The sequence below is a fragment of the Artemia sp. Qi Xiang Cuo genome, chromosome 1, assembly GCF_049724085.1.
Source record: "Artemia sp. Qi Xiang Cuo chromosome 1, ASM4972408v1, whole genome shotgun sequence".
Taxonomy (NCBI): Eukaryota; Metazoa; Arthropoda; class Branchiopoda; order Anostraca; family Artemiidae; genus Artemia; species Artemia sp. Qi Xiang Cuo.
Window position 1 is genome coordinate 70,240,164 of NC_142794.1, and position 144,179 is coordinate 70,384,342.

General features: G+C 35.0%; 3 protein-coding genes across 4 annotated transcripts in view; all 3 read right to left on the reverse strand.

Moving 5' to 3' along the window:
* The window catches only part of LOC148956667 (histone deacetylase 4-like), a 221,896-nt gene extending 192,107 nt beyond the window's left edge, over positions 1-29,789 (reverse strand). Inside the window, 2 exon segments of the mRNA XM_089086609.1 lie at positions 10,008-10,096; positions 29,695-29,789. Of these exon segments, the coding sequence (XP_088942735.1) occupies positions 10,008-10,038 (31 nt within the window). The 5' untranslated portion in view covers positions 10,039-10,096; positions 29,695-29,789.
* Positions 29,790-34,866: 5,077 nt separating this feature from the next.
* Positions 34,867-83,720, reverse strand: LOC148956670 (caspase-7-like). 2 transcript variants are annotated; one of them, XM_089086620.1, is made up of 5 exons: positions 83,608-83,720; positions 45,591-46,542; positions 42,425-42,562; positions 38,690-38,827; positions 34,867-37,090 (listed from the first exon to the last, which is right to left on the reverse strand). In XM_089086620.1, exons 2-5 carry the CDS (start codon positions 46,492-46,494, stop codon positions 36,780-36,782), a joined length of 1,491 nt encoding a protein of 496 aa, XP_088942746.1. In that variant the 5' UTR covers positions 46,495-46,542; positions 83,608-83,720; the 3' UTR covers positions 34,867-36,779. The 2 variants fall into 2 exon arrangements, with proteins under 2 accessions (XP_088942746.1, XP_088942756.1); XM_089086630.1 differs by lacking the exon at positions 83,608-83,720 and adding an exon at positions 57,230-57,324.
* Positions 83,721-113,657: 29,937 nt separating this feature from the next.
* LOC148956671 (uncharacterized) lies at positions 113,658-125,691 on the reverse strand. The gene is made up of 4 exons (XM_089091666.1): positions 125,616-125,691; positions 120,881-121,002; positions 117,960-118,207; positions 113,658-113,871 (listed from the first exon to the last, which is right to left on the reverse strand). Exons 1-4 carry the CDS (start codon positions 125,689-125,691, stop codon positions 113,658-113,660), a joined length of 660 nt encoding a protein of 219 aa, XP_088947792.1.
* Between the last annotated feature and the right edge of the window lie 18,488 nt (positions 125,692-144,179).

Consider the following 144,179-nt stretch of genomic DNA (forward strand, 5'->3'; position numbering starts at 1 on the left):
TGGGCACAACTTACAACACTTGCCCCTAACCTCGCTTGCGAATGTACAACGTCGTCAAAAGCGCCCGAGATATCAACCGACCAAAAATAAAGTGGCCTTTTTAGCATTTTTGCCGAGACTAGCAACTGACTAAGTATATGATGGGCTTAAGAACAACCAAAACCGGTTCTGAACCAACCTTGAAAATCAGAAAAATCACATTTAGTCAAAATTTCAGGCGATACGGCTTACTCGAACAGCTTGCTCATGAAGCAGGACACTGTAATTGGTCTATAACTGTAACACTTATCTGCGTCCTTTCCCTTTTTAAAAACTGATTTTACGATTCCCTAAATAAAACTATCTATAACTAACGACTGGGCTATACACATCTGGAATAGGACCTGAATGTGTGTTAACAATAATTGACACTTAATGGTAAAATGATTGTAACACAGACCATCCAGATCAGGAGCACTTGATTTCTTAACCCTCTTTAAAGCCCGATAAATATCACCACTAGACATTGACAATATATAGACTTGCTGAAGAACTTGAGGAATAGTATTATGCAATAAGGAAGAAAACACGGACTGGATACAATGACTAAATGTAGAAAAAACACGAGTAAAATGAACAACAAAATCACTGATTTTGATAATCGAAACGGTAGCAGGCACACACTTGCTCTATTAATTACATTGGACCAAGACTTCCGATCCGAGGGACCATCCAAAGCGTTCAGGCGGGATTGACACAAATAAAATCTAAACTGACGTTTCGAATTTTGCTTGATTCTAAACACTTCGCCAGACTTGGGCCGATCACAAACACTCCAAAGGCGAAGCCGAAACTTCGCGCGTTGTTTAGCTTTTTTCGCTTCTGGACACACATTCCACAACGGTTTTCTGGTGCCACATCTAACACGTTCAACAGGAACTGAAACTGAAGCAGCTGACTTCAAACAATGCACAAGCTGGTAATAGTAACAATTCAAATCAATCTTAGCTGTCGGTGACCTTACAGAGGTTTGTAAAAGTTGAAAAGGCACTTTCAGGCTTGATAATAACGAGCAAAGAACATACAAATAAACTTCAGAATTTACTCGTTTCCAATTCGGCTTATCAAACCACTTATTATGGTAAGAAAAACAGTCATAAGCCAGTAGAGCAGGCGACTCAATTTCACAACTTAAAGGCAAGTGATCATCGTCAATTTTATCATCCAAAACAATGACAGGAGGAATCACGAGTGATCCATTTGAAACTATAAAATGATCCAGGTTTGATCTAGCACCATCACGGTTATGAATGTAGGTGAACTGTTTATCTTTATTGACTAACTGATAGCCACTAGGCAAAGCATCAAAAAACAGGTCATTTCTTTCAGATTGGGACAGAAGATTGGCATTAATATCACCAGCCACAATCCAATTTAATCCCTGATTGGTCACTCTTAGCAGAAGTGTCCTGAGTCGCTTGCAAGAACCTACGAAGACAGATAGGGAAGAAATGTTCTTGCGATTGCATGGCATATAGACATTGATGAGGACCATATTACGGCACCTTACTGCCAGTAAATTATAATCAGAAGAAATAAGCTCAGGCTTCTGAGCGAGGCGAACTAAGTTGCAAGGCCCCCAGAGGGTCGACCACGCGTTTTTTTAGCTTCACGTACAAACGTGTGCTGGGTAGGTGACCGTTTAAGAGTATTTGTATTGGCTTTAGTTAGAAAATGATCCTGTAGGAAAACTATATCATAATAAAGAAGTTCATCAATAAGAAGATCTTTGTCTTTTGTTCCGTTAATATTAAGTGAAACAAAACGAAATCTATTGCCACTAGCAATCATTTTTTATCCCTTTTCAGAGTTTTTTTTTTAACACTGGGCATCTGAGACTATAGGAAACAGGATTTACCCCGCAGTTGGCGCAATTCGGGCTTTCAGTGCAAGGATTATCACGTGTGTTACAATGTCCAGCAGCGCACCGTGAACACTTTTGATTAGGCGATCGGAGTGGGCAATTACCGACAATGTGGTTCGGCAATTGACGACAGTAACATCTACGAGGTAATTTCTGGAAAGGTCTAATTTTAAAAAGCTCGTATCCCAAACACAAACCCTCATTTATAGCTTTATTTAAGGCAGCATCGTCTAGAAATTCAAGGCGGAAGGATCTTGAACCTCCAATTTAGTTGCATTAACAAGACCGGGAATCATACTAATAATCTCTGCTTTTTGCAAAACAGCAGGGATGTTACTCACAATACCAAGCACTTTTTGATTAAGGGCATGAGTGGATACATTTAACTGACTAGTAGCAGCGGTGTCGAAGGAGTCGGATGAGGCTTTATCTCGGGTATGAATTACCCATCTTTCTTGACAGGATCAGATCTCACACTTACGATACCATCGTGACCATCCAGGGTATCAAGGGTCTCTTTGAGCTCAACAGGATCTTTGAGGTCAGTAGGTGGGTTTTTTAGAATAACTGCATAGGACGGCTTTGAAGAGACAGAACACCCTTGCATGCATGACGGGGTACATCCAATTGTTCCAGGGAGGAGATTTCTCACAAACTCAGACAAAGAGCGTAGCTCAAACAAACAGGAGTTTACACGACAACTCAACGCACAAAAAGCATCGTCAGGAATAAGTGATACTTCACTAGGATGGAGGATAACAAAGACTGGCAGACCGACATCATCAGCATCAAACTTTGTGATAGCATCGATAATATCAGAGACACTATTAATAAACACATTTGTACCCACTCTCTTAGGCTGAATATCCCCAGGATGGCAAAACTGGAAGATTTGCTTCCTTGCTTCAGAAACCTGGGTGAGCGTGAAAAACTCAGACATATGTTTCTTCATAATATCTGGAGAAAAGCCTTTTTCGATGCTATTTTGGACAAAATTCATAACAGGACAATAAACGAGCAATCTAGCGATCCACGGCATCAGCACCGAATCCTGAATAAATACAGAATGAAGGAACCTAGGAACAAAGCAAATGTAAGGACCCCCTCAACTGTACCCCACAATTTATGGGTAACTTAATACAGGCGGGTACAATACGTCACTAGCGGGAGGTTCCTTCCCCTCTTCTGCTAGTTCCCAGTACGCTTCTTAACGATAAGAAATCAAAAACTAGCGCTATAAAAATTAATACTATAGATGGTGTGCCAATCCATCCGAGAAAAATGATAGCGCTGGTGAAAATACCCAGGGAAAAGTGCTTATTCTAATAATTAGAGAAGGTCATACAAACACTACTTGGAAAAAAAAAAATCTATCTTTAGAGGGCAAACAACAAAAGGAAAAAAACTCAAAATAATTCAGAAACTTTTTCAAGTTACCAGCAAAGATGCAAACTCAGCCACAATAGCATTGAATATACTATAGATGGCGTGTTAACAGAATAAGCCCTGTTTGAAGTTTCTACGACAACACTTTCTATAAAAACTTTATACTCCAAGGGCATAACTTACAATCCTTGTCCTGAGGGTTGTGTGTGGGGGGATGTCATCCTTAAATACATAATTTCCAGACCTTTCAACTACGTTAAACCAAATGGCTATATCAAAATGTTGATCGGAAGTGTTTGGGGAAACGATGGGCGTGAGGGGGGGGGGGTGAAGTTTTTACGACAACACTTTCTATAAAAACCTTATATGTCTCCAGGGTATAAATTACAACCTTTGCCCTGTGGGCTGAGAGGGGGGGGGGGTGTCATTCTCAAATACATAATGTCCGGACCTTTCAACTACGTTTAACAAAATGGCTATCTCAAAATTTAGATTGGATATATTGGGGAAAATGGTGGGCGTGGAAGAGGGGTTAGTTGCCCTCCAATCACTTTCGACTATTAAAAAAGGAGGTAGCCCTCTCAATTTCAAATCGAATGAGTCCTTTCTGAAGTTTTTTGACAACTCTTTCTATAAAAACCGTATATGCCCCCAGGGCATGACTTACAACCTTTGCCTTGAGGGCTGTGGGAGGGGGGGGGTGTCGTCTTCAAATACATAATCTCCAGACCTTTCAGCTACGTTGAACGAAATGGCTATCTCAAAATTTTGATTGGATGTGTTTGGGGAAATAGTGGACGTGGGAGGAGACTTAGTTGCCCTCCAATCACTTTTGACTATTAAAAAGGGCACTAGCCCTTTCAATTCCTAATCAAATGAGCCCTTTTTGAAGTTTCTACGTCAACTCCTTCGATACGAAGTGCCCTGGTCTAAAAAAAATTAAAAAAATAATACATTGTGCCAGCATCGTTCTTTACTTAATTGCGCTGCCTATGATTTACTTAATTCTAAGACATCCGCAGCAACCCTCCTATCCCACCCCGCCAAATCCACTAAAAATTTCTCCAAATAGCAGTAGCTTTCTTTATAGGCCTGCTAGAGATGATTGAACAGCATGACCCCTATGATAATGTCGATGTTGGACTACCAGCTTTGCAAGAGATCTAGGCAGCCATCAAGATGCTCTGAACTCACAAAGCCCCAGGAATTGATTTGATCCCAGCGGAAAATCTTCAAAGCAGCCCTAGGTCTAGTTTCAAGACTTCATGATCTCTTCAATGCCATTTGAACGCAAGAATAATTCCCCCAAGGAAAGCGAGACTCATTTATCATCATCCCTGTATTCAAAAAGAGTGAGAGAACTGAATGCAAAAACTACCATGATATATCCCTCATTGACAAAGCTGTGAAGATCTTTGCTAGTGTTCTCCTGAATCGCTTCAGATCTATAAAAAAAAACTCAACAAGAGGAACCAATTAAGCTGAAATCAGAGTAAGCATCGGACGCATCGATATGCACTTTACGCTAAGACAGATCCTCAAATATAGTGCCAAACACCAGCAAACAACAACAGCAGTTTCCATCGACTTTTTTTTACCACATTCGACTCGACTGTCCGTTGTGGAACTTGGATGGCAATACTGGAAGAAGGAGTGCCACCCAAGATCGTTCGCCTCATCCAGGCATACTACAAACACACACGAGCCTGCATCCAAGTCAACAGGAGGCTCCCTTCTGGTTTGATATTGAGTTCGGCGAGAGACAAGGTTGTATACTCTACCCAGAGCTTTTAAACTATGTAATGGACGAGATTTTGAGGAAAACCATGCAAGACTGCAGTGAAAGGAATTAACATAAGAAGGGGTTTAATATCACCGATTTGTGCTACGTGGGAAATGACTTGCTGCTGGCCAGTTCTTTCCTGGAAATGCAGGACGTGTTCCAGAGAGTATTTTTAGCAGCTACTCCCATGGGATTGAAGATCAGTATTGAGAAGAAAAAAACGGTGACTAACGATAATTCTTACTCACCACAAATACTATCATTGCCCAGATTGAGCCAGTTGACAATTTAAATACCTAGGCTCAATCGTAGACATTAACGGTGGATACAGTAATGAAATCAGCACCACATATGAGTAGCCTCCTGTCTTTTCACAACTACTTGGACGGCCCTGGAATGGAGAGGAGTAGTATTAAGACTAACGGCCCAGTATATGAATCCCTTGTTAGCTCCGTCCTATTATACGGATGCGAAACATGGCCAATAAAAATATCCAAATTCAACTCTGAATTCATTCGGCCAAAGGTGCATAAGGCACATACTCGGACTGAATCTACGCGACCAAATCTCAAATGAAGTAGTAAAACAACATTGCGGATAGAAGTTTGACCTGGAAGTCATAATTCGTGCCACCATCTTTCCTAGTTCAGCGATGTCTGTCACAGACCTGATAACTCCTTTGTTTCCATGGCACTTCGGTGCAAACCACTCCCAAGCTAAAAAAAAAAAAGGCTTGGAGGTCATTCAAAATCCGAATGAATACCATCAAATCTGGCTTCGAGCCAGCTAGTGGGTTCAGAAGACACGACCACCGTTGGGACTCCTCCTAGATTGAAAACGTTGCCACCTCCTGGCTTGAAATCGTTGTCACCTACTAGAGCCAGAGAGAGCTGCAAAGCTTGTGTTCTGATCCAACTGTAAGTGAACATATTAAGTAACCCCAGACCTGTGGGAATTTGTAAGTCTGGACAAAACCCGTTTTGATTATATATAAGAATAAACCCTATGGATGTTTTCTGTCATCGTGGATGCGTCTTAAATAATAAACTTACATAGAGAATTAGCACCGCGATAATTGGCAGGCAGTACATCTATTTGTCAGAGGCAACGCTATAGCGTTGCCTATAGTATAGGCCATACGGCTCCAATGTTTTATTATTATTATTTTTTTTTTTTTCCTCAGAGGTACTTCATATGGAAGAGGTCGTTGTAGAAACTTCAAGGGGGGCTCATTCGAATGGAAATCGAGAGTTCTAGTGCCCTTTTTAAGGGTCAAAAGTGATGACAGAAACAATTAGATAAGATAATATAATATTTATTTTCAAAAAGCTATCACAAGCTCTGATAGAGTCGAAATCGCTTCATGTGTCCAATAAAAGGAAGAAAAACGAAGAAACAACCAATACAGAAAGATAAAAGTTAAAAATATCAATCAAACATAAAAATGGTCAATAAAGATTTAACAACAATCTGTGAAATATAACAAAAAAAATGTATGTCCAAAAACTAAAATGAACTTCATGCGATTAATGGCAAAAAACAGAAAGGGACGGGTGATATAATGATAATACTTTGTGACAAACAACTATTACCGGCTAAAATAAAAAAAAAATAGCTGAATTCATATTCCAAGTTAAATGCAGTCGGCGGGGGACACGCAAACAAAGTTGTGGCAATGGGAACTCCAATATGGCCAAACCCAGCGATGCAGGAGCAGTTTGCAAAGCTGGTTGGCCTTCTGGGGGCTTTATCTGTAATTGGCTGTTAGTAGTAGAAGCATTAGTTTTTTGCTGTTCTTTTGTAGATTCATTTGTTGCTTACAAGTAATATTGAATACAAAGTTAAGTAAACAGTAAATTGGAAGAGGATAGATAAGTTGTTTTCACACATCTAACAAGCTCTGGTTTAGAAAAAGAGAATAGTAGACGAATAATACGAGAATGAAGCTGACATTCCTTCCGATAAATTAAACAGAAGATAAAACCAAGCAAAAAAAGAAACAAAAATTTGATTTTATCGTTCATGAATTCAACCGGAAAAAGGAATATTTTGTTGGAATTCGCAGACTCGATAAATGTATGACAACATGTGTTTTAAAAATTATTCACGGGCTATATCTATATTTTGAGAGAATATACACAACACCAAAAAATTAATGCAACACATATAGCTATTCTTTTCTAACCACAAGCATCAGAAATCGATGACGTATCATTAAATGGTCGTAATTCACATTAATGTCAAAATAAGCATAATACACGCTTTCATCACAGATCAAACTGTTGTTTTAGACGCGGTTCGAAGCATTCTACAAGTACGGCTATCAAATTTGCAAGAATGAAGAAACAGATGGCGTTCTGTATATTTCATATTGTATCACTTTGCCCCAACTTGCAGATTAGTTTCTATGAGCCCTCCTTTCCCACAAAACTATCATAACTGCTAAAAGCTAAACATAAGTATTCCTATAGTAATAGTTGACAGGTATCTTTCTTGCAATAAATTTTAGTTCTCTTGTAGTCATTTGCCATAAATAAAACACTTAATCTTCATAGTTTTCAACTACTGAGAGTGAAAATGGTGACTATATAAGGGGACTAGTTACAATTAATCCGCTTGTGGCGCTTATCTTTCCGAGACGAAAATTCTCAAGTTTCCAAAATTGCATATACTCAATTAAACATTATAGTCTGACCTTAATATACCGTTTTTAAAAATAAATGAAGGTTACCAAAACTGAATTAAGTCTAAATCCCTTTTGGCACACCAAGAGTCAAAAAAAATTAATCAGCCATTTTTTCAAGAAAAATAACCTATATTTTTCGTTTGAAAAAATTAAATATGAGCTTAACCTCTTAACATTCGCCTACGGTGTAGTGACACTTGTCTAGTGCTACTTCTAGAGTTTCCGAAATAGAGTATATTCGAAGTAAACATTCCCGTACAAAGATGTTAAATAAATCTTCCTGATCTCTGTTAAATGCTTGGTGCATTATTTCTATGATAATGTTTAACACGCATACTAATAGGTCCATCCTTTAGTGGAAGGGATCAGAAAAGAAGGAAAAAAAAAGAAAGATTGAATATAAGAAAGACTAACTGATGTTTAACAAGTCTCATCTATTGCAGCAACTATATTTATTAAGAACCAGGGAAGCATGATCTTAAAAGATCTAGTGAAGAGGAGAAGAAGAAATGGAGTGTTCTATCCTAGACATTTTTCTCTAGCAAAATGTCTTTTTCTGAGACAATAGAGCTTAACAACACCAAAATAGCTCGCGTTAAAAATAATATTTTACGTCAAAAATAAGTTTACTAAAATGAATAAAAGCTTTCCCTATCTTGCAAGTCTGACCTCAATCATTCCCTATTAATAATTCAAATTTTTATATGTTAAAACACATTTTTTGACCAACACAAAGATTGCGAACTGTTTCTTTAACTCAGTGGGACACTGTCCGATCTTGGCTCGAGTGCAGTTTCTACTTTACATTTGTATCTACTACATTATGAAAAAAAGCCTAGGAATCTGTCAAGCGAAAAAAAAAAGAACTCCTCTCAGATCTTAACCTGTCTCTTATGAGACTTGAGCCACTGCTTTTTATCTCTTATCTCCTATAATATTATTATCTCATATATAATATCAGGAGATCAAGTTTCACTCGGTCCCTGGCACTCCGTACGGTTGCATATATGTGATTATAGCTGACACTTGTCTTCTAACAACAGATTCATATAAAATTCTTTTCCAGCTTTTTTGCCAATAATCACAATGATTTACATTATCCTCCACTTCTCACATCCTCATATAAGTTTTATCAATGCAATTTTTCCACAGCATAAGTTTTTTCATGAACGCTCGAATTTCATGAACTGCAAAAATGTCTGATTCGTTTGAACCTTACAAATACAAGTTGAGTTCGATTAATTTGCAAAAAACATCTGCCAAATAAGTGAGCTTGAGAATGAATTCGTCGCTCCGTACATGTTTAATGTATTCAGTTTTCCCTTCCAAGTAAATTTTACATTCCATGTAATTGTAACAATTCCGCTAATCATGTCAGTACTTTTTTCCCTGGATAGCCAGCGAACTTTTGTGTGCAGAAGAAGAGATGTATAACGGCTATTCATTTCCTCACACAGTTTTTGAAATAGACGGGGTTGTAAGGAATTTGTTTTAATATAATTTATCATTTTTACAGCCGTATCAAGAACTTTTTTTAAATCATCCGACAATGCTTTGGAAACCAGTGCTTCTCCATGAAGGCTACAGTATGTCCACAAAGCACAAGGACTTTGTTCAAGAACTCTCGTAACCACACTGCTATTTTCCCGCATATAGCCCACGCACCGTTAGTGCATATACCGATACAGTTCTTCCACTCTAAAGCTTTTTCTTTTATATGGGGATCAATTGATTGAAAATTACCTCAGCAGTTCCGCGACTTATTGGCTTGCAGAACAATATATCTTCACGCACGTCGTTCTGCCATACATAACGCAAAAAAGCAAGCAGTTCAGATAGGCCTTGCACGTCGGTAGACTCGTCTAGCTGTAGAGTGTAATGTTTACCGCCTCTTTTGTCTAAGAGAGCAAAAATGTGGGACCCAAGATTGGTAATTTTTGTTAGATGGGCAGGAGCCCAGTCAACTTTGGAAACCACTACCCTACTGCATTTTGTAGGAATAAAACATTTTAGTACAGTAAAATACCACATTTTAGACAAATAGAATGTTTTCTTATGAAAAATTCAACCACCCATCAGATTACTGTCCCTCCCTTCCCTTTAACAGCTTCGAAATAAATATTGCCTAACTTATTGGATGATGTTAAATACATCTATCATTTTCCTATTGAATGCTTCCTTGATAATTCCATCAGTTTATGGCAGATTAACAGTCCATACAAAGAGTGATATTTTAAATTGGTACTCACCACAAGATGCGTCTTGGATGTTTTTTTCCATTTCATTTAAACTGTACTCGAGCCAGCTTATTCTTATGCCAAATTGCTTTAGACTTGAACTAAATATGAGGATACAGACAATTAGTTTTAATTCGTTTTGGATACAAAAAAAATTAAATATCTGAAATTTCACCTCATTTGTTCCACATATTTAGGATCTCAAACAGGATTTTGACAGAATAGCTCTGTCTGCCAAAGGTTAAACTATAATTATAGTTTTCAGTAAAGCGCCAATAACGCAGTAGGATTTAGACTTATACAGTTAGGGAAGGAGGCAATACCCAAACTCTTGCTTGTAATGATTTTTTTCTTTTTCAGCTTAATTTGCATATTCAGTTGAAGTTTTACTCGTTTTAAGATTCATTCATATTAGTATCTGCTGTATGTTTATTTGCTATGATTGCTTACTTAATTTCTGTTCGTTTGGGGTATCATTTACTCTTTAATAGTAATTTCTGGTCGTTTCTCCGAAGTTCGAAGCTCTGAATACTCAACCTCCACTTTAACAAGGATGACGTAAAACTTATAACTGAAAAATCTCTATCACAAGCCCAAGTGGGCCGAATTTGTGCTTTCGAGTCAAAAAACGCACAAAAATATTCAATATAAAAAAGTTACTCGTTTTTTTTTTCGAGATGTCAAAGAGGTAATATAGGTAGAGCTCATGGATACTAGAAGTTAGCAGGTCGTAATATTCTTTACGTCCTATTTAGGGCGTAGAGTTTTATTTGGCATTATTGGAAAGAACTAATAAAATTAATCTGAGAATTTGATAGATAATGATATTAGTTGCTGAAAGCTCATCAGTTCAAGATTTTCTTTCACTGCAATTTTTATTTTCAACGTTGCAATAAGTACATAAAAAAATATTTTTAATTTAATTGGTTTCAGTAAAGCGCCAATAACGCAGTAGGCTTTGGACATTTACAGATAGGGAAGGGGACAGTAACCAAACTCTTGTTTGTAGTGATTTTTGCTCGTATTCAGGTTGATTTGCAGATTCAATTAAAAACTTGTTTTCAAATTGAGCATCAAAATTTGCTCCCACAAAAAATACCACGAAGTTCAGGCAATGAACTCATTTAAATTAGGATTGAATTACGTATATAGATCTAGGTTTGACAAGGCTTAATTAGACCTGGTGTGTGTCTATGTTATCTATGTTAAATCATAATTTGAGGTATGATAGAAATTTAAGAAAAAAAAATCTCATAAAAAGAAGAAAAAAATCATGCTTTATTTGAACTATAGTATATAGATTGAAAAATGTGGCCATGTCGATTATCCATGTCATGGTCATCCTCGTCGTACGGTTAGATCCCATGTCTGTCCTGGTCGAATAGCTAGGACTGACGAGCAAAAAGTCAAGGTTCAAGTTGGTAAGGGACAAGGGCTAGTGAAGTTTTCTTGTGAGACCAGCAAAAAGTTCACCCAACTTTAGATAAGTTCCTAGAAGGATCCAGGGGAAAACATGGGAAGCGTCGGGTTATTAGCCCCAAACCTCGTATAGCACTCCCGGCCAAAGGCAGAGTGTCAGAGGATCCGCATCGGAGCTACATGGACGTTGTTGCTTTATGTACAGAAGCTTGTTTTGTTTAATTATTAAATCAATAAACCTGTTTCAGGATTCATCCATATTTTTTTGAAGCCATACATTTGCTGCATTAATAATTCCAAGTCAATCTTAATTAAGAGATGGCGTTTCTATATGGACGTCAGGGTTGTAATTAAGGCTGTCCACACCCGTTCCGGGAGTGCTTCCCCACCCCCTCCCCACAGGGAAAAATGTTGCCCAAAGCTTTTATTTAATTGTGTTTTTAACCTTATAAAGAAGCATTTTTATACATAACTTTATATCCAAATCCACTTTGCCATTTAAAATTATAGTGGCCGGATTTGCTTATGTCATCACGAGAACTTGCCTGGCTTATAGTTTATTGCACAACATAGGCTTCATTCTGATCTTACACCGTCTTTTAAACTAAAAATTTAGATCAAAGAATCAAATTCATTTCATAAGCTAATTACTAGTAGAAATTTTCATAAATGGATTAGCTTTGCACAGCTTAGTTTGCTAGTTGATGCACAAAAGACAAACATTTTGAAGCCTAAAAAGATTACTCAGGAGATTTCAAACAACTTGTCATCATCCTTTCTAGGTCATCTATGAATTTGTTATTTTAAATAGTTTATTTTTTATCATGCGAAGCTGAATCTTTATGCTTAACAAACACATTTAAGCAGCAAAAATTCAAAAAGCGTTATATGACACAAATGTTACGAGAGAAAGAAAACTACTAAAAAGAAGATAAAAAGGCCCCGTCACAGATTTTAGCTTGTATTAAAAACCGGTCACTTTTTTCAGGTCGTCACACTTTTGGTGGTCATTTTTTCTGTTGGTCAAAATGGGACAGCAAAAAAATTAATGACCGAATCTCTATTTATAAATATTAATGGAATAGAGAAAAGATGATCTTTGAAAAAAAAATCAGACAAAGAAAAAATAAATCTGAATTAAATTATATTCCAAATATATCTAGCCTAATTGCCTATGTCAGAAACTCTCAGTTAATCACTAGTCTTTCACTCTAAAAGCAATGGTGCAACGATATACAACGGGTACCTCCAGCGATTATTTCTCTTTATACACATAAACAAGCCATAGCCAGTGGGTTCCTTCACCCTCACAAGAGATATACGCTACATTTTTTTTCTTTTATATGTCTACCTCATTCAGCAATAGGAATTGAACAAAAATAACAACAGCAAAGAGAAATGTAATATGTGGATAAGCCCCGAATCTCGCAAAGCTTGCAAATTAAGAGCTTGTCATTCAATTTACTGGAGCTGACAAACATTTCATATTTGAAACATATCAAAACTGTTCACGGTTTAACACTAACGGAAATGTGGTATTACCTTACAAAATTTCTTACGCTGGCCTAATTTGATAAGCTGTTCAAAGAACCGATGTGGCTTTGATTACGTCAATTTATGCTTAAAGGGGTTACCTGTAAACCAATTTTTCAGAAAAAATGTCCACTCCCCATTCGAAACCACTAGTGTCAGATCATGGATATTAGGAGGATAAGGTCGTATCAAATTCTGTCAGACTCCTAAAACATTCGAAAATATTTGGTAAATAATGCGCGTTTTAGATTTCATAGAAATCACACTTGGAACTTCCTAGGTCTAGGTCTCCTCAATACCTCACAATTTATGATTAAACCCCCTAGGATACAGCCAGAGGATAAGGTCAAACCCCCAAGCTCCTAAAAACGTTACAAAAACGAATATAAATCTAATTTTCGATGCGTTTTACAGCTTATTTTCACCCCCCCCCCCCACCTCTCCCTGCCTGACGAAACTTTTTGGACATAGCCCTGGGGGGGGGGGTATTCTTTAGAATCCAGAGAGGGGAAATATGTTGTGTTTTAAATTTTTTAACAAAAAAACAAAAAAAAACAACCTTTTTTGATGATATTACCACAAAAATTTTATTTTAACCTAAGATGGGATGCAAGAAAAAGATCTTGTATAAGCCCCTCCCCCCTAATTGAAGCCAAAAAGGCATATAAATTAATTTTCGATGCGTTTATTAGGATTTTCTTATTTGGTAAATAATGCACTTTTTAAATTTGATTTGGGACAATTGCAACCTACGTCGTGACTCGTCATAACCAAGAGGTTAACACTCCGGACTTGAAACCCTGAAGTCAGGGGGTTCAAGTCTTGGTGTCGCTGCTGTATTTGGTCTGGGATGAGGATCAAAGGCTCTGTAAGCTCAGCCGGGGTTGACCCAGCTCTAAATGGGTACCTGGAGAAATCTGGGGAAAAAACACGGGAATCATCGGATGAATTGTCCACAACCACGCATTCTACTTTCGGCCAAAGGGATCGAATCAGGAGATCGGTACCTGCGCAACGCAAACCATTGGTCAGCATGCAAAAAAATTTTCAAGTTTTTTTTTAAGTTAACTTTAATAGAAACCATACTTGTAGTTTCCTAGGTCTAGGTTTCCTCAATACCACACAATTTATGATTAAACCCCCTTGGATACGGCCAATAGATAAGGTCAAACCCCAAGCCTCCCCCCCCCCGATACGGCTTTGAACCCAATTCAATTTTGTAAAAAAAAAAATGATTCTAATCATAAATTGACATACTCACAAAGAGCTGAGGGCATTAAGTTGAAACTTTCAGGGCTTGACTTAATCATATAAACATAAAGATTTTTAACGTGTCAGATTTTTTTATTCAAAATTAGGCTAATTTGTGATTTCTATTGTCCATATTTAAGCAAAACTCGAAAATATACTATAGAAATGGACATTTCTCAGGTTTCGTATATTGGTGGTAAGTGGTACGTACGCACATTGAATTTTTATATAGGCTGTGATTGCAACAAATAAAAGCGGTTTGCTTCCACTTTGCCACCCCCAAACCCCAGATGCTATGATTCGACTCTTCTTTGACAAGGTGGTTAGTGAGCCAATTTATGCACCCCAATACGCTGAATTGTGTAAATTGATGTTTGAGAAGGAAGTGAGAAGAAGGCCAATGGAACAGGGAAAGTCCCTTTTCGCCAGCTTCTTCTCAACATATGCCAGCAGACTTTTGAGAAGTATCCAGGGACCATAGAAATAATTTCTTCAGAGTCAATGGGACTGAGAGACTATAGCGAAAACATAATGCATTATATAGGGAAATATGAGATTTATGGGTGAATTATTCTGATTGAGGATGCTTTCCGCAAAAATTTTGGATTTGTGCATATCTAAGCAGCTTAAGTCTGAGGATGAAGAGCAGTTTGAATGTCGTTGCAAATTGATTTCAACATATGGTCAAATCCATGAAGAAGAACATGATACAGCAGTTGCTAATGCCGAAAGTTTGGGAAAGCCATTACAGATACAGCTGACAAAGCTCGATGTATATCTGGATGAAATGAGAAGATTGAGCCAGAGCAAAGATTAGTCATTTCATATTTGATTTATGCTAATGGGTGTTTTTGAGTCGAAGGAAAATCGGTGGATGCCATGCCGAGAATATAAATATATATATATATATATATATATATATATATATATATATATATATATATATATATATATATATATATATATATATATATATATATATATATATATATATATATATATATATATATATATATATATATATATATATATATATATATATATATATATATATATATATATATATATATATATATATATATATATATATATATATATATATATATATATATATATATATATATATATATATATATATATATATATATATATATATATATATATATATATATATATATATATATATATATATATATATATATATATATATATATATATATATATATATATATATATATATATATATATATATATATATATATATATATATATATATATATATATATATATATATATATATATATATATATATATATATATATATATATATATATATATATATATATATATATATATATATATATATATATATATATATATAAAAAAAAAAAAAAAAAAAAAAAAAAAAAAAAAATATATATATATATATATATATATATATATATATATATATATATATATATATAAATATATATATATATATATATATATATATATATATATATATATATATATATATATATATATATATATATATATATATATATATATATATATATATATATATATATATATATATATATATATATATATATATATATATATATATATATATATATATATATATATATATATATATATATATATATATATATATATATATATATATATATATATATATATATACAGAAAGCGGTATTGAACCACATTTTTCGTACAGCCTATTGTTTGAAATACGGTCAGTCAGCCCGGTACCCAGAACAATCCTTAAGCAATTTCTTTGGAAAACATCTAGCAAATCTTCATCTGCTTTTCTGAGCGCCCATGCTTCAGAGCCATATTTGACCACTGTCATCACTGTAGCTTCTACTATTCTAATCTTGGTTTGCAGACTTATCTTCCTATTCTTCCAAACTTTTTTTAGCTATAAAAAATACCCTGAGCCTTGGCTATTCTACTTTTAACATCTTCACTGCTCCCCTTTGGACTATTTTGAACAAAATGACTATCTCAACATTCTGATCAGATATCTTTGGGAGAAAAAGGGTTATGGAAGGGGGTTGGCTACCCTCCAGTCACTTTTACCTCTTAAAAAAGGGTATGAAAACTTTTAATTTCCAATCAAATGAGCTCCTCTTAGTTTATATGACCACTCCTTCCATACGAAGTGGTTCAAGGGGGGAAAAAATAATAAGAGCATATTGAAACCTTATGGTTCTTTACTAGAGGTAATGGTGGAGCATTACCACTTGACTTCGAAAGTTTTTAAAACCAAACCCTTGGAAATTTAAATTCAATTGGATTTGCCAAAAGTGTTGCATAGATATGCTACTTTCATTGACCATTCAAAATTGTCCACTCTATCTTTAAATAGAAAAATGGCATCATTTTTTAGATCATGGGTATTCAGGCATAAATAACAGATCTTTGTCTTGTAGCTCAAACACATAAAAGAAGGTGTTAGTTATCACTGCCCATTTACTTGCATAATTAGGTAAAAGTTTTTAAAGAACTTTTGAAAAAAAAACGCATCTGAGTTCCTTTGACTCATCTTTTTTTAAAATTGTCATGCTAGAGGGATCCTGGTAAAAAAAAACAAATATTTTTAGACAAATTTTTAATGGGTTTTTTTTGTTGTTTTTTTGTAACCCCCACCCTCCTTTCTGAAAAAAATCCTTTTGTAAAACCCCCTCCGAAAAAATCCTGGATTTGGCCTTGAACAAAGCTTTGTCTTATAGCTTAAACACATTTTTACCCATTCTTCAAAAATTATCCAAAAAAGTTAACAGTGGATTTTAGTGGCTCTCCAGAAGAAAACATCTTATATTATGAAACTAGCAATAACTGTGTATTTGTATACATGTTTACTTATCTTTAAATTTGTCTTTGAATACAGCATAACAATTTTGTCTGAAAAGTGACAATATACCATTTTCTGGTGTAATTATTTTTTACACAGGTCAAAACTTTGTAAAATTCATTCCCCCTCCCCACTATATTTTCATAAATTGTCTGCAGGAAAATTCCAACACCCCTGAACCCTTAAGCTTTGAATATAAGTAGGAGGAGTTTATAAGCACAATTTATTTGTTGACACACAAGTTGATTCTGAGCTTTTTGAGAAAAACATTCCTGTTTGACAGCTGTTAAGAAAGTCTTGGATTTTTAATTGCTTTCTATTAAATACAAAGCGTTGTGGCAGAAAAATTACAATACTAATTTGTATACCAGAAGAGCAACCCTTGCTGGGTGATTATTTTTTGCTTAATCAGATTGTTTCTAAGAAGATAATTGTTTATTTACTGATTTGTTTATGCTTATAGCCTTTGTTAATTTTAGAAAAAAAAAACATTTTTCATGAATGACATCACAAATACTCAAACACCCAATACCATAATGGTTTTTACATTTACTTTGAAAATAGAATTCCAATGATCAGAGCAGGGGTTAAAGCTATATTAAGATTCTTTTCTTAATTCTAACTTTACAAATCAGGATTTAGCAAAGTTATGAGAGTCAAAACATGTAGCTTGGGCTTTGTATGTACTACGCATCTATCTTTGAAAGTTTTAATTTTATAAAACAAAAGTTGTCCAAAGTCATCAAAGGTCAGTGACCTTTGGAGAGAGAAAGGGTAGAGGTAGATGCTTTAAAATACCTTTGAAGGTTGTAAGTTAAGTTTTGGAAATTTCAGATAGTTTTATTCACTAAATTCAACTATTTTCCAAGATTTTCTGAAAAGCCCCTCATCTAGAATTTTACCAGACTGCTGAATGGTACTTTTTCGGTAATATTCTAGATAAGCAGCTCCATAGGAGGAAGCATCTTGGTAAAACAAAAGTAGTAACATTAGAATACTTATTCTGTGCTCTTTTCAAATATCATACTTATGTTTTGACAATATATAAACCCCTCCCCTTGGTGGTCCCAGATGCATCCCTAAATAACATATTTTTCCATTGCTTTGCACCTTATGATATGTCATTTCATCTTTGTTAACTAGATTCTTGCTTTTCTGAATCTAGTGAAAAACATTCCACCAGAGTGATTACAAAAAAAAAAAACTTTGGATAAAAACATTATTTAAAAATGTAAATAAAAGTGGAAGGAAACATGATAATATGATGAATAGAAATATGGTGTATGTTATAATTTAAGAACTTTAGTGTTTTCTTTCGGTTTTGTATACATCCTAGGCCTATATTTGGGACCATCATGGTAAGTTTCAGAATGTGAACACAAGGTTTGTTTGAAAATTATCCAACCTTAATTCTTTCTGCATAAGCAAATGAACCTAGGGAGGAAGGATTTTTATACATGTATATAGGGAGTCCTAATGGGAATACTTGAATTTTTTTCACAACTGCAGAAACTGTCATTGGCCAGACAATCTCTGTTGAGCAAAGAAATGTAATCAATTGCCATCAGATTTTGATAAAAATGACAGAAAACAGGAACAAAGGCACTGCATTAGACTTTGTGTAAAGCTTGGAGATTCCTAAGTGAAAACAATCCATAAGATCTAACGGGCATTCAGGGGCAAAGTAGAAGGCTTCACACAAATAAAGAAGTGGTGTACATCTGCTTTAAGGATGGCTGCATATCAATGGAGACTGAAACATTTTCTGGTAGGCCCTCAACAAACAAGAAATGAGATTGTTATTGGCCAAGTGAGGGCCCTAGTGATGCAGAATTGTCAAATGTTAATCAGAGAACTTGCATATACAGCAACCATCAGCATTAGCTCTATTCATTATATCTTGACTGATGATTTGGGCCAAGTTAGTACCAAAGATAAATACCAAGCATAAGCAACTCTGTTTGGAGATTACAAATAAAATTTCAGGGACTGTGAACAGTGATCCCAATTAACTCAGCACAATCAACACTAGCAATGAGATCTTGGTTTGTAGGTCTGACCCTGAAACCAAGTTGTAGCCATCACAATCAAAGCATCCATCATCCCTGAGGCAGAAAAGCAAAATAGCTGTAAAGTAATATCAAAATCATGCTGACTATCTTCTTTGACTTGAGCAGTGTGGTTTGTCACAAGTATACTCCACAGAGTATAGCCATCCCCAAGGAATACTACCAAGAGGTTACATCTTCCCTTCATGAGGCAGTAAGATTCAAAAAGCCTGACCTATAGGCATTGACAGCTCCATCAGGACAATGCCCCTGCCCATTCTTCATATATTATATGAAATTTCCTGGCTAAACACAACACACCTGTGCTTCATCAGGCTCCCTAATCCATTGAAATGGCACGGCCCCGGGTGCCAGCCCTGGAGGGGTGACAAAAATCGGTCTAAAAGGACATATGATTGATTAGGGCCCACCATGCAAAAATTGGGGTAGCAAAGTAGCAATGCTACTTGGCAGTTTTCGAATTTGTTGGCAGATTTTGTCTGAAAATACCATTTTTATATACAAGCATTTTAGCATAATGTTTGAAAGCACACCCGATGACTTGCACATTGATCAAATGAGTGGATTAATTCGTTACATGTACAGAACAAGAAATTTGAAGTAAAGGAGTCATTTTTAGGCTATTATCAGCTTACAGGAAAAAGAGCCATGGACATTACACAGGATATTTTAAATGCAATTGAAGAAGATGGTCTGGATATAGCAATTTGCCAAAGGCAGCGCTATAACAACACACCAACAATGGCTGGAGTACAAGCTAGGATTTGTGAGCTTAATCCTAAAGCATTGTTTGTACCTTGTACCAACCATTCACTAAATCTTTGCAGAGTGCACTTTTTTGCTACAGTTCCTTTCTGCGTGACGTTCTTTGGCATTTTGGAAAGGTTGTAAGTTTTTTTCTCATGCTCAACACACAGATGGAATGTCCTCTTGGCAAATGTTAAAGTTATGGTCAAACAACGTGCAGAAACCAGGTGGAGTGCTCACTATGAAGCTGTTAAACTAGTGTTTAAATGCTTTAAGAAGATTGTTGATACCATTGAGAAACTTTGTGACTCTTCAGAAACTCTTGACACTAGAGGTGCAGCTCAAACTTTGTTGACTTTGACGTGAGATTTTTCATTTTTGTGCTTTTTATGTTTATGGAATAGTGTTGGCAACCACACGCAAAATACTTGCAAGTTGTTGGAGCAAGTTTCGAAAAGTGCCTTATCAAAATGAGGAGTTTAAAGGCCTTTTTGAATGATAATAGAGATGGACTTGTGGAAAAGGCAATGGAATTTGCAATAGCCAAACAAGGAAATCATAGGCAGCGCAATAGCGCTGCCTAAGTAAAGAACAATGTTGGCACAATGTATTATTTTTTTTTCATGGTTTTAGACAAGGGCACTTCATATCAAAGGAGTTGTCATAGAAACTTTGAAAAAGGGCTCATTTGATTGGAAATTGGAATGGCTTGTGCCCTTTTTAACAGTCAAAAGTGATTGGAAGGCAACTAACACCCCTTCCACACCCACCATTTCCCCAAAAACATCCAATCGAAATTTTGAGATAACCATTTTGTTCAGTGTAGTTGATTTCCAGATAGAAAATATATTTTTGGGGACGACACTCCTCCAAACCCTCAGGGCAAGGGTTTTAAGTTATTCCCTGGGGACATATCAGAACAATGTTGGCATAATGTATTATTTTTTTTCCTTTAGACCAGGGCACTTTGTATCAAGGAAGCTGTTGTAGAAACTTCAAAAAGGGTTCATTCAATTGGAAATCAGAGTGGCTTGTGGCCTTTTTAATAGTCAAAAGTGATTGGAAGGCAACTAACACCCCTTCAACGCCCACCATTTCCTGAAACACATCCAATCAAAATTTTGAGATAGCCATTTTGTTCAGCATAGTTGATTTCAAGATAGAAATTATATTTTTGAGGAGGACACTTCCCCACAGCCCTTAGGGCAAGGGCTGTAAGTTGTGCCCTGGGGGCATATAAGGTTTTTATGGAAAGCGTTGTTGTGAAAACTTCAAAAAGGTTCATTCAATTGGAAATTCAAAGGGCTAGTGCCCTTTTTAATAGTCGAAAGTGATTGGGGGGCAACTAACACCCCTCTCACGCACACCTTTTCCCCTAACACATCCAATCAAAATTTTGAGATAGCCATTTTATACAACATAGTTTTAACTTCTGGAAATTATGTCTTTGAGTAGGACACCCCCCACAGCCCTCAGGGCAAGGGTTTTAAGTTATGCCCTGGTGGCATATAATGTTTTTCATAGAATGTGTTGTCATAGAAACTTCAAAAAGGGCTCATTTGATTGGAAATTGAAATGGCTAGTGCCCTTTTTAATAGTCAAAAGTGATTCGAAGGCAACTAACACCCCTTCCACGCCCACCATTTCCCCAAACACATCCAAACAAAATTTTGAGATAGCCATTTTATTCCACGCAGTTTAAAGTTCAGAAAATTATACCTTTGAGCAGAGCACTCCCCCCAAAGTCTTGAGGGCAAGGGTTATAAGTTATGCCCTAAGGGCATATAAGGTTTTTATTGAAATCTTTGTTGTAGAAACTTGAAAAAGGGTTCATTTGATTGAAAATTCAAAGGGCTAGTGCTCTTTTTAATAGTCAAAAGTGGTTTGAGGGCAACTAACCCCCCTCTCATGCCCACCTTTTCCCCAAACACATCCAATCAAAATTTTTAGATAGCCATTTTATTCAACGTAGTTGAAAGTTTTAGAAATTAGGTCTTAATGGATGACAACCCCTCCCCCCCAGCCCTTAGGGCAAGGGTTGTCAGTTATGCCCTGGGGACACATAAGGTTTTTTATAGAAAGCAATGTTGTAGAAACTTCAAAAAGGGTTCATTCAATTTGAAATTGAAAGGGCTAGTGCCCTTTTTATAGCCCCCCTCTAGGATGATAGCCCCCCTCAGAGCCCTCAGTGCAAGGGTTGTAAGTTATGCCCTGGGGGCATATAAGGTTTATGTAGAAAGTTGTTGTAGAAATTTCAAAAAGGCTCATTTGATTGGAAATTGAAATTACCCTTTTTAATAATCGAAAGTGAGTGGAGAGTAATTAACCCCCCTCTCACGCCCACCAGTTTCACAAAAATAATCACCCACATTTAAGACAGATTGAGTTTCTTAAACGTAGCTTAAAGTTCTGGAAAGTATTTATCTGAGAACGACAAACTCCAAAAAACTCCAAGGGCAAGAATTTTAAGTTATGCCCTGGGAGCATGTAATGCTTTTAGAGATAGAGTTGTTGTAAAAACTTCAAAATGGCCTCATTCAATTGGAAATTGAGAGGGCCCTTTTTAATAGTCGAAAGTGATTGGAGGGTAACTAACCCCCCTCTCACACACACCATTCCACCAAACACATCCAATCAAAATTTTCAGATAGCCATTTTGTTCAACGTAGTAGAAAGTTCTAGAAATTAGGTTTTTGAGGATGACACCTCTCCCCAGCCCTCAGGGCAAGGGTTGTAAGTTATGCCCTGGGAGCATATAAGGTTTTTATTGAAAGAGTTTTTGCAGAAACTTCAAAAGGGCTCATTTGATTGGAAATTGAAAGGGTTAGTGCACATTTTTTAATAGTTGAAAGTGATTGGAGAGCTACTAACACCCCTCACATGCCCACCATTTCCCCAAACACATCCAATCCAAAATTTTGAGATAGAGATTTTGTTTAAAGTAGTTTAAAGTTTTGGAAATTAGGTCTTAGATGATGACAACCACCCTAACAGCCCTTAGGGTAAGGGTTGTAATTTATCCCCTGGGGGCATATAAGGTTCTTTTAGAAAGCATTGTTGTAGAAACTCAAACAGGGCTCATTTGATTGGAAATCAAAAGGCCTAGTACTCTTTTTAATAGTCGAAAGTGATTGGAAGGCTTGACATTTTTATAGTAAAGATCAATGTGGGTATAATGTATTATTATTATTTTTTTGTTGTTGTTTAGACCAAGGCACATTGTATTGAAGGAGTTGTTGTAGGAACTTCGAAAAGGGCTCATTTGATTGAAAATAGAAAGGGCTCATGCCCTTTTTAAGAGTCGAAAGTGATTGTAAAGCAACTAGTCCCCCTACCACGCCCACCCCCCCATTTTCCCATTATGTTTAAAAACTAAATGTTGCCTTAAGATTAAATCAAAATGCACTGTGTTAACACTAATTCCTAATAAGGCATCTCAGCAGTATCCCAAGAACAGCTGAGGGTATTATGTTCAAACTTTTAGGGCTACTTCTGCTCTTAAAATTTAACCAAATCAAAATAGTGTAAGTGTATCCAAGCTATCAAAGAAAGTAAACAGATTTTTTTGTGAATGGTATCAAGTTTTCCATTTCAGGTCAGAGGAGGTATGAAACTAAATTAAACACTATCATGTGTCCAGATTTTTAAAAGGGTATATGTTGTTAAAAATTGCTGAAAATTTTTCTCCAGCATACAAATAGCAGACCAAACTATAAACTCTTTAAAAAAACGATAAGATTTAAAGTATTATTTTCTTTTTCCTTGAAAAGACTATGTAAATATCAAACGAACATAAATTAATTAAAAAAAACTTTTTTCTCAAAATAAGTTTTTCAAAGACAAATAAAGAACTCCTATGTTCTGGCCCAAGGCCAGAACATAATTTGCACTTTACTGAAAAAAATACAAATGAATGTGCATTGTCAGTTTAATATACATATACTGATTTTTAGTAATCAAAATGTTAATATTATTTGATTTATTAAAGTTATAGAAGTAAAAACATTTATATTTTTTTCAGTAAATTGCAAATTATGTTCTGGCCTTGGGAAGGCATAGGGGTTTTGAACCCAACTTATGTTAATTTCTGCTCGTTTTGAGTTTGACTAGGTTGTTTAATGTAATTTCAGTTTGTTTTGGGCTTCATTTATTTATTGATGCTGATTTGTGGTAGTTTCACACTTGGTAGATTATTTGATTTTATTTTTGGTTTAATAAAGTTCTTTAGTTTTCTTTGAAAAACTTATTTTGTGGAAAGTTCTTCTAATTAATATTAGAAGAAAGAAACTGATGCCCAGAGAAAAAGCTGCAGACAAGCCTCTAACTTTGGAAGAAGAACTAAAAATATCAATGTTAAAGTGTGGTTGCCAACACATTTCAACAAGAAATTGACATGTGTTGCCAAGCCATGGAAGGAATATCACTTTGGTTTGCTATCTTTGGGACCAGGAACTTGCTATAGAGTTCAGAAACTGAAGTGCTAAAATTAGTGGGCTGTTTAATTGAGAAATATGAAGAAATATCTTCAGGAAACATGTCAAATGGAATCCCACATCTGAGGAGGTTTTTACAAGCAGCAAACATTCCTGAAGAAGTGGCTCTGAAGTGGAGTTCTTTGAGACTACTGCAGTTTATAGTTGAATATGAGCTTCCAAACTCTATTCCTAATCTAACTTTAGCATTAAGGTTTTACCTGACATTATGTGTCTCTGTTGCTTCTTGCAAGAGGAGTTTTTCTAAACTCAAGCTTATTAAATGTTATTTCATATCTACTATGAGCCAAGCTTGAACATCAACGCTTAGCCATGCTATCTGTTGAAAACAGTGTAGCAAAAAAGATACATTTTGATGAGGCTATTTCTAAGTTTGCGGAAAACTAAGTTAGAAAGAAGAGGTTCTGAATGAAAACATGGGTTTTAAATACAGTACATTTTGTTAAATTTGTGCAAATATATATATATATATATATATATATATATATATATATATATATATATATATATATATATATATATATATATATATATATATATATATATATATATATATATATATATATATATATATATATATATATATATATATATATATATATATATATATATATATATATATATATATATACATATATATATATATATATATATATATATATATATATATATATACACATCATTCAATCTCCCACCTGGGTGTTAGAAGTCAGAATACAAACAGAAAATGGATAGGCCTATAGTAAAATACAAAAGCTAGAGCTATTCTTGTATTTCCTCTTAAAACATTTATAATAAAAGCCCCTGTCCATTTTAGCCTTACTTAATGTAAGCCACAAATTAAAATGGTGTTGTTTGATAATGTAATAATAATGTTAATATGTATAAAAATGTTGTATTTTGGTTAAATTTATGGAAGTTATTTACATTAAAATGTTTACATACAAAAGTTATACAGCATGCAATTTACTTTTCATTTCACTCCTTAATTTAAACACTTGAAATAGCTTTTTTTTTTAATTGTATGTTTCCACCATAAACACATATGACTCAGCAATGTTTAAATGTTTGTAGGAGGGGGGACAAGTTGAAATTCCGCCCTGGGTGTCACAAGACCTTGCTATGTTACTGATTATAAAAAAATGAATCTAGTGATAGGCTCACTAATTTTATTTTCTTAAGATACTTCCTTCTGTAGAGTTGCTAATCTAGAATTTTGGTTTATTCATTCTGGGTTTCTGCCCTGTACAAGAATTTACACACATTTGTTGATTATTAGCCTGTATTTGAATTAGCCAAGGATAATATCATTATATATTTTTTGTCAAGCTCACTTTTGTGTGCACTTTTGGATTAAAATACTCTCATTTTAATCCAAGTAAAACAAAACTGTTCTACTCTTTATCCTTTACCTGGTGGCATTCTTATAGCTTTGGATCTATTCCTTAGGCCTATGGTTTTATTCATCTAATATCAGATATGTTAGGTTCATGAGATTTCAGTGGCTTTACTGGGAAAAAGAGAAGGTGGATGATTAAAAATCTGGTAAAATTCTAGTTTAGCTACTTTTTGCTATCTTGGAAAGGGGTTAGGTTAGGAAAATGAAACTTTCAATGATGAATCCAGGGCCCAAAACATACTCTGGGAAGGTATTGCCAAGCTTCTCTGTTAACCTTCTACTGATTTCTAAGTTTTGGAAATTTGCCTACTTGACTGGTCTATGACTATTGAAATTTTATCAAAACAATATTTTACCTTAATTTTTAATTATCAGTTTCTTTTTCTCTGGTTTTAATTCTGAAAATATAATTCCTCTTACTTGAGTAAAATTATAAGTCATATCAATGGAACTTTTTCTAAATTTAAGGAATGTATTTGCAGTAGGCCTTATAATTTAGCTAGGATGAAATTGAAAACGTCATTTGATGCCTTTTTTATGCTCTTTCATAATTCAAGAATTGCTTCTGGGGATAATTGCATCCTCAGCCCTTAAATGGGCCCCAAAGGTATTTTATATGAATTATGACAGAGCATAAAAAAGCATCAAATAATGTTTTCATTTTCATTCTAGCTAAATTATATGGCTCACTGTAAATTGACCATGAAATTTACCCACCCCCCTCCTAATGTGTAAATATATACCCTGAATTGTTGACTGCAAAGTTTCAAATCTATTCCTATCTTCCAGATGTACATCACCAGGGGTTTTGTTACAAACTCTTTCCTGAAAGGGGTCATCTCATCCGTCACCAAAAAAGGAAAAGATCCAAACAAATGCAAATCTTATAGACCCATAACCATCTTGAGCAAAGTCATTTAAAATGTGATCTTCTCTGAGCTTGATACTGGACACTTTCTGGACAATCAGCTTGGATTCCAGAAAGGTCTTGGGTGCCCAGAGGCTCACTGCCTTCTGGCTAATGTACTTATGGACTCAGAAAGAAAAAAGTTGCCTCTGTATATGGGCACTATTGATATATCAAAAGCATTTGATAGCATCAATCACATGCAAGCAATGAATGCTCTACTGCACAATGGAGTAATTTGAATCATAGCAAGGCTGTACCCAGGATTTTTTTTTGGTGGGAGTTTTACTTAAAGATTTTGTTGGGGGGGGTGGGGTACACAAAAAAAAACTCAAAAAACACATGCAAAATTTGTTTATATCCATTTTTTTATGTTTTTACAAGTCAAATAAACATTTTTTGTGGGGGGGGGGGGAGGGTCATACCCCCTAGCCCCCCTCTGGGTATGGCCTTGAAGCATAGTGAGTACTCTGAAATTTTGGTATGAAAATTCCAATGTGTTGGCCAAGTGGAAAGGTACAACTTGGATCCTGTAAAAATCAGAAGAGGTGTGAGGCAAGGCAACATTCTTAGTCCTCTTATTTTCAGACATACCATCTCTAAGATTCTGGACCGTATCTCGGCCTCTCTCGTATTGAATTGCACTGACTTATCTTACTTGGCTTACACTGACGACGTCCTTCTGCTCAGTAGATCCAAAGTAGACTTACAAGAGAACTTGAATAAACTCCTAAGTAACTTTCTATCTATTGGGCCGTCTATCAATATTGATAAGTGTGAATTTTTGTCCTTTAATGCACTGCAAAGTGATTCTGTCACTCTTGGAAATCATGTTGTCCCTATGGTATCAGAGCTGAAATATCTTGGTATTATGATTGCAGAAACAATCATTAAAACTAGACAAACAATTGTTAAGCAAACAACTAAAGCCATTAAATATGCTTATGCATCTGTAGTTCCAAATTATGGATGCTACTCCAGAAAATCTCTTGCCTTGATTTATTGTTCAGTGTGCTCACCACACATAACCTACCTTGCTGGTGCATCCCAAATGCTGCCAGTGAGAGACATTGAAAATGTCAAAAATTGCTACTATAAATTTGGAAAATTTTTACTGTAAATACCAAAGTGTTATAGGAATTCCACCTATGGTCTAGAATTAAGTGTTATAGGACCAAACAATGGTCTAGAATTCAAAATAATTCAGTGCTAAAAGTTAAATTGGATAGACAATGTTTCTCACCTGCATTTAATTGAGTGTCGTGAATTACAATGAGTGTTGTACCTTTATCTTTTTGAAGCTGGTTTCTTTTTCTTTTCTTTTTTCCTTTTGTAGTGCTGTGCTATAATCTATTTTTGTAGATGGTGGGTGAATAAATGTTATTATTATTATAAGTATTTTTGGAATATATTATTCTTGAACTACCTATTTACAAACTAGTGATGTTTTTAACCACTTTTCAATAACTTAGCTAGTGTTGATACCTTCTTTGTGTGGCTACAAAAATGAAATACCTTTGGGCAGGGGCATCCTGAAGCTCATTTATTGGGGGGGGGGGGGGCAATCTTTGTAAATTTTACCAAATTGCTCCCTGATTTATGCTGAATTTTCTGCAGAAATCAAGAATTTTGGCCAATTTTTTGCCTTTGGTGAAAATTTTACCAAATGCCAAAAAAGTTGGGGGGTGGTGCACCCCTCCCCACCCCCCTCTTAGGGTGCCCTTGCCCTTGGGGCTCCTTTAAGAGCTCAAGATGCAATTAGACCCTGAAGCAATTATTGAATTATGAAAGAGCATAAAAAAGGCATAAACTGACATTTTTACTTTCATCTTATCTAAATTAGCCTATAAGGCCCACAGCAAATTTAGCCTACTAGGCTATATTTGCAGATCTATGGAACTTCATAAATTGTTATTAAGCAGAGTTGTGAAGCTGGAAAGTTTTCTTGTACGCCTTACTTCATTTAAGCAGGAGATAACCAATATCCTATTTGGCAAGGTTTCACTTTTATAACACAATGAATTTAAAAGGTCACCAAAAGTTCAGTGCTCTCTAGAGGGAGAAGAGGTAGGTACTTCAAAAATAGGTACTTCAGGTAGGCTACCTATTCAGGTAACCTACTTCAGGACATACTTTAGTATGTAGACTCATCCCTGAAAGTTTCACTTTCCTAGCCTAGCCCCTTTCCAAGAGAGAAAAAAGTAGCTGAAATAGGGTTTTACCGAATATCTTCCAAGGCAAATTGATGCATTCAAGAAATTATCTGGTAAAATTCTACTTTAGCTACTTTTGACTATCTTGGAAAAGGGTTAGGTTAAGAAAATGAAACTTTCAGGGATGGTTCTACAGGCTAAAGTATGTCCCAGGAAGATATTTTGAAGTACCCACCTCCACTCCTTCTCCCTCTAGAGGGTCCTGACCCTTGATGACCTTTAAAATATGGGAGCTATAGAAGTGAAACCTTGCAAAATAGATCTTCTGCTTAAATGAAGTACAACAAAATTTTTTTCAGCTTCACAACTTTGCTCAATCCCAATTTATATGGTTTTAAAGATATGCAAATACATTTCCTAAATTTTTGAAATAAACTATTTATATGGCTTAAAATTCTGCTCAAATAACTGAAATTGCATTTTCAGAGCTGAAGCCAGAGAAAAAGAAACTGATAACTGAAAATTAATGTAAAATGTTGTTTTGTCAAAATTTCAATGGGTATAGACCTGTCATGTAGCAAAATTTCAGGACCCTCTAGAGGGAGAAGGAGTGGAGGTAGGTACTTCAAAATACCTTCCCGGGACATACTTTAGCCTGTAGACCAATCCCTGAAAGTTTCATTTTTCTAACCTAACCCCATTCCAAGATAGCCAAAAGTAGCTAAAGTAGAATTTTACCAATTCTCCACCTAGGCTACCCAGTCTCAGTGACCTTACAATATAGCTTAGCAAAAATCTTCCCTTAATAGGGTTTTATCATAGATGGTTAGAACTCATTTAGGTGACCATCTGTATGTATTATTATTACCTTATATAAGGTAGCTTATGGTATATATGACGATAATTGATTAACCGTCCTCTCTTGAGTCTCTTGTCTGGTGAAAAGAGAGTATTAAAAGGCAATGAGATCCTTTTTCAAATAATTATTTAATAATTTCTTTATAGATGGCTGTTTCAAACATTCGATAACCATCCAGATTTTAGAAGTTTTTCCCGCCATCCGAGTGTTACAATATTAGACGCACAGGATTTTGACGAAATGATTCGGTTCAGGTTCATGGGCACCCACAAGGGGGCGCCAGCTCCCCTGGCTGAATGAAGGTGTCATATATTTGTATTAATTTAAAGAAAAATTTCCACCAAATAAGTTTTCAAAGAAAAGTAAAGAGCTCTATTAAGCCAAATATGTACAGAAATAAACTCAAATAGTCTTCCAAGCGTAAAACTACCACAAATCACTATCAACAATTAAATGAAACTCAAAACGAACAAAAATTATAATAAATAGCCTAGTCAAACTCAAAATGAGCAAAATTAACAGCACTAGGGCAGACAACCCTCATGCCTTCTCAATACCACAACATAACTTAGGCTTTAATTAAAAAAAAAAAAAAAATGACCGGGGATTGTCAGTTCAAAATACATATACTTATGTTTATTCCTTAAAATAAAAAAGGGTAAAAAAAAATGAGTAAAAAAAGTTTTTATTTATTTAAGTTAAAAAAAGTGAAAACATTTAAACATATTATTTTGTTTTCAGTAAAGCGCAAATTATGTTCTGGTCTTGAGAAGGCAGGGGGGCTATCAGCCCTACTAATGTTAGTTTTTACTCGTTTCGAGTTTTACTCTATTTATTCTAATTTCTGTTCATTTTGAGTTTCATTTATTTATTGATAGTGATTTGTGGTAGTTTTACGCTTGGATGATTACTATACTTCATTTCTGCCCATTTTTGCTTAATGGAGCTCTTTAGTTTTCTTTGAAAAACTTGTTTTGTGGAAAAAGTTTTTTTAGATGAATTTCTGTTCGTTTTTTATTGACAAAGTCATTTTCATGAGAAAAAAATTTATATCTTTTCAGTTTTTTTTTTCTATAAGAATCTATAGATTGGGCGTAACTGTGGGGGTTTGACATGCCCAATATCCCGCAAGAAATAGTTGCTGGACCGTTCTACTATGCTGAACAAAATAGTTGTTTCAAAATTTTGACTAGATGGGTTTGGGAAATAAATCAGCTTGAGAGACTGGCTGATTGCCCTCCAATCTCTTTTTAGTCTTAGAAAGGACCCTATAACAACACACAATGTGTATGCTTGTTGTCAAAATATCATATCAAAAATATGTAGGAACAGCTAATGGTATTAAGTTGAAACTTTCAGTATATTGAGGATTCTGAAGAGTGATTAGAGGGAAACCAGCCCCCTTGCCATTTTTAGATGTCCCCTACCTCTCAATACTGATTGAAACTACAAAAAAAAATGTTTTGCTCAAAATATGGATTTTAATACATATTTTGCTATTAAATGGGATTGCATAGCACACCAAAATAAAAATCACTGCAAAAATATAATACTGCTAGGGCACCACTAAGGTAGATAGTCATAGAACCTTAGGGATGATCGAGATTTTCGAGTTTAATCTTGAGGCAGCAATTTTGTTCAATATAGTCCAAAGGTCAAAAACTACCTGCAAGCTTGATATACCCCCTCCCCTCCACAACTCCCAGGACAAGGGCTGTAAGTTATACAGGTTGCACATTCATTGCATATAAGGTTTTTATTATTGGGAAAAGGAGCATGGTTGATTTGGGTCTCCAAAAGGCTTTTTTGGAGACTATTTGACTTTATTTTTGCTTATTCTTGGCTTAATGGAGCTGTTTACTTTTCTTTGAAAAATTTGTTTTGTGGAAACTTTTTTAAATTAATATACGTCAAAACCATGGTCTCAATTGCTACTTGGTTTTCCATCGGAAACATTAGTCATTGCGCGGGCGCGATGGTGGGGTCATGAAGCTTGTGTGGTTTTAGGTCTGTGTAAAAAAATTTCAATGGAGAGTATAGGACTTTTCGCTACTGTATATTACCTTTACTGCTGTGCACACAAAGAAAGTCAGTATAAGGTATAAATCAGGTACGTAGATCATGAGTAGGCACTTTGTGTCTCTTTTGAACGCTTATGTTCAGTCCATCTCCCCCCTTCATTATGCCAAGTTGAATCCAAACAGCAAAAGCTGATAAGTGTGAAAGAAAAGGTTTAATCAAATGCAAATCAAAAGGCCAAGTATAAAGCCATGTGGAGCAACAGAAATAAATTATGAGAAATTTGAAAACAAGATCATTATGATTACAAATTAAAATTTCTTAAAATTCCGACATTTTTATCTAGCTTTACAAGTGAGAATACTTAACAAAACTTAATATAAGCCACATATTCAAGGTTCAAATTTTTTCCCCATGAATTTTGAAGCTTATGGCAAAGGTTAGTAAACATACAAATACAGAAGTTTTATTAATTGCAAAATAAAAGGATATAAAGCAATAGCATGCAATATGTGCAATGGATGCAATGCTTCACATCCACAAAGTAACTAAAAGATGATTTGAAGCAGTCAGGGATACTTAATTGCATCATAAGCTGAAATTTGACCAGTTTTTTTTGAAATGTTGTTTCTTTTTCTTCTTAGTAAATAAAGCTTCCTTTCCTCAATGGATTAACAAAGTCAAACTCGTATCTTTATTCAACTTTGCTGTGATATCATTTTTGCCGAGTTGATTTTTTTGACATATTCTGTCTCTCTATCTCTTCTGATGTACATTTTTCAACTTTTGGTTCCCCATGTTCAACTCAAGAAGCTACAAACAGGATAAATAACTGGTCCTATAGTTGGAGCAATTTTGATTCTAATATCAGGTATGACTATAATCTAACCCAGACATAAAGTCTGCAAAATTGCGAATAGGAAAAAGGGTACTTGGTGTGCACAAAATAAAGAGCTGGCCTTCCTCAACTCTAAGATTTATATAATTACACCAGATCCCATCTACCCAATGAGAGGCAGCTGGGAATCAGCCAAGACTAGGGCTGTGGAGTCGGAGTTTTAGTAATTTTTGCCGAATGGAGTCAGAGTTGGAGCTATATATTGAAAATGTATGGACATAAGAGTTGGAGTCAGAATCAGTTATAATTTATAAGAGACTTCACAACTCTGGCCAACACAGGTATAAAAGACAATTCATAGTATTTAGCTCAACTAGTAACATTTCTAATGCAAACTTGATCAAGCCATGCAGCTACCTAAAGTCTTATAATTTTTATAAAAATTATGGAAAATACAAATATAATTGAAAAAGAGATTGGAAGGCAAGCAGCCCTTCTCTAAAGCCCATTCATTTCCCGAATGCAGCCAGTCAAAATTTTGAGACAGCCATTTTGTTCAGCATAGTAGAACGGTCCAGCAACTAAGTCTTTAGGAATATTGGCATCGTTTGGAAATGATATTAGGTTTTATTTTTCAGGTCAACTTCAGAAGTTAAAAAATTGAATTAAAAAATACAGTTTGTGTCAGGATTAAACATTGTTGAAAAGTTTCTCCAACATACAAATAGCAACCCAAACAATGGATTCTTATGAAAAAAAAAAACCGAAAAGATATAAAATATTATCTTTTCCATGAAAATGACTATGTCATTAAAAAAATAACAAAAATTAAAGAACTTCTTCCACAACACGAGTTTTTAAAAGAAAAGTAAAGAGTTCCACTAGGCCAAAAATGAGTAGAAATAAAGTCAAATAACCTCTCAAGCGTACAACTACCACAAATCACCATCAATAAATAAATGAAACCCAACACGAATAGAAATTGCAATAAATAACCGAGTCAAACTCAAAACGAGCAAATTAACATGAGTAGGGCTGACAACCCACATACCTTCTCAAGACCAGAATATAATTTGCACTTTACTGAAAACAAAATACATTATAAAAATTGTAATTTTTTTTTTTACTTAAAATAAGTTATTTAAACTTTAAGGAATAAACATCAGCATCTGTATATTAAACTGACCATCCACAGTCATTTTTTTTTTCAGTAAAGTACAAATTATGTTCTGGTCTTGAGAAGTCATGGGGGTTGTCAGCCCTACTTATGTTAATTTTTGCTCCGTTTTGATTTTGACTCGGTTATTTACTGTAATTTTTATTCATCTTGTTCGAAAGCCAAACAATCAGAAAAGTACTAATCGTTCATAAACAATTTGTGTTTTTAGTGAAGAAAGGAATCAACTATAATTAAAAAAAATAGCAACTGAGGACGATAATAAATTCTTTGCTGTAGAAATCTTGGGTTTTAAAATTCGAATATGGATTGAAAATTGGGAAAAAAAATTCTATACGAAAACAAAAGGCGAAATAAAATCAAGGTAAATCATAAGGAGCTAGAAAATTTAATAGTAAAAAAAAACAAAAAAAACAAACATGAAGAATAAAGCTGTTTACTTCATTAACACCACATCAAACTTGTACTGTAGGGAGAATAAATCCTCAAAGTACCAAGGATACTAAAAATGAAATCTAATTCTAAAAATTTGTTATTTGGAAACTTACGCTGTCACATCTCAAAAAACTAGGAAAAACCAGGAATTCAATTTTTAATAAAAGAAAATCATCATCAATCTCTAGAAGTATAACTTTCATGATTGCTTTAGCAAAAGATTAACGCTGCCGAAAATCTAAGCTATGCATTAATATGAATATGATAAAAGATCTAAAGCCGAACCGGCCAACCATGAAAAAAAAAATAGAAAAAATATCAAGACGAAGAAACGGTACTACAGCCAGTAGAAGGAAAAGAGAAACCAAAACAACGTGTCTATTTCTCCTGTATAAAACAAGGCGTTTTCAACACTAAATGTAGATCAAAGATAAAATCTAAAAATCTAAAAGTAAAAGCAATAAAAAAGATAAAAACAAACTAAAATCAATATATATATATATATATATATATATATATATATATATATATATATATATATATATATATATATATATATATATACTATATATATATATATATATATATATATATATATATATATATATATATATATATATATATATATATATATATATATATATATATATATATAATTAATGCTACTGCGATTGAGCATCACTAAAACCAGTATAGATATTTTATTTTTTTTACTTATATAGATTTTATCTTTCTTCTTCGTCCACATTTAGTGTTGAAAACACTGTTTTGTATAGGTGAAATACCCACGTCGTTTCTCTTTTCCTTCTACTGGCCGCAGTCCCGGTTGTTTCTTAATCAAGATATTTTTTCTATCTCTTTTTATTTAATATTAATATTATTACCTTTATTCAAGATTTAAAACTTCTAACTGTTTGATTTACATAAAAAATACCTTTCTGAAAGGTCATTTAGATTATTCAGTTCTTTTTTGTTTATCCTTTTAGTTGACAATTGACACATTCATAGAATCCCTATTTTCCTCAGTTTTAAAAATATCAATTTTATTATTAAACTTTTACATATTCCCACTAGCCCATATCTGATCAACAGCCCGACTAAACAGAATGAGTGTTTCATCTCATTTATGTTGTATTACTCGACGATTAGCTGCAGGCAATGTAGGTGTTGACAAACGTTGGTAGGGCTTGTTTGTACACAAGATGGTTTCAATTTGCCTCTTTCAAGATTCAATTGTGGCAACAACGGAGAGGATTTGCACAGCAAAAACAATCTTTATAGGTGTATAGCACCCAAAAGAGAAAATGGCCTAAAATCCCGGTTTTTACGTAGGAACAGACCAAGGATGGAGTCAGGAGGCAAACAAAGTTTTCATTTTGAATCCTGTGTCAAAAACTGTGGTAGTTGGATTTCCTGTGGCAACAACTGCCAAATTTAACGGAAAATAACCAAAAGCAAACACAATGTTCATAGATTAGCCGATGCTAGCCGGTTTGTTATTAATAAGCCCAACTTTAAACAAAGCCAAATGATAAAACACCCAAAAACAAGATAATTCCATCAGAAAGATAAGATGTAAATTATATAAACAAAATTAAAAAATAAAATAAATGGCCAAATATTATTATCAACTATAGCTCTTTGGGTGGATACCGCTAACCCATGTGAGGTTCGATTTTTTGAATCCCTTAAGCAGGTCCAGTAGCAAACCTGCCATAATTATACAGTGACTTGTGTAATTAATCACATACCATCAGACATATAAATAAAACCTCATAATATATTTTATAAATAATAAAAAGCACAAACAAAGACACACCAATAGGTAAGCTGAAGTTTAAAGCAATAGATTACAGACCTAGCATATTAAAATAAGACTAAAACACCATAATTTACTAAGAAAACATAAATTTAAGGCAGGCCAAAATCACAGATGTTAGATTAGACGATTTTAATTACTGACAAACATAGCCTACATCATTGTACGGCTCTTATGACTGATCAAATAATATAAGATATAAAAATTTAAACTCTGCCTGTTAAATAAAGCGAAACAGAAACGACAAGAAACCTAACCATAATCATTAAAATTACTTGGGTCAGAAGAAGCACTTGGTCTTCGCTCTTGGAAAAATAGAACTTAGCAGCTTAATACAACAAACTGTCTCTCGACAGTAACATTATGAAGAGAACATTTCGAGAATGCTAAAGAGGACGTTTTCGAAGTCAACTTAAGACAGTGTGCTGTTGAGTTCGTTTTTACTTTATTTTAAGTTGTGTAATTTGTTGTGTAACAACCACATTACCAAACACAAGGATAACCTAACTCATATTTTGAAAGGCGAATAGATGTACATATTATTAAGTTTCAGTTTACTAAGATCCCATATATCATGAAAACCAAAGGATACGTGTCAAGGAAGTTGTCTAGAAGTTGGCCATGGACCAGTCTCTTCAGTCCACATTTTAATTCAAACCCTTTGTTCTAAATGTCGGGGTAGGCCAAAGGAGCTATTCTCCCTAGATGCGCCACCAGCAGGCACATCTTCACCTATAAAAGTTAGTGCAAATGTCCCTTCAAAAGGCAGACTTATTGTGTCAATTTTTCCCCCATTAAATTTTTATTCAAGAAAGACTTTGAATTTTTGGCTGGCAATTCCTGTAATTTGAAGCGACAAAATAATCAACTAGCACATCAAGAAACTCTCGTTCAAGCTGATCTAGAATGGCCTCAAGAACTCCTTCTGGGTGTCTGTTAAAACGTAAGCCTTTACGCAAGCAAGAAGTGAATTGTGGCATCTGCTTTTTAACTTCACCTCCTTCCCGTGCTTCGGCTGATGCCACCCATCTGTTTACGTATGTGCCGACTTTTTCAATGTCACAGAGATGACCTTTCTCTTTTAAGTAATAGCAAAGAGTGTTGATAAACCAAGAGCCTGAAATAAAGAGAGATCAAAGATGAAAAAAAGAGATGAAATAAAGATCAAGCTTAAAATGAGATAATGTGTATTTGAAAACGATAAACACAATGAGATGAATTCATATTAAAAAAAAAATGAAAAATATTAAACGTGTCTATGAATATATCCAACAGAAAAAGAAGAAATTAATATACAGTACACACCATAAGATGGAAAGGAAACTTACACTTGAAAGAATAAAATAAAAAAAATTGAAATTTTTAGGGGATGGGAGAGGAAATTAATTCATGGAGGCTTTCACCGAATTTTTCGGAGAAAAGGAGAGAAAAATGACTCCGACGAATATGTTAACAAACGAATTTTCTCAAATAACATTACAAACCATCATCAATGAGCATACACCTACAAAAGGGAAGGGGGATAGCTTAGACTGATCAGTCTCCCTCCCTCTATCAGAGGGCTCTATTATTAAGAAACGTGTTAAAAAAAAACATTACCAAATTGGTAAATTGCTAATTCTAATTGTTTGCTGACAAAAGAAATGTAAGTTGCCAAGAGCAACTTTTTTATATTTGCATAAAAATGGTGAAGTCATTCAAGTGGAGAAGTGTCAAATCAAGGAAAATTCATTTTTAGGCACTTTTTAGCCATTGAATTTCCAAAAATAAGGAACATTATAATTCTTTTTAAATTCCACTTCGAGGGAAGTGGTGGAAGGGGGGGTCAAACATAAAGCCACCCCAAGGTACAGTTTAGCTAGAGCTTATCCCTTTCCTTGCCTATTTAAAGGATTTTACCGTCATAATTAAAATTAGCGCAGAGCAATCAACACTCCAACTCATTTCTCAATGGTATCCTCATAATAGATTGAAAAAAATATAATACACAGGGAGCTCCAAAAAATTAAGAGGAAACCTAAACTGTAAAGAAGAGCATTCAAATATTTGCGCATTTAGATGCAAAATGATCATGCCATTTAGACGGGACTAGTAAAAAACGGAAAGCAAATTTTAGGCACTTTTTAGCCATTTATTAAGCGAAAATGACTTGTTTTTACGAATTTTTTTTAACGAGGGGAGAGGGGGTGCAAGACTGAAACATCCCTTGGATATGGCGTTACTAGAATACTAGAATCCCTCCCTTAAGTTTTTTGAATCAGCTCCTTTCCAGGCCGTGTCCTTTTTTAAAATTAGAAATTAAGGAGTAATACCCCCACCACATCGGTAAATTCTCCGATAGTGACCTGATAATCAACGTCACTAAATTTTATACACAGGAAATACGTATTTAGTGACAAAGTGAAAACTACTCACAAATACATTGTGAGACGTAACGCTACATATCTGGCAGAATTTGGAAGCCTACCTAGTATCCAGGTTCAATTCCCGCTAAATCCAAGTTTTTTTTTTATTTTCTTTTTTTTTTTATATACATATATACATATATATATATATATATATATATATATATATATATATATATATATATATATATATATATATATATATATATATATATATATATATATATATATATATATATATATATATATATATGAAGTTCAATCCCTGTTTTTCGGGTGAAGAAACTATTTTAAAAAAAGTAAGGCCTTACCACTGGTTGTGTTTCGAAAGGAGAGATAACCAGGAACGGTTGAGTACATTTCATAGATGTCATGGTATTCTGGAAGAGATGGGGTAATAGGTCCGTCATGCTCTATCGATAAATCCTTGCTATTTACCACAGTTGATGCTACGAATCAATTTGAGTTTTCATTAAATATCCAAGAATCAATTAAAGAATGAAGGAGATACGCATTTATAAGACAAAATTACAACTACATAAAAATAATATTTATCGTAAAAGGAAGGTCAAAACTAAAACGATATGGAGATGGCTACCGTCTTTTCCTGAACTTGAAGCACCGCCAGAAAATTGGAGAACTTGAGGTAACTCAAGAACTTGAGTAATTTGAAAAGGAGGCAATTTTATATGGGAAAGGGACTGTTGTTCCCTTAAACGCGCAAAATTAAGCGCTTATTCTTTACAAAATAATACAAATATGAAACCTAAATAAAAAGCACAAGTTAAAAGCAAAATGGACCCCCCCCCCCCTTTCCAGACATTCTCCAGTGAGCAGTTGAAAACAGTGGCTAGAAAATAATCCTTTCCCAATATTTATCCCCTACATCACCTCCAGGTAAATGCTCTGATTCATCAAAACAGCAAGCAGGAATAATTAAGAAAGTGATCATGTGAAATTACCAAAAAGTTATAGGTCTCTGATCATAATTTTACCAAGCTTGCTATCCACTAGAAAAGCAAAAAATAATCTTGGAAATGCTTTCACTTGGAGGGGCGACCTAAAAAATCATTTCCTAAGCCGTAAAGTAGAACCATTTCTATTCTCAAAAAACAATTTGCATTACAACGAGTTCCTTTTTCCACAAGAGATGACACAATGTTTGCATTTTCACGGCTTTAATAATTCAATAGAGTTATAAAGGATTATTTTAGAATTATTTGATTCAACTTGGTTCACAGGGCGAAATAACTTTGTAATTCTCTATTCTTTTACGCATTTTGTCCTGGAAAAAAAAGGTAATTATTTAGCCTTGGCCCACCTCATAAGGAGACATGTTAAGAAAACAATTCTTACTTTAAAATATGTATAATGATCCTAGTTCTTATATTATCTAACAGGAGAACCTTTATCATCAAGTCTTTCCTCTAAAAATCCTCAAAAGAGAAAGTTTTCAAATATCACCACATTTAAAATTCAATGCTTAAGTCTTTTGAAATTGCTGCTGTAAACTGCTGCCAAATAAGTTGTTTTATAGATAGAGTTTATAGATAGCGTTTATAGATAGCGTTTTATAGATAGCGTTTAGCACGTGTGTCAAAAAACGTGTTTAAAGAAAAAGTAGTGGTATATTGAGATTATAGAAATTGTTAATTCTGTTATAAATCATGCCATTAACAAAATTTATTAAAACAACAGTATTTTCGCCAGTGCTCATTAAAAAAAAAACTCGTTAAAAAAAAATATTTCACCACTGCTATTAATATTTTGTATTTACGCCACTGCTATTCGCCCTTCAAAATTCCGTGCATCTTTTGTAACCTAACCTAACCAAACCTAACCTAACCTAACCACTGCTATTAATATTTTGTATTTACGCCACTGCTATTCGCCCTTCGCCACTGTTATTAATATTTTGTATTTACGCCACTGCTATTCGCCCTTCGACACTGCTATTCGCCATTTGCCACTGCTCTTAAAAAAAAAAAAAAAAAAAAGACCGGCATGAACGCTATCTATAAAAGAACTTATTAGGCGGCAATTTAAAGCGGCAATTTAAAAAAACTTAAGCATTGAATTAAAAACGTGGTGATATTTGGAAACTTTTTCTCTTTTGAGGAATTTTAGAGGAAAGACTTGATGATAAAGGTTCTCCCGTTGGATAATATAAGAACTAGGATCATTATACATATTTTAAAGTAAGAATTGTTTTCTTAACATGTCTCCTTATGAGGTGGGCCAAGACTAAATAATTACCAAAAAAAATTCTTTCTCCAGTCAAAATATTTCTTCTTGAGACTTTTCTTATCTTTTTTTTCTGCATCGGCATTATCACTAACCTTACTATTTGCAATATTATCTTATATGTTATTATTATATCGTAATTTGAAATTATATTAAATTGTTAATATTTTTCTTTTACATATTTTGTCCTGGAAAAAATATTCTTTCTTCTTGGGTGAGACTTTTCTTCTCTTTTTTTTCTGTACCGGCATCATCACTAACCTTACTATTTGCAATATTATCTTTAAAATTATATCGTAATTTGAAAGTATATTAAATTGTTAATATTTTTCTTTTACACATTTTGTCCTGGAAAAAATATTCTTTCTTCTTGGGTGAGACTTTTCTTATCTTTTTTTCTGTACCGGCATTATTACTAACCTTACTATTTGCAATATTATCTTATATGTTAATATTATATCGTAATTTGAAAGTATATTAAAATGTTAATATTTTAATATTGTATTTTGTAGTATTATACGGGAGTATTGTAAGCTTGGCAAAATTGCTGAGTTGTATATTTGTGAATTTAACAAATATCTCCAGATTTTAGCAATATTTTGTTATATGAGTCTAATCCCTTCACGGAAGAAGCTCAAGCCAGCATCTCATCCCTTAAAATGCCAAATTTATCTCTGTTCTGTGCATCAAAATACAAAATTGACACTTGTTATCAGAAACTGAAATCCGTTCAAATCTAAATTCGTTTACTCAAATGAATAGTTAATTAAGGTGATATTAGAAAGGAAAGGAGCGAGAAATATTCATCAGACCATTTTAAAATACTAAAATAATACTTATTTACTTTTCTAATTACTATTATCTATTTATTTTTCCTGATAGTAAAGACTGTCAAATTCTGTGCTGCAGGAGGTGGAGCACAATTTTTATCTAATCCCCACAACAATGCTATTTCTTCTCAAATGCTAGTCCACCTATATTCGTTTGTTGTTTATTCTGATGGGAGGGGGAAGGGTTTTGAAGTTAAAAGAATTCATTGAAAGGATTTTCTAACTTTTGAATGGGAAAATTCTTTTTGAAAAACCTTATTCTTGGCAGAGCCTGTTTCCAATTATTCAGATTATGCATGACTTAGGATGCGATGCTGTTATCTTTAAGCTCCTCAGGATGTTTTTTGATGAGCAAGAATGCTATTCTAGATTTGGCCATTCTATAGTTTTCAACCAATGTCATTTTGACTTTCGGGGGCCAACATTTACCTTGTGCTCAATGAAGTGTCAGGGAGCGGCAAGAGAAGATCGAAGGTGGATGAAGAGAATTCAGTTCGAGGGGGCGGAATATTTGGTAATAGACGATTAGTTCTCACGATATAAATTCCTACTTGGCAAAACTTTCAGGGGATTGAAAAGAGATACCTTGCTTTATTAAGCCTTGAGCGACTTGCATATAAATATCACCTCATTCCATTCCAAACAATGAAGACTATGAAGCAATAGACCAGAAAGCTTAAATCCCAGCCCTTGAGCTGGATTCCACACCATATTTAAATTACTTTTCAAATTCAGGAACAGTTTTCATATATTTGAAACCTTATATGTAGAAAAGGAGTAGATGAATGAGACCGTAAACATCCTTCCATTCCTACATTTACGTTGCAGATACATTTCAGGTTATATTTTACATTGCACCAAATTTTTCATGTATTTTCAAATTGCTCTAGAGCGAGATATATATTATAAAGGGGTATATGAAAATTCTATCAAACATAAACGTATATGGCGACTAAACTTTGTGAGTCTTACCTTGTTTTACAGAACCTTGACAGGCTTGTATGATAAATACCTTTGGTTTTCCAATCAGAGCTGGACAAAGACTACCACGAAACTTCATCTTTATTTCGTCCAGGCTTACAGGTATACTGTTACTTCCCATGATTTGCCCTGAAAAAAAAAAGTAATTACAAACCACTAGTACGAAAGAGAAGGCTGTAAGATGTAATGGCCCGATTGACAATAAAAATATCCAATATCTTTCATTTATAACGACAATATAAAAATAATTATATTTTGAAAGGATTTTTAGCATCTTCACCCCCCCCCTCCCAAGAAAGTTTTGAACAAAGGTCAGAGATACTTTCAAAATGTTAATATACTTGAGTTCTTTCCTTATAAAACCCCGTCACCACATAAAAGTCAAGAATTAATACTACTGTCATAACTTTGCGATATTTCATCCCGTCCCTGATTAATAGCTGTATCGCAAGGTCTTTCACGGTCACGTTTGAGACTCGTTGTATCTAGTAAAGATCTAGGATGCGACTAATGCATCCTACGAAATTCAGGTACTCTTACAGCTTTTGCTTTCATGTCTCATACAGCTCAACGTTGTCAACGAAGTCCAGGTATCCAATTCTTCAGTTTCCTACGCCATAACCGCCATAGGTTCGGAGCATATAGTTCGATATCAATATAAATAGCAGTGGCGAGGAAATAAAGCCTTGCTTAACTTCAGTCATTGTTCTGAGAATCTTGTGTTTCCTCAACATCAGCACAAGACCGGTTAGGTCAAAAATAGTGTTGCTCTTGTCTCATATGCTGGTCCATGATGGAGTTTATTCCGTTCAGCAGGATCATGAATAAAAGCTTCCTTAGTGTCAATAAGAGACATATTTTTCTCCAGTTTTCACATTTAGATGCATATCCTTTTTTAACACGCACAGAGAGGATGCTCATTGTCCAATCTTTGCATATTTCTTTGGTATTCCATATGGAATTAATCACAGCTGTGCAGATGTCGCGACAGACCTTTGTAGAGGTTTTCAGCATCTCACCAGATATTTGTCTATGCCAGGATATTTTCCGGATTTAAACTTCTTTTATACAGTAATTATTTCTTCAGCCAATGGTGGACCAGCGATGAAGCTAAGGTATAGAATAATGACATCTTGGATAGTAGGCGGGTTACCTGGTAGGACTCTATTTAATAGAATATCAGGGTGATTCGCCCAGACCTTGTTTTTCCTCTTCTCTAGCTAGTTGACAAGCATGGTCTCATACTGGCCTACCGGATTTCCAACGTTTCCCAGTAATTTCATTTGTGGTTCTGAAAACTGTTCTCGATTCCACCTTCTTTGCGGTCTCTTCCGCATTATCAGTTTGGACTTCTCTATACTGCCTCTTGCCTGTTCTGACTCTCTTTCTAATAGCTTTTTCTAGCTATGGTGGATATATGTCTGCGAGTCAACAATACTGGAGAGAATCTAGAATATCTTAGACGATTGCTCATACATTAGTCTCCACGTTTTGGGTGATATCCACTGTTTTTTATGCGTCTTTTAATCCCCAGAGTTTCCTCAGCAACCTCTGAGTATGATGGCTTTATTGATTTCAAGATTGATTCTTTATTGATTTTTATGCGGCTTTATTGATTTTAAGGATTGCTTTCATCCAAAGATTCAAGTATTTCAAATCTGTTGGCTAGTTTTACAACTATTGACCTATTTCTGCATTTCCAAGTTTTTCGAGTCAAACGCTATTTTTTAGCCCGGGTAATTCTTTTTGGGGGCCCTTAACTTGACTCGCCACTTGGCAACCACCGGATTATGGTCCGAGAATATATATGTTCCCCTGTGTGTCCTTATGTCACATAGTGATGTCTGCCATTTCTTACTGATTAGGAAGTGGTCTATCTGGTTCCTTATTCTGTAATCAGAGTTTCATGACTCTTTATGCATGTCTTTGTGGAGAAGAGGGGTTCTGCTCACAACCAATCCGTTTAACTTAGCCACCTCAATTAATACCTCACCATTCTTGTTTCTTACCTATAAGCCTTGATCGCCAAGAACTTTACTACAGAAAAAACTGTCGCTTACATCTTTCACCTTAAATATCTGACGACGCATGACATGTCGTGTCTTAGCGCATCCCATAGATCTCCATTGAGCTGAATGTCGAGCTGTCACTTCACAATCTCTTCTGCATTGTTAGTGGGGAAATAGCATGCCACTAATGTCATCTTTGCACGGTGCCCGTTGAGGCAGACTGTTAAAGCCACGTTGTCTCCTAGTTTCCAGATATTGAGTGTCTTTGCAGTTAACTCGGACAACGTTAAGCCAGTTCCAGCTTCTCTTCTGCTTTCGTGGCCACTTTACATAGTTCTAAAGCCATTGAGGAGTGTTTAGATTCCACACCCAGTTCAGCTCATTTCAAATACGACAAGTGAGTCCGGACCATATCGGATCATTTCACATTCAATTTTTCAGGCTTCCAGGCTGGGACCATGATATGCATATCTAAAATTTGAGACTTAAAGTTGATGTTACATCCAGCGTTTGCGTCTATGGTCGTGCTTGGGTTGTCATCATAGAGGAGATTCCAGTGTAAGTGTTATAGTGTTTTTTTTTTGTAACTAGGTTTTTTCCAGGAATTTTCTTCCTCGTTCTGGGGGTGGGTTGTAAGCCCAATGGGGATCCTTCTCCATACAGGCTTGTGACTGAAAACACCCAACAAACGTCGAGCTACAGGCAGAGTTAAAAGAGAATATGAGTAGAAATAATAAACATTAATCCAGTAAACAGAACAAAATTCTTATGGTTCAAAACTTATTTACATGTAATCTTTCTATTTCTCTAAGGTACAATGATATTAGGTAAAACTGAGTTAAGTTTTAGAGTAAACGTTCAGAGAAACTTTTGGAGTTCAATTTTTAGTTTCTGGTTTCAAGTTGCGTTTTTGACTATAGAAGACCCAAAGTAATAGTAAAACCAAGTGTCTCTTTCCTTCATTAGGATAGCAGAACTAGCCTTATCTATAATAGATACCGACAATAAAATCCTTTACTGATAAAAAATCAAACTTTTTCTATTAAAATATTTAAATAAGTAAAAATAACTTGAAAGAAATTGAGAGGCAGGCACAGAAACAAAGAAGATAAACAGGCAGAGAAAGAGGTGGATATAAAATGGTGTACCTTGAGTCCCATGAGACAGAATGCACACAACTAGGCAACCGAACATATCCTCTCTCGATATATCTTCGAGGTCCCTCATTATTTGTATATGCGTTCTACTCTCAAAGAGTTTAATTTTGAAGCCAAAAAATTTAAATGTCTCCGATAGAAAATCTCTGTCAACGTCTGTTCCAATTCGTTTATCTAGTTTTACGTTATGAACTAGACTTCGTAAGGAATCACTTTCTTCTTTCCAAAAATTTTTCTGATTGAATATGACACAAATTCCGCTAGGGTATGAACTCATATCGTAATAATCGTCACTAGATGGTATTTTAGTATGCACCAGAGTCTGGGCTAATGGGTACTTATCTATTTCATTACTCATCAGCTTACAAAGATCACGTCTCATTATTCGTTGAAGACCTAAATTCAACAGGCTCATGTCATTTAAGCTAATTCTTTTGGCGAGAATAAGTCTCATGAGAAGTAATTCGATGGCAACACTGGTATTACTAGCATTAGAAAGCACTGGAGGAAAGAGAGAACATAAAAGCTCAGCTTCTTCTGTTGTCATTTCATCATAGACTCGGAAAAGAAGCACTCTGAGCGGATTCAACTTCTTTTGAGACTGATATGTGTGCTTGCAATAGCCAAAACATGGCAGTAGTAAACAAGCATCACACAATTTAACTTCATGGTCAAATAAATCCTGACAGCCAGAGAAACGTATATCAAATATATAATGAATAAATGTTGCTGGATTTAAAAGTGTACTGTGAATAGAATTAATGCACTGAGCTTCATCAGAGGCAATTAAAAACAGAAATGACAGTTTGTCTTTTATCAATATTTTTTGAAACAAATCAACAAGTTTCTCCCTATTACGCTTGGGAGAGTCAAATTTTGAACAATTATCCATCATAGATATTTAGCTTATTTTGCTCTCTTAAGAGGGTAGGCGTCTTTCTACCTATAAAGAAATTTTTTCAAGAAAATATAAAACAAATAGATATTGCACTACGAGTAATGCCAGATGCAAAAAAAAGCAAAAGTGTATACATAATCGACTAAAAGTGGCTTTTTCTTATACTGGAAGCTTATACCCCATAACATGAAACTTGCAAAATAGATTTGGTCTAAATTACAGCCTGGGGATGTGCTTCCAGTTAAACATATTTAAACCTATAGGTTAACTGTAGGATATGTGAGTGTTGCAGGATTTCACACTGTGTTGTTCATAAAATTGATACACTGAATCTCATAGAGGGAATCAACAATGGAAAGTACAATTCGTTTTTATTAATACCCCGTTTTTATTATTATTAATACTTAATGAAACAAATCAACTACTTTCGCTAGTCTACTCACTAGTCTCAACTAGACTATCCAGCATACAGTATTCAACTAATTTTTCTCTTCAAAAAATGAAGAAATCTTTCAACGTATTTATTTTTAAATAATGAACTGATAAAGAATTATTTCCAAGACAATGCAACTTAACTAAACAGTGCACAATTTTTCTGCAAACTTTGTTTATACTAATTAAAGCTCTATGGCAACGCTGCGCTGCCTATGATAATGCTTATATACCCTTTTGAAAATTTGCATGCATATACTTTTTTGTTTAATCAACCCCCTCCCACACCCCAAAAAAAAGTTCCCTAAAAGTTTCATCTTAATACCCTTAGTCTCATTAGTTATAGCGACCATAGTAGCAGTATCATTAGAATACACATAGTGCCTTTTGGTTAGCTCAAAATCCACCATAATATACCCTAAAAGTTCCAACTTACAATGTAAGCAGTTCTTGATATATTGCTATTACACTCTTTTGACAGTCTACGTGCTCATATTTCGTTTTGTTTTATTTCAACATCCACCAAAACCCTCCTTGAAAGCTTCATCTTAATAGCAACAGCAATAGCAGCAACAGTTGTAGTAGTAGCAGTAGCAGTAGTAGCAGTATACACTTAGAACCTTTGGTTTATTTTTTTTCGGGGACGGTTTTAATAAAGGATTTTTTTTGGGGGGGGGGTACAGAAATGGCTTCAAAAAACAGGGAAAAAATTTGTTTATATAAATTTTTTTACGTTTTTAAGAGTCTGAGAAACATTTTTTTTTTGGGGGGGGGGGGGGTTCAAACCCCAAACATCGCCCTTGGATACGACCTTTAGGGTTACACTGAATATCGTTTTTATGTCTAAAATTCCCTTCACAATCGAAGCTCGGTCTCCTAGTACTGCTTATACATGTACACAAAATTTCTAAGTAGTGAGAAAAATATACATATTTGCTTAAATTCATGTTATTCTATTTTCAGCAGACATTTGGTACAGCATGCTGATACAGAGATAAATGTCTGACAAGTAGCGCTGGCGTTGCATGAAGTGCAACTAATAAGAGTAATAATCCTCAGTACATTTATATCAATTCCTTTTTTGACCCAGTTAAAAGAAATATTTAGAAAAGTAAAAATAGCAAGAAGTCAGCATGGTATTATACATAGTAGCAGTTCTACATTTATGGGTTAGTATGTGAATCCAGAACTTAAGGAATGGGACGTTATCAGAATTTATTAGGCATTTTCATTTACAAATAAGAGAATTTGGAGCTATTTTGGAATTTCAATCAAATACTGGAAATAAAAATTAAAACAATTAAATGATTCCTGGAGCGGATCCCCCTCAAACAAATTCAATGACCAAACTACAGCCAATTTGACCTATCTAGTTATGGTACAAATATTATTACAAAAAAACACTAAGTTTTATTTTCTTTTTCAATGATTTTTTTTTTTCATTGAGAAAATTATATTCACTATATACATACCTTCTTATTCTTCCATGATTCCATTTCTGTCCTGTTTTCAGATGTGGAGGATGCATTCATTTCCACTTTTGAAAGTTTTAAAACAAGAAACTCTAATCTTGAACTGATGGATTTTAGGAAGTAAAAGCACTTTAAATATTAGGGAAACAAATTTGCCCTGTGCAAATGTGGCGAAACAAAAATCATAGAACAGTTTTGCAATTTTGCCATTAACTAGGCTCAACTATTTACTTGATGATATGGTTTCAAAGGCAACGTATTTGGAAAAATATTAATATGGAACATATTATGTTCAGTTTTATTTCTCATTCACTGAACATCTAAAAAGTGGATTATATATATATGACTGAAATTGGGAAATACATGATCCAGCATTCAATTAGCCTAGTTTGAAGAAAAAGTAAAAAAATGATCTGTGAAATTTTCTTCAATTTCAGAATCTCTGAAAAAGAAAATTTGTGAAATGGAAAAAAATTAGAAAATACAGAGGCGGAAGTTCGTGAGCTGAAAATGAAAGCTGCAAAGAATAAAAAGATAATAGATAGAATTAAGACGGATCAAAAAGGTGCAATGTGATACTCTACAATTTTGACCCAAAGATAAGGGGTTCTAGTCTAAAAGAGGACATACTTAGATGTTTAAATGAAATAATAAGAGGCACCAGGTTTATGTAGACAGATATCAACGTTGTTTTTCGTTTGCCTTCAAACCAGAAAGTCAGACCAGTCGTAATTAAATTAGCGCCTATGGAATTAAAAAAATCCCTATTTACTTTGGCTGCACTTTTCAAAAGGTTTCATTTGGCAGTAGCCCCAGATTAGACTTCTTCAGATTTAGTGGTGCGCAGTAAGTTGATACCAATTTTGGAAGCCGCATGTACGGAAGGCCATTTACATGCAAAGCTGAGGGGTGTGACACTTTTTGTGGGGGATAAGATTTTTGCATACAATAGTGAATTGGGTAAAGTGAAAGAAATTGATGGAGAACAACTAAAGGTTATAGCAGTAAAGGAAATGAGAACCCATGACCATCAGAATTTAGACTTAAATCCTAATATGTATAGAGGCAATGAAGTAATGGACAATGCAAGTTTAATTAGTAAAGAAGGATCAAAATCAGTCACGCATAGGGCAGTTATTGAAGTTCAGAAAGGAAAACGTACGCATGATGAGATGGCTAACCCCCATAATGATTTTAATGAACCTGGGATAGCTTACGCTCGTGCCAATCAGAGCAATCAAATTATTTCGCGTGAGAGAAGCGGATCGGTAAATTCTTCTTCTAGTGGTCAGAGTTTTGGAAGCGCTGCTTCGGTATTTAGTGTAGAAGAGAGGGACCGGGCTGCTTTCGTTGGTGGGCAATATCATATCCCCGTTAGCCAAGAACCTGCGGTGAATTTAGCTCAGCAGAGTGTGAGACAGGGCAAAAGAAATTGTAAGAACATTAGCCCTTTGGAGCAGAATAAAGGCGCGAAAAAAAGTAAGCACGATTCACTATGGCCCTGTATTCCCTATTCTGGCAAGTTTGACTGCTTCCCAGGCACTACTATATCCCCCCCAGTAGGATGCTCCTGGTAAAAAACCGAGGATTTCACTATCTGGCGAGGCGCAAATGATTCGTAATCCTGAATCGCCTCCCAACCGGGAGGCTCTTCAGGATTACGAATCAAAATTGCCAGAATAGGTAATACAGGGCCATAGTGAATCGGGCTTACGTTTTTTAGCTTGGAATTTGCAAGGTTATAGTAGGAAAAAGTTTGAAAATCTATTAGAGTCAAGTATATCAGCCGGTTGTGAAAGTTGGGATGTTGTTTGCCTTGTTGAGACGTGGAATTCTCAAGATCATTTTTCGTCATGTGAAGATTTTGATGTTTTTGAATGTAGGAGAAAAGTCGGCAAATGGTAGATATTATGGAGGAGTTTCGGCGCTTGTAAGGAAGGGTGCATTTAAATTATTTTGTAGGCTAGAAAGTGAGGCTGAAAATTTATTGTGGTTATTATTATCAGTTAAAAACGTTCACCTTGTTGTGTGTTGTTTATTTGCCTCCGAATAATAGTTCTTACAGCTGTGAAGATACATGGGAATTGATTGAAAATGAAACACATATGTATAAAAGAACGTACCCTTGCCGTAATTTTGTTTTTTAAGGTACTTCAATGCATATAACAATGCATATACTAGAGAAGAAGACAAGTTGCAGGTGAACCCCATGTTCACCTGCAATTGTTCACCACCATGTTCGGACGAGTTGTTGGTGAACCCCATGTAAATGAACCAGGTCAGAATGTTTGTTTGGAGAATGAATGTGAGTATGTTTTCCTATTAGGAAAAGTAGGGATAGGTCTCTGAAAATAAACAGATGGGAAGAAATTTTATAAATTTTTGTAAAAAGGAAGGGTTACTAATTATAAACGGAAGGTTGGGAGGAGATTTGGGTATGGGTGATTTTACGGGTTATAGTGGGTTTAGCCCAAGTTAAATTGATTATATTTTAGTAGTTTATCTCTCTGGCCATGGGCCGTGGACTTCAAAAGCTGAGAGCGTGTATTCGGCAGTCAGAAAGCGTAAATGAAAGGTCTACGTGCAAGGAAAGGATCCGTAAACCAGTTTGGATAGCCAAGAAGAAAGAAGAATTGGTTAAAATGGACCTAGAAAGTGAGAAAATTCAGAATGATTTATAATGATTCAATTTTGAATTTTTCAGAGCCAGCTGAATTGGATCAAGCTGTTTTGGTAATTACAGAAAGAATTTATGAGAGCATCAAGCCTTCATCTCAGGATAGGAAACATCCTGCCAGAAAAGGTGAGGGTTTTTTTCGATGAGGAATGTAGGTAGAAAAGGGAAGAGGTAATTAGGGTTTTCAGGTTACTTAAAGAAACAGACCCATTGGATCAGGAAACAAATTTGCGCAAGCTAGCTGAGTATAGAAAATTAAGGTCAGATTATAATAGGGTTAAAAGAGTCAAAAAGAGAGAGAGAAGCAGATGAAGATTAATGAGGAAATTAAGAGAGCTTATGGTGTGAATAACCCAAGAGAGTTTTGGTTTGTAGTTCAATGTTCAATCCAGGGCCCGGGAATAAGAGGGGATGTCCCACCAGTTGAGACGTGGCCAGAATATTTTGAAAATAGGGAGTCAGAATATGTCAGGGCATATGGGTCGAATGGTTAGAGGATAGAGAATTAGGTCTAAGGATGGTAACATATCCTTCAAGACAAAATTGTTACGATTTAATTAGGCCTGTATCTCAACAAGAAATTTGGGATCGTTGGAAAAAAGTGAATGGTAATTCATGTCCAGGAACAGATGGTACATCTACAAAGGTCTTGAGGTTAGGAAGGACAACTTTAATACCCACGTTGGCCGCAATTTTCTTGTTTGTAGTGGAGAAAGCTTGTTGGGCTTGCTCATAGGACACTTCTGTAGCAGTGCCTCTTTTTAAGAAAGGTAATAGGAAGTTACGTGAAAACTTTGGGTCTATCTTTATGTGCAATGTGGTGAGTAAATTGTTTTGTAAGGTTCTGGAATTTAGGTTAAGAGATTGGTTAGATAAGGGGGAAATACTTAGCCCAATGCAAGCAGGATTATGATTGACATTCAGCACTGTTGACCATATTTTTACTTTGGATATACTGAGAAGGAAATATGCTATAAAGAAAAATGGTTGGCTATTTGTAGCCTTTTTAGACCTGAAAAGTGCTTTTGACTTGGTAAATAGGAGGTTGTTAATTGAGAGCCTGTTGGAAATAGGCTTACCATCTAGTTTTGTAGCAATAATAGCAGATATGTATCAGAGGGTGAAATTTGTTGTCAAGGTTATGGGAAAGTTTTCTAGGCTGGTTACACCTCATGTGGGTGTGAAAGAAGGATGTACTTTATCTCTTAAGCTTTTCTCCTTGTTTGTTAGTGATTTAGATAGTTTTATGAAAAGTAATGGAGCCCCTTATGTATCTTTGGATTGGTTTAGGCTATCACATATGTTATTCGCAGATGACATAGCTCTAGTGGCGGATAGTAGAGAAAATCTTCAGGCGCAATTAGATATGATAAAAAAATTATTTAGAAAAGAAGGATTTAGTGTTGAACGCTAAGAAGTCAATAGTACCAGTAATTAGGAGCAAAGGGGATGTTGATTCTGAGGTTCAATTTAATCTTGGAGGAATGATGTTAGAGGTTAAAGAAGAATTTGTTTATTTGGGTGTTAAGTTTAATGCATTAAGGGGGATGTTTAGGCACATAGAAGATTGTAATTTAAGGGGTAACAGGCTAATAAATATGCTTTTGAGAAGTAATTTAGGTCAGCTAGCTGACATGAGGATCCAGAAAAGATTTTTCCAGACAAAAGTAGCTTCTAGTCTACATTGGGGTTCTGAGGTTTGGTAATTTGCTAAAGCAGCTAAGCTAGAAGTAGTTCAGTTAATATATTTTAAGAGAATTTTGGGCTTGAAGGATTCATTTAGTTCAGTGGTACTGAAAGGGGATTTGGGGATTTTCGCTTTAAGGAGTGTTAGATTGGTTAGAATGCTGAAATTCTGGGAAAAAATAATTAGGCTACTAGAGTTTGGCTTCTAAGTCAGCTTATTTGAAGAGCTTGAAGGACAATGGACATGACTCGTGGCCAAATCAGGTCAAGAAAATACTGGACAATTGTGGCCTTTTGGAGATGTGGAATGAAGGAAAAGGCCCAATGGGTGAAAGTGTATCAGTTTGGAAGGAAGTCCAGCAAATCCTAAATGACCAAGAAATCCAAGAGTGCAAGCTCATAAGGACCAATCTATGCCTTTGAGGTTTTGCTCCCAAGCTAAAGACTTTTGGGGGGAGGATGTTTATTTTAAAGTTGGGTTGAATAAAGAGGATTTTAAGAATTTTTTGTTGGTAAGAGGGGATAGTTTAGGTTTTGGTGAAAAGGAAATTTTTTGGAAACTTTAGATTAGACTGGTGACTGGCCACTATTTTTGCCCAATGTGTGGATGTGTGAATGAGAACTTATTTCATTTTGTATCCGACAGTAAAGTGCTGTCTGAATTGTGGAATAAATATTTTGGACGAGTGTTTGGAGTGAAGGCTGGTTAATTGAGTGGATGGCTGAGAGGAATGCATGTGCTATTAAACAATTGTGTAAGCTTCTTTGTTTAAGGATCAAACATAGGGAAGCATATTTGAGGGGATAGCTTGTTATGGTTCACAGGATTTGAATTTCATTTTGATCAGTGTTTGTTGGTCAAACATTGAACCTTGGTGAGTTTTTTTTGTCTTTTTACTGTTTTTTTTTCTCTTGCCTTTTTGATTTATATTATTTAAAGTTGTATTTTGTTCCTGAGCTTTATTTGTAGACTGTAGTCTGTGTTGCTATGGCCTGCAGGCTTTTTGCAATAAAACTTGCAATAAATCTTATCTTATGAAGCATAATGGACCCCTGTTTTTTTTTGTTTTTTTTTTCTTATATAAAAACAAGCAAGAATAATTTTTTTTTTTAAATTATCAGGTCAAAATAAAGAGCAGATTTGACACTTAAAACAAGCAACAGTTTTAAAGCTACTTAATAAGTTATAGTTTTTTTCCAAATTATTGGGGGGGGGGCAACTGTCATACTTTGTAGGTTGTGTCTTCAAATAGGACTCTATAGTCTTGACTGGATGAAATTTAGCTTTGCCTGAGCAAATTACAATGGAGTTTCAATAATGTATTGCACAAAATGACTTTTTAAAAATGTATAACAATGGTAGGAAACATAATAATCTGATTCATAGAAATTTTCTGCATATTATAAAGTAGGAACTACATTGTTTTAGTAGGTATTTTTTTTTAAGTTTTGACATATTTCTAGAACTATATCCAGAATTATCAAAGGGAAGGGGCCTATATTGTCATAAAAGCAACCATGGTATTTGGAAAGAGCCTATGACAACAAATTTGAATGGTCTTCAAAATTTTATAGTGTTTCCTTCTGAAGAGTGTAAAAGCAGCACTAATACAAAAATTCATTAACTGCATATAAATAGGGCTATATTTATCCATTACAGGGAAAGGGGGAGAAGGTAAAGTAGAATGAATGTAGATTTAGTGCTGGATAAGCTGTCCATCATCTGGTTTTGGTGGCACTCCAAACACAACAAGATTCAGTTAACATCTCTGTCTGTCTCTACCTTTCACTATCAAGTGCTTCATTTTGCTTTCTAAATGGCTACCAAGATTGCTTTTTAAAGCATGTACCTGCAAGACTACAAGACTATTCAGGAAGTCATGATTGACAGTAGCACTAGACATTTGCTTGAGGGTATATACTTGTGATTCAATGGTTTGAAATTTATGACCCATATCTTCAATCACTTCATGCTTAAACTCACTAAAAGTCATTTTAACAGCATCCTTAATTTTTGCATCAAGATCCAGAATGGCTACTAGGGCTGGTTTAAGTGGTTCAAGGGGTTTGCTAATAGTATCTTGGATATTTGATGTATTTAGTCCTGTTTGTTTGTCATCCTTAGACATAGGACAATGCCAATCAATTCAATATGCCTTCTCATCTGCGTTAGGAGAGCATACTCTACCTCAATCATTCCAAGACAATCTATACAAAGCCATTGTTTATAACCATTGCACTGAATTCTTCATCTAAAGTGCAAACACAAACTGCACACTAACCAGTTCCTATTTTTTTACTTTTGCATGGTCATTTTGGTGGTTTTTTCAAAAGTACAGGATGTATTACTGTAGACATATTGTAGTGCACTGTGGTTTCACTCTATTAACACCAAATTTAAAAAAATCAGGATCACATTGAAAATGTTGTCAAAAATCAATGTTAAAAACCAACAAAGAGAAAAATCTCAATAAAAAAAACAACAAACAAACAAGACTGTGGCCAGTGGAGAGAAAAGAAAAGACAAATGTAAAACAACGTGGATATTTCGCCTGTATCCGAAAATGGCTTATTCAGCACTAAAGAAACACAAGAACAAAAGGAAAAAAAAAGAAAAGAAGAAAAACAAAAAACCCAATAAAACCACCACCAAAAAAAAAAAAAAAACCAAAAAATTGCGAAAAGTAAACAAAAATGGAAAAAATGCTATTATATATTTAATTAATTGTGTACACCAGAGTAACTGAGGAAAAATAAAAAAAACTGTAAATTACTTTAATTATTCTGTTGTGAAATAATCCTTTTGTTAGCTGAAGCAAATTGTTTTGGTCTAGCAGGTAAAATAGTCTCTTGGTGATTATTTAAAATCTTAACTCCCTTATTGACTGTTGATTCACTCTTTAGAAGGTTATCATAAATTGGGTCAATATTTAAATTACCCGTGTCCCTATTTATCAAAAGGTTAGCAAACATATGTTTTTTAAATTCTATGGGTCCCAAAATGCCATTTCCAGCAGCCACGTGGCGAGAGATCTTGGTGTCCTGGTAATTGACAAATTGAAATTTCATATTCATGCACAAGCGACTATTGCGAAGGCTAATCAGACTCTTGGCTTAATCAAAAGAATGTTCACTAGCAGATCTCCAACTGTTATGACCAAGTTATACAAGAGTCTAGTTTGACCAAGGCTAGAGTTTGGAATGTGTATCACATGCCCAATCAATAAGACAGACCAAGCAGCTCTAGAATCAGTCCAGAGGAGGGCAACAAAATGTATTAGAGACCTCTATGAGAATGAACAGAAACTCTAGTAAAACCACCTCACCTATATATTTAATCTGCTTGCTAGTCTATCCCAGTGGGTTTTCGACCTTTTTTGACTGTACCGCCATTTAAGGTACAGTTTTAAAAACAGCTTATCATGTGCCAAAATTTTGAATTACAATAGACAAAATTATACAAATATAATTCTATTTTCTTATAATACAAGAATATACAAACAAACACTTTTCTAAAGCCAGAAAAAAACCTTAAATCAATATTGATATGATTTTTATACGGCAATTAAATTCTTAGTAAATTAATTATCTTGGTGTTTCACTAAGTTTCAGATTATGGCACAAAGCTTTAAATACTTTTCGTGATATTTTATTTTCCAATCCATAACCCATAGCGATAGGTCGCTCTATGCCATGTTTCAATCTGGTATTTTATAGAATTGAAAGAAATTTATCAGCCTTGTAAAACCCGAGAAAGGTACGTTGTCTGGGAACTTCTAAAACATGGGTTGGGTCTGGTAAATTCTGTCCATGACAATTTTCTAAGGGTAGATTTAAGTACCCCCTTTGACTGACTATGTATCAAACAATTAGATACATAGAAATTGTGATTTGATCACACTTCGTAATGGTTTAATGAAAGAAAGTTGAAGATGTCTAAGCCAAATTTTACAAATGACAGATTTCCAGATTTTGCCCAATCTATCTAGGACAAAAAAAAATAGGTGGTTTCCTAATAAGTTGACAGAGGGCATGAGAACCAATTTGAACAAAATTCAAGGTGAAGGTCTCCAAGGTCTCCAAGCGAGGGAGTAGACAGGATTTGAATGGATTGGAGTGAAGTGGCAGCCTGCGCTGCGTGTTCGGCGGCTTGGTGCTGCACTGAATTCTTACTAGTAACACAGGTAATTGATTTGGCGTTGTGTCTTTCAAAGCATGGTTAAACAAAGAACAAGTCTTGTTTTCCAACGAAATCAAAACAAACAAAAATTATCCCGTTTATGAAGGGAACTTTCCTTTTCTCATGCCTTTGCTGTTTACGCTAAATTTGTAGAGTATTAAAAAAAAAATTATTCCTATTCAGTGGCTCATGTGTTTGAGTAATCGTTCTCAAAGGATTGGGACAAAAAGTCAAACTTTAGCATAATGAGTAAAAGGTAGAGGGGAGGGCAGCCCTCTCATATACAGAATAATTTCAATTCGTAAGATAAGATGTTATCGTGAATGTCCGAAATCTGGTTAATGTCGACATTCACAGGTGAATGTCCGAAATTCCTTTTTCTCTGCTTGGATTCAATTAGCTTTGCGAGTCAGCTTTTTCAGTCTTATGCATGCTATGATGGTAAAAGTTAAAGATAGGTTAGATTATTTTAGGTTAGGTTAGTTTATGTTAGATTAGGCTAGTTTAAATTCGGTTATATCAGAAATGCGTAAAAAACTTAAGCCAAGATAACCTAACTCAACCTAACCTAATCTGTCAACATCAAACCTTGCATTAAATTTTAAAAGTTGACTGGCAACGCTGACTCGATCCAAGGAGAAAAAAAAAGTAATTCAGGCATTCGCCGTTGATTGTCGAAATTCGCGAATTTCGAACATGCAAGATAACATTAGATGTATTTCTGAAAAAATGTTGTGACAGGCCCAGCCGGGCCAAATTTGTATTTTCGAGTCAATAAACTCTTCATCACAAAAATACAAAAGAAAATGAAAAAAAATAAGCCAATATAATAAGGCTAGTTAGGAAAGACAAGAAATATTGAAATGCCAAACGAAGGTCTAAAAAAAAGTCAAAAACAGCTAAAAAACTCGTTGTATTAAAAGGAAACAAACTAAATAAAAGCTAAGTACGACATTTAGTCTTGTGAGGACAAAATACGAAACAAATTGAAAGAGAGAGAGAGAGAGAGAGAGAGAGACTGTAAAAAGAATGCTAAAAATATGTGCAATAAAAATTAAGCAGCTGGGAGGTAAAATGAGAGGGGGGGGGGCAGGGCATTTACGCATTTTACCTATCAAATATGCACGGAAAAGTTCTTATTCGAGTGTCGTATCATTTGTTCCAATTGGGAGTTACCAGTTTGAATGCTAAGTCCGAGCTTAATTCATATTAAATAAAAAAAACAAGTGTTTTAAACTGAAATTAAGGAGCGACATTAAAACTTAACACGAACAGAAATTATTCCGTATATGAATGGGGCTGTCCCCTCCTCACCGCCTCTCTCTTTACTATATATTTTTAATCTTTATAAAAAATTTATTTTTTAAAAAAATAAAAACTTTTACTTTCTCAAAAATATTTTTTTTAAAAAAATAAAAAAATTTAGAGTAAAGAGAGAGGCGTTGAGGAGGGGACAGCCCCTTTCATATACGGAATAATTTCTGTTCATTTTAAGTTTTAATGTCGATCCTTACTTTCAGTTTAAAAAACTTGTTTTTTTTATTTAATTTCTGATCGTTTTTTAGTTAATGCAGCTTTTATTTGCATAAAAATTTTACTTTTCTTTTGCTAAATGGATGTCTTTACAAATTAACTTATGTAACTAACTTCTATATTTGTATATTTTTCTTCTGGCAAAAAATACAAAGTTGCAGATTTTTGCAGATATGAGCTTGAAACCTATGTAATAGGGTTTTCTGATACGCTGAATCTGACGGTGGGATTTTCATTAAAATTCTTTCACTTGTAGGGGATGTTTCCCCCCTCTTTAAAAAATCGAGTAAATTTTCTCAGGCTCGTAGCCTTTGATGAGTAATACTAAACTTAATAAAATTTATATATTTAGGATCAGCATTATAAACTCATTCTTTTTATACATTTATTGACATCAAAATTTCGTTTTTAAAAGTTTCGATTACTATTGAGCCGTATCGCTTGTTTTTTTATTGTTTTTTTTTATTACGTGTATGTTATTACTTATATGAAGGGGTTCTCCCCTTAGTCAATACCACGCTCTTTACGTTAAAGTTAAACAAAATTTTGATTCACAAACCCCTGAATCACAAAGGCCGTTTAATTAGAATAGATAGCTCTTTTGAAAGCACTAAAAAAAAACTGTAGCGTAAAGAGCGAGGTATTGACTTGGGGGAGAACCCCCTCACATACGTTATAATTTCTCTTTGTTTTAAGTTCTAATATTCCTTCTTACATTTCAGTTGAAAAAACTTGTTTTTTTTTATTTAACTTCTGATCGTTTCTTAAATAATGCTTGGAAATCCGGCGCCCCCTTCATAGAAATGTCCCTTACCCCAAAGAAACATCCTCCACGAAAATATTCTCCAGAGTAATCCCCTCCTCTAGCCCCCCCCTCCAGAAAAAATCCTTCCTGAAAATGGTTGTATACTTCCCAATAACCAATAAATAATGCTGGCAAGTCCGGCGCCCCCTTCATGGCAATTTCCCTTCCCCCATGAAAACTTCCTTCATGGAAAGATCCTTCCATATAGCCCCCGACCCTCTCCTTCCCACACCTACCAGAAAAAATCTCCTCTGAAAAAGTCTGTATGCTTCCCAATAACCAATACTATACGTTAACATTGAGTAAAGTTCATAACTTTCAGCCCTCCCCCTGGGGACTTTGGGGGATCAAGTCATCCTAAAAGACATTTTTATCATATTTTCGACCATGCTGAACAAAATGGCCATCTCAAAATTTTGATCGGGTGACTTTGGGAAAAAAATGAGCCTGGGAGGGGGCCTAGTTGCCCTCCATTTTTTTTGGTCACTTAAAAAGGGCACTATAACTTTTAATTTACGTTACAATGAGCCCTCCCACTATATTCTAGGACCACTGGGTCTATACTATAACCCATGGGAAAAAAAAACAAAAAAAAAAAACAAATTAACACGAATCCGTGATATTTATTCTGGCAAAAAAGGGAAAATTCCATATTTTCGTAGATAGGTGCTTGAAAACTCTATAGTAGGGTTCTCTTAAACGCTGAATATGACGCTGTGATTTTCCTTAAGGTTCTATAACTTTTAGGGGGTCTTTCCGCCTTTTTTCGAAAATCAGCCAAATTTTCTCAGGTGCGTAGCTTTTGTTAGGTAGCACTAAACTTGATGAAAGTTATATATTTGAAATCAGCATTGAAATCTGATTCTTTTGATATATCTATTGGTATCAAAAACCCGTTTTCTAGAGTTTCGGTTACCATTGAGCCGGGTCGCTCCTTACTTACAGTTCGTTACCACGAAATGTTTGATTTTTCTGCAATGGAAAAACTGCTCAAATTTTTCTGCTATGAAAAAACTTTAGGGTTTTCCTCTGTACCTCAAGATTACGTGTTGATTGCAGTCCCTTGTTTTTCATTTGCAGTTGTTTTTTCAAAATTTAACGTTTTTGCTAGGTAGTACCCGGTAGCCCACTGTGTTACAGGGTTAATTGTATTTAAAGCAGGACAAGAACCTGTTATCTTGTTCTTCATGTCACCCTATAACTGCTTCTATTAATCTTAGCAAAGTGGTTGACTATCTTTTGCTGCATTTTGTAAATTCTAATGTTAATTTTGGGACAACACAGTTTGGGTTTGAGAGGGGTTTCGGTCGTCAGCACGCACAAAGGGTTCTATCTTCATTTCTAGTCCAAGCTTCGAAAAGAGGTGATGGCCTGTATATATGTGATCTTGATTTGTCAAAAGCTTTTGACTCTGTCGTGCACGCTTAAGCTCTTTATTCTCTGGTTTCAAATGTTATAACTTTTTCTATTATTTATCTATTCAAGTATTGCTATCAGGTTTTTTTCTTCGGCTAAAAACGAGTCCTGGTCTTTTTTTAATTTATCTAATTTACGTAATGCAACCCGTGAGACAAGGCGGGGGGGGGGGCTCGGTCCCTCTATTTTTAAACCTGTGTGGATCTAAAATATAAATAATCTTTCCAACTACTTGCTGTTTAAAAATTTCTAATGTCTCATACCTAGCTTGCGCGGATGATATTCTTGGAAGGGGTTTTCTGCTTCTGTTAATTTGACTTTCTCTGATAAGTATAAGTTCCTCTTTTTAATGTCAACTCTTTTTCTAGATAGGGCTAAACGGAAAGCAGGCCGTCCTCATCTGGAGTGGAAGGACGTCATAAAGAAATATTTAAGGAAAATGAAAACTTTCTGGGAGGGTGTAAAAAGGGAGGTTTTGAATAGATTGGGATGGAGTAGGAGCATGCCTAGCTGTGTTGGCCTCAGGTGGCTTGGAGCTGCGGTGAGTTGTTAGTAGTAGTAGTAGTATATATATATATATATATATATATATATATATATATATATATATATATATATATATATATATATATATATATATATATATATATATATATATATAGCTTTTAGGATTTAATGTAGCTTATTACTTTTCTTTGAAAAACTTCTTCTGTGGGAAACGTTTCTTAAAATTAATGAAGAATATAAAAAAAATACTGTTTAGACATATGAGATTTTGATCAAAACTAAAATACGAGGAAACTAAAATAAAGACTTATCAAACTACTTTGCGTTTACAATACTGTTTATTCAACAATTTTAATCTAACTTACAAATGACAACTGAAAATAACTGGTAATAAACACTGAATTTAATCGTTAGCTTAAGACTTCCAGAACAAACGAAAATTATTTTCTCGATTCAAATTCTAACCACTTTAGTAAGAAGTAAATGGATTAGGCCTTGGAACACTCTATGATGGCACAGTGATAGTAGTTAAGGTAAGGTCATCCTTGAAAGGGTTTTTAAAATCTAGTTGAACATTCATCATAACCAGTTTGCTGTTGATAAGACAGTAACAAGTTTGTTATTGAAACCTTTGGATAATACTTTATATCCAATTGCAGAGGGTTTGAACCACTATCTCTCTTGTCTTTTTTTTAATGTAGACTCTTACATTTCAAATGAATTAGGCTCTGAAACACTGCACGATGGCAAAATGATAACAATGGGGTTATATATATATATATATATATATATATATATATATATATATATATATATATATATATATATATATATATATATATATATATATATATATATATATATATATATATATATATATATATATATATATATATATATATATATATATACATATTTCAGTAGTCTTTTTTATGATAGTGTTCTTTTATTTTTGTATTTTGATATTTTGAGAAATGGAAACATTCAGCTCGAAATAAAGGTTTTTTTCTGTAAAGCGCAAATTATGTGTTGGCGTTTGGAAGCCATGGGGGGGGGGGGGTGAGTCAGCCCTACTCATCTTAATATCTTCTCGTTTGGAGTTTGACTTAATTAAATATTGTAATTTCTGTTCGTTTTGGGTTTAATTTGTTTATTGATGGTGGTTTGCGGTAGTTTTATGCTAAAAAATTATATGACTATTTTTTCTCATTTTACTTTTAATTTAGCTCTTTACTTTTCATTGAAAAACTACTTATGTGGGATTTTTTTTAAATTAATTAAGTAAATATACAAGTTTTTTTTCAACTGAAAGCAAGTAGCAATATTAAAACATACAAATAAAAATTATTCCGTAAATGAGGGGTCCAATCAACCGAACCTTGTGCTTTAGGAGTCGTTCTTAAAGAATTGGGACGAATAGTCAAACTTTAGCATAAAAAGCAAGGGATTGAGGAGGTGGTATCTCCCTTCATATATAAAATATCTTCTGTTCGTTTTAATCTATAATGTTGCTCCAGACTTTGAGGGCCAGCGCTGTAAGTTATACCCTAGGGACATATAAGTTTCTTATGAAAGGGGTGGTCGTACAAACTTTGGGGGGGGGGGCTCAGTTGATGGGAAATCTATAGTCTAAGTTCCGTTTTTAAGAATCAAAAGTGACCGGAGGGCAACTAGTCCCCCACGCCCTCTTTTCCCCAAACGCATCTGATCAAGTTTTTGAGATAACCATTTTGTTCAAAATAGTCCAAAGATAAGACAATTGAAAACTCCGGGGTCGACAAAAGCTCCCAGAGCCCAGGGGCATATGTTGTAAGTTATACTACTACTAGTAATAACAACTCACTGAAGCACCAAGCCGCCTGACGCCAACACAGCTACGCACGCTTCTCCTCCATCCCAATTTATTCAAAGCCTCTTTTTTTACACCCACCCACGAAGTTCCCATTTCCTTTAAATCTTTCTTTATGACGTCCTCCCACCCCAGACGAGGACGACCTGCTTTCCGTTTAGCCCTAGACGGTTGGCTGAAAAGAATAATCTTCGGCAATCTGTAATCCTTCACCCGCACAACGTGCCCTAGCCATCTCAACCTTTCTTTCATTATAGTCCTGGAAAGCGGTATTGAACCACACTTTACGTATAGCACATTTGAAATACGGTAAGTCAGCCGAGTGCCCAGAACAATCCTTAAGCAATTTCTCTGGAAAACATCTAGCAAATCTTCATCCGCTTTTCGGAGCGCCCATGCTTCAGAGCCATATTTGACCACTGTCATCACTGTAGCTTTTAATATTCTAACCTTGGTTTGTAGACTTATCTTTCTTTTCTTCCAAACTTTTTTTTAACTGTGAAAAAAAAGCCATGAGCCTTGGCTGTTCTACTCTTAACATCTTCAGTACTCCCACCATCTTTACTAATACTACTCCCAAGGTAAGTGAAGCTGTCCACATGACCAATCTTTGTATTACCTAACGTGACCTTTTCATCTTCACTTATTGCTATCCTTAGTGACTTAGTCTTCTTAACATTAATTTTCAAACCTATTATAGCACCCTGAACTCGCAAAACCTCCAAAACTTCATTCATTTTGCTCAAACTTTCATCTAGGATGCTTAAATCATCAGCACCATCTAAGTCCCGGAGACTTTTTCCTCCCCATTTGATTCCGTGGTCTCCCATTGCCTTTCCTATGCTCCTCAAGACAAAGTCTATCAAAATAATCCATATAAAGAGGGATAGAACAGAACCCTGCTTAACTCCTGATTTAATACAAAACCAGCTGCTAACCTCATTTCCTACCTTAACCGCAGCCGTGTTATTCTCGTACATAGCACTAATCACATTAACGTATTTGTCTGGTATACCATACAAGGATAAAACCTTTATTAAAGATCTTCTATCGACAGAATCGAACGCTTGCTCATAATCTATAAAACTGAGGACCAAAGGTGTTTGACAACTCAGGTACTTTCAATTATTAGCCTAAGAGTGAAAATTCGGCCAACACATCCTCTACCTTTTCTAAAACCGCACTGTTCTTCTCTTAAAACTTTGTCTACGGCATCTCTCAGTCGAAAAAGTATCAGATTACTAAGTAATTTACTACCTACAGAGACCAGACTAATGCCTCGATAATTACCCTACTCACTTTTACCACCTGTCTTATAAAGTGGCTTAATTAAGGTTTTCCTAAAATCGTTTGGTACTTCTCCTTTTTCAAAAATCATATTCATAATCTTCAGTAACTTATTTCTAACCTCAGAGCCACCATATTTAAGAAACTCATTTACCACCCTATCAGCACCTTGAGCCTTATTATTTTTGAATCCTTTTTTTCACTGTCGCTAGTTCCTCTTCACAAAACAAATCTTCCTTCACATCCGAGGTATCACAAACTTTGTCATTTTCCTTTATATCTTTTCCTGCAACTCTATCTCGGTTAAGCAAATTCTCAAAATGTTCGGCCAATCTCTCTTTAGTTTTTTCCTTATCGCTAGTTACAGCGCCCTTCCTATCTTTACGTGGGCCGATTCAGGATTGACTACTCCCTCTCTATTTGTTAACATGCCAGTACAACATTTTACTATTATGCCGCCTAGCTGCACCTTCCAGATCCTCAACAATTTTATCCATGGCCTCCACTTCACACCTCCTTGGTTCATATTATAATGCTTTCTCTGCTTTCTTTACATTCCTTTTGTTTTCATATGATCTATCACTCAGATAATTCTTCTACAAGTCCTTTCTCCTTTCTATTAAACATAAAGCTTTTTCACTAATATTCTTAGCAGCAGTTCTAGCTTTTTCCCTAAGACACTTTCAGCAACTTCATAAATTATTTTTCTAAATTTATTCCAACCATCTACCACATTATCAAATTTTAAACTCTGAAGTTTAGTATTCAACTGTTCCTGTAAAGTTTCTCTCAAATTCTCATCCTGGAGTCTACCAACATCATAACTTCCCGGGAGGTAGTTACCCTTCCGATATTTTAGTTTTAAATTAACCTTTGACACTACTAGATGGTGATTTTTACTTTTAACGTCAATACCCCGGTAAGTTATATCCCGGGGCCATATAATGTTTTTATGGAGCAGTGGTCGCATAAACTTCAGAGAGGACTCATTCGATTGGGTACCGGAAGTTCTAGTTCCCTTTTTAAGATTCAAAAGTGGTTGAAGGACAACAAGCCCTCGTCATGCCCTCTTCTCCCCAATTACATCTGATCAAAAATGGGGGATAGCCATGTTAATCAAAATAGCCCAAAGATCCTGCAATTATGTCTCTGGGATTAACGCAACCCCCCAGAACCCTGGAGCAAGAGGTGTAGGTTAAGTTCCAGGGGCATGCGAAGGTTTTCATGCAAGGAATGGTAGTACAACCTTTGACACTCTCAGAGGGGTTCAAAAACGCTCAAACTTGCTCACTAATGCTCAATCAGTCACTTAATCACTCACACTCACTCACTCCCTCGATTACAGTCACTCACTCATTCACATTGACACTCACATCCGGCTAGAAGAAGTGGTCATATAAACTTTGGAGTGGGTTATTCGATTAGAAATCGGAAGCTCTGAAAAATTCCCAAGACAATTCGAACTCACCTGAAAATTCCATAGCTCCTTGTTTACAGTTTGCTACTACGAACTGTGTGATTTTATGACACCACAATATGATATTGTGACATCAATGTACCTTACACTGACATCTATTTAAGGAGGCAGAGGCTTAAAAGACTTGGAAAAATAAAAATAAAGCTTTTAATATAACCACATACTTTCTACAGTTTTTTAAGATAGGTGACAGTGTAGTATTAGTTTAAGTTAACAATTTATTTTTAGAGGTTCCCTAATAGTACTAGTGATAAAAAAAACTATAATTTCATTTATATAAAAGGTTTTAATCAAACGGAATGATAAAATCAAAACTAAAAAAAAAGTTTGAAACCGATCGAGGAAAATATTTTTTGACAGGGTACTTGTCTTGAATCCGATAAACACGCGAGAAGTGACTGCATCGACTTCCATAGATGCTACATGAAAAACAGGTTTTCTCTGCCTTGTGAGTTATTGCTCACTTCGTGACAAATGTTTAAACTTCAGTTTTTTGGGGTTGAACGGGCAAAGAAAGGTACCTAGGTTAGGTTACGTATTTAATATATGATATGCTTTACCCCCACCTCCCCCCTGATGTGCAAATATATAGTCCAAATTTATTAATAAACTATTATATTTTCATCCCATTTTTTTTTATTTAATAAGCATTTACGAAACTTCACTTCTCGCTTGTTTATCGGATTCTAGACAAGTACCTTTGCTTTTTTATCGGACGCCATTCTCAGGGGCATATATTCCAAGGCCGTATACAGGGAGGGGGGGGATATCCGGTTTGAACCCCCCCCCCCCGAAATTTTTGACCGAGTCGAAAATAAGTCAAAAATTAGTAAAACCCCCCCGAATATGTCAAAAAGTAGTAAAACCTAGGTAAAAATTAGTCAAAACTGAGTCAAAAATTAGTAACCCCCCCCGAAAAAGTCAAAAATTAGTAACCCCCCCCCCCCGAAAAAAAATCTTGGATCCGCTCCTGATATATTCGAACCTATTTCTAACATTAGGCTACCTTCATTCAAGGAATTTCCGTGCATAAGCTATCAGAGATAAAAACTTACTCATCCTATCATTGGGCCACCTAACACCATCCCACTATCCTTTGTGTCTTCTAAGATACGACATTCCCTTTGCCCAGGAAAGAATCACTGATATTCTTTTAGTGAGAGAATAACTGATAATCTCCAGCTAATGGGAAAGTGCGGTATTTTGGTCCATTTTCGGCTTCCGTTTTTGGTGGGTCCATGTAAAGCATTTCTTATTCCCAAGAGACATTGCCCTTTTTCTGGTGTTCATTGGGAACATACCCATCAAAAAGATTTATTCAAAAATTTGTCTTAAAAACCATATAGAATGACCCTATAATTAGTTTTGATATTTCAGATCCCCTGCCTCATCCTAATAAATATGTGGCGTGAATTTTTTCAGTGAGGATAGTTGTTCTCGAATTGTCGTTTAATTTTTGGTAAACAATTGTAAAGTGAGAGTTTTTAGGAGGGAGTAGTAACCCTTCTTCATGTTAAAAAGAAAAAAAATAGATAAAACAGCTTTTTTTAACAAAATATAAGTACAGAGCAATCCTTGCCAACAGAAACCGACAGCATAAAAACGAAGTTCTTTTGCTGCTACTACTGCTAAAAAATCACAGCATCACCGAGCTCCATGTAGCAAACACAGCTGTAAATACTCCTCCTTAGCCAAATAAATTCAAAGCTTCACTCTTTACCCCTTTCAACAAAGTCATAATAATTTCATAGTTTTAAAAAGTCATTAAAGTCAATTTATATTAATTTGGATAATTTCAAACCTTGAATTAACTCTTCTTATGGGAATTTTTATTTTTGTAAATTGCTCTTTAGCTTAATTTGCAGCCCTTCGAGTGTGTTACCTGGAGCGCTTGCCCTCTTTTGCCCCCCCCCCCATAGATCTGGCCATGGGTCCAAGATTATACATCTGTTCTCCAAGTTGACGGTAGTTAGATTGATTTTACCAAGCTTGTTCGTTGTTACCTGACAATTTTTTTAATGAAAGAGGTGAATCTAGCTGATCAATTAAAATACTTGAACACATATTATTTTTCCAAACTTTCGTCCAGAATTTGCACACCTGGTCTTCTCTTTTTTTTTATAATTGCTCAAATTTTGACTATACTAGCTTAAAAGGATTTTCTAAGAGAATCCCTTTTCATCTTCTTCGTGCCTGTCACAATTAAATTCCTCATTTTTCATGACGTCATAACTAAAAATAATATTGTGTTCCTTAGCAATGTGAAAAGGGAGCATGATGTCGCAACTTCAGGATGACGTCATCATCTCAGGTACCACTTAAAACGAAGCGTAAAATCGAAATCACCTCATTTGTGAAAGTAATTTACACAGTTATCTAACAAGAATGAATTTTAAGAAGATAAAAAGAAGTTTCAAAAACATATTCCTGGGCTATAACTCCGTGGAAGAATTAACAAGATTAGCTACCCGTAACGATGAAAGCTACCCAACACATTAAGTGATGGAAGAAGTGGCAAGACTCACTCATGTCAGTGTTAAACTGCACCAAATCATGGAAGTGATACATAAGAGGATATTTGATATTTATCATTTGCATCATATTCGTAAAGCAATAATATTACTTGATTACTTACTGACATTTGGTAACGAAAAAGTTTACGAATTAAGCTATGAATGGTATGGCTTTTTAGCATGTCTGATGCATTTTTGTGAACATGGAATTTGCGACTCAATTCAGAAATTGTTGAATAAATTAGCAAAATGGAGAACAAACACATCAAAGAAGGCCATGTTGAAGATAACGCGATCCAGCTACAAAGCAGTCCAGCTAATCCTGCAAATGTGAAGTCCATCGCATCAAGAGACAAAATCGAAACATGGTCAGCTTCAAGGTCGTCATTCAGACGTTAGGAACTTTTGTGGATGACTTTACTAATGCGGTTAGAATTTGAATCGAGAAAATAATTTTCGTTTGTTTTGGAAGTCTTATGCTAACGATTAAATTCAGTGTTTATTATAAATTATTTTCGGTTGTCATTTGTAAGTTAGATTGAAATTGTTGAATAAACAGTATTGCAAACGCAAAGCAGTTTGATAAGTCTTTATTTTAGTTTCATCGTATTTTAGTTTTGATCATAATCTCATCTGTCTAAAGAGTATTTTTGTTTATTTCTTAAAGCTAAGGTATCTCTGCAGCCTTTAATAAAAATGTTAATTAGGGTGCAACATCCGCAGTCCTTTTCGGGCATACGTACGAATGTACACCCCATTTTTGAATACGGTTGTCCCTTATTGGGCCTGTCAGTATCTATTATCGCCAATTTAATGCAGGAACTTTAATCTGTTCAGAATCAGGCGACCGTAATCACCCTGAGTAATAGAGGCATTTATTACCATGATGCCCTCCTAACCCTCCAACTCAGTAACTCTGACTTGGTGACCTTATCCTGAGGTTCGGCAAAATGCCATTGTTTAACCCAGCTTATCGTAAAATTTGAACCCCAGAAGCCAAGACAACTAGTCTTAGGAGACAGAAGCTGAAAATTATCTATGAGAGTGCTCTAAGAAATCGCTAACTGACATCTTTCGTGCCATTTTCTGCATCACTATAAAATAGTTTATAATAAAATTAGCTATTGATTTACGATTTTTTATGCAAATAAACTTTTTTTTTCTCTCTCTACATTTGTAACCTTTAAAAATGATTAAGATCTACCTTTAACTTAACCAGGATCCAAGTCAAGATAACTATATTATATTAACTATAGTATATTTGGATCCTGGTATAACTATATTATATTACTATATTATATTAACTATATTAACAATGATATAAAATTTTGGTAATTTTTCATGTAGATTCCCCGAGGTTCATAACTATATTTAAGGGGAACTACTACTACTACTACTAACAACTCATCGCAGCACCAAGCCGCCTGAGGCCAACACAGCTACGCACGCTCCTCCTCCACCCCAATCTATTCAAAGCCTCCCTTTTTACACCCGCCCACGAAGTTCCCATTTCCTTTAAATCTTTCTTTATGACGTCCTCCCAACCCAGACGGGGACGACCTGCTTTCTGTTTAGCCCTAGATGGTTGGCCGAAAAGAACAATCTTCGGCAATCTGTCATCCTTCATCCGAACAACATGCCCTAACCACCACAACCTTTCTTTCATTATAGACCTAGAAAGCGGTATTGAACCACATTTTTCGTATAGCCTATTGTTTGAAATACGGTCAGTCAGCCGGGTACCCAGAACAATCCTTAAGCAATTTCTCTGGAAAACATCTAGCAAATCTTCATCCGCTTTTCGGAGCGTCCATGCTTCAGAGCCATATTTGACCACTGTCATCACTGTAGCTTCTAAGATTCTAATCTTGGTTTGCAGACCTATCTTCCTATTCTTCCAGACTTTTTTTAACTGTGAAAAAACACCCTGAGCCTTGGCTATTCTATTTTTAACATCTTCACTGCTCCCACCATCTTTACTAATAATACTACCAAGATAAGTGAAACTGCCCACCTGATCAATATTTTCATTACCCAACGTCACCTTTTCATCTTCACTTATTCCTAGCCTTAGTGACTTGGTCTTCCTAACATTAATTTTCAAACCAATACTAGCACCCTGAACTCGCAAAACCTCTCAAACTTCATTCATTTTGCTCACACTTTCATCTAGGATGCTTAAATCATCAGCATAATCCAAGTCCAGGAGACTTTTTCCTCCCCATTTGATTCCGTGGTCTCCCATTGCCTTTCCTGTGCTCCTTAAAACAAAGTCCATCAAAATCATCCATATAAAGGGGGATAGAACACAACCCTGCTTAACTCCTGATTTAATACAAAACCAGCTGCTAACCTCATTTCCTACCTTAACCGCAGCAGTGTTATTCTCGTACATAGCACTAATCACTTTAATGTATTTGTCTGGTATACCATACAAGGATAAAACCTTTACTAAAGCTCCTCTATCAACAGAATCGAACGCTTGCTCATAATCTATAAAACTGAGGACCAAAGGTGTTTGAAAACTTAGACAATTCTCAATTATTAACCTAAGAGTGAAAATTTGGTCAACACATCCTCTACCTTTTCTAAAACCGCACTGCTCTTCTCTTAAAACTTTGTCTACGGCATCTCTAAGTCTAAAAAGTATCATATTACTAAGCAATTTGCTACCCAGACTAATGCCTCGATAATTACCACACTCACTTTTATCACCTTTCTTATAAAGTGGCTTAATTAAGGTTTTCCTAAAATCATTAGGTACTTCCCCTTTTTCAAACATCATATTCATAATCTCCAATAACTTATTTCTAACCTCAGAGCCACCATATTTAAGAAACTCATTTACTACCCTATCAGCACCTGGAGCCTTATTATTCTTTAATCCTTTTAGTACTGTTTCTAATTCCTCCTCACAAAACAAATCTTCCTTCACATCCAAGGTATCACAAACCTTTTCATTTTCCTCTATATTTTTTCCTGCAACTCTATCTCGGTTAAGTAAATTCTCAAAATGTTCGGCCCATCTCGCTTTAGCTTTTGTCTTATCGCTAATTGCCACCCCATTCCTATCTTTAACTGGGACAAGTCCGGATTGACTACTACCTCTCAATTTGTTAACGTGCCAGTACAATATTTTACTATTATGTCGTCTAGCTGCATCTTCTAAATCCTCGGCAGTTTTATCCATGGCCTCCACTTCACACCTCCTTAGTTCATATTTCATTGCTTTCTCCACTTTCTTTACATTTCTTTTGTTTTCATGTGATCTATCACTCAGATAATTCTTGTACAAGTCATTTCTCCTTTCTATTAAACTTAAAGCTTTTTCACTAATATTCTTAGCAGCAGTTCTCGCTTTCTTCCCTAATACACCTTCAGCAACTTCACAAATTATTTTTCTAAAATTATTCCAACCCTCTTCCACATTATCAAATTTTAAACTCTCAAGTTTAGTATTCAACTGTTCCTGGAAAGTTTCTCTCAAATTCTCATCCTGGAGTCTACTAACATCATAACTTCTCGGGAGGTAATTACCCTTCCGATATTTCAGCTTGAAATTAATCCTTGACACTACTAGATGGTGATCTTTACTTTTAACATCAATAACAGCACTCCTGTATACCCTAGTATCTTGTATTGATCCAACCAGTCTTCGATTTACTATAACACAATCAATAAGGTTTGCTGTCTTACCATCATGTGAATACCATGTTAACTTATGAGCCATTTTATGACCAAACACCGTATTGGTTACAACTAGATTGTTATTCCTACAAAATTGCAAAAGTCTGTATCCATTACTGTTTTCTTTTCCTACACCAAATTTAACTATGCTGGGATACCATCTATCCTTATTTCTACCAACCTGGGCGTTAAAATCTCCCAGCAATAACATCATATTTCTACCTGGGACCTTGTCTATTTGCTCCTGTAACTGTAAGTAGAATTCATCTGAGTCACTAGTATCTCCATCAGTCGGTTCTACAGGGGAGTATACTACTATAACTGATACCTTGAACTTACTAGTCATAAAATGAGCAATTAGTATTCTATTATTAATACCTTCCCAGCCTAAACAAGACTTAGCAGCTTCCTTATTCATCATGAGCCCTACTCCCTGTCTATGTAACCCATCCTTCCTGCCTGAGTAAACAAATTCTATATCACCTAATTTCACACTTCCTACCTCTGGGATATGAGTTTCTGAAACTCCTAATAAATCCAGTTCAAATCGTCTGAATTTGTCAGTCAAAATGTCGATACGATAGTCATTTTTTAATGTCGTAACATTCCAAGTTCCAATTTTCATGTTCTTTAAATCATTGAAATTATTTTCGCCTCAGGAAAAGCAATGATCCTGGGTACCAGTGCAGGACGGGGATCACATATCTTCTCAAGTCTACACCGAAGTGCTTAAGCCGGCTTAGAACCGGACAGCAAGAAGCCCCTGGGACCTCCATGAATGGAGGCTTTGTGCAATCCTGGGCCCATCTTGGTCACAACATGGTTTTCAGCGCTTGGCGATGCTCTTCTATCAACAAGATTCGAAATCCTTCACAGACAATCTCAAGCCTATTACCTCCGACTCATTATATATTCATGCCTACAAATTTTATGCTACTACGGGGAGGCAACCCGTAATAGATAAATCAACTAGGAAGAGGTTTTTCAGCCCAAAGACGCCCATCAAAACCTACCAATCCCAGAAGAATTGTCCATTAGTCAGAATCCCGTGCGAATGCTGTGTTGTTAACTAGGCTATAATTTACTCGAGGGGTGCCACTCCTCAAGTGGGAATAGAGTTGACCGCAAGGCCTCCGGCCTTGAAAGTACCATGAAAGGGTTAAAGGAACCGTTGGCAGAGGTTTTTTTCAATAGACATTTATCTTCAGCTCTGCAGCAGTTGTCCTTCTTGCGAGGATCCTCCAGCAATGGTGTTTTTCATCACCATTTCATTTAACCCATTTCTGGGAGAAGGTTTGCAACTCAAGGAACTTGTGGATCAACCCGTGGGCCCGTTTGAGTGTACATTTGAGTGGCCTTCTTCCTCCTCCGCCTGTATTTATGACCCCGGGCAAGGGTGCCCCAGATTTAAGGGGAAACTAGTGTCAAATTCTTATACAGGAGAACCTTCAAGTTTAAAGTCTTTAGGGATATCGTCAGAATAGTTTTGAAGGTTTAAGATAAGAGAAATTCTTTATGAAAATGCAGTATGTCATTGACTTCTATATTTTTCAATTCTAGTATGTAGTCATAGCCGTTCCTGGGGGGGGGGGGGTGAACGGGTCATCGGTCCCGGAAACCATAGCGCAGGAGGGGCGTGGGTGGGGGATTGACCACTGATCAAATTTCTAACTTTTATTTCGATTTTTTTCCTTATATTGTAGTCGGTAGGGGGCTGTAGTAAATTTTTCCCCGGGCACTACCAACCCTAAGAACAGTTCTGTATGTGGTAGCTACATTTATGATGGTTTTCGTTCGACCACCACCCACAAATCTCAAAATTGTTTCTCGACACCACATTTGCTAAGTAACGCCATAATTCCCTCAGAGTTTCATAATATATGTTACATTGATTCTCTTAAATGTCAGTGATTGAAGAAAAATCAGGAAGAAAAATCAGGATCCTCACGCTTTCTCAAGAATTCATTTTCTGTTAAAAGATCAAAAATCTTAATAGATTAATTACCCGGAAAAAGACACCAAAAACAGCCCTTGTGGTAACAAATTTTGGAGTTCAATCGTTTTCTATATTTAGTATTGGTCCCTGCTGCCAAATGGCGACAAGAAGCATACCCTGCTAATTTTCTCGTGTTCAATTTGCTTAAAAGCGATAGTGTTGCGTTAGATAATCCAATAATGTAAGTATACCTATTTAAAGACAAAATAAACACTTGTGTATGCATAGAAAACAGGCTTTATTCTTCAAATCGTTTAAACCAGCAGATAATCAAAGCAAAATATATACAAAACGAAGTAAAATCGTACCTTGACCAAGGCTACCTAATTTGTTGCTTTCAGAGTTTGGCTACTGTTACCCTTTTTTGTTTTTAGTTCGAAGGATTGGGACTCGTCCAAGGTTCGTCGAGAAATTGCTACGCTTAGCAGGCTGAATCACGTAAACATAATTCAGTACAAAAACTCATGGGTCCAGACATGTCCTTTAAAACCTAAAACGGTCTTGGGCGTCGAATATGTAAATATTCCTATGTGTGGTAACAAAAGTGAAAGGGAATTTCCTCATTATTGTAATCCCAGGTCCCAAGATAACATAAAACTTTATTTGTGCATTGGGATGGAATACTGTAAAGAAACCCTTAGACATTGGCTGTTGAGACGAGATGCAAGTGAAGAAATAGATTGGAATGACAATATGTCGATTTTTCAGCAAATTGTGGCAGGAGTTGTGTTCTTTCACGGATTAGATATAATACATCGATATTTAAAGCCTGAAAACATCTTCATGAATTCCTCGTGCCAAGTTCGGATCGGAGATTTTGGTTTGGCCCATTTTCTACCAGTAGGCGCTGCCCATTCTGCTTCTTCAACTTACTCTTCACCAGAACTTTTGAACCTTTCTCGTGGAATTGGGACTTATGGCTACAGTCTACGACGTTCGTTTTCTGTAGAAAACTTGCGAAACATTCCTGCCAGAATGAATCCAAGGCTGTAAACGTCACACTGAAAATAAGAAGTAATTAACCTTTGCTTAAAAGGATAAGTAATGACAACTTTCAAAATTGATCGCTATTAGACCTCGCTAAACCAAAACTTGTGGGATACAAATTTGAAGTTTGAATTCTAAAGCCTAATACTAACAAAAAATTGACAATTACGAATGACGCAGCTTCACTTAAATAAAGTTAACTCGGGACTTCTTAGAAATTGAAAGTAGGCTGGACAGAAAAGAAATTGATCGCTATTAGACCTCGCTAAACCAAAACTTGTGGGATACTAATTTGAAGTTTGAATTCTAAAGCCTAATACTAACAAAAAATTGACAATTACGAATGACGCAGCTTCACTTAAATAAAGTTAACTCGGGACTTCTTAGAAATTGAAAGTAGGCTGGACAGAAAAGAAACCGGTAATGGTTTTGCACATATGATGATTTTACGGTTGATAATTACAGTGATTTGAGCATTTATAGCACTCAAAATGCACTACTATTACTACTAACAACTCACTATAACACCAAGCCATCTGAGGCCAACACAGCTATGCACGGTCTTACACCATCCCAATCTTTTCAAAGCGTCTCTCTTTACACCATCCCAAAGAGTTCCCATTTTCGTTATATCTTTCCTTACAACATCCTCCCAACTTTCCGTACGACAAGGATAATTTATGCTAATGTGTCATACTTTATCTGCAGAGCGTGTTCTAGCCATCTCAAGCCTTTTCTCACTATAGCGAGATTGAAAGTTGGATTAAAGCACATTGCTTCCAGTTTCCCCGCCTTAAATCATATTCAGTGTATCAGAGAACCCTACTATGGAGATTTCAAACTCCTATCTCCAAAAATGTGGAATTTTGTATTTTTGCCAAAAGAAAGATCATGGATGCATGTTTATTTGCAGTTTTTTTTTTCAGAGGTGATCGTATCGACCCAGTGGTCGTAGAATATCACCGTTAAATTTCAATTAAGTAAACTTGAAAATTTCAAGAGAGATGATAAATGTCTTTCCTCAACTTAGTACTTTGAATAGTGGCATCAAAGCAAATCGGCAACATTGTGAAACATAACCTACACTTTGACACTACAATAGAGGATTTTTTTAACACAATGTAAATCCCCAAAAAATTCAAATTATACAGGGAGTATACGATATTATAGGAGCAATCTTTAAAATTTCTGATTTAAGAGAGGTGAGGGTTACAAGAAAATAGGCGTTGAAGATTTATTTATAAATATTGGAAAAAAAGAAATTATATAAAGATATTCAGTCCATCGAAATGAAAATGTTAACTCTCCAATAAATTCCAAAAAAAATCTTTAGTTATGGAGTAAACTCTAAGTTCAAGCAGTTCAAAATTAAATTCAAAGCAACTGATTTTATTGCACCAAGCAGATTTATTACTGACAAAAAGCCCACGGAGTTGATATCTAGTATCTGTTAGCAAGGGGTCGCGCTTGGGTTAGGCTTTTTAATTAATGACAGAAGTAGTGATCAGTTTCCACGAGGCCCATAGCCACTACTCTTTTCTTCCTTTAATGATTTAAGATGACGAAGAAGGTTTAACGGCGACCCCCTGAGGGCAAGGTGAAGGTGTATGTTACTAGGGGAGAAGCATTAATGACCCCCCCTCCCACCAAATCTGGATTTCTTTGGCTGTTGCATAATAGGGAATGTTTACTAAGAGATGCAGGTGCATGTTACATAATAGGAAATGTTTTCTAAATGAAAAAGGTGTTAATTAGTTAATTGGGGTTACAGGAGTTTAAAACACCTAAGATGGTCAGGGAAAACCCTTTCAGTTCCGCTAGTCAAGATGCAAACGTTGTATAATACAATTTTTTCTTAAAAAATCTACGAAGACCAGAAAAAACTTAAGGGGTTCAAGTAAGGGCATGCTCCCAATTCTTCATCACCCAATATTTTCATGCCTTACAGCCATTCTATTGTCTCTATTGTCTCCAGGTGACATAAAAACGGGTACTAGAATGGCATTCCCATCAGTATTGTATTCGATTCTGAACATACGACAAGGATTTAAAAAAAATGGATATGTCTCAAAGATACCAGCAGGTACGCCTCATAATCTACATACCCTCCCTCCCCCCCCAAAAAAAATATAAATACCCAAATTTAATCTACTGTAATTCTATATATTGGAATAACAACTAAAAAACCCCTCCCCCAGCTATTGCATGGTTCTCTCAGTGATAAATTTATCTAAATTTAATCAATAACTCCACGCCACATCTTAAAACCCTTTGAAGCGTATTTTAGCAGAAGAATAAAAACTCCACAAGCACCTGCATGAGTTAAAGGGTTAATGATACCTTCCATCATGTAAAGGCTTAGTTTCTACCGAACAGCTAGTCTTGCGATAATTGCGTGAAAAAGGTTCTTATCAGCTGGCAAATTTAAATACTCTTATATTTTGAGTGTTTTACAATTTAGAAACATTTTTCTGATCAAAATGACATAATCTTCAATCTATGTGAGGAGCGGAGGAGGTCAAGATTGCTATTTTCATATGAAAAAATGCGACTAGCTCTAATTTAAAGAACGCAGTATAGAAAAAAGGTTAGAAATTTAAAGGAAGGGCCTTTGAACAGTAAGATGGAGAAAAATAATAGTGGTGGACGCAAATTTGAATTATCTAGGTACAGAACCGCAAAATGTAAAATTGGGGTTTGAAATCAATAAAACGAAAATTAATATTGGGCAGTGCGCGAATCTGAATAATTTTAGTTTATGAGTGTAATACAGAAAAAAGTGCACTGAAATCAATAAAAGGATGGCTTTTGAAAAGAAGGCTGGTAAAAAATTGCTATGGGGGTGTACGCAAATCTAGGCACCCTTTTAATTTAGTGGCACAAAATGAAAAAGAGGGCTTTGAAATCAATGAAACAAGCGCCTTTCGAAAATTAAGCTTATGCAGAAAGTTTTGCTTATTACATTTAAATGGTGTTACACAAAAATTTATAGATCAAATAAAAATACTGTTTTCTTTTATTATTGCTTATTATAGAGAAAATAAAACGGAAAAAAACATTACATCTATGATATTCGCTAATTCAAATTTCTTTATTAAATACCCCGTTTTGGGCTTATCCTTTCCTTCAGAAGGTCCTCTTTAAACCTTGAAGTTTAAATTCCCCTTAGAGCGAAGGGGTTGCGGGTCATTTGCTACTGTTTGCCCCCCCCCCCCAATAGTTCAGTATCATTATGGCACCACATTGAGGTGGTCGGGAGCAATACCATTTTTACTAGATAATGTATATTCTTTTTAGTTTACTATAAGAGGGACCTTTCGGTAGTTGAAGGAAGACCCCCAAGGCATCCCAAGAGAGAAATAGCAAAAATAACCCCTCTCCCTTCCCACCCAAGACAGTAGCCCTGGCTGCCCCGTCCTCTCTGAATGTAATTTGTTACGCTATGACAAGACAGTAATTAATTCTGTTGTCAAAGTAATTTGCTTCCCAAATGTAAAAAAGCATAAAAGGTGTATGCTACTATTAAAAAGGTGTAATAACTACAAGGTAGATTTAAATTAAATATTCTAGCAAATCACACAGCTTATTAGGTATCTTACCTCGGTCTACACAAGGTATCAAGTCTTCCACTGATACCTGACTTTTCAGAAATTTTTTTTCTAGCTCGTATACAAAGAGGAAAAAAGGAGAGAAAGAGAAAAGGAGGGGAAACTTACTTTTTGATCATAATACCCCCCCTTAATTTGCTCTGGGGCAGCATAGCCATAAGTCCAAATTCCACGAGAAAGGTCCAAAAGTTCTGGTGAAGAGTAAGTTGAAGAAGCAGAATGGGCAGCGCCTACTGGTAGAAAATGGGCCAAACCAAAATCTCCGATCCGAACTTGGCACGAGGAATTCATGAAGATGTTTTCAGGCTTTAAATATCGATGTATTATATCTAATCCGTGAAAGAACACAACTCCTGCCACAATCTGCTGAAAAATCGACATATTGTCATTCCAATTTATTTCTTCAATTGCATCTCGTCTCAACAGCCAATGTCTAAGGGTTTCTTTACAGTATTCCATCCCAATGCACAAATAAAGGTTTATGTTATCTTGGGACCTGGGATTACAATAATGAGGAAATTCACTTTCACTGTTGTTACCACACATAGGAATATTTACATATTCGACGCCCAAGACCGTTTTAGGTTTTAAAGGACAAGTCTGGACCCATGAGTTTTTGTACTGAATTATGTTTACGTGATGCAGCCTGCTAAGCGTAGCAATTTCTCGACGAACCTTGGACGAGTCCCAATCCTTCGACCTAAAAACAAAAAAGGGTAACAGTAGCCAAACTCTGAAAGCAACAAATTAGGTAGCCTTGGTCAAGGTACATGAATGAGGCTGTTATTGACATGAAAAAATGCTGTCCGTTAGATTGGTGGCAAAAGAACAGCAGCCGTTTCAAGAAACTGTAACAACTTGCTCAAAAGTATCTCTGCTGTCTGCCATCGAGACCAAAACTTTATTTGGTTTAATTGTTTTGCTAAATCTTTTTTGCATTATCTGGAATCCACACTGAATTAATGAGGCTGTTTTTTGGACTGTAATAGACAGGGAAAAAACACCGAAAACCACATCGGTTTTCGGTTTTTAAAACCAAAAATAAAGAGCAACGTTAAAACTTAAAACTAACAAAAAAAATTCTGTATATGAGGGGAGCTTCCCCCTCCCGAATTCCACGCTCTTCGCACTTTAAGTTTTAATACTTTAAAAAAGCGTCTTATTCTAATTAAATGGCCGTTCTTTTCGAGGAGTCGCTCTTAAAAATTTGGAAAAAAGTTAAACTTTAACATAAGGTATTGGGTAGGGGACAGCCCCCCTCATATACGGAATAGCCTTTGTTAGTATTAGTTTTTAATGATGCTCTCATGGGCGTAGGGAAGGGGGGCAGCTGCCCCCCGAGAACTTCAAATGTACGATAGACATTAGCGAGAACTTTTCGAATGTTGGATTTTTTTGTTGGATGTTACCTGGAAATTTCCAAATATCGTTTGCGATATCAACATTTACGTTTTGATTTTCAATATTGACTTTCGGTCCGATATATAAATAGGAGACTGGCCCACGATCGGCTGATTTTGACTTGTTTAATTCTCCATGAATTGATTCAAGCAATAAGAAGTTGCTGAGCATGTCAAAGCAAAAGTAACTCATTCAATACCATCCTTGAAAACGACAATTAGAGATACTCCGCCATTTTTCCACCTGGATACCTCCCTATCCAAGTGGTCAACAGTGCCAAACCTGGGCCATCCCGGCACTGGTTCAGTCGTCTCTGTCTTGCGTTTGGCCACCGTACAAAAGAAAAAGAAAAGTGACCAGGGGAGCATTAAAGCTTGTTTTTCGGCTATAAAATTAAGAAAGAATATGGTCAGCATAAAAAAACTACAAAATGAATTTCATTAAGGTTTAAAAAAAAATAAAGAGTATTAATTTAAAATTATATATTGACTGATCAACACCAAAAGTAAGCCGCTCCACTAATCTTGGTGTTCTACCTTTCAGTGGAGGCAGTTTTATTTCAACTTCTGTCTTTAAGACACTATTCATCTCGTCAGTTAGCGCAAAGTCTCTTGCTCCAGTCTTCTTCCAAAAGAGGACCTTACGTTCTTCAGTTGCTACTTTTGATAATGATAACATTGTGAACAGAATTCCCTTTCTTGCTCTTCAGCTCTATCAGAATGTAATCACCAGCCTTGACTCTCTCAGTGTCAAATTAGAAGTTGCTGGTAGGGGGCTTGTCTTCAATGTCTATAATGGAGTCTGAAGAGCTGTTGTATACAGGATCATGTACGTCAGAATCGTCACTCTAACTGTAACTCTTGTTGCCAGAGACACGCCTTTTACTTTTTAGTCTTTTCACTTGTCCGACTTTCTTCCGTTCCAGGACTAGGGCTTTTTGGCAGATACAGCTTTTATCCTAGCAGTAATGCATTCTTTCATAGGGGTGTCAGTGAGCACTTCTGAGTTTTTCATATTTTTTTCCTGTTGATTTTTTGGGTTTGAGTTGATTGATAAAATACTGCAAGTAAAACAAAGAATGAGAGGCAGTCATCCACCCAGAAGTATTCTCTGAGCTGATCATGATGGTTCCTGGTAAAGCTCCCTGAGTAAAATTTCCGGACACTGTTTTTGTGGGGGAATAAGCAGAGGAAGGACTGTGTTCCCAACACATTACCACCAGCACAAATCGTGGTCAACTGACCTCTTTCTACTGACGTGACCTTCCCTACTTACTTCTGGCCTCGCTGTGCAATGATTTTACCAGGTTTGTGGATTTTTTTCAGACCTGATTCGTCGAAACTTCCAATGTCTTGTGGTCTGAACATGTGTTTATATAGGCCTCAATCCATACTGCTAAAGAAAGCTCCTACACTGTGACAGTTGAGAGCAGTTGTCCGTCATAGGCTTGTACTTATTGGCGTTCTTACTGATAGAGTTTTAAGTCAATCCATAAAACCACGGTACTAATCTTTACCTGTAATTCCTCCACTGTTTCCACTACCTTTGCAGTTCCGTTATCCGGTACTTTTATGCTCTTAATAATGGCATAAGTGTATGCAAATTTACACGTTTCTAGGGGAATACAGTCGAAAGCATATAAGCTATTGTTTTCAAGTAAGTTCTTAGTCTTTTTGCTTGTTCCTCGGTAAATATTGATCATGGGTTGTAACAAGGTGTAAGGAAATTCAAATCCAGACTTTTTAAAGGGATATTCAGCTTCTCAACTTTTTTTTAATGCAGTCTTGCAGCGTTCTTCTAGGGACACCCCAACAGAACAAGCGGTTGTTTATCTATGCAGCGTAGTTAATCAAGCGTTGGATGAAGGTTACAGGGTTTTAGCAATATTTTTAGATATAATTAAAACTTTCGACACAGTAGATCATCATCTACTTCTAAAATATGAGTTTTATGGCATAAGAGCTCCTGGGCTTAACGTTCTACGTGTATTTTTAGCAGGGCGGCTGCGGTATGTTCAGATTGAGTCAAAGCGTTCATCAAGCTTTCCTATTACATGTGAAGTTCCATAGGGCTCTGTTCTTGGACTGCTATTATTCTTAATTTTTGTAAATGACCTAAATCAAAACATCTAATATAAAAAACAATTTCAGTGAATTATTCAATGATCCACAAGAAGTGACAGCACCGATGTTTGCTATTGACACGTCGCTTGTCTGTCTTGCAAAAACTATGAAGGGATTACTTGAATTAAGTAAACAATCGTTAGACAGAGTTTCAACTTGGATGCGTGTAAATAAACTAAAAGTTGACCGAGCTAAGAGTAATTTTATCATATTCTCAAGAACCACTGCATATTACCCATGGATTTCTCGATTAATATACAGTTATGGCGAGATTGAAAGGAATTCTTGTGTCAAGTATGTAGGTATTACACTTGATGAAACTTTGTCGTTTAGGAAACATGTTGGGGCCACGTCAGCGATTTTTATCACGGAACATTAAAATCCTTAGAATACTTGCACACTTTGTCCCACATCATATTTTAAGGTCGTTGTATTTCTCAATAATACATCCATATTTTATATTGTTCTTCGGTATGGTTAGGGATTCCATCACTTCCATCACTAGTTAATCCGATTCGAGTTCTCCAAAATAATGCGATCCGTTTATTTTGTAATAAATCTTATATTGATTCGGTGAAATTGGAGTATAGAAGACAAAAATTTTTACCAGCTGCTGGCTTACGGGATTTTTATCACCAGATATTTATTTTCAAGTATAATAATAATAATCAACCATTATGCTTCTCATGCATGTTTAAGGTTAGGTCTGATTGCCACAATTATAATACTCGAACAAGCAAGGCACAGTCTGCTCCAATTGACATTACTACAAAGTCTAAGTTATCCTTCATTTATCGAGGAATAAAATTATGGAATAGTAATGATAAGACAATTAATGACACAACTAGCTTTGAAGAATTTAGAAATAAAGTTAAGGAAAAATTGTATTCTAATTATGAGTTTTAGATTATTATTTGTCATTTTTATTTGCATTTTATTTATAAATTTATAGACTAGTAATAAGAGGATTATTAATGATATAAAATGGTTTGAAAAAAATTAGAAGTAAAGTCAAGGAAAAAATGTATTCTATCAATGAGCCCTAAGCTATTATTCGTTTTTTTTTTGCTTTTTTTTCCCCATCTTCTTATTCTTCTTTGGTTGTTTGAGGTGTGTGAAGGAGTATAGTGGATTATTTGGATAGTTTTTCTTTTTTTTTTGTCGTTACAGTGACTCAAGTATTAACTCAGCAAAGAATTATGTATTTTATTTATACACATATACATATTTATTTTTATTATATTATCAGTATTTCTGGTATACTTAATTTGTGCTATAAATTAGTAATAAAATTTTCTCTTTTTTTCTATTCCTGGCACGCCCCTAGGACAACTTGCCTTTGCAAGTTCATGGGCAGCATATATATATATATATATATATATATATATATGTATATATTATATATATATGCATTTTATCAAATTCTATTTTTTATTAAAAAAAAAAAAAATAAAAATCAATTGAGAATACTTACCATCAAAGAGCTGTGATCCAAGGTGGTCATTCTTCGCGTACATCGAACAATATTCTTCAAGTAAAGTTTTCTACATTATTTCCATTTCAGCCTGACGCTCTCCTGATGATACTAAAATTAGAGTCTAAATAAAGCATAAATCATACAGTCAATCTTGAACTCAGTTTTCTACTAGCACTTCACTCCATAGGAAGTAACAAGCTACTGAGTGGCTCCTGGATAATTATTAAATAAATAAAACAAGTTTTTTCAACTGAAAGTAAGAAGCAACATTAAAACTGAAAACGAACAGAAATTATTAAGTATATGAGGGGGTATACCACCTAGTCAATACCACGCTCTTTACGCTAAAGCTTTTTTTAGTACTTTCAAAAGAGCTATCTCTTCTAATCAACCGACTTTTGTGATTCAGGGGTTTGTGATTCGGACAAAATTTGAGCTATAGCGTAAAGAGCGAGTAATTGAATAGGAGACAAACTCCCTATTATACGCAATAAAAACATACGAATAAAGAAGCTCATTACGTAAGTTAATTCGCAAGTTACGTCACAACAAAATTTCGAGAAAGCCATTTATATACGTAATAATTTCTGTTCGTTTTAAGTTTTAATGTTGCTCCTTACTTTCAGTTGAAACGACTTGTTTTTATTAATTTAATTTCTAATCATATTTTAAATAATACGGGGAAATCCGGCACCCCCTTCATAGAAATGTCCCTTCCCCCAAGGAAACATCCTCCATGGATAGATCCTCCCCTGTAACCACCACGCCCCCCCCCCCAACCAGAATGATTTCTTTCTTCAAAACGTTTGTATACTTCCCACCAACCACTACTATATGTAAACTATGTGCAAAGTTCATAACTTGCAGCCCTTCCCTTGAGAACTTTGGGGGATTAAGTCCTCCCGAAAGACATATTTATGCTATTTTTGACTATGCTGAAAAATTAGCTATCTAAAAATTTTGATAGGGTGACTTTGGGAAAAACATGAGCGTGGGAGGGAGCCAAGTAATCCTCCAATTTCTTAAGTCGCTTAAAAAGGACACTAGAACTTCTGATTTGCGTTCAAATGAGCTCTCTCAAGATATACTAGGACAACTGGATCGATACGATTACCCCTGGAAAAAAAAAAAATAAAATAAACACGCATCCGTCATCTTTCTTCTGGCAAAATAATACAAAATTCGATGTTTTTGAAGATAGGAGCTTGAAACTTCTACAGTAGGGTTCTCTGATACGCTGAATCTGACGGTGTGATTTTCATTAAAGTTCTATGACTTTTAGGGGCAGTTTCTTCCTTTTTTCGAAAATAAGGCAAATTTTCACAGGCACGCAACTTTTAATCAGTAATATTAAACTTGATAAAATTTATATATTTGAAATCTGCATAAAGATCTGATTCTTTTGATGTATCTATTGATATCGAAATTTCGTTTTTTAGAGTTTCGGTAACTATTGAGTCAGGTCACTCTCCCCAGACCCGTCCGCTACAAATTTTGAGATAGCCAGTGATTTTGAAACAGTTCAAAAATTAGATAACAAAAACTTCCCCCAGAACCCGGGGGGATAGACATTGTAAGAGTTGTCCTGGGGGCGTATATGGTTCTTATGAAAAGGATGCTCGTATAAACTTCAGAGGGGATTCATTTGATAGGAAATTAAAAGTTCTAGTTCAATTTTTAAGAGTCAAAAGATATCCAAGGGCAACTAGCCCCCCCCCCCCAAACACACAACCTTTTTTCCCCAAGCCCATCCAATAAAATTTTTATAATAGCCATTCCATTAAAAATAGTTCAAAGGTCAGAAAAGAGAAATTCCTGTGTTGACGGACCCCGCCAGGGCCCGGGGGCATGCGTTATGAGTAATGCACTAGGGGCATATATGGAAGGGATGCTCGTATAAACTTCGGAAAGGGCTCATTTGATTGGTAATTGAAATTTCTTGTTCACCTATTAAAAGTCAAAAGAGATCGGAGGGCAACTAGCCCCTCTCTTCCACACCCTAAATGCATCAGATAAAAATTTTGAGATAGACATTTTGTTAAAAATAGTTCAAAGTTCTGATAACAAAAAACTCCGGTGTCGACACAGCCCCCCAGGGCCCGGGGGTAGGCGTTTTAAGTTATGCCCTGGGAGCATATATGGTTGTTATTGAAGGGATGTTCGCATAAACTTCCTAGAGAGCTCATTTGATTGGAAATTGAAAGTTGTAATTTACTTTTTAAGAGTCAAAAGTGATTGAATGGCCGCTAGCCTCCCCCAGAACTCCATTCATTTTTTCCCCAGATGCACTTCATATAGAAGGGGTCATCGTAAAAACTTCAAAGGGGGTTCATTTGATTGGAAATCGAAATTTCAAGTGTCCTTTTTAAAAGCCAAAAGTGATGAGAGGGCAACTGCCACCCCCCCCCCAAGCTCTTTCCTAAAATTCATCGGATAAAAAATTTGAGGTAGCCATTTTGCCAAATAGTTCAAAGATCATATAACAAAAACTCCTTTACGTATGGTCACTTCATTAAAAACAGTTCAAGGTCAGATAAGAAAAACTCCTGTGTCAACACAACACCCCAGGGCCAGAGTAGGCATTGTAAGTATTGCTCTGGGGGCATATATAGTTCGAATGGAAAGTATGCACGTACAATCTTCAGAGGGCTCATTTGATCAGTTGTTTTTCATATTTGTATTTATAGCACTATTAAGTACTTTTAAAGTATTAAATATGGCTTTCATGGTACTAAATAGCTTATGTTTAAGTTTTTTACTGTCATTTTTTACTGTAAGATTTGCCTTTTATATATTTCTCTTTAAAATACATAAAAAGGCTGCCAAAAGGAATAAAGCTCGAGCACACGTATGGATGGCTACTATGTTGTCCTGTTGTCCAAGTTTGAAGAAATTTACATTAAAGAATGAACTGTACCCCCTAGTAACTGAAGCATTAAAAGGAATCATTATACAGATGTTGATTCATCACATATTTAGATAAGAAAACAGGAAAAAGCCTACAGTTTTGTTCTTTGTAATAGAAAGAGACGAACCTCAAAGAATTAGGCAGCTAACTAAGTACAATATATGCAAAAGTTTCTTCTTCTATTGATCATATTTTAATACTCAAACGCCAATAATATTTTTGCAGTTTGCATTAAGCATTAACGACTCTGTACTGATGTACTTATAGCTAAAATTATAATATCGCATTTATTTTTATGCCATATATGGTTACAACTTAAGATTATAACATGATTCTACCAATCTTGAACATGAAAATTCAATTTTTCGAAAAAATATGTTAACAAAGGGGAACTTGCATAACTTACAGCCCTTGTCCCGGGGCTGGAGAGCCCTTGCTAGGACAACTTGAAGTGATTAAAGATAGGAACTTATGATTCTCCAAATTAACATAAACTATTAAAATAATACTATTGTTACCCTTGTCGTGGTGTAGTGGAGCAAACCATTCCTACCAATCGGGGAATTTCAGGTTAAATCCTGCACGCCGCAAAAAGACCAGGGATTGTTTCCCTCCTTATATTACATTCATAAATAACTGTCATTGATTAATGCAATATTTGACTTATGAACCAAAATGCAAGTCTTATAAAGGACCTATAAAAATATCATTTGTTTCCTTTTATGATTCTGTACCAGAAGTCATCATCCCATACCCATGTAACCCATCCATAAATGTCTCACCTACACAGGTCAATGGAATTCCACCCTTCAAGAGGTATTCCAATTATGATAGCAAATTAAAAAAACACCTCTCATGACCTTGTTCACAGACTTTTAAAAATTTTTTAATTACAAAAAGAGTTAAATGTTGCAATTCCCTTTAAAATGAGCCATTATACAGCTCTCTAATTTTTCAGTGCCGAGCAAGCTGTTGAGGGAGAAAACGGAAAGAAATAAAGATGCTGTATAAGCAGAATACCGTGGTTGCAGCCGCTTTTCTTGATTTTCAAGCCAAATATAATTTTATTGTTGTTGAATCCAAGAGAAGGTAAAATTTCTATATAGGGGTTTTGGAAAAGGCGGTTCTAAGAGCGTAATTCTTGCTTTGATCTAACTCTAATTTTAGAAGTTATGGTTTATTTTAATTTTTATTATGTGTTTGTCTCTTACAAGATTGCTAGTTACCGCTGCAACCAAGAAAAACCGCCCACAATTTGCTGTCTTTTCATGCTGAAGTCTTTTCAAAGACATTTGATTATTAAATCAAGTCTGATTTCTAACAACGATATCTACTAAGCTTCAAACTATTGGTTTTCTTTTCTAAGGTATTTGATTTGTTGTAATCCCTTGTTAAAACATGTACAAATATTTTACCAATTACCAGTTTTTTTCTGTCTACGCAATTTAATGTGTTTTCATACTAAAGGCTGTCCAAAGATATTTGATTATTGAAGTTAATCAGATTTCTTACTACCATATGTATTAACCTTTAAACTTTGGTTTTTTCTTTTTTAAGCTTTTTCTATTGCTGTAATTCCTTGTCAAAATCTAGTACCCCGATAACTTCGGAGTTACTATTGGCTATAGTTCGTTCTTTAACATATACTTCATTAATCAGAATTTTAATATATCCTACATGGTCTAATGGCTAGGATAGCTCGCTTTCACCCTCTGAATCTTTTTTCAGGAGTTATGGGTTACTTTAGTTTTTACTATGGGGCGTGATCGTCTCTTATTAGTTTGTTAGCTACCTAACTGACAAATTCAATTTATGATGAACAATATCGGTCTTTTATGTAAACAAAAATCAAATATCTTCAAAGAGACTACAGTATGAAAATACATCAAAAAGGCAGTTTACTGACAAAATTGATTCTACTTATTTTTTTAGTTTTTTTATTACAAAAGGCACTAGATGTAGCAATGTCCTTTAAACTGAGCCATTATACAGCTCTCTATGATTTTCCTGTGCCCAGCTAGCTGAGGAGTAAAAAAAAAAAAAAAACGGAAAGAAAAAAGATGCCGTTTGAGGAGAATATCATGGTTAATGTCAATTTTCTTGATTTTCAAGCCAACACATTTTCCTTGTTATTCAAGCCAAGGGACGGCAAGTTTGCTATATAGAGGTTTAGGACAAGGCGGTTATAATACTATACTTCTTGTTTTGGTCTGATGGATCTTTCAACAATTAATATCATTATACATCTAACATTCAATTTTATGTTGTTTATACTTTCCAAGACTGTTCAAGTTTTTGAATAAATTCCAGCAGCTTTCACAACACTGAAAGAGTATTTTTTTTCACTGCATGTTTTGCCTACTATGTGCCCTGTCATGCAGTGCACTGCATAAATATTTATCCCAAATAAGCGCACTCTCAAAAGATGTATAACATCCAATTCCTTACTTTTCATCACAGACAGGGACTTGCAATGAAAGAGCATTCTATTAAAATGAAAACAACTTTGTGTACATTTCAGAAGCTTTTACTTCACCAAGGGCTTATTTTAGTACATTCCATGTTTGTTTCATCTAGTGCACTATCATACAGCGTACAGCATTATCAAATAATGATAAGTAATTTCCTTCTTCCTCACCTAATAGATACTCATTCCTCGTAACTCTATTAACAGTAAGCAATAGTCTAGTCTCTAAAGATGTGTCAAATACACTTTCTCACATTCCCCCATGGTCATAATATTTTACTTTGAAAAGAAATATTATTTTGTTACTAACTAAAAAGGTAGCACATATATATGGTAGTTTTCGTTTTAGTAAAAGGTTGTACCACAGAACAGGTTTATAAACAGTTTTGCATGTTTGTTTCAGAAATGGGACACATAACAGCACCACAAACTGGTAGTCAGTGGATGAAAGCATGGACAATTGTCCTAATAGCACATCAAAGAAGGTATATAAATTCATCGTTATGCGACCCGTGAAGGAGGAGCCAAGGAGAAATGCAAGATGCATGATGTGCTCCATAACTCTTCAAAGGAGAGGATAGGAACGCACAAGAGAGAGAGAGAGAGAGAGAGAGAGAGAGAGAGAGAGAGAGAGAGAGAGAGAGGGGTTTTATTAAAAGATCCATTTATCACTAGGGACAGGCTTTATCATCATTATACCTAGAGGAGTGATCCCAGAGCTTATTAATATTCCTTTAACGCACCTAAATGTTTCATCCTATCCAGTGAGCAAAGTGTTCTATGGGTTAAAGTTGATCTTCTCGATACACATATAATTATGGTTGTTTACAACCCTCCAAACTACCAAGCAACAACAAACATACTCTCTGGAAAAATCTGGAAACTTCTCTTACAGGCTCGAACAGATTGTGGATATTAACATGGGCGTACAAGCCTCTGTGAATCATATCGTGCAGACCGGTTCCTTACAAACCATCCCAATCCTTTCAAAGCACATCCTCAACCATCTATTACAACTTCCATTTGAAAAGGGTCACCAACTGATTTGTAATTGTTCCAAATTAGATATGAAGCAACTTTGGGATCTGGCAGTACGTAGCACAACGATAAAAGCACAGCTGCCAAAACCAGGAAGACTTCCTGTATAATACAGGAAGACTAAAATCAAAGTTCATAGTAAAAATAAATTTAATCCATTAAAACTATAAAACTTAGTCTATATATAGTCTCTGTAATACTGCCTTTCCCTAGCCAACAAGATGAAACGCGAGGATAACTAGACATGTGTATTGTTGGAGTAAGGGTATTTAATTCATTAATTTTTCAACCTTACTTAATAGCATAATATGATAGTTTCACATTTAGCCCACCCAGAGGGGCTAAATTTATTAATACTAAGAAGGTCTCATTTTTTACAATTACGATAACAATTCTGACGTCACAGATCTGATGTCGGCACCATCTCCTACAAGCAAGGTTGCTGTTCCATTAATAAATTTAATATATTTTTAGCAGGGGACTGAGGAATGTGATAATCCCCTATGATAAGGAAAGTTTTCCGCAATGGAATTTTCTCCTCAAATATTTCAAGAACGTCAGGCCGTTGCACTTTTGAAGACTTTTCTTTTTGTTCAGGGTGAGTTGAGTTGTGTTATTTAATACATTTTTATCAGTCAGAACTCTTACTTCAAAAATTATGCAATGTATAGCTTCATCTATTCATACCATGCCTACTACTACTATTACGAACAACTAACTACAGCACCAGCCGCCTGTAGTTAGCAGAGCTCCTTTACAATCAATTTAAAGTCCCATTCTTGATCCGCTCCCATGAAGTTCCACTTTCCTTTAAATCTTTCTTTTTTGACCTCTTGCCATCCTATTTGGGGGCAACTTTAACACGACCAAACCCTCTGAATGATTCAGCTATTTTTGGGTACTATGAAGTCAACCTCAGCAGTTTTAAGTGTCTCCAAAGTGCCTTATATATCACTTTGAAACTCACCCCCATCCAGTGTTAATCTAAATTATTTTCCCAGTCTTTTAAGAGGTTTTCCCCCCCCCATATTTTCTTCAAATTGTGACCTTAATACTGTCTCAGTCCACTTATTGTTTCTCAAACTCTTTGTCTTTTTCTACTTTATCACAGTCCTCTGTAACTTTCCTTCCCTACTTCCCTCATATTATCATTTTTTTTTTTTTTATTTTGATGTAGTTTCTATATTTATGCGTCCCCTTGTTACAAGAGAGGAAGTTGGCAGTTGCAAACTTAGTCATAAGAACGAGTAAAAATGAAAATCCAAGCTATAACCATGCAATAAGTTTAAGGTTATTGAAAAAACTATTATGTTTTAACACAGCATCAAAATGGAAAACCAAAAACCTGTCCTTTGTGAGCTTTATGCAAAGACTGGCTTGGTGGCTCAACCAACTTGATGTGCGTGTTAAAATAGCAGATTAGGCGATTTGAACACATCCTCATTAGGCACAAACACTATATTTTTTTAACAGTTTTACTATATGGGCGGATAGTAAATCACTCTTAAATTGAATAAGATATTTTTGCAGTCCAGAAGTAAAAAAATGCGGAAGCAATTACATTTTAGATGACCCAATTAAAAAAAGAACAATAAGTAGTGACATTATTGAAGACTGGCATATCTTTTTAGAAGTGAAAAATCAATCAATGGGGCTGCTTCTTTAATTTGTTTGGAACAAAGAGCCATTGAACAAAAAATAAATTCATAAAAATTTCATTCTTCATTTTTACCAAAAACTTCAATTTTTATCATCAAAAACGACCACCTAGTCAGCTAAATCTTTTGCTCCCCAAACATTTCACCTTGCACAGCATGAACATCTAACTAGGTGGATAATACCAGGTCTTAACACTCCTAATATACATCCAACTAGACAGATAAAAAAATTCTCTAAGCAGCTTGGGGTTAATTTGGCTAGCAAGATAAAACTATCTTTTAAATTTTAATTATTTTCCTAGTTGGATAATTTCTTATTTGCTTAAAAGGATTTTTGGTAAATTTCTACCAAATCATATTATTGACTTATGCATAAAGTGAATATACTACTCAATGCCCTTTTTTATGCTGATTAAAAATATAGTAATCATTTCTATTGGAAATGAATTTCAGCCCCCCCCTATATATGCCAATTCAGGGTATATATTTCTACAACCTAACCCTGAATTGGCAAATATAGGGGGGGAGGCTGAAATTCATTTCCAATAGAAATGATTATTATATTCATAATCAGCATAAAAAAAGGCATCAAATGGCGCATTCACTTTATTCCTAACTCAATAATACAATTTGGTAGAAATCTACTGGATTTTTCAGATAGCTAACTAATTGGATAATTTTGGCAATAACTAAGTATGGTTAGATATTATTTTTACATTCTACAGAATATAAATTTTTAGGTATTATCCATTGGGTATACTCCCTGAATATACCACTCAATGCCTTTTTTTATACTTTTTACAAATATAATAATCATTTTTGTTGGGAATGAATTTGGTAAATTTTTACCAAATCTTATTATTGAGTTAGGAATAAAGTGAATAAACTATTTGATGCCTTTTTTATGCTGATTACAAATATAATAGCCTAATCATTTCTATCAGAAATGAATTTTAGCCCCCCCCCCTATATATGCCAATTCAGGGAATATATTTCTACATTAGGGGGGGGGGGTAAAGTTTAAACTAATCTCCCATTGACATCAGATATAAAATTTGCCCCCACCTCCCCTAATGTAGAAATATATACCCTGAATTGGCATATATAGGGGGGAGGGGTGCTAAAATTCATTTCCAATAGAAATGGTTGTTATATTTGTAATCAGCATTCAGCATAAAAAAAAGGCATCAAATGGTATAGCCTATTCACTTTATTTGAAACTCAATAATATGATTTGGTAAAAACTTACCATGAATTTTATCCCCACCCCTATTTATACAATTCAGGGTATATATTTGCAAATTATGGGGTTGGGGGAAAATTTTATTTCTGATGTAAATGAGAGGTAAGTTTAAACTTTGCCCCACCCCCCCTTAATGTGCAAATAGCCTATATACCCTGAATTGGTATATATACGGGTGGGTGCTAAAATTCCTTTCCAACAAAAATGATTAGCCTATTATATTTGTAAAGAGCATAAAAAAGGCATTGAGTAGTTATTTCACTTTATTCATAACTCAATGGGCCTAATATAATTTGGTAAATATTTACCAAAGATATTAGCAAACCCGTGAAAATTTAGTGGTCAATATATACCAAATCATATAATTGAGTCAGGACTAAACTGAATACACCATTTGATGCCTTTTTTATGCTGATTATGAATATAATAAGCATTTCTATCGGAAATGAATTTCAGCCCCCCCCTATATATGCCAATTCAGGGTTAGGTTAGGTATAGCCTATATAATATGGGGGGGGGGAAGCTGAAATTCATTTCTGATAGAAATGCTTATCATATTCCTAATCAGCATAAAAAATGGTATCAAATGGTGTATTCACTTTAGTCCTAACTCAATAATATGATTTGGTATATATTGACCAATTTAGTTTATATGTACAGCCAAAAGAAAAAGGGTCAATATCTACGAAATCATATTATTGAGTTAGGAATAAAGTGAATACACCATTCGATGCCTTTTTTTTTGCTTTTTACAAATATAATTAGCATTTTCTATCGTAAATGATTTTCAGCCCCCCCCCCCCCTATATAAGCTATACCTAACCTAACCCTGAATTGGCATATATAGGGGGGGGGGGCGGTAATTAATTTCAGAAATAAAATATTAATAAATTATTAAAAACCATAAAAAATAGCCTCAAAATGTTTATTAACTTTAGTCCTAACTCAATAATATGATTTGGTATATATTGACCTACCTGAATTGGTATATAGCATAGGGATGGGTTAAAATTAATTTCAAACTAATATAAATATTATACTTCGAGCATAAAAAAGTCATGGAGTGGTATATTCACTTAATTCTTAAGTCAATATGATTCGGTAAAAAATTACTGTTGAATTTTACATTACAAACATTTAACACCAAATAGACTACATTCTTTCATAGCTTTAACAAGGCTTAGGCTATGTTTCTTCAGGCAATCAGAAGCGGTCTGTGATCTTGCAATTAACAAAAGTGAAAGCCTTCACTGAGCCGAGTCAAACAACCACTAAAATTCAACATTTATAGTTAAAAATAAGTAAAATAATTTCTCATTCCAATTTACCTTTAAAGTGTTTCGACAAGAAACGTGGTCTTATGAAACTCCCTAAACGAAGTATGATGATAACGGTGGATTAAATCCTTTTTTCAATGAATAAAACTCTAGTTAGCTTAAAGTAAACACGATTACGATATATTCCAGGGAGAAACTACTCTTCTAACGAAGTTAGGTAGTTATCCCTACTCTTTAGTATATTCATAGACGCATTATTTTAAAAGTTGCCTTGTTCAAAAATACTGCATGTATGGTCATATTCAAGAAACTAGTCAACAAGATTTCGAGTTGAGGCTCGTTTTTAAGAAAAGTCAAATTAAAATAAAAAGTAATATACATTTGTTTCTAAATATAAAGTTGTCTGTTCTCTTTCATTAATTAGCTTAAACCATAAATTTATCATTATTATAATTTTTTAAAATCAGAAGGATTATTTTAATTATATTAAGTTTAATTTATAGCTAGTTGCAAGAGTCCCAAGATAAGTAGCTACATATTATTTCTTAAATTAGATAATTAATGACATATTTTCAATACTAATAATGAAATTTTTTAAAATTAAATATTTTTTAATTTTATTTAATTAATAATAATAAAATGTTAAAATTTATGACTAAAATTTAATTATTTTATTAATTGTACATTATTTATATCCCATCGTTTTCGATTACTTGTTGAAAAAAAAACAAAAATGTCTGGCTGGTTAAATTCTTTTTAAAAATATTATGAAAATAAATAGCAGTTTGTTTTCTAGATAAGTATTTAAAGTTTCTGTTTTAAGAAAATTCTCGTGGGAGACTTTGGATAGTTTAATTTTCCGAATTTGATTCCAGATTAAAGTGCCATGAGTTTTCTTTTTAAGATAATTTTTTTAAAAAATAATAAGCCGCGTTCATCAAAAAGATATTGGGTAACTCATAAGAGTGTAAACTGGCGCTCTTGCAAAAAAAAAACTATCAACGTCAACTAGCGTTAGGCAACACTTAGTATTTATTTCAGGGTAATAAGACCAATAATTAAGCTAATTAGAGTAATGGATAAAATTAAGGTAGTAATAAATTTCTCATCTGATTTCCTTACAAAAAAATGATTACAGAGTTTGAAAAAAATGTCAAGTGTCAACATAGTTACTATAGAAGGTGATAAATTATTTCAATACTATTGCCCGTTTTTCATCTAGTAAGATGACCTTCGGCCCATCAGTCATAAATTAATATTGCTTGGTCACTATTAGTTGATAGAATGTACCATCTTCTGTATGAACCTGACTTTAATTATGATAAAAGATGGTAAATTGTGTAAAGTAAAAATAACTAAGCGATATCACCATATGAAGTTTGGCGGCCTTGTACGGTTGAAATCAGAACTCTGGGGTATGAGAAATCTATAAAAATTATTTTTTTACGTGTTTATCCTAAAAATAATTATAAAAGCCCTTTTATTCCACCAGTGCATAAAATAAAAGATCTTGTTGATTTTATGCAAGGCTTTTCTTGATATCAAAATGAATTTATTAATTCTTATCCGAAACCAACTACTTGTATGCATAGATTTTATTGTTTTCGTCAGACCAAGTGAAATTCCTTTTCAGTGCAGCTTGTTAATGCTGCTTCTGTTTGCCACCATTCACAGTCACCATTCATGAAGTCTCTGCAGCTGTTTGGAGAAATAATGGTACATTTTTTTTTTTTTTTTTTTTACCAGTTGCACAGCAGAAGCTAAACAAAAATTTAATACCAGTGACGTCAAACATGTGACTCATGAACCTTGTGCGTTCTCTAGAGCATTTAGATTTAGTATATCATCTCAATTGACGGTAGGCTATATAGTTCTTTAGATTTTTAGACCAAGTAACTTAAAATCTAAGTACTTGTTTTGTCATCTTTCAGCAAAATTGTTGTTATTTTTTAAGAAGGTCACTAAGCAAGTTAACAGAATTGAATTTTCAGAATTTACATCAACCTGTTGGTTTGATGTCAACAAACAAGCTATTTGGGCTACAAAATAGCCTATTTTTATACAATATCATTAACCAGAAGCTAAACAAAGGTACTACCAGTGTTGTTTAACATGTGCCTCTTGTTCTACACGTTTTACAGCCAAATAAATTTGATTTTGAGTATCCATAAATTTGTATTCTGTATTTGAATTGATTCGAATTTCCTGAATTCAGCTATTCGGGTTACAAAATAACCATTTTGTAAACCAGAAGCTAAACATTGCGTTAATGCTAGTGTTGCAAAACATGTTACTCATGGACCTTTTGTATAAATTTTTCAGCCAAATAAATTTAAATTTCCATAAATTTGATTTTTGAATTTGAACCTGTTCCAGAAGCTTTGTCAACAACCAGTCAAACTGGAATTCTGCGGACAAGTCCCGCTAAAAGTCACCACACACCTTCTCTTGGTGAGTTTGTTTTCGTGTAATGTGAAGAAAGAACCCGGAATAAGGGTTTCTAGAGCAGATTGGTATCTACATTTTCCTTTATGGATATTGAAAAGGACAAATTAAAGCGATGTACCGTCTTACCTCTACAACGCATAAAAAAACGGTGGGGGGGGGGGTACGCGTCAGAGGTGCAGGTTAAACCGAAATGAAAGATGATTTTTAAAGTTAACCCAACATTGATAGTTATTTCTCATAAGAGGTGGAAAGAGGCGTGCGAGGGGAAAGGTATATAGCAAAATATGGGGGGGGGGCAATTACTTTAAACTAAAATAAATTTGGATTTTCATTTTTTACAAAAATTATCATTTTATTGTTTAGAAAATTTAAGATAGCAACGTGCTTTTAAGTATAACAAAACCCTTGTTTGGCTTGAATGCCCTACAATTTGTTGGGTTTGAACTTTCTTTTTCAGTGTAATACTCTGTCTGTGTAAGAAGTATGGGGCCAAGGGGGCTGCAACATCTTATTTAAGATAACTTTGTTTTGTTTAAAATTTTAAAGTAGCTGTTTATTGAGCTTAGTAGATTCGGCGTCTTCTAATATGCGTTTAGTAACGCATAAAGAGGGGGGAGGGCTCTTATTTGAGGCACATTGTTTTGTGTTTATGGTTTTATTTTTGAATAAATGAGCATTAATTTGTTGATTATTAGAGTTGGTTGAATAAGTTATTTTCTGAAATAAATTCTTTCCAAAACAGATTTTATGCATCATGAAATTGTATTTAAAAGGATGGTTTTTTTTTTCTGCTGACAAATCTGACTCTTGACCCCTTTTGGAAAAATGAACGTAAACAGTAGCTACGGTTGAGTGATTCCTTTTGGGATTGAAATGGGGCAATCTAATTCAAAATATTTTTTTTATTGAGCAATATTTAATTTTTATACAGTGATTTTTTTTTTTAAAAAAGTCGTGAGGCCTAACATACTTCTAAATAACCCGTTGTAGTTTACCATCATCAAAATACCAGAAACCGCCGGTTTTCAACTCTCAAATAGGCCCTACCCCGGCTCTGTCTTATTTCCAAAGTTCTGTAAGTACTCTTGTATTAATACCTTTTCAGTGGTACCATGCAAATATGATAAGTTGTAAATATTTGGAATCAGCATAAAAAGTAGAATAATTACACTTGACAACCTTCTTTTTTCATTCATGCTCTGTTCTTTTCATGTTTTTGTAGACAGCTTTCAAATGAATTAAATTTCCATGAATAGTTTGAATAAGCTTCTCTTATTGTCCCATGACCCGAGATCCAACGAGGCCTTGGAGGTACAAATGGATATTTTTGAACACACAAAATCAAGAATGCTAGCTTGTCTTCAATTTTGTTGGGTAATGATTTACATCTTTCCGCTGGTTCAGACTCAGATAAGCTTTTGTGTACTATTAGGTTTTTGTTTTTTTTTGCTTATTTTAAACATGGTGTTGAGTAAAGTCTACATTTGTTTAAATTTGTTCGTTATCTATCGTTTTAAACATAAGTAGTCAGGAATGTCTTATATTTTCGTTTGAGTTTTCAACGTTTTGAAACTGGTTCATTCTCCTAACATCCTTAGAAAATAGACCCAATCTACTCAGAAAAATCAAGAGATTTATTCCATCAGCCAACTGTTTTCGAGTATCTGGCAATTTTTCTTTCTAAAAATCATCTAGACCAGCATTCAGTGATTTTTACGGGTTTTCTTCATCATTCTTAAGGCTTTCAGTGTAATTTACTCTTGATTAATTGCTTTCTGTAAAAGAAAAAAATATTTAGATAGTGTTCCAATACTAATATTTATATAAGAACTATATTAGACGAGCCTTTTGATCTTTAAATGCAGAAACAAAGTCCAAATGATGTTATATTTCAGAGTCAAAATATTTCAAAAAAAAAATATTGAGAAATGTGTAAAAAAAAGTCATTCTTTGATATTTTAAATATTAAAATTTTTAATTATATTATTCGAATCTTTTTTGGGGAGGGCCCGTTGGGAGTGGCTCTGTGTTATGAAATCTAACAAATGTTTCCGCAATTTCTCACATTATATAGTATCTCCTACCGTGGTCACCCATTGGCTGAATTTTAGGGAGGGGCTTACCTGGTCTAATCAGAACTTCTAATACTGTATAAAAGAAATCTCAAAACAAAATTTCATAGTCAGTATTACAGTGCTGCCTAAGTAAAGAGTAATTTGGGCACAATTAATTTTTTTAGACCAGGGTACTTCATATAGGTAGAAATATCACAGGAACTTCCCACCACGTCAATCATTTTCCCAAACACTTCGCATCAAAATTTTGAGATATCCATCTTGTTCTACGTAATTTAAAGGTTCGGAAATTATGACTTTGAGGATTACTACCCCCCTCCCCCACAACCACCAGGGCAAGGGTTGTAAGTTATGCCCTCGGGGAATATTAGATTTTTTTTTTATAGAAAGTTTGGTTGTATAAACCTCAGAGGGGGCTCATTTGATTGGTAATCAGAAGTTCTACTGGCCTTTTTAACAGTCACCAGTGATTGGAGGTTAACCAGCACACCCTCCCCCCTTCCCTACAACAATCAATTCCCCAAACATATCCAATAAGAATCTTTGAGATAGCTATTTTTTTCAGCGTAGTTGAAAGGTCCAGAAAATATGTTTCTGACGACGAACCCCCCCTTCATACCCCTCAGGGTAAGGGTTATAAGTTATGCCGTGGGGGTATATAAGGTTTTAATAGAAAGGGTAGTCGTAAAAACCTTGGGGACGGCTCATTGAATTGATAATCAGAAACTATAGTGCTCTTTTTAATAGTAAAAGGGATCAACGGGCAGTTACCCCCCCCCCCCATACACACATGTCGTATTTTCCCAAAACGCATCTGATAGAAATTTTAAGATGTACATTTTTTGTTGTCATAGAAATTTAGAAAAGGGCTCATTCGGTTGGAAATTGAAAGGTGCCCTCTTTAATAGTCAAAAGTGATTGGAGGGCAACCATCTCCACCTCACGCCCATCATTTCCCCAAACACAACCAATCGAAATTTCGAGATAGTTACTTTGTTTGACGTAGTTTAAAAGTCCAGAAATTATGTTTTTGAGGATGACAAACCCCCCACAGCCCTCAGGCAAGGGTTGTAGGTAATGCCTTGGGGGTATATAAGTATTTTATAGAAAGCGTTGTCGTAGAAACCATCCCCAACTCACGCCCATCATTTCCCCAAACACTTCCAATCGAAATTTCGAGATAGTTGCTTTGTTTGACGTAGTTTAAAAGTCCAGAAATTATGTTTTTGAGGATGACAAACCCTCCACAGCCCTCAGGGCGAGGATTATAAGTTATGCCCTTGGGGTATATAAGTATTTTATAGAAAGCGTTGTCGTAGAAACTACAAAAAGGGCTCATATGATTGGAGATTGAAAGGGCTAGTACCCATTTTTATAGTCGAAAGTGATTGGAGGTCAACTAACCTCCCTTTAAGCCCACCCTTTCCCTTCACACCTAAAATAAAAATTTTGGTATAGCCATTTTGTTCAACGTAGTTTAAATTTCTGTACATTAATTATTTGAGGACGACAACCCCCCCTCCCCCCAAAGCCCTCAGGACAAGGATAGTAAGTTATGCCCTAGAGGAATATTAGGTTTTTTATAGAAAGCGCTGTCGTAGAAGCTTCAAAAAGGGCTCATTCGATTTGAAATTGAAAGGACTAGTGCCCTTTTTAAAAGTAGACAGTGATTAGAAGGGATAATAGTAAAGAAGCTAATTGGATTCAAAATTATAAGTTCTAGTATCCTTTCTTAGATTAAAAAGAGATTGACTCTCCAATCTCTTATCAATAAATAGTCGAGTCAAGCTCGAAACGAGGAAAAATTAACATTAGTAGGGCTGATAACCCCCATGGCTTCTCAAGACCAGAACATAATTTGCGCTTTACTGAAAACAAAATAAGTTTAAATTTTTTCACTTTTTTACTTAAATGAATACAGAAAATTTAAGACTTAAAGAAATAAATATCAATATTGGTATATTAAAGAGACAATCCCTCGGTTAATTGTTTTTTTTTCAGTAAAGCCTAAATTCTGTTCTGGTCTTGAGAAGGCATTGGGGTTGTCAGCCCTAGTAATGTGTTTTGAGTTTGACTCGGCCATTTTTTCTAATTTCTGTTCGTTTTAAGTTTAATTTATTTGTTCAAAGTGATTTGTGGTAGTTTTACACTTGAAAGATTATTTGACTTCATTTCAGCCCCCCCTGCATTCCCCTTATGGGTGCCCGTGTCTCTTACTAACAGAATAATGGTACGTTTATTGCGGAACATTTGACGATCAGTATTTTAAGTCAGAGAGGTGAAAAGAGTACCTAGTCGTCTATATACACTTATGCCAGTTCTTGCTTAACATAAAAAAACAATTTCAGGATATACTGTTGAGCAAGATCGCATTTTTTTAAGATAGAGGGAAAATAAAATGTATTTTTTTCACTTATTGACTCAGGAAGCGGTTCCTTGGGTGAGGAGCAGAAGCCATGAAATAAGCAGAAGAGCTTGGATGAGCAGTAAATTCGTTTAGCGAGGGATGAGTAAAAAAGATACTAGATTCAAAAATATAAAGGGTTCAATTTCTTTTAAAATGTGAAAAGGAAAAAAAGAACATAAACAATTTTAACTGAGAATTAAATGAACTTAAAAGTTGAGAACCCTTGATTTTCAATTAAAATTTACAATTATAAGAAGGCTGATCTGTTGCAACGACTTAGTATGTAAAATGAATGCCATTACACAAAAAGACGGCAACAGATACAGGCTTACACAGAAGTTTACGAAATTTACTGCTCATATTTTAAATTTTCAACCTAGAAAAAAAAGTCGTAAATCAACTTGATATGCAATAAATGTTAGAAAAAACAACAACAACAAAAGACCAGCGCTAAAAATAAGCCCTAACCCTAGAGAGATATTAATAAATGAATATTGGTTAATTTATGAAGTCTGTTATTTAACATCCCCCCCGTGAAGACATCCTCACTCAAATCTACAATATTATTACGAAAAAAGAAAAAAACACACTTGTAAAGGAATAAAGGGACATTTAACAAATAATTACGAAACGGCTTCAGGTGTATGCTGGAGATTTTTTAAAAACACCCTTTAAAAATACATATAATACTAATTTTAGCTAATTTTTTTTTTTTCATCTAATCTCCGTGCTGCAGAATTTTCAAATAACAGCAAAAAGCAAGAAACTATCACAAAAAGAGTAAAGTAGAAAGGAAAAACGACGAAGTACAAGTGTTGCGTCACAACAATTATAGATGACTAATTCAGAAACTGTAGGGACATGTGTTTTTACAGCCCCTTTGAGTATTTTTTCAAATGATCCCTGCTAGCCACCGTGTGAGTTTTAAATACGATAATTGTCAAGGCTAGAGACACATCGTGGTAATTATTGACCCTGATAAGAATATTAAAAAAGAATTAAAATATTAGGCCAATGTGTATTTTAGGACTTACAAATTGAGTGTTCAGTCAATTAGGCGTTCCACATAAAATCTACACGTAATGTATTCCTGTGCAAATCTTGGCGAGATAAGGCTTTTTTTATTGGTTAAGTACCCTTTCGGGTTTTGTAGAGGTTCAGCAATGTTGAACTTGACATTTTTCAGTATAATTTTATAGCTTAAACTTATGTACATTATAAACTAAAGGCAAATAAGACCCCACCCGGCGCATCTTTTCCCCAAATAATACAATCCAAATTTAGATTATTATTTGTTTTGACTAATCTTTTAAACGCCACATCCAATTGCATTTGGATATAAGATGACCCCCCCCCCACCCCCCCACTCTCCACGTATTTTAATTGATGAAACGCTACAATTGTTACCTCATTTGAGTTTGTATTGGAAATTAGTTAACCGTTTGTGGGTCGAAGGAGGGGGGGGGAATTTCATGCGTTTGGTCGGTATACGGGGGAATTTCCAAGAGTTAGGGAAGTTTCCAGCGGGTGAACTTGTAAGCGGAGATTATAACTGGGGGAATTTGCTACAATTCCTGTACAAAATTTTCTAGAGTATATTTCCGTTGGGAGGGGGATTTATCCGTTCAGGACAGGCCAGATTTGCTGGAAATATTTAAAAAAAAAAAAAAAAAACATAAATTAAATGTAAAAAAACTTGTTTTTCCAAATGAAAGTAAAGAGCAACATTAAAACTTAAAAAAGAACATAAAATATTACGTATACGAAAGGAATTTCCACCTCCTCAAAATTTTGCTGTTGATGCTGAATTTTTAATTTTTTCCCAATTATTTAATAACGACTTCTAAAACACAATTATTGATTTTAATAGAACAATAAGAAGATTTTTTAAAATCCCTAAGAAGTTTTAGCATAAAAAGTGGTGTTTAGTAGTAAACAACCCCCCCCCCCTCATATATGTTATAATTTCTATGCATTTTAATGTTGCTCCATACTTTTTGTTTAAATTACTTTTGTTTAATAGTTGAATAAAAGTTGAATAAATAGATTAAAAACTGAATATTCAAGGCTTAGTGGTTTTTTTTTTTAGTTAAAAATAGTTTATAAGATAAGAAAGATAAGTTTGCGAACGAACATTAAAATATTGGAAGGTAGAGTCTGGCTCTGGCCCCAGGTATGTCTCTGGTAAGAACCATATCTGGGCTTCTTACAGTAGAGGGGTAACCACCCATCTACTGTAAGAAGAGCTGTTTCTTACGCTATATATACCTGGGGCCAGAGCAAGACTCAACCTTCCAATATTTTAATGTTCGTTCGCAAACTCATTTTTCTTATCTTATAAACTATTTTTAGCTTAAAAAAAAAACATTAAGCCTTGACTATTCAACACAAAATTTGGGTTAAAACTTTCTAATGTTCCCATATAGGGGTAAGAATAAGATACTCAGTCTTGAAAACCCCTACGATAAACACAGGGTCATAAATTAAAATGAACAACCAAGTCAAACCCAAAACGAACATCCCCCTGTTTCTTACCATATTTATTTTTCAGTATAATTTTATTGCTTAAACTTAGTTACATTATAAACTAAGGGCAAATAAGACCCCACCCGGCCCCTTTTTTCCCAAAATCGTCCAATTCAAATTTCTAGATATCCAGTTTGTTCATCAGAGTTTAAAAGCCCAATAACTATTTCTTTTGATAATTTGACAACCCCCCCCCCCCCAAAGCCCCAGAAGAACGGTCTTTTAAGTTATAAAATTTGCCCATTTTTAACTAATTGTTATTTTTATTGGGAAGTATGTATACGTTTGTGGGTGGTAGGAGGGGGGGGTGAATTTTATGCTGAGGGTATTTATACGGGGGAATTTCCCATGGGTAGGGAAGGTTCCAACGTGTTTACGTTGACGGGGATCGTATACCGGTGGGAATTTGCGACAAGTCATGTACAAAATTTTCTAGAGTTTATTTCCGTTGGGAGGGGGATTTATCCATTCAGGACAGGCCAGATTTGCTGGCAATATTTAAAAAAAAATGACAAAATAAATGTAAAAAAACATGTTTTTCTAAATGAAAGTAAAGAGAAACATTAAGTCTTAAAAGGAAAATAACATATTAAGTATACGAAAGGAATTTCCGCCTCCTCAAAATTTTTCTGTTGATGCTGAAGTTTGAATTTTTTATAACTTCGTTAAGAAAGACTTCTAAAAAACAATACTCATTCTAATATAACAATAAGAAGATTTTTTTAAATCTCTAAGAAGTTTTAGCATAAACAGTAGGCTTTAAGTAGTAAACAACCCCCCCCCCCCTCATATACGTTATAATTTCTATGCATTTTAATGTTGCTCCTTACTTTTTGTTTAAAATACTTTTTTGTATTTAATTAAAAATTGAATAGTCAAGGCTTAGTGGTTTTTTTTTTTAGTTGAAAGTAGTTCTTAAGAACAGAAAGATAAGTCTGCGAACGAACATTAGAATATTGGAAGCTACAGTCTGGCTCTGGGCCCTTATTAAAGTAGAGGGGTAACCACCCCTCTACTGTAAGAAGAGCTGTTTCTTACCAGAGCTATATCTGGGCCCAAAGCCAGACTCTACCTTCCAATATTTTAATGTTCGTTCGCAAAATTATCTTTCTTATCTTATAAAATAATTTCAACTTAAAAAAAAAAACACTACCAATATACTATTAAGTTTATAATTAAATAAAAAAATTAATTTAAACATAAATCTATTATTACCATTAAAACTTACAATTCATAGAACTTATAATGTATATGAGGGGGGTTGTTCACTACTTAACACCTACTGTTTATGCTAAAAATTTGGGGATTTTAAAAAAGCTTCTTATTGTTGAAAAAATTTTCCAGATGAAAAAGATGAATTTTCAAGATGAGATTAGATGAAAAAAAAATTTAGCTAAACTTAGTATTAGATAGATTTTTAAAAGTGGGTTTTAAAAAAATTTTCTCCAGCATACAAACGACGCCTTGTCGTAATTATTTGTTAAATGTCCCTTTATGTCCTTCCAAGTTTGTTTTTTCGTTTTTCGTAAGAATCTTTTAGGTTCGAGGGAGAAAGTCGTCCATTTGGATGTTTTAACCTGGTAAGCCCCTCCCTAAAATTCAGCCTATGGGCGACCATGGTGGGAGATACTATATGATATGAAACATTGCGGAAAACTTTGTTATATTTCATAGCAGAGCCGCTCCCACATTTCCCTCCCCAAAAAAACTTAACATAATGTCTTGAACAATTTTCAAGTTGAAAATAGCAACGAAGTCCTGATTTTTCAAAAATTCTCAAGATTTTTTTTTTTTTGAAATCTTATGCGTATGAAATTTACATTTAGGTGGAATTTATGTCTACATTGAAAGCTAAGAAGGCTCGTCTAATATCTTTCTTATATAAATATGAGTATTGGAGCACTATCTTAAATATTTTTTTCTTATGAAAAAAGCAATTAATCAAGAGTATATGACACCTACATCCATAAGAATGAGTGAGAAAACCGGTAAAAACCACTTATTTTTTAGTTGCATACCGGTTTAAGCTTTAGAAATATCTTAATTTTTTACTCGTTATTTTTTTTATTTATTTAATCTCAAAGTTTTCTGCAATGTTTCATATCATATAGTATCTCCCACCGTGGTCGCCCATAGGCTGAACTTCAGGGAGGGGCTTACCTTTTCTAATCGGAACTTCTAATGCTGTATAAAAGAAATCTCAAAACAAAATATCATAGGCAGCTTTACAGTTCTGCCTAAGTACAGAGTGATTTGGGCACAATTAATTTTTTTTTACACCAGGGTACTTCATATAGGTAAAAATGTCACAGGAACGTCCCACCACGTCAATCATTTTCCCAAACACATCCAATAAAAATTTTAAGATATCCATATTGTTCTACGTAGATTAAAGGTCCGGAAATTATGTTGTAAGTTATGACATGGGGGATATCATTTTTTTTTTTATAGAAATTGTGGTCGCATTAACCTCATAGGAGGATCATTTGATTGTTAATCAGAAGTTCTACGGGCCTTTTTCACAGTCACAAGTGATTGGAGGTTAACCAGCACCCCCTCCCCCTCTCTACAACAATCATTTCCCCAAAAACATCCAAGCAGAATTTTTTAAATGGCCATTTCTTTCAGCTTAATTCAACTGTACATAAATGATTTATTTGTGGATAACCCCCCCCCCTCATACTCCCGAGGACACAGAGTGTAAGTTTCACTCGGAAGGCAGGTAGGGTTTGTATTTAAAGGTTGGTCGTTTAATCTTAGGGGTCGGCTCATTTGTTTGTTAATCAGAAACTATAGTGCCCTTTTTTAATAGTAAGATTAATATGAAAATTTTGTTGTAATTATTCATGTACGGTGAGCCAAAATCAAAAACTGCATATATTAAAAAGCGTTCAAAAATTAAATAAACAAAAAAAAGTTATTTTAACTGAAAGTAAGGTATAGAGTAAAGTATAGAGTTGTGAGAAAGTTTGACTTTCTCACAACTCTTTTTTTTTAAATAATAACAACTTTGGAGTAAAAATCGCGGCGTTGAGGAGGGGGCAGCCCCTTTCATATACGGAATAATTTCTGTTTATTTTAAGTTTTAACGTCGTTCCTTACTTTCAGCAAAAAAAAAACCTGTTTATTTTTATTTTAATTAACATTAAAAGCTAACCATACAACTCAGCTTAAAAACATAACAACACAATCTCGTAATAAAAGTAGTCCCTTCCATAATTAAATTCACCATGTCGTAAAATTCTGTATACACTTTTTGAGCTTATCTATGTTTTCTTATGTACTTCACAACTTTAAAAGTTCTTTGTTGGTTATCACAAAAGCAAAAACTGATTATCACAAAAGCGAGATGATTCAGAGAGTAATTCAAGTGATTCAAAAGTGAATGTAAATTCTTTTTATTTAAGAACGGAAGAAATAAACATTAATAAACATTAACATTGACGTAAATGAACATTAATTGGTAAAGTAAACTATTATATACGTTTTTAATGTGTATAAATTGAAGGTATCACATTAATAAATAATTTTCCTGGACAAAAAAAAAAATGGGATAGAAGAAGAAGGGCAGACATATAAAATAGTCTTAAATTATTTTTAGTGACAATTTTGCATAAGCTATAATTTAAAAAAAGAAAAAAAAAGACGTTAAAGTGATTCTATGTAAAAATTTAATCGTGAAAAAAAAAAAAAAAAAAACTGTGCATCATTTTGCAATGCTGCCTTGAGATAATTTTTTATTATTTATATTTTTTACATGTAATATGCAAAATAAGTGGGTGTGAAGAGGGCAAAGAAACAAAGAAAAAAAAAAGGAACTCAAAATGTTTTCAAGACAAACTTACGTAAATTTGTAAATATTTATCAATTCTGTTTAACTTAATCATTCAGTCAGTGTTTATGCCACTTAATTCAGATCAGTAGTCTTGAATTGGAAGACCGGTTTGCGTATGTACCCAAACAAATCCATGTTTTTTTTTTTTTTAAAGTAAACTTAAAAAAAAAAAATTACTTAAAATTATTTAAATTCTATAAATTTGAGAAATCAAAAAAAAATAGGATTTTATGTGCTAGATATAAGTAAATGATTTTCCAAAGTCGTCCGTTATCTAGAGCGCATTTTTAGGTCAGAAGATATTAGTAAACAAATTTTCAGACCAAATTAGAATGCCGTTTTCAAGAAAAAACATGTAAAGCCTATACACTTGTTGCTCGTTTCAGGGGGAACGAAATAGAAAAATTCCCGGCTATCTCTTCCATGTTAAATATTTTTAGCTTGTCTGGCGACAACAGACGCATAACGGGATCAATTTTGGTTTCTATCTGTTCCCCTGATCTAGCAACATAATTTGACTTTGCTAAAAAAAAATTTCTGGGCTTTCTAAATTAGGCTTTTTCGTGCAAACTCCATTTCAACTTGTCTTTAAGAACGGTACATACAAGTTTAATAAAATTAACACGGACTTGTAGAGGATTTTGAAAGGAACAACTTGACTTTTAATTTTTTTTTTCTAATTAATTCAAAACAGACATTTTCATAAGTTTATTTGTTTCTATTAAAAGTTGTTACCATCAGTTTTATATTAGAAACTCCTCAGCTGTTACATATCTAGTTTCAATAGGCGGGCATAAATACGAGTCTTCAGGGGATAAACAGTCAGGATTTCAACTTGTATCGGCTGGCATGATAAGTGAATGTTTCAACATATTATGCAAATGAAAATGCTCCGTCAAATTAGGTTGCAGTCCAAGATTTTGAAAGAAGAGAAAGGCAATTAAAGAAGAACTTGGCCTAGTTAGTTCACACGAGTACTTTTTGAAATACAAGGGTGCCGGTAGAAAATTCTCCGGGGGGGGGGGGCAAATGCCAAAATATCAGTGGTGGTTGGGTGACACGGAATATATTTCAGGAAATTTTTTTCGTAGGAATAAGTTTATTTTAAATACTTCTAGAAAAGAACGCTCAAACAAAAAGAGCAACTAAATTGCCTGCAAAATTAAACAAAACACAGCAAATTTTAAGCCGCAAGGATTCCTGGTAAAAGAATCAATTTGTTTAATCAATAATATATTTAATTATTATGCATTTAATTTTAAAAGAAAATCAAACACAAACCAAAATTACAGAAAGATTGATTTCGTATGCTTTAAAAAAGACTTGCCTTTATAGATTTTCCTACGCTTAAAGTACTTGGCACCCGAATTAGATATCTTAAAGTATAATTCTGCCCTCACATAAAACATGTATGTATTTTAAATAGTCTATGTCAAATTTGCCTCTTTCATAACAGGACAATTCCCCTAAAACTGAATTCAAAACCGATAAATTCTTTCATGTTTTGCATATAGTTCTGAAATGCAGGACCTGGCTACTAGTAGGGGAAAGATACGGAAAAAAAATGGTCAAACCAGGAAAAAATTGGCACAGAAATTATTTTTCCACCACTGTGTTCAGAAAAGTGAGCTCTACAACATATCAAAAATCTAAATCTCCATCCCGTTGCGAAATTCCCTTTTTTTTCACGTTTTTTGCGCCTATATTTTAGATATTTCCAGAATCCAAGAATGAGGAACCGTGAAAAAAAAAGTAGTTTATTGATGGTTTCGCTTTTAAGAAACGATTGTTTTTGTGCTCTTTTATTAGACATAAAAATCACGTTTAATAATTTAATTATTTTTTATGTTTTGTTTTTGTTTTTGTATGAAAAAAAAAACAAAAAACCAAGCGACACACGATCACGTATTTTTCGAAGAGGAGCACGAATTTTTGGTTTATTTTTCCTCAGCTGAACAAATAGCTTCCCGGCGTTCCGAATCCATTTCTTTTTCTACCGAACTTTATTGGTGAAGACATTTTCAACCAGCTGGAAAGTCCCTTCTGATATTCACTTTCTGTTACACATGCCTTGATCTTACACTCTTTTCAAAGTTGCTTCAGTCTGCTGAGCCTTGTAGAGCCACCTATCTGCAAAAAAAACCTCCTCAGATGGAAAGTATTTTGGAGTCCGAGCAGAGATTTAACACAGGTGCGTTTTTGTTTGTTTTTCTTGCCGATGCTTTTGTAAAGTAACTACTAGGAAGCGGAAAGGAATCGGAGGAAGGAAATATAGAAAGGAAAGAAGACTCTACACTCGTCCTACCTCTCTTTTCTGACACATATTTTATCAGCGCCATATGTCTGAAGAATACTTAAGTACAGAAAACAAGTCGCTAGAGTGCAGCACGGTCGACGCCGCTAGGCGGAACTAAAAAGCTATTTCTCTAGTGGATGCGAGAGTACTATCGACTATCGCCGGTCCCCTTCGCGGATGTGACTGTCAGATTTCCCTGGTAAAGAATCTTTAAAGCACCCATGATACTCGACGCCGGCCCTCAATAAGATTGACAGTTCATTTATTTTAGTAACCTATCTGAACTGGGGAGGGTTTAGCTACAGATTTTTCGGTTCAGAATCAGGGTTTTCGTTGTAACATTCACCGACAGCTCTACTTATTCCCATGCTTATACTCACTTATTACTTATACTACTTATACTTATACTACTTATACTCACTTATTCCCAGTTCTCTTTTTTAGATGGCTGAGACCGCAGTTTTATGTCCCCTTTGTGAATGTTCAATAGACACCTCAGAATCGTCGGTACTGGCAGAAAAGGAGCTACGGTGATCAATGAAGCTAGCAAAACGAGAGGTACCAGCATCTCTGTCGAGGCAGGGAACCTAGTCCATGTTGCTTGCAGAAAGACTTTCACAAACAAAATATACCTGTCGAAAATTGAGAATGAGAGACGACGAACCTTGCAATAAAAGACGGAAGCAGAAAAAGTGGTACTCCGATCACGGACTCCAAGTTTCAACTTCCAAGAGTGTTGCTTTTTGTGTACTACAAGGATAAATCTCAACACTACCAACAGAAAAGGACACGAGTGGTACAAGGTTCGGACTAAAGACTTTGAAGAGAGTATAAAGGCAGTGTGCAAAAGCTGTGATGATGATTGGTCAAATAACGCTTTCCGCCAAATATGTGCAGTGTCAGACCTGCACGCAGTTGACGTTATTTATCACGCAGCCTGTTCTTCTATGTTCCGATTAAATAAGAGCCTTCCAGCCATATTTGTGACGCTAGAACTTTTTGGAATACTCGAAGATACTGAGCCAGATAAAAAACGTCCAAAAAGGGGGAGGCCAGGTCACGATGAAAGATATCAGGCGTTTTTGAAGCTGGCTACTTTTTTCGATGAAAATGAAGAAGAATAGTATACAGTCAGTGAACTTGTTGTTAAAATGGGAGAGCTTTTTAATGGGACAGACCTTGAACCGTACTCTAACAAGTACTTGAACAGCAAGCTTCTGGAATATTTCAGTGACCAGCTAGTATTTGCAACTATTGACAGTAAGGCTGACGTGGTGGCATTCAAAGAAAAAGCATCAGCGATACTCCAGAATTTTTATTACTTGGACAAAACCGATAACGAAGAGAGTGAGAAAATAAAGCTTATTAGATCAGCAGCAAAGATTATCAAAAGTGATATCAAAGGACTGCCAGCACAGAAGGAATCACATATGACCGTAAAGCAGATTTCTTCTGGAGAACAGCTGGAAGGCTCTCTACCTGATAGCCTAATGGTGTTCTTAGATCAAATATTCGTTGGAACCGATATTTCCTTCAAAGTGCTTGCCATTGGCAATTCCATCGTTCGAGCAGCTCGCCCGCGTGCCCTCATTTGTCCACTGCAACTAGGCTTAGCAGTGCAACTGGATCACCATTTCAAGTCCAGATTTTTTATTGACATTTTACACAGCCATGGATACTGCTCCTCCTATGCTGAAGTCCAGAAATTTTAAATGCTGTGCATGAGTCCATGATGAATCTAGCCTTGCAGGAGTTACCTCCGCACATGCTGTGCAGCATGTAGCTGATAATGCAGATCACGATGTTTACACGATGGACAGAAGAAACATTTTCCCTGGGATGGCTCTGCTAGCAACAGTCACGCCTCCTCTCATTAACAGCCGATCGCCCATTCCGAGAGTTGAAGTTTCATTAGATGAAGTAGCCCAAAAAGGAAAAATTCCCATCTACCCTTCCCGCTTAAGGGAGACAGTGCTTTCAAAGGTGCAATATGAGAAGAGCCCTGGCTAAAATGTCAACGACCCGTATGCCTCACTCGATCAGCTCTGGTTAGCTACCGGGTTCCTGAATGTCCCAAGGCCAAGCTGGAATGGATTTATGCAGTCAGTTTTCTCTAACCAAATACATCATGAAACGGGAAATCTTCGCAGCAAGGCAAGCGTCTTGTCTTTGCCCATGATTGACCTCCCGTCTAGCAACGAATCCTGCCTTTACTCAACCTTGCGCTTTGTAGCTTCGCAAGGCAGAACCTATGGATTCACACCAGTTCTCACATTTGACCAGCCGCTCTGGTGGAAGTCTATGAAGATCCTCAAATCCGACACGACGAATGAGCTGAGTAGTATAGTTCTCAAGTTAGGCGGTTTTCATTTGATGATGAGTTTCGTCGGATACATAGGACACCTCATGCAAGGTTCTGGTCTGAAAGAGGTTCCGGAATTGGTATACGTGACTGGTGCAGTGCCGCACATTCTTTCTGGAAAAGCGATTTCTATAGCTGTTCGAGCTCACATTCTCGTGAGCTCGGCCATATACGCTCATCTCCTCGAAGAAGAGCAAGTGACGTTGACATCTCTAGACATGTCTACTGTCTTCGCTAACGTACTGGCTGGATACACCCCACCCGAAGATCTCAGTCATGATCCCCAGCTCAAGTAACTTGAAAACTTTCTCAAGCAGAGACGCCAAGACCTGCTGACTCAGGGAACTGCGAAGCTCTGGTTTCAGTACCTTGACATAGTTGGGATACTGCTTAAGTTCATACGTGCCGAGAGACTAGGTCTGTGGGATTTGCACCTACAATCTGCAGTAGAGATGCTTCCGTTTCTAGCAGCATCTGGACATAACCTCTATGTCAAGTCGGTCTGGATATACCAGCAAGAGATGGCTAGGCTTCAAACTAGTCACCCACCAATCTTCGAAGCATTTGAACAGGGAGGTCACACCATTAGAAGATCAGAGCGACGCTGGGCTGGGCTCTCGGCAGATCTTGTCATCGAGCAGGAGTATATGAGAAGTCTGGAAACATCGGGCAGTCTTACAACTGGAGGTGGGATGACAGAAGTACAGAGAGCCATTTGGGTTCTGTCAAGACCAGCATGCCTGGGGATAAACCTCATGATTTAAAATTTGGCTACAATTTGTTACTCAGCATGCAAGCGGTGCCACGACATCAGTTCTAACTGAAAAGAGCGTGACTTCGACGATACCCAGGAGCTCGTGGCGTACTTTGTATAATCTTCTCCGTTCAGAGGTGACATTTAGCTTAGAAACATTACCAACGGCATAACTTCTTCCAAAGATGTTAATGTTGACGAGGCCGATGTGGCTGGAAAGTTGATTCTAAGTAATATGACGGGAAAAACCTTGAAGGAGCAAGTCTTCAAGAAAAAAGACCAAGTGACCCTAATGAATGCCAAAAAGGCGGGGTCCTCTGTGGTAGCGCACATAGATCCGGCGCTCCTTTTCCAGCGGTTTATAATAGTAGCCCAACGAACTGACTTCCGAGAAGAATACTTCAAGTACGAACTTTGTACGATTCCTCCTTCTCTTTTCGAAAGCGATGGCCTTATGAGAAAAGCAAATAAGCCAGAGCTTGCAAAAGCGATCTTTCAGGCTTGCGGGGTTGAGACTCAGTCACCCTCAAGACCTGCTTCTGCGTGTAACATCGTCGGATGGTGGTTCTCTTCTAAATCGAGTTCCATGGAAGGTAGGGTCAACCTTCAAGGTCATCTTTGCTTCATACGTCCATTACGTACAAGCAAGGTACCCTAGGGCGATCGTTGTGTTTGAAGGATATGAAGGTGGTCCAGCAATCAAAGATGCTACCCATTTACGTCGAGCAAGGCTGGTTGGCCGCCAAGTCTTTTTCACCGAAGAGATGACCCTCTGCATGAAGAAAGAAGAGTTTCTTTCACAAAGGACGTTTCCTGAAGCTGCTCGGCAACCATTTGGAAGCCGTTGGTTTCCGAATTTCTTCTGATCAGTCGATCAGATTCGCGTTCCGGGCGTTTATATTTCTCACCTGAAGCTAAGTTTGGCGGTACTAGTTCAGCTTGGGATATTAGTGAGATGAAGCAGAAGCTAGGAACAGATGTCAGATACCGTTCTGATACCGTTCTGTCATGCCGTGCTAGGTTGTGACACAACCTCTCACCTTAACGGAATAGGAAAGGTCAAAGCCGTTCAGCTGCTACTTTCCAACAAAAGTTACAGGGACAGCGCTGCTATAGTTGGCGACAAGCTTGCATCGCTTGACGATATTGTGGCAGCAGGAGAGCGAGCTTTGTTAATACTGTACGGTTGCCCTGATGTTTCGAACCTAGACACTGCCAGAAAGCTAATCTTTCACAGAAAAGTGAGCACTGCCACCACTTTCGTGCATCCACAAGAACTGCCGCTGACTCAGGCACCAACGAAGTACCACTCGCTACGTATCTACTGCCAAGTTCAAATCTGGCTTGGGAACCCAGTAGACCCTTTACGCCTGGGATGTAAACTGCAGGATAACGAAGTTTTTGCGCCAATAAAAGCAGATCTCCCTGCCGCTCCGTCTCACCTGCTGAAAATTATCAAATGCTCGCGTCGTATTGACGGCTGTGATAGTGAAAAGTGTACCTGTAAGAAAAACGAACTTGAGTGTACTATAGCCTGCCGTACCTGTAAGGGAAGCTCGTGCAACAATTCGAAGTTTCGAGAAGAAGAACTTAGTGAAGAAGAATAACAGTTAACTGTGATGATGAAAAATCTAGTTCCTACATTTTGATGATGTGCAATTTTTATATATTTGAAAAATAAGATAAAAGCTTTTCTCTGAACACATTAAGTTAGAGCCTACCTTGTCACATGGTGTTTGGCGCTGAAATGTTTCGTCATTCCTGTTTATTGTTGTTTAGTCTTTTTGTTTTTTCTAATCCTTTCGTTTACATAGCCAAATAGACTACAAGAACGACAAACTTATTCCGTAGTAGACCTTGATAAACGCTGGTAAGAGTTTTTTTCCCCAAAGACACAGTTTTTTTTCCCATTTTTTTTTTGCTGATAAATATTTTTCTTTTGGTCAGGTAACGAAATGAGTATCAGAAATGAATTCAGAGCCAAAAGCTGATCTAAAAAGATGTGTAAAACATTATAGTTTACGTTTTCAATTTTTTCCCTGGTTTTTGAGAAAATAAATAAAAAAACATTAAAGAAAAACAATTTCGCATCGAGTTAGAGATTTAGATTTTTGATATGTTGTTAAGCATTTTTTTTCTGGTCCGGATGGTGAAGAAACCATTTCTGTACCAATTTTTTCCTGGTCAAAACTTATTTTTGTCCTACTATGATGACAGTGGTAAAATATGGTTCTGGAGCATGGGCGCTCCGAAAAACGAAGGAAGATTTGCTAGACGTTTTTCAGAAAAATTGCCTACGGATTGTTTTGGGTACCCGACTGTCTGACTGTATTTCAACACAAGGCTGTACGAAGTATGGTTCAATCCCGCCTTATAGGGTTATAATGAGAGAAAGGTTTGGATTCCCGGGGCAAGTTTTGAAGGATGATAGATTGCCAAAAATTTTCCTTTTCGGCCGACCGTCTAGGTCTAAACGGAAACCAGGTCGTCCACAGTTGGGGTGGGAGGATTTCGTAAAGAAAGACTCAATGGGAAGTGGAACATACTGGTCGGGTGAGAATAGGGAGCCTTTGAGAATAGTTGGATGGATAAGGAGCGTGTGTAGCTATGTTGGCCCATAGCGGAGAGGTACTGCAGTGAGTTGCTACTAGTAGTAGTAGTAGTAGTAGACATTACGCCACTCCAGGTATTTGCATTTCTGCTTCAGGAGACCTATTTAATGCAAATAAATTTTTTTTATAGAGAATGGAGAGGAAATGTGAAAGAAATTACTTTTGTTGGATATTGTTGTTTTGTGAATATGATCACTGGCCTTTAAACACACATGTCTATGTAACTATCTATACTATATCTATGCTATCTACAATAGTCTAAGTCTAAATTTTCATCCATCGTTTCATTAGGCAGTTTCTTTGAAAGCTCAGAGTAAAAATTTGATCAGCATGGTCGGCATATCATTCTTTACTAGTTTGCTGATACTGACCAGAGACATATATTGCAAATACTAATCATGAGCAGATTTTACTAATCATGAAATATTACTTAATTAATCATGATGATAGACCACATATCCCCAGATAAAGGCAATCAATGATGCTAACTTAAAGGCTTTAATTTTCACGTTTCCTGGCCTTCTTCCATCCGAGAATGATAGAAAAAATTGCCGACTTTAACTTACCCCAGGTGTTATCAAGCCGAACTTATGAAAATCAGGTATACATGAGCACCAGCCATGAAAGAGCTATCAAGAATTTTGCCCTGTGCTCTAAAACATCGATCCACAATTTCCCTATGTTCTATTGTCAAGGTTAAAAAAAAGAGGAGACATCACTGCTGAGGTGGCAACTTCCACACCAGGACTTTCAATGGAATACTTAACAGTGGCAATTTCAATGGCATATTTGACATAGTATTTGAAAGATTTTGGGATCTTTTTTTTTGGGGGGGGGGGGTTAATTTCAACAAAAAGTAAGTATTTTCTGATAGATGTATAGGACTAAATTGACGACGTTTTGGATTTTTGTCAGCATAGTTTAAAGGTTCAATAATTATGCCTGTGGGGATTACACGATCCTCCCCCTCCCCCCCACAGATCCCAGGGACAGGGATGTAAGTTATCACCAACAAAAATTAGTACTTCGCAGTTAATGTTAGTAATGAGTCATAGAGGAATGCAGTCGTTTAGGATTCGCAAGTCGTGATCTCAATAATATTTTTCAATTAATTTTTTGGCGTTTAAAAAATAAATTTTTTAATTATTTTAATAATCAATATTAAATTATTTCTTAAAAAATCGAATACATTGTCTCAAAGCCTGTTTAAATTACTTTTCTATATGTGTAAATGGAATAATAACATTTTTGAACACTGTATAATAGAAGCAATTGAAAAACGTGACTAATCAAACAGTTTGTGGTAACGAACTTTAAGTAAAGAGCGATCCGGCTCAATAGTAACCGAAACTCTAAAAAACGGAATTTTGATACAGATAGACACATCAAAAGAATTGTATTTTTATGCTGATTTGAGATATATAAATTTCATCAAGTTTAGTTTTACCCATCAAAAGTTACGAGCCTCATTAAATTTGCCTTATTTTCGAAAAAAGGGGAACGCCCCATAAAATTCATAAAATATTAATGAAAATCACATCATCAGATTCAGTGTATCAGAAACCCTACTGTAGAGGTTTCAAGCTCCCTATCTCCAAAAATGTGGAATGTTGTATTTTTTGCCAGAAGAAAGGTCACGGATTCGTGTTTATTTGTTTTTTTTTTCAGGAATGATCATATTGACCGAGCCATCCTAGAATGTCGCAAGAGGGCTCATTCGAATGGAAATTAAAATGGAATTAATAGTATACTCTATTAACTGATAAACCTGGAAAAATATATTTTTTTTAAATATTGTTTTAGGTTTATCAGTTAGTACTGGGAATGTAGGGTTTATCAGAGATACTGGGAATATAAATATTGATCCTATTTATGATAGTATTTTAAAAAAGGAACCCATATTTAAAAATAAAAATAAGGTATTGCAAAATGTCCCAGGAGTTAGTTCAAATAATAAACCTAAGCGAATAGTAGCATCAAAAGCTTTGTATAAAATTATTATTCCTTGTTCATTTGGTATTTTAGAGGATTTAATTCAGTTACTTTTGTTTGGGGGTTTTACTAAGGAAGCTCAAAATTGTCGATTTTAGGCAATTGTAAAGTATAATTTTAAGATGATTATATTTTAGTTTTATGTACATTTTTTAGTTTTAGTTTTTTTTTTCTACGCTGAAGACGATGTTTGATACGGGCGAAATATTTGTTTTCATTTACTGGCCATAGACCGGTTTGTCGTATTTATATTTTTTCTGTCATGGCTGGCCAGTTCGGCTTTAGATCTTTTATTCTCTTATTCACTCCTTATATTGTTTGATATCGAATCGGGTTTATTCTGGGATATTCGTATTGAAAGAAAATGCAAAATTAGCAAGACTACTTTTAGAAAATTTAACATTATTTCGGGGTATTCATCAAAATAAAATGGATATTAGCAACAGAATACCTTTTATACATAGGTGGCTTTGGTAGTGACTTCTCTTCACTCCTTAAAACACTGAGTATCGAATCGGTGCTAAAAGAGTGATTCCGTCTTTGAGTTTCTATCCCAGGCTCAGAAGTTTCCATTTTTTCTTCAGAAGTTAAGGGAAAATCAGGTAGAGATCCTCTGTCAAACTTTTGACTTGTCGTGCTTTGGGTATCAATCACTGACCCTTGACTTCTAAGTTTGTCCACAATAAACACACGGAAATTCTAAAAAGAAATTATTGATTTAGACCATGGTTTTCCAGCATCCTCTCAAATGTTCTCCCTTTGGTATTTTTAAAAAAACATTTAAAAGAGAAACTACTAGTTTTACTACTATTACTATTACTACTACTACTTCATTTTCAACTACGAGTATGTTAAAAATCCTAGGGCTACCAATTTTACTACCACTTTTGCTGCTACTTCTACTACTACTGCTACAATTGAACTAAATCACAATCGTTTATGTGCATCCAGGTTGTCAAGACATATAGGCAGGATATCTTAAGGGTAGAATAGGGTATAAAGAGGAAACTTTCGCGGAAAGTTTGTGTTGCTTTAAAACTAAGTCAAAAGACACTTTGTATATGCTGGTTTTCAATAAGATATCTCAACAATGTCTCAAGAACGACTGAGGGTGTTATGTTGAAACTTTCAGGGCTACTACTATTACTACTTCTGCTCTTACAATTGAACAAAATCAAAATATTGTAGGTTCATCTGGGTTGTCAAAACAAAACGGATATAATGCCTTAGAAACGGCGATAAGTTTTATTTTTCTGGGAAATTTTGAAGAGGTATAGAACTAAATCAAAGAATAAATTGGGTGTCCAGATTTTCAAAATGGTTTATTTTATAAAAGTTGTTAAAAACACATAAATAGTAAGCCAAACTATGGATTCTTATAGAAAAAAGCGAAAATATGTTAAATATTTTTTTTTTTACCAACGAAAAAAGACTAGGCCTATATAAAAAAACGAACAGAAATTATGTAAAAATATTCGCTTTGTTGTGTTTTTTCAGTATTTTCACTTGGCCTTTAAAAACCCCACTTTTGCTCGTTTTTCTTTCTTTACGGAACATAAATTATTTTTTTTTTAATTCCCAAACAGGTTTTGAAAAGAAAGGTAAAGGGTACATTAAACCAAAAATGAGCAAAAACAAAGTCAAATGATTTTTCGTCCACAAAACTACCATGGATCGCCATCAGCAAAAAAATATAACCCACAATAAACACAAGTTATAATATATAACCGATTCAAACACAAAATAAACAGAAACTAAGAAAAGCAGGGCTGACGTACCAATGAAATCTAAAGACCCGAACAAATATAGTACTTTAGTGAATTTTTTTTTAATATTTTCTTTATTTTAACTTTAATAAATTAAAAATTATTAAGAATTTAAGGAATAAATATAAGTATATGTATATTAAATTGTCAATCCACATTTATTTATTGTTTTTTTTAGTAATCTTGGTTATTATGGTGTTGTTTTGCCGGTTGCCAAACTCTTATTTGTAGAGATTTTTGGTCATTTTAAGCTTTATTTGCATATTCAATTTAAGTTTTACTCGTTTTAAGATTTATTTATTCATTTATTTTCAATTATATTGTTTATTTAATTTCTGTTTGTGTTGGGTTTCATTTATTCTTTAATAGTAATTTTCGGCCGTTTTGAGTTTGAAAGATTATAGGAATTTATTTCTGCAGGTCTTAAAATTAAAATGGCTCTTTAATTTCTTTGAAAAACTTACTTTTTCAGATTTTTTTTTTATTTGTTTCCGTTCGTTTTTTATTCCCAAATTTTCAAGTTTTTCAACATTCCCCATTTCAACATTGAAAATTCATCAAAGTATCAAAACTTCAAATTCTTGTTTTTTTTTTGTCAACATTAAAGTTTCAAAGTTCATTAAACCCGCTAGACATTCCCTGAAAGTAGTCTTAAGTGGATGTAGTAGCAGTTGCAAGGTGTCACAGTCTCAGTTGCAAGTTGTTGCAATTGGAAGTAGTCACATTGGCAGTCACATTTGCCGCCACAATAGTAGCAGTAGTAGTAGTGGCCCATAATGTTTCAGGTTAATGCCCTTACCAGTTCTTAAAATATTGCAGATACGCTTTTTGCATAACTTGGATACGGATAGTTTCTTTTCGTTTAGTTCAACATACCCCTCAAAATTTCCCGAAATTTTGCCTCATTGCCCTTACCCTTCTCGGACTAACCCAGAATTAAATATTTCCCCCTTTTTCAATTATAAATCCTCCATTTAAAAAATTAACCAAACGCATAATTTACATTCCTTGCACCGGGGGCTGCGGGAGTATGGCATTTTAAACTTCTTTACTTGTATTTACCCGTCCCTGAAGTGTCTTGATTTCAATCTGCTATACACTATGAGCCCTTTCTAGCCGAAATTCTATCTACCTATTCAAATGTTTAAGGCTTTTTATCCGCTACGACTCAGTTATCCCATGCTTAAGGGTCCTTTTCCATAGTCGTCTGGATTACAAGGACTTCAATCACAACTAACAATGATTACTCCAAATTTCATCAGTTTTACACTTGTTTGATACATACAAAAAAAACGTAAGAGTTTTGTATAAAATCAATAATACAAATAAATCAGTAAAACCATGATAGTAAAGCACCGATGAACAAAGTCAGAAAAATGATAATAATATGGTATATAACACATACATATCTTATATAACATATAAGACAAGCCAAAGAGACTTTCGGACATCAGACATGTGAAAAAAGCTGCAGAAAATGCTGAATCGTGAGCAGTAGCAAAGTAATAGTTTATTTGTTCCCTTAAAATTCCATGTGGTCTTAACCCCCCCCCCCATCCCCTCCTTCTAAAAAAAACAAAATGTTTAGGTTGCGTATTTGAATTACCTGTATTGCTTCAACAAGGGCAGCGACTGCTTCTTTTATATCCTTATGATTAAATGCTTCATCGCCATAAATTAAAATCGCGTAAGACCATTTAATGAGAAGTGCAACACACTGAAAAACACCTGCTCAGGAACAGAATAAGGTATTGAGTTTCGATTTTTAGGGAAATTAATTAAAAAATAACTTTTTCCACAAAATAAGTTTTTCAAAGTAAAGTAAAGAACTCCATTAAACTAAAAATGAGTAAAAATAAAATCCAATAGTCTACCAAGCGTGAAACTACCTCAAATCAGCATCGATAAATAAATGAAACCCAAAACGAACAGAAATTACAATAAATAACCGAGTCAAACTCAAAACGAGCAGAAACTAACATGAGTAGGGCTCAAAACCCCTATGACTTCCCAAGGCCAGAACATAATTTGCATTTTACTGAAAAAATATAAATTTTTTTACTTTTATGACTTTAATAAATCAAATAATATTAACATTTTGATTAATAGATATCAGTATATGTATATCAAACTGACAATGCACGTTCGTTTGTATTTTATTCAGTAAAGTGCAAATTATGTCCTGGCCATGGGAAGGCATAGGGTTTGGAGCCCTACTCATGTTAATTTCTGCTCTTTTTGAGTTTGACTCGGTTGTTTATTTTAATGAATTGAACAAACTGTCTTAAAAATAAGTTTTACAAATAAAAGTAATGGCAATTTTAAACGTAAGCTAAGCATATACAAATACCTGTTAAAATTCAAACTCAAAACGACCAGAAATTACTATTAGATAATGAATGAAACCCAAAACGAACAGAAAGTAAATAAACAATCATAGCAAAAAACATACAACAAGTGATAACATAAATGAATAAATAGATCTTAAAGCGAGTAATGCTTAGATAAATTATGAAAATCAAGCTTAAAACGAAAAAAGTTTGCTATTAAAGTATAAATGAAACTTAAAACGAACAGAAATTAAATAAACAATCAATTCGAACAAACATAAAATATATATTAATGTTAATGAATGAATGAATCTTAAAATAAGTGTAACTCAAATTAAATATGCAAATCAAGTTTGAATCGAATAAAAATAACTGCAAACAAGAGTTTGGGTATCGCCTCACTGCAGAAGCCTAAAACCTACTGTGTCATTGGTACCTGACTGAAAACTACATGAGTCTTGAACAGTCTTGGAAAGTATAAACAAAATTAAATTGAATATTAGATATATAATGATATTATTTTTTGAAAGATCCATCAGTTCAATATTTTTTTTTTCTCTGTAATTTTTATTTTTTTTTTTCAATGCTGTAAGAAATGGAAAAGAATAAATCTGTAATATAAGAGTAATTCATTTTCAGTAAAGTGTCAATGATGCAGAAGGCCTTAGGTTTTTACAGTTATAGAAGGGGGCAGTATCCAAATTTTGTTTGTAGTGAAACTATATTTGTCTTGACCAATCTTGGAAAGAACTAATAAATTAAACTGAATATTTTATGTATAATGATATTAATTGCTGAAAGCTCTTCAGTTCAAAATTTTACTGTAATTTGAATATTTATCTTCAATATTAAGTACAAAAGAAAACATTTGTAATATAATTTGTTTTCAGAAAAGCGCCAATGACGCAGTAGGTTTTAGGCTTCTGCAGTGAGGCGATACCCAAACTCTTTTTTGTAGTTATTTTTAATTGATTCAAACTTGAATTGCTTATTCAATTTAAGTTTCACTTGTTCTAAGATTTATTTATTCATTAACATTAATATATATTGTAAGTTTGTTCGCATTGATTGTTTATTTAATTTCTGTTCGTTTTATGTTTCATTTATACTTTAATAGCAAACTAGTTTTTTCGTTTTAAGCTTGATTTTCATATTCAATCTAAGCATTACTTGCTTTAAGATCTATTTATTCATTGATATTATTACTTGTTGTATGTTTTTTGCTATGATTGTTTATTTAATTTTTGTTCGTTTTGGGTTTCATTTATTCTTTAATAGTAATTTCTGGTCGTTTTGAGTTTGAAATTTAACAGGTATTTGTATCTCCTGAGCTTAATTTTAAAATTGAGTTTGACTCGGTTGTTTATTGTAATGAATTGAACAAACTGTCTGAAAAATAATTTTTTAAAATAAAATTAAAGGCAATTTTAAAAGTAATATCAAGAGAAAAAAACAACTGTAAAATTTCAAAATCAAAACGAACAGAAATTACTATTAAAGAATAAATGAAACCAAAAACGAACAGAAATTAAATAAACAACCATAGCAAAAAACATACAACAAGTAATAATATAAATGAATAAATAGATCTTAAAGCGAATAATGCTTAGATAAATTATGAAAATCAAGCTTAAAACGAAAAAAGTTTGCTATTAAAGTATAAATGAAACTTAAAACGAACAGAAATTAAATAAACAATCAATGCGAACAAACATACAATATATATTAATGGTAATGAATAAATAAATCTTAAAACAAGTGAAACTTAAATTGAATATGCAAATCAAGTTTGAATCGAATAAAAATAACTACAAACAAGAGTTTGGGTATCGCCTCACTGCAGAAGCCTAAAACCTACTGTGTCATTGGCGCCTGACTGAAAACTATATGAGTCTTGAACAGTCTTGGAAAGTATAAACAAAATGAAATTGAATATTAGATATATAATGATATTAATTGTTGAAAGATCCATCAGTTCAAGATTTTTTTTTCACTGTAGTTTTTATTTTCATTTTCAATGCTGTAAGAACTGGAAAAGAATAAATTTGTAATATACGAGTAATTCGTTTTCAGTGAAGCGCCAATGACTCAGAAGGCTTTAGGTTTTTACAGTTAAAGAAGGGGGCAGTATCCAAATTTTGTTTGTAGTGAAACTATATTTGTCTTGACCAATCTTGGAAAGAACTAATAAATTAAACTGAATATTTTATGTATAATGATATTAATTGCTGAAAGCTCTTCAGTTCAAAATTTTACTGTAATTTGAATATTTATCTTCAATATTAAGTACAAAAGAAAACATTTGTAATATAATTTGTTTTCAGAAAAGCGCCAATGACGCAGTAGGTTTTAGGCTTCTGCAGTGAGGCGATACCCAAACTCTTTTTTGTAGTTATTTTTAATTGATTCAAACTTGAATTGCTTATTCAATTTAAGTTTCACTTGTTTTAAGATTTATTTATTCATTAACATTAATATATATTGTAAGTTTGTTCGCATTGATTGTTTATTTAATTTCTGTTCGTTTTATGTTTCATTTATACTTTAATAGCAAACTAGTTTTTTCGTTTTAAGCTTGATTTTCATATTCAATTTAAGCATTACTTGTTTTAAAATCTATTTATTCATCGATCTAAAGTATTACTTGTTGTATGTTTTTTTGCTATGATTGTTTATTTAATTTCTGTTCGTTTTGGGTTTCATTTATTCTTAAATAGTAATTTCTGGTCATTTTGAGTTTGAATTTTACCAGGTATTTGTATCTGATGATCTTAAGTTTAAAATTGCCTTTACTTTTCTTTGAAAATCTTATTATTAGGAAAGTTTTTTACATTAATTTTGTTTGTTTTTGATTGCAAAAAGTTTCAAGTTTTTATGGCGTGGGGGGGGGGGGAAGTTGCTTACTGTCCGATTATTCTTGACTTTAAAAACGGATCTAGAACTTTCAATTGAAATAGAATGAAGATTTTTTCAAATTCTATACGATTACCTCTTTGATAAAAGCCTTATATATTAACAATAGACATCTTGCATAACTTGTGGACAGCGATTGACAACAATGAATGGATGGAAAAAATAGCAAGTTTAATTAGCATAATCTTGCGTTAATTAAGTAAATTACATTACTTTAGACTACGTTAGGGGGGCCCTCGCCCCTCCCCTGGATCCGCCGCTGCCTTACACTCTCTGTTTCTTTCCTTGTTAGGCAGGAGAGCAGATGCCTAATAGGTGTGTGTTAATACCAAAACATTCTATCTCTCATTGAGCCTTCGGGTATAAACAGAATTAGTTCGAAGGAAGGGGTGGGTAAAAAAGGCGTGGGGGTATATTTGCCCTTCGATCAATTTTGACTCTTAAGAGCTGGACTAGAACTTCCAATTTCTAATCAAATGAGCCCTCTCTGAAGTTTATGCAAGAATCCCATCCTGTCCCCGGGCCCTGGTGGGTTTTTTTGACGCCAGAGTTTTGTTACTTAACCTTTCAACTATTTTTAACAAAACGGTATTTTTAACCCTTGTATATAAAGCAGCTCTGGAGGGAAAATAATAAAAAATATTGCACCTATATAAGATTTATTCAGTAATATATGTTAGCACCTGTCATCTGTATGTTTGTAAGATAGTTTATTTTAATTTCTGTTCGTTCGGGGTTTTGTTTATTCTTTAACAGTAATTTTTGGTCTTTTTTAGTTTTAACTATAATAGGAATTAATTTCTGCTGGTCCTGAGTTCAATATGGCTCTTTAGTCTTCTTAGAAAACTTATTTTTATGTAAGGTTCTTTTTAAATTAATAATAATAAAACTTTGAAGCCTCATGGCCTTTGCTATTGACAGCTTAATTACATGCCTCTGAAAAATCAAACCTGATTTTTTCACGCAACAATGCGTCGCCTGAAAGCGGTTTTGCCAAAAATAACAATTTTTGGCGAAACTGAGTTACAAACGCCATCTTATGTAAAAAAAATCTACTTTCGAAGGGTCTAATTGACATTGCTGTAAGACGTCTCTAACTGCCTGTATTTTGCAGTTCTCCTTTGCCGAATCGCATATTTTTCGATTTCTTTAAAGTGGTTTTGTCGAATCGCATACGGGATCATAGCATGGTCCGTTTTGCCGAAAGTTGCTGATTTGCTGAACGCGACCTTGGAGAAGAAGAAGACGATCTTTCTTATCTTGATGAACAAGTATGTATAGCAGCATTAATTGGAGTTTGCTTCCACAGTTCTAAAGGAGGTGCTAATGAAGGTTCATGGGCAGAAAACAGTCTAGAACACTAATCTGTTTCCTACTTGGGGAGCTAGTCCTGATTCAGCTGGCAAGCATCTTCCTGAATGGGATGTTCATGTCAATATTGCATTCATGTGTCTTCCTAACTCTGATGAACACCCCAGATAGGCACTGTGATCCTAAATGTATTAAACCTTGGCAGGGGTTAATGACTTCTTTTTATACTGGTTTACCACAGGAAACTGTTATTGCAAGTGGCTCCCTAAAAATAAGATTGAATAGAAAATAGAACTTATTGTTTTTTCATGCTTTCAGTTAAAGAAAACTTTGGGGAGCCACTTGCAATAACAATATCCTGTGGTAAACCAGTATAAAAAAGAAGTCACCAACCCCTATCATGGTTTAATGCATTTTGGATCACAGTGCCTATCTGGGGTGTTCATCAGAGTTAGGAAGACACATGAATGCAATATTGACATGAACATCCCATTTAGGAAGATAATTGCCAGCTGAATCAGGACTAGCTCCCCAAGTAGGAAACACATTAGTGTTCTAGACTGGCAGAAAAAGCTGGGTCAAACATTTCAGTCAAGGAAAGAGATGAGGTAGTTGCTCTTTGACCTGTCTGTGTGTAGGCTAATGAAAGGGTGCGGAACTAGTCTGTGTCACTAAAATCATTCTTAGAAAATCTTCCAGTTACATGGGTGAACATAAAGCTTTCTTTTTTAGCCCCGAAGATTTGTCTTCAGATGAAGATTCTAAATTGACGTATTTCCCCCAAGTGGAAAGTGATCCCGAATCTCCACCCAGTAAGGGATCTTCCTCAGAAGTCGAAAGTACTGCCCTCTGCGAAGATGCTGGCCAGTCCAGCTCTCCTACTACTCGGACAAGTAATAGAACAGAAAGTGAACCAGAGGCTACCAGAGAAATCAGTGAAACAGCTTCTGCTAGCATGTCTCCAACCACAGAAGGAAATGATGGTACAGAAACGAGAAATAATGCATCCAAAAAAGTCAGAAAGAGGTTAAATAACAAGGAAAAGGGGGTTAAAAATCAGATAAAGAATGCAGTAAACTCTGGAAATGTTTATCTGAACCCTGTTACCAAAAAAGTACATGGAAAGGAGAAGGAAGTGAAACCCTTTGCCCTCATTCTTGTCCTTTCAGATGTTTTGAACATTTCTCAGAGACTCATCTTCACATTGTGTTTAAAAACTTTTAGGCATTGTCAAAAGATTCCAAAAGGATGTACTATTTGAAAACAACAAAACCTTTACCTAAAAAAAGGAACAAAAAAAGAGAGACTCGGCGGAAGCATACATTCCACTATTACCTGTCAGTTCATAAGAAAACTGTGGTGGTCTGCAAAGGATTTTATTTTGCTACCCTAGACATCGATGGTAAGCGGATACATTATGCCCATAAGTTATCAAGTGGTCGAGTACCTCCTGTTAGTGTACCACAGAATCCTGTGAATAAAAGTAAAGAAGAGGATCTCGCATACATAATAAGGAACATTGAAAGCTTCCCAACCATTGAATCCTATTATTGTCATGCCAAAACCAACAGAACGTTCCTCGACCCTTCACTCAATGTAAGGAAACTGCATTCATTGTATGAAAGTAAGTGTGTAGAAGATGGTAAGTTGGCTCTCAAGGAACACATGTACAGAAAAGTTTTCAATTGTGAATTTAATCTTGCATTTCATGTTCCTAAAACTGACAGATGCGATGTTTGTGAAGAAAAAAAGGTGGCTGAACAAAATAGTACTGAATTATCTGAGGAGGTCAAAACCTCTCAAGCAAAACATGTGAAAGGAAAACTAGAAAGCAAAGAAGAAAGAGATAAGGACAGGGCTTCGGATGACCCCGTATTGTGTTTTGATATGGAAAAGTTTTTTCTTTGCCAAAGGGGGATGTTTATCCTTTTTTTACAAAAGGAAGATCACTTGCTTTAACTTAACTGCTATTCTTACATTTCGCAGACAGACATGAGAGCTAATCAAGAAAGTTTATTGTTGTTTGTGGTCAGAATGTCTTGCTGGTAGAAGTGGAAATGATATTGCCAGTGGTCTTTGTGCTATCCTTGATAAGGTTTTTACTACCTATCCTGACATCAGAAAGTTGGTTACATGGTCAGATTCATGTGTGCCTCAAAATCGTAATCAAATAATGAGCTACATGATGCAAGACATCCTGAAGAAGCATTCACACGTCCAGAGTATAACAATGAAGTATTCTGAGCCTGGCCACTCCACGATTCAGGAGATCGATGCTGTTCACAACGTCATGGAGAGGTCTTTGAAGCACAAGGAAGTCTTTTCGCTACTAGACTTGACAAAAAAGCTTTTGATTATTCGGCCCCGTGACCCGTTTGTCATTATTCAAATAACCCAGCAGAAGTTTTTGATTACACCAAAACGTCCAAGTACTATAAGTATAGCTTAGTGCCATTTTCAAAGGTGAAGTTACTACAGTTTAAGCAAGGTCTATGCAAAAGAGTGTTCTACAAAACTTCATTTGCGGATACTACTCCTTCGGTAGCGCTGATTCCACCAGAAGCTAGCCCAAGGAGGCCATTGCCCAATTTGTCAGCAGTGAATGTTGTGGAATGGTTGCTGCCTCCTGTACCTTCTAGTACAGTAGCTGAGTTGCCAACAGCAAAAACAAAAGACGTAGAATCGCTTTACCGTTTAATGCCAGCAGTAGATGTGGCATATGTGAAAAGTCTTATTAGAAGTTGTAACAGAGCTGAGGTACCTAATACTTCAGCTGAAATCACAGCGTGTCCCGAAGCAGCCTCTGCCGTTAATGCTCCGAAGGTTAAAACCAGAAATTTCAAGAAGCTTGTTGCTAAGTGAGACCTCCCACTGATCTTTTGTTACATTTTATTGTAAAACTCCCAGTTAATTGTCGAAATTAAAATTTGTCTATCAGATGAAATATGTTTTGCCAAAAGTCGTATTTCTAATTCATGCTGAGCCGATTCCGTTTTGCCATATCTTACCTGTGTTCCGAAATTTTCAGGCGGTTTTGCCGAAACTGATATTCATTCCGTTTTATCTCAGGAAAGGCTCACCTTAGACCAATAAAAATAAGCACAACGATATAAGCGATTTTTCTTCTTAATTTTGAAACAAAATTCAACGCTCTAGCTATTGCCGATTCTGAGATACAAATGTCAAAATTTTCAAACTCGTTTTTCTCCCGTTTTTGGAAAAACAGATTCGGCAAAACCACTTTCAGGCGACGAATGAATAGATCGAAATAATAGCTTCTAAAAACAGTAGATAGGTTATTCCATTTGTTGATGCAGAAAGATCAGGATCGTTTTGATTAGACCATTTTTCGGATTTTTTGCGCCACAATAATTTAGCATTTATCGCGAAGTATAATATAAATGTTTTTACTTTTATGACTTTAATAAATCAAATAATATTAACATTTTGATTAATAGATATCAGTATATTTATATCAAACTGACAATGCACGTTCGTTTGTATTTTATTCTGTAAAGTGCAAATTATGTTCTGGCCATGGGAAGGCATAGGGTTTTGAGCCCTACTCATGTTAATTTCTGCTCGTTTTGAGTTTGACTCGGTTGTTTATTGTAATTAATTAAAAAAACTTTCCTAAAAATATTTTTTTAAAATAAATTTTATGGCAAATTTATAATAATGAACTGGATATAAAAATAAACTTTGAAATTCTACTTAGTCACGACTAACCTGGACTACTACAGGATAACCGAAACCCAAAATGAACAGCTATTGAGAAAACCCCCGTTGGAAATTACATAATAAAAGTAATGATATAAATTAATAATTAGATCTTAAAGCGAATAATGCTTAGATAAATTATGAAAATCAAGCTTAAAACGAAAAAAGTTTGCTATTAAAGTGTAAATGAAACTTAAAACGAACAGAAATTAAATAAACAATCAATGTGAACAAACATACAATATATATTAATGTTAATGAATAAATAAATCTTAAAACAAGTGAAACTTAAATTGAATATGCAAATCAAGTTTGAATCGAATAAAAATAACTACAAACAAGAGTTTGGGTATCGCCTCACTGCAGAAGCCTAAAACCTACTGTGTCATTGGCGCCTGACTGAAAACTACATGAGTCTTGAACAGTCTTTGAAAGTATAAACAAAATAAAATTGAATATTATATATATAATTATATTAATTGTTGAAAGATCCATCAGTTCAAGATTTTTTTTTCACTGTAATTTTTATTTTCATTTTCAATGCTGTAAGAACTGGAAAAGAATAAATTTGTAATGTACGAGTAATTCGTTTTCAGTGAAGCGTCAATGACGCTTATGGGTTTATTTTTTTAAATATACAGAAGGGGGCAGTATCCAAATTTTGTTGCTAGTGAAACTATATTTTTCTTGACCAATTTTGGTAAGAAGTAATAAATTAAACTGAATATTTTATGTATAATGATATTAATTGCTGAAAGCTCTTCAGTTCAAAATTTTACTGTAATTTGAATATTTATCTTCAATATTAAGTACAAAAGAAAACATTTGTAATATAATTTGTTTTCAGAAAAGCGCCAATGACGCAGTAGGTTTTAGGCTTCTGCAGTGAGGCGATACCCAAACTCTTTTTTGTAGTTATTTTTAATTGATTCAAACTTGAATTGCTTATTCAATTTAAGTTTCACTTGTTCTAAGATTTATTTATTCATTAACATTAATATATATTGTAAGTTTGTTCGCATTGATTGTTTATTTAATTTCTGTTCGTTTTATGTTTCATTTATACTTTAATAGCACACTAGTTTTTTCGTTTTAAGCTTGATTTTTATATTCAATCTAAGCATTACTCGCTTTAAGATGTATTTATTCATTTATATTATTACTTGTTGTATGTTTTTTGCTTTGATTGTTTATTTAATTTCTGGTCTTTTTGGGTTTCATTTATTCTTTAATAATATTTTCTGGTTGTTTTGAGTTTGAACTTTAAAAGATATTTGTATTTTCTGAGCTTAAGTTTAAAATGGCCTTTACTTTTCTTTGAAAATCTTATTATTCGGAAAGTTTTTTACATTAATTTTGCTCGTTTTTTATTGCAAAAAGTTCAAAGTTTTTATGGCCTGGGGGGGGGGGGTTGCATACTTTCCGATTATTCTTGAATTTAAAAAACGGATCTAGAACTTTCAATTGAAATCGAATGAAGCTTTTTTCAAAGTCTATACGATTACCTCTTTGATAAAAACCTTATATATGAACAATAGACATCTTGCATAACTTGTGGACAGCGATTGACAACAATGAATGGATGGAAAAAATAGCAAGTTTAATTAGCATAATCTTGCGTTAATTAAGTAAATTACATTACTTTAGACTACGTTAGGGGGGGCCCTCGCCCCTCCTCTGGATCCGCCGCTGCCTTACACTCTCTGTTTCTTTCCTTGTTAGGCAGGAGAGCAGATGCCTAATAGGTGTGTGTTAATACCAAAACATTCTATCTCTCATTGAGCCTTCGGGTATAAACAGAATTAGTGCGAAGGAAGGGGGGGGTAAAAAAGGCGTGGGGGGGTATTTGCCCTTCGATTAATTTTGACTCTTAAGAGCGGGACTAGAACTTCCAATTTCTAATCAAATGAGCCCTCTCTGAAGTTTATGCAAGAATCCGATCCTGTCCCCGGGCCCTGGTGGTTTTTTTCGACGCCAGAGTTTTGTTACTTAACCTTTCAACTATTTTTAACAAAACGGTATTTTTAACCCTTGTATATAAAGCAGCTCTGGAGGGAAAATAATAAAAAATATTGCACCTATATAAGATTTATTCACTTATTTATGTTTGCACCGGTTATCTGTATGTTTGTAAGATAGTTTATTTTAATTTCTGTTCGTTCGGGGTTTTGTTTATGCTTTAACAGTAATTTCTGGTCTTTTTGAGTTTTAACTATAATAGGAATTAATTTCTGCTGGTCCTGAGTTCAATATGGCTCTTTACTTTTCTTAGAAAACTTATTTTTAAGTAAGGTTTTTTTTTAATTAATAATAATAAAACTTTGAAGCCTCATGGCCTTTGCTATAGACAGCTTAATTACATGCCTCTGAAAAATCAAACCTGATTTTTTCACGCAACAATGCGTCGCCTGAAAGCGGTTTTGCCAAAAATAACAATTTTTGGCGAAACTGAGTTACAAACGCCATCTTGTGTAAAAAAAAAATCTCCTTTCGAATGGTCTAATTGACATTGCTGTAAGACGTCTCTAACTACCTGTATTTTGCAGTTCTCCTTTGCTGAATCGTATATTTTTCGATTTATTTAAAGCGGTTTTGCCGAATCGCATACGGGATTATAGCATGGTCCGTTTTGCCGAAAGTTGCTGATTTGCTGAACGCGACCTTGGAGAAGAAGAAGACAATCTTTCATATCTTGATGAACAAATATGTATAGCTGCATTAATTGGAGTTTGCTTCCACAGTTCTAAAGGAGGTGCTAATGAAGGTTCATGGACAGAAAACAGTCTAGAACACTAATCTGTTTCCTACTTGGGAAGCTAGTCCTGATTCAGCTGGCAAACATCTTCCTGAATGGAATGTTCATCTCTATATTGCATTCATGAGTCTTCCTAATTCTAATGAACACCCCAGATAGGCACTGTGATCCTAAATGTATTAAACCTTGGCAGGTGTTAACGACTTCTTTTTTATACTGGTTTTCCACAGGAAAACTGTTATTGCAAGTGACTCCCTAAGAATAAGATTGAATAGAAAATAGAACTTATTGTTTTTTAATGATTTGAGTTAAATAAAACTTTGAGGAGCCACTTGCAATAACAATATCCTGTGGTAAACCAGTATAAAAAAGAAGTCACCAACCCCTATCATGGTTTAATGCATTTTGGATCACAGTGCCTATCTGGGGTGTTTATCAGAGTTAGGAAGACTCATGAATGCAATATTGACATGAACATCCCATTGAGGAAGAGGTTTGCCATCTGAATAAGGACTATCTCCCCAAGTAGGAAACACATTAGTGTTCTAGACTGGTAGAAAATGCTGGGTCGAACATTTCAGTCAAGGAAACAGATGAGGTAGTTGCTCTTTGACCTGTCTGTGTGTAGGCTAATGAAAGGGTGCGGAACTAGTCTGTGTCACTAAAATCATTCTTAGAAAATCTTCCAGTTACATGGGTGAACATAAAGCTTTCTTTTTTAGCCCCGAAGATTTGTCTTCAGATGAAGATTCTGACCCGACGTATTTCCCGCAAGTGGAAAGTGATCCAGAATCTCCACCCAGTAAGGGATCTTCATCAGAAGTCGAAAGTACTGCACTCTGCGAAGATGCTGGCCAGTCCAGCTCTCCTACTACTCGGACAAGTAATAGAACAGAAAGTGAACCAGAGGCTACCAGAGAAATCAGTGAAACAGCTTCTGCTAGCATGTCTCCAACCACAGAAGGAAATGATGGTACAGAAATGAGAAATAATGCATCAAAAAAAGTCAGAAAGAGGTTAAATAACAAGGAAAAGGGGGTGAAAAATCAGATAAAGAATGCAGTAAACTCTGGAAATGTTTATCTGAACCCTGTTACCAAAAAAGTACATGGAAAGGAGAAGGAAGTGAAACCCTTTAATTGCCCTCATTCGTGTCCTTTCAGATGTTTTGAACATTTCTCGGAGACTGATCGTCAAATTGTGTTTAAAAACTTTTGGGCAATGTCAAAAGATTCCAAAAGGATGTACTATTTGAAAACAACAAAACCTTTACCTAAAAAAAGGAATAAAAAAAGAGAGACTCGGCGGAAGCATACATTCCACTTTTACCTGTCAGTTCATAAGAAAACTGTGGTGGTCTGCAAAGGATTTTATTTTGCTACCCTAGACATCGATGATAAGCGGATACATTATGCCCATAAGTTATCAAGTGGTCGAGTACCTCCTGTTAGTGTACCACAGAATCCTTTGAATAAAAGTAAAGAAGAGGATCTCGCATACATAAGAAAGCACATTGAAAGCTTCCCAACCATTGAATCTCATTACTGTCGTGCCAAAACCAACAGAAAGTTCCTCGACCCTTCACTCAATATAAGCAAAATGCATTCATTGTATGAAAGTAAGTGTGCGGAAGATGGTAAGTTGCCTCTGAAGGAACACATGTACAGAAAAGTTTTCAATTGTGAATTTAATCTTGCATTTCATGTTCCTAAAACTGACAGATGCGATGTTTGTGAAGAAAAAAAGGTGGATGAACAAAATGGTACTGGATTATCTGAGGAGGTCAAAACCTCTCAAGCAAAACATGTGAAAGGAAAACTAGAAAGCAAAGAAGAAAAAGATAAGGACAGGGCTTCGGATGACCCCGTATTGTGTTTTGATATGGAAAACGTTTTTTCTTTGGCAAAGGGGGATGTTTCATCCTTTTTTTAGAAAAGGAAGATCACTTGCTTTAACTTAACTGCTATTCTTACCTTTCGCAGACAGACAGGAGAGCTAATCAAGAATGTTTATTGTTGTTTGTGGTCAGAATGTCTTGCTGGTAGAAGTGGAAATGATATTGCCAGTGGTCTTCGTGCTATCCTTGATAAGGGTTTTACTATCTATCCTGACATCAGAAAGTTGGTTACATGGTCAGATTCATGTGTGCCTCAAAATCGTAATCAAATAATGAGCTACATGATGCAAGACATCCTGAAGAAGCATTCACACGTCCAGAGTATAACGATGAAGTATTCTGAGCCTGGCCACTCCACGATTCAGGAGATCGATGCTGTTCACAACGTCATGGAGAGGTCTTTGAAGCACAAGGAAGTCTTTTCGCTACTAGACTTGACAAAAAAGCTTTTGATTATTCGGCCCCGTGACCCGTTTGTCATTATTCAAATGACCAAACAGAAGTTTTTTGATTACGCCAAAACGTCCAAATGCTATAAGTATAGCTTAGTGCCATTTTCAAAGGTGAAGTTACTACAGTTTAAGCAAGGTCTATGCAAAAGGGTGTTCTACAAAACTTTGTTTGCGGATACTACTCCTTCTGTAGCGCTGATTCCACCAGAAGCTAGCCCAAGGAGGCCATTGCCCAATGTGTCAGCAGTGAATGTTGTGGAAAGGTTGCTGCCTCCTGTACCTTCTAGTACAGTAGTTGAGTTGCCAACAGCAAAAATAAAAGACGTAGAATCGCTTTACCGTTTCATGCCAGCAGTAGATGTGGCATATATGAAAAGTCATAATAGAAGTTGTAACAGAGCTGAGGTACATAGTACTTCAGCTGAAATCACAGCGTGTCCCAAAGCAGCCTCTGCCGTTAATGCTCTGAAGGTTAAAACCAGAAATTCCCAGAAGCTTGTTTCTAAGTGAGACCTCCCACTGATCTTTTGTTACATTTTATTGTAAAACTCCCAGTTAATTGTCGAAATTAAAATTTCTCTATCAGATGAAATATGTTTTGCCAAAAGTCGTATTTCTAATTCATGCTGAGCCGATTCCGTTTTGCCATATCTTACCTGTGTTCCGAAATTTTCAGGCGGTTTTGCCGAAACTGATATTCATTCCGTTTTATCTCAGGAAAGGCTCACCTTAAACCAATAAATATAAGCACAACGATATATGCGATTTTTCTTCTTAATTTTGAAACAAAAATCAAGGCTCTAGCTATAGCCGATTCTGAGATACAAATGTCAAAATTTTCAAACTCGTTTTTCTCCCGTTTTTAGAAAAACAGATTCGGCAAAACCACTTTCAGGCGACGAATGAATAGATCGAAATAATAGCTTCTAAAAACAGTAGATAGGTTATTCCATTTGTTGATACAGAAAGATCAGGATCGTTTTGATTAGACCATTTTTCGGATTTTTTTGTGCCACAATAATTTAGCATTTATCGCAAAGTATGTATTCTAACCTTATTTTAAGTATGGCTGTAATTTTAAGTATTTTATAATAGATTTACTATGTATTCTTCCCATACAAAACTTTACCTTATTAAAGTATTTGGAGTGGGGGCAGCGTAGTTGGCATAAAGAGGAAAACTTTAGCATTGAAAGTAGGAGAGGGGGAGGGTAAGGTTGGAAACTCATTTAATACGGGGCGAAACTTCACTTATCTCCTCCGTTCCCGATTTAGGAGATTAGAGAGACTCTGGGCTGTAGAATGTTGGACCGTTTGAGTTGTGGAAGACGTGAAAATACTCAAAAATACTTTATATTTTTAGTTATTGCCGGATTACTTTTATAGATTGTGGAATGGTGAGCCCCCTGGCCCATGATTTGGGTGAGCCTTAACTCATAATATGCAATTTTGATTAATTGTTCCGTGTTATATGCATATTCTATTCTATATGTTATTTTGAGTTTCACTTTTGTCACATTACGTTCAATTTTAAGCATTGGGATAAAAACTGAAACTTTGGTGAAGACAGTGGTGGGGAGAAGTCTCCCCCCTCACTGGCATAATTGAGCAGACGCAGAGAAAGTAATACAAATGAAAATAATCTGTCTTTTGAAAATGTCTTTTTTCTAAAGACACAAAAATAATCGTCTAAAGGAACCTGAAGCGCTATCTCTGACATTTCTATTGATTCTTTATTCTCATTACTTTCAGATGTAAAATTTAGAATATTATCGAATGGGTTAAGTTGGCAACTCCCTGAATAATTCACGTTTGTAAAACTCACCCCCTGGGAAATTCCTCCCCCCCCCTCCCAGAACATTTTCTTTTCCTGCTGATAATTCCCCCGCATTAAATTCCACCAAGCAAAAATTTCCCAGCCGTGGAATATGCTCCCCTAAACATATTCCCCTCTGATAATTTTGGATATTCATAAAATAAATAAAAATTTATTTTTCCAGGGGCACTTTATGTGGAAGAGGTGGTCGCATAAGTTTTGGAACGGGGTTCATTGAATTACAAATTAAAAGTTATAGTGCCCTTACACCAGGGGCGGATCCAAGATTTTTTTTTTTTTGGGGGGGGGAATAGGTTGATCCGATAAACTTACGTTAGGAGCAAGTTTAATTAACGCAATCTTGCGTTCATTAAGTAAATTACATTACTTTATACTACGTTAGGGGGGGGGGCTAGCTGCCCTCCAATCTCTTTTTACTCTTAAAAAGTGAACAAGAACTTTCAATTTCCAATCAAATGAGCCCTCTCTAAAGTTTATACGAGCATCACTTCCATACAAAATAACATGAAGGATTCGGAGAACCCTTAAATTACACCCTTGCCCTGAGGGCTGTTGGGGAGTTGTCATCATCAAAGACCTGATTTCCAAAACTTAAAACTACGTTTAATAAAATGGCTGTCTCAAAATTTTGATTGGATGTTTTTGGGGAAAAAGTGGGCGTGAAAGGGGGCCTAGTTGCTCTCAAATCACTTTTGACTATTAAAAAGGGCACTAGCCCTTTGAATTTCCAATAGAATGAGCCTTTTTTGAAGTTTCTACGACACCGCCTTCTGCAAAAACCTTATATGCCTCCAGGGTATAACTTAAAACCCTTGCCTTGAGGGTTGTGGGGGAGTGTCCTCTTCAAAAACGTATTTTCTATGAAAAAATCAACTACGCTGAACAAAATGGCTATCTCAAAATTTTGATTGGATGTGTTTGGGGGAAAGATGGGCGTGGGGGGGGGGGGGCTAGTTGCCCTCCATTCACTTTCGACTATTAAAAAGGGCACTAGCCCTTTGAATTTCCAATCGAATGAGCCTTTTTTGAGGTTTCTACGACAAAACCTTACATAAGAACCTTATATTCCCCCAGGGCATAACTTAACACCCTTGCCATATGGGTTCTGGGGCAGTGTCCTCCTCAAAAATATATTTTCTATGTGGAAATCAACTACGCTGAACAAAATGGCTATCTCAAAATTTTAATTGGATGTGTTTGGGGGAGTGATGGGTGTGGGGGGGCTAGTTTCCCTCCAATGACTTTCGACTATTAAAAAGGGCACTAGACCTTTGAATTTCAAATCAAATGAGCTTTTTTTGAACTTTCTACGACAATACCTTCAGTAAAAACCTTATATGCCCCCAGTGCATAACTTAATACTCTTGCCCTGAGGGATGTGGGGGAGTTTCCTCCTCAAAACATATTTTCTATCTGGAAATCAACTACACTAAAAAAAATGGCTATCTCAAAATTTTGATTGGATATGTTTGGGGAAATGATGGGCGTGGGGGGATAGTCGCTCTCCAATCACTTTTGACTATTAAAAAGACCACTAGCCCTTTGAATTTTCTGTCGAATCAGCCTCTTTTGAAGTTTCTACGACAACGCCTTCTATAAAAACCTTATATGCCCCCAGGGCATAATTTAAAATTCTTGCCCTGAGGTTTGTGGGGGAGTGTCCTCCTCAAAAATATATTATCTATGTGGAAATCAACTACGTTGAACAAAATAGCTATCTCAAAATTTTGATTGGCTGTGTTTGGGGGAATGATGGGCGTGGGAGGCTAGTTGCCCTCCAATCATATTTGACTATTAAAAAAGGCACTAGAACTCTCGATTTCCAATCGAATGAGCCCCCTTTGAAGTTCCTACGACAACCCCTTCCGTATGAGTGCCTCTGGGAAAAAAAAATAAAACATTGGAGCCGTATGGCCTTTACTAAAGGCAACGCAACAAGCATTGCCTCTGCTTTCTGTTCGTTTTGGGTTTCATTTATTTATCGATGCTGATTTGTGGTAGTTTTACGCTTGGTAGATTATTTTATTTTATTTTTGCTAATTTTTTGTTTAATGGAGTTCTTTACTTTTCTTTGAAAAACTTGTTTTGTGGAAAAGTTTTTTTTAATTAATTTATGTTCGTTTTGTATTAACATAGTCTTTTCAGGGAAAAAGAAAATAATAGTTTAAATCTTCTCATATTTTTCAGACTTTATAGTTTTGGCCTGCTTTTTGTATGCCGGAGAAAATTTTTCAGCAATTTTTAACAACATGCACACTTTTAAAAATCTGGACACAAATAGTAGTTTTTAATTTCGTTTCATACCGCCTCTAGTTGATCTGAAATAGAAATTTGTTACCATTCAAAAAAACATCTTCTTACTTTCTTTGATAGCTTGAATACACTTACGCTATTTTAATTTGGTTAAATTTTAAGAGCAGAAGTAGCCCCGAAAGTTTGAGCATAATACCCTCAGTCGTTCTTGGGATAATGCTGAGACGCCCTACTGGGGATTGGCATTAAAACAGTGCATTTTGATTTAATCTTAAGGCAAAAATTAGTTTTTAAACATAATGGGCAAATGGGAAGGTAGCCGTGGGAGGGGGATGAGGTGCCCTCCAATCACTGTCAACTATTAAAAAGGTCACTAGCCCTTCCTGTTTTTAATCGAATGAGCTTTTTTGAAGTTTCTACAACTCCTTCTATACGAAGTGCCCTGGTCTAAACAAAACAATAATAAATAATACGTTGTATCCACATCGCTCTTTACTATAAAAAATGTCAAGCCTTTCAATTACTTTCGACTATTAAAAAGGGCAAAAGCCCTTTCAATTTCCAATCGAATGAGCCTTTTTTGAGTTTCTATATCAAAACTTTCTATAAACACCTTATATGCCCCCGGGGCATAAATTCCAACCCTTTTACTGAGGGCTGTGAGAGGGTTGTCATCCTCAAAGACCTAATTTCCAGAACTTTCAACTAGGTTGAACAAAATGACTATCTCAAAATTTTGATTGTATCTGTTTTGCGAAATAGTTTGTGTGAGAAGGGCGTTAGTTGCTCTCCATCATTTTCAACTATTAAAAAAGACACTAGTCCTTTCAATTCCTATTCGAATGAGCCCTTTTGAAGTTTGTACGACAACACTTTCTATAAAAACCTTATATGCTCCTAGGGCATAACTTACAACCCTTGCCCTGAGGGCTGGGGAGGGGTGTCATCCTCAAAGACCTAATTTCCAGAACTTTCAACTACTTTGAACAAAATTACTATCTTAAATTTTTGATTGGATGTGTAATAATGGCTATCTCAAAATTTTGACTGGATGTGTTTGGGGAAATGGTGGGCATAGAAGGGGTGTTACTTGCCCTCCAATCACTTTCAACTTTTACAAAGGGCACTAGCCATTTCAATTTCAAATCGAATGAGCCTTTTGGAAGTTTCCACGATAACACTTTCTATAAAAACCTTACATGCCCAAGGGTATAACTTACAACCCTTGTCCTGAGGGTTGGGGGGTTGTCATCCTTAAAGACCTAATTTCCAGAGCTTTTAACTGCGTGAACAGATTGGCTATCTCAAAGTTTTGATTGGATGTGTTTGGGGAAAAGGTGGGCGTGATAGGGGGGTTAGTTGCCCTCCAATCACTTTCGACTATTAAAAAGGGCACTAGCCATTTGAATTTCTAATGTAATGAGTCTTTTTTGAAGTTTCTACGACAACACTTTCTATAAAAATCTTATATGCCCCCAGGGTATAACTCAAAACCCTTGCCCTGAGGGCTCTGGGGGAGTATCCTTCCAAAAATTATTATTTCTATCTCGAAATCAGCTACGCTGAACAAAATGGCCATCTCAAAACTTTAATTGGATTTGTTTGAGGAAATGGTGGGCGTAGAAGGGGTGTTAGTTGCCTTCCAATTACTTTCGAGTATTAAAAAGGGCACAAGCCACTCCAATTTCGAATCGAATGAGCCCCTTTTGAAGTTTCTATGACAACTCCTTCGATAGGAAGTGCCCTGATCTAAAGAGAAAAAAAATACATTGTGCCAACTTTGTTCTTTACTTAGGCAGCGCGATTGCACTACCTATGATTAGAGGCGGAGTAAAACTAAACCAAAAGGTACATTACATATCCCGATTGTGAAAAGGGTGTATGTACAATATCCCATGAAAAAAGGGGGTACGCTGGAAATTTCAGAGCATATTATTGGGAATGTTGAAATAAACCAAAAGATACTATGTCCATCCAAGTTTGTCACAAGGGCATATTACAACATCTTAGGAACCACTAAAGGTATTAGGTTTAAACTTTAAGACCCATTGAAGAGATTTTATAACTAAATATGGATATTAAAATGACCTATCTGCAATATATCTGGGATGGCTAAGGGTATAAAGGTGAGACTATTAGGTGATATTGCTGCGTATATTGAACAAAATCAAAATGCACTCTATGAATGCTGGTTGTCAAAAGGGCATATGAACAATATTTGAGGAACAGCTGAAAACAATAAATTGAACCTTTGAGGGCAACTAAAAGTACTATTTACGCAATTAGTACTACTGTACGACTTTTTTAAATTGTGACTGCTTTTAACTGTTTGAATTTGTGACAACGTGCAACTGCAAATACTTGTGAGTATGACTGATTGGAATTGAAATCTCAACTACTTGTAACTACAATTGCCAGTGCAAGTGACTTTGATTGAATTAATTGGCTATAGAAAAAAAAAAAAAAAAAACAAGACAATCCCTTAGAACTGTAGCACTGCCAAAGAGGCAGGGATAGAGGGAATGGTAGGCTCCGTAAAAACAAATAGATATACATAGGCGTACAATAGATATACATATACATCGATGTATTCAGATTTTGAGACATTTGAAATGAAACTAACATTATTTATCAAGAACATCGATGAAAGAAAGTTCGATTATTTTCCAAATTGCAAGAAAGTAATAGAAGAAGCTAATATAAATTTTGTGTGGAAAAATACAAAAATGAAAAGTGTAATAATACAACTTCAAATTGATTTTGAAAACCGGTTTGCTAATTTCAAAAATATCTCATGTAAGATTGATATTTTTCAAAAATTCTTTCGCAGTGGATGTCAATAATGTGTCAAGTGATTTGCATGTCAACGCGATACATTTGCAAGGGGATACCATACTTAAAATAGCTTTTAAAGAAAAAAAAACTCCATGGATTTCTATTGAAGTTTGACCTGTGAATGCTAGACGGATTTAGAAGGTTTGCTCAGCAAATAATTACTGTTTGGTAGTACATATATGTTCGAGCAAATTTTCGGATATACCTTTAGACGCAATACTAAGCGTCTCTACTACAAGAATGCAAGCTATTGTAAAAAAAATTGCAGGTCAAATGCAACAACCAAAATATCATTGATTCTATTGACTACTAGTAATGCGTGAAAATTTGTATTAAGTTTTTTATTTTTAAACCTAAAATATTTGTATATTAAGAGTAGATATACTCTAATCATTATACTATACCTACAATAATATGTTACAGTGTAACGACATGTGACCAGCAAAAGGTTGCCGACCCATGATACCCTGAATAAACACGGCTCAATAGTAACCGAAGCTCAGAAAAACCGACTTTTAATACCGCTAGATGTATATGCTGATTTCAAATGTATAAGTTAACAAAATATTTATATTAAAAAATAGCTTTTACATATATGAAAAGGGATGCCTCTTCCTGAACACCTCACTCTTTACGCTAATTTTTTTTTGTACTTAAAAAAAAAAAAAATATTGTTCCAATTAAGCGAACAAAGTGTTTCAGAAAGTGTTCTTAAGGAATTGGGACAAAATTCAAACTTTAGCGTAAACAGCGAGGTGTTCAGGAGGAGGAAACCCCCTTCATATCCGTAATAATTTCTGGGCTTTTTAAGTTTTAATGTTGGTCCTTATTTTCAGTTGAAAAAACTTATTTTTTTATTTAATGAAAATAAAGACTCGTATTGACAAAATTGCATTGAATCGTCAAAGAGTGGCATGAGCCTAATGTCTTTTTTCCGGTCTCGTAATATTCAACGAGTAGTCGTTACTTTGAAATTTGGACAGTCAATCTGCGGCTTAGGGTTTTCAATTAGGGAAATTTTTATTGTTGTTGTTGCTGGTTTTTTTTTCAACACGAGATTTTTTTTATCACTATTGCTCCTTTGGACATAAGTGGTCATAGGTGAAGACAATTTTTATCCTCGAGGATTCTTCTTGAGCAGTAGTGAAAATACTAAATAAACTTAGTTTTTGGCAACTAATTTCGCTTTTGATTGCGGGGGGGGGGGGGGGGGGGCTGGACGGAGTCTTTGAACCCTCCAATACCCCACTCTCCTGTGAGCAGTTACATTTTTAATGTTTGTTCATATTCTTTTTACTCAATTGTTTTTGCTTCTCTTTTAGCTCGAGTCGAGTATATGCCCTGTTCTTGTTTTAAAAATCTACAGGAATCCAAGTGGATTCCTACAGGAATCCATTATTCTGATCTCATAATCTACAGGAATCCACGCTACAGGGAAGTAGATCAGAGCAACGTCAAATACAACGAATGTAAGTCAGTTTTCCTTGAATTTTTCTTCAGGCTTAGAAAAAACCTATACTTTCTCAAGGCAACCTTGTCTCTTTGCTGTTGTTTTTTTTTGCGACATTGTTTAGGGTTAAAAATTGGTCTCTGTAAATTTTATTGGTACGTATTAAGATTACACCCAATTAATCTAATTACTAATAATTCTACTTTTTATTTAAATAATAATTGATTTCCAATTGAACCCCTTAGAAAAAATATGTGTAAATGTGTTGCAGTCATCTCGTTTGTTATAACTCACCTATAGATTATATAAGAGATGGCATTTAAAAAGTCCGTCTGAAAATACATGCTAGTATCTAAAGATGTCGGAACACTATGGATTGACAAGTTCCCAGGGATTTTGCAGAATTTTTTTGCTGTATCGAATGATTTTCGCTCCGTAACAGACAAGAGTAACTTTCACAAGCTTTTTGAATCGTGTTTCTTTAATGTTGTGATGATTATTTCTGGTTGTTATTAGTTTTTATTTATTACAGTTTAGCTGAAATTTAAGAGAAACAGAAAATACTTATGATTGAATAGTAAGTGCTTGAAAAAATTATAGTATCCAAAAAATGAATTGTAATTGCTTGGAAATTTAAAAGTTTAACCGCTAAATTGATCAGTTTGTACCAATCAGGTGTGTAGAAATTTGTATTTTCGCATCTATTTTCTGTCAAAAATACATTTTGTGTAGAGATAAAAATTATACATCCAATATGTAGACAGAAGACTTCTGGTGTTGGTAAGTTGAATTTGCTGGCTCTTACCCCAGCAACAAGAATTGTGATATGTCCGCAACAAGGTTTTAAAATTGGTAAATTTTACGCTTTTTGACAAAAAAAAAAAAAAATGGTTAAAGGTGACTTGATAACTTTGAGCCATCATATAGAATTGTTGAGAAGTTTCTGAATTTGTTATATTTTTTTAATCGACTTCAACTCCGAGTCATTAAATTCTGGCGCCATCAACTCAAAGATCTTAATTTTTAATTCATTCTATGTAAAGACACGAACAGAGGTGCTAATAGGGGGCAAATCAGCAAATTGAAAAAATACATTTTCTTGTATTTTCATAGAAAAAATACCAACAATAATGTTCCCCTCTGATTTAAAAGC

Bases quoted from the DNA above. Each gene is read 5' to 3' on its own strand.
- LOC148956670 (XM_089086620.1), bottom strand. From the start codon at position 46,494: ATGATGGATAATTGTTCAAAATTTGACTCTCCCAAGCGTAATAGGGAG. The intron at 42,563-45,590 runs GTACACCATTTT...TTTTTTTTTCAG, and splicing joins TCTGTCTCATGGGACTCAAG to GGCAAATCATGGGAAGTAAC. The intron at 38,828-42,424 runs GTAAGACTCACA...ATTGATTCGTAG, and splicing joins TCAAGGTTCTGTAAAACAAG to CATCAACTGTGGTAAATAGC.
- LOC148956671 (XM_089091666.1), bottom strand. From the start codon at position 125,691: ATGCGATTCGACAAAACCACTTTAAAGAAATCGAAAAATATGCGATTC. The intron at 121,003-125,615 runs GTTAGAGACGTC...GTTCCTGAGCAG, and splicing joins AGAACTGCAAAATACAGGCA to GTGTTTTTCAGTGTGTTGCA. The intron at 118,208-120,880 runs GTAATTCAAATA...ATTTCTTTTTAG, and splicing joins CCCTTGTTGAAGCAATACAG to AATTTCCGTGTGTTTATTGT.